General features: G+C 42.0%; 5 protein-coding genes and 1 long non-coding RNA gene across 9 annotated transcripts in view; 3 read left to right on the plus strand and 3 right to left on the minus strand.

Moving 5' to 3' along the window:
- Window positions 1–12379: 12379 nt before the first annotated feature.
- Window positions 12380–61224, minus strand: cnih3 (cornichon family AMPA receptor auxiliary protein 3). 3 transcript variants are annotated; one of them, XM_034162335.1, is made up of 6 exons: window positions 60932–61222; window positions 49044–49112; window positions 41870–41917; window positions 27619–27731; window positions 25473–25619; window positions 12380–13165 (listed from the first exon to the last, which is right to left on the minus strand). In XM_034162335.1, the coding sequence occupies exons 1-6, from the start codon at window positions 61010–61012 to the stop codon at window positions 13138–13140; spliced, it is 486 nt and encodes a 161-aa protein (XP_034018226.1). In that variant the 5' UTR covers window positions 61013–61222; the 3' UTR covers window positions 12380–13137. The 3 variants fall into 3 exon arrangements, with proteins under 3 accessions (XP_034018226.1, XP_034018227.1, XP_034018225.1); XM_034162336.1 differs by lacking the exon at window positions 12380–13165 and adding an exon at window positions 24135–24168 and having other exon boundaries at window positions 25473–25616; window positions 60932–61224; XM_034162334.1 differs by lacking the exon at window positions 12380–13165 and adding an exon at window positions 24135–24168 and having other exon boundaries at window positions 60932–61214.
- A 3946-nt stretch (window positions 61225–65170) lies between these two features.
- LOC117503151 (spermatogenesis-associated protein 45-like) lies at window positions 65171–66870 on the minus strand. The gene is made up of 2 exons (XM_034162330.1): window positions 66616–66870; window positions 65171–65389 (listed from the first exon to the last, which is right to left on the minus strand). The coding sequence occupies exons 1-2, from the start codon at window positions 66857–66859 to the stop codon at window positions 65370–65372; spliced, it is 264 nt and encodes an 87-aa protein (XP_034018221.1). The 5' UTR covers window positions 66860–66870; the 3' UTR covers window positions 65171–65369.
- Window positions 66871–74061: 7191 nt separating this feature from the next.
- On the plus strand, window positions 74062–86974 carry flvcr1 (FLVCR heme transporter 1). Its single transcript, XM_034162504.1, has 10 exons — window positions 74062–74846; window positions 76603–76747; window positions 78002–78142; window positions 78651–78718; window positions 79306–79409; window positions 80058–80168; window positions 80258–80363; window positions 81236–81347; window positions 82997–83064; window positions 84818–86974. Exons 1-10 carry the CDS (start codon window positions 74199–74201, stop codon window positions 84902–84904), a joined length of 1590 nt encoding a protein of 529 aa, XP_034018395.1. The 5' UTR covers window positions 74062–74198; the 3' UTR covers window positions 84905–86974.
- Window positions 86975–87711: 737 nt separating this feature from the next.
- On the plus strand, window positions 87712–102302 carry LOC117502956. The gene is made up of 6 exons (XM_034162100.1): window positions 87712–87823; window positions 96504–96821; window positions 97236–97532; window positions 99317–99342; window positions 99645–99734; window positions 101930–102302. Exons 1-6 carry the CDS (start codon window positions 87778–87780, stop codon window positions 101975–101977), a joined length of 825 nt encoding a protein of 274 aa, XP_034017991.1. The 5' UTR covers window positions 87712–87777; the 3' UTR covers window positions 101978–102302.
- Window positions 102303–106722: 4420 nt separating this feature from the next.
- On the plus strand, window positions 106723–114253 carry LOC117503047. The gene is made up of 4 exons (XR_004558465.1): window positions 106723–107013; window positions 108090–108227; window positions 108473–108498; window positions 113965–114253. It is a non-coding gene; the product is annotated as an uncharacterized LOC117503047 (long non-coding RNA).
- A 21403-nt stretch (window positions 114254–135656) lies between these two features.
- Window positions 135657–144179, minus strand: part of angel2 (angel homolog 2 (Drosophila)) — a 12754-nt gene continuing 4231 nt past the window's right edge. For both annotated transcript variants that reach the window (XM_034162625.1, XM_034162624.1), the window contains 5 exons: window positions 143617–144047; window positions 142099–142213; window positions 138894–138939; window positions 138678–138808; window positions 135657–135823 (listed from right to left, as the gene is read on the minus strand). In XM_034162625.1, the coding sequence (XP_034018516.1) occupies window positions 135672–135823; window positions 138678–138808; window positions 138894–138939; window positions 142099–142213; window positions 143617–144047 (875 nt within the window). In that variant the 3' untranslated portion in view covers window positions 135657–135671. The remainder of the gene's footprint in view (window positions 135824–138677; window positions 138809–138893; window positions 138940–142098; window positions 142214–143616; window positions 144048–144179) is intronic.

The raw sequence follows: 144179 nt of genomic DNA on the forward strand, positions 1-144179 counted from the left end.
CCACACCATTGCCTTACAATATAAAGCGCCTTGGGGCAACTGTTTATTGTGATTTGGCGCTATATACATGTGCTCTGATGTCACTGTTTATCTCCATAGAAACTACCCAAACAATCTTTCATACTTACTGTTTAAAGGGACATTACAGTGTTGTGGTGGAAATTACGGCAATAGTGTGGGACAACTACATTTTGTTTAAAAAAAATCACAACAGTTGTAGGACATTGAATACCCCAATTATGTTTTGATTATTTTACTAATATTTTATTGAGATATTTTAAAACATTAGAAAAAAACGTTTCTTTACCATTCATTTTTATCATTGAAGATCAAAAGTCTGGGTGTGGGTGAAGCACAAAATGGCAATATTTGCATATAATGATGCTGAAAAAAGGTGAAAGTCATCACAGACTACTAGAACAAATTTCTTAACACTTTCATTGTAAAGATAACTATAAAAGTGAAATTTCCCCTTTTTTGTTTTTCATACAATATGATCAAAGGACATAAGTGCCTGTAGTCTAAGAATCACCCATATATTACTAAGGTGTCATGAGCAGTGCTCCTCTAAGTAAATAAACAGTTTCAAATAACATCCAATATGTTGTCCAGTGCATGTTTATTTGCCCCTCTTGCTTATTTTTTGGAATTTAAAAGTCCTTATGTTAAGTAGCAGCATAGGCTGTGATGTGCGCATGTGCTACAGTGAGTTACACTTACAACAAAAGGTGCAACTTATAGATTCCTTTCTGTGCATCTACATAACAATGAGACACCATGTCTGCAATGCTGCAGCCAACATTTTCACAAAGTTTCATCAAAACGAGTTCATTATATTTAAGTCCTTTTGGATCTTGGTGGAGTTATCAACTCTTAATGACGGCATTTCCAGTTCCCCATCAGCCTTGTGGTTAAAATCTCCTGAACCGGCCAGACCTGTAATCAATTCCAAATGTCCAGGAAATCCCGTCCCCTGTGACGGGCACTAACGAAGTGAGAACAAATGATTGTCTCTCAGCCAAACAGAGAGAAGAATAAATTTAGCTCCTGTGAGTGTTCAAAGAGCACAGAAAGGAAAACCAATGCAGTGTTCTTACACACGCTCTCATTAGTTGGTGTTGAAGCAGGTGAAAATCGGCTTTTATTCCATGTTAGTGTCTCTGCTCTCACAAGCTAATCGTGCTTACCTCAAAATGTCAATCTGACATTAAGATTGTTCTCATCTTTTGCTTATTAATCATATCAGTGAAGAGAAAGCTCCTCCATGAAGCCTCATAACTCTTTTACACATCCAAATGTGATAAGAATTCATATCTACGGGCACAATTCAAAACGTTCGTGACCCCTGATGTAGACCAATGCATGGAGATGAATCCACTCCTTCTCTTTTTTCCACATAAACTGTAAAAATAATGTCCTTCTACACAGCCAGTCCAGAGGTTGACCAGTTTGTTCATCCAAGTGCTTCACTACAAAAGATTTTCTGTCTCTGATGCAAGCGCGTGGGGGGGGGGCTTTTGTGATCTCAATCTCATCACTAGTTAAAATCTGGCATCAGATCTGTTCAAAAGGCAGCTTTATTTTGCTGCTGCAGCTTCCTGTAGATGTCTGCCACCTGCTGGATGGTTAGGGGAAGCTAGCTTGAGGATGGAATACGGGGAGCTGCGGAAATAAACGGTTACTTTCTGATTGCTTAAAACTGGATGCATTCTAAAACTCAGTGTTCATAAGTCCACACGACCCTGCAGAAAAGATTCCGTATGAATGTCGCTGAAGCAGACATGTCTTCGTTCTCTCTCAGCTTACTGTGTAGTTGGGAACATAACTACTTTAACCTTGTATCTGCTGCATTTTAAATGATCTTTTATCGGTGATGTTCCCCTGGAGACCATCTCGAGCGGCGTAAGATAACGACGCGGCAGCAGAATGTGAATACATCAGCAGTGTTATCAAAACACCTTGAATGGTCACCGCTCCAGGAATGAATCTGAATTGTGTAGATGAAGAATTCAATTTAAGGGTGATGACACGATAAGCGTCAGGTTCTATTTATGCACAACCTTGGATGTGTTCCTAAAGCGTGTGCACGTGGCGTGTTCACGTGGCACTGTGACCCGCTGGGGTTGTTAATATTTACAGTCTGGAACCATGTGGTGGTTTAAGCCACTCTAAAGGTCTTCCTCCAACACCGGAGATGCACACTGGGAGCAAAATGAAGATCCTGCTGAGGCACAAACTGCACACCAGCACACACACAAACATGCACTGCACACACACTGTGTGATCTCAGTGGGTGGAAGGCGACAACAGCTCAATTATGCCATGTGGAGATATTGGAGCAGTAACCTTTCCGTCTTATTTACCAGCTCATTCACCATAACAGGCTTCTGTCAGACATATCAAATATGTGGTGTAAATCTTCAATAAAACAATTTTTTTAAGGTGTAACAACACCTGCATGTAACGTATTGGGACATCCAAAAGCAAAATACAGCAGGCGGAGAGGGTCTGAACACGACTGGAATCAGTAATCTGTTTGTTGCTCAGCGCTATTCATGAAAGTCTCACTGAAAAAGAAAAATAAAGAAAGAAATCTTAATATATCTTGCTCTGTGTGTCAGAATCTACCAAATGTGTTTTGTAAAGTTTTTTTTTTTTTTTAATCTTAACCCTTTAAATTTACTTTGCAACCCTAACTTGAAGGAGCAGGAGCTTCAGTCCATGGTGACGTCAGACTGGCTTGATAAATTCCTGGTCACGCTACCCATCTGTGTCCTTGGACCACACACTTCATCTGTGTGGTCTCAGTCCACCAACCTGTCAGTTATACCAGCTTTGGCTTGGGGGAAGTAACCTGTGATGGACTGGTGTCACATCCAGGGGGAGATGTAGACTCATCTGCTCCACATGTTGGAATCTGGGGAGACCCACCAGCACCAGGGCACCACCGGGCATCAGGCCTGAAACAGGACTTAACTGTCTATTAAAGATGTTCTACATCTGTAAAAGTCTGCCACAGAAAAAGAAGAGTTGAACAGCGTTGACGTACCTCTGTATGTACATTTATGACTGTGAGAGGAGCTCGGTGTTGCAGGATCCTGTTTGATCCTGTTCACCAGTCTCCTCGTGGAGTTTTACCCGTCCTGTAAGGTCAGTCTGATTCTTCTGGCCTGGTTCCACCGTGCTCATACAAACTTGAACTGTGCCGCCGCCTTAAGGGTACTTGGGGTTGTTGAGGAGCGGCGGAGCATCAGTCGTCCACGCTGTCCAGCCACGTTATTAATGGAGCTCTTACGATATCTCACCTCCTTACAGCTCAAATCTTTATCTCATGATTAAAGAGTAATTCCACCAAAGCAACAATGGCATGTTTAATTGAACACGTCGGCGTGTCAGAGGACGGAGCAGTCGGTGAAGGATTGCAGAGAGCTGGACGGTGCGATAGCTTCCAGCCAAGCGCTGGCTCTGTGACTGTGATGCATTACCCCGACGCCACGACACCGTTCAGTGGCGGGAAAATGGATCTGCAGCTCTCTCAGGAAACCCATTGTTCCTGGCTTCCTTAAATGAGTGTGAAGGCTGAGTACTAAAGAGGAGAGTGAAGAGAAAACCATAGCTAGAGATGTGTGATTGAGGGAGGTGATCTGGAGAGATTCTAAAGGCTGAGAAGAGACACATCACCCTGTAAGCACGAAGATTGTGGGTTTGAACCTGAGTTGGGGTGGTGGTGGTGGTGGGGGGGAAGTTTCTAGGAGGGTTCCTCCTGGTTCCTCTCAGTCAGTTAATTGGAAGTTTTTCATTATAGACTGAACGTGAGCACGGTGTGAGCTAACCGTGTGGTAGCCTCACCGTCTGATGTACTGCATGTCTCCACGAGTCCTCAGCAGGGTGTTTGTGTTGGTAAAACTCAAAATACAGGCTGAGTGCCCGTCTGCATTTGGGGCTTCCTGTTTAACCCATGAGACCCGTTACTCACTGTCGTCTGCAGATGACCTGGAGCTGGTTTCAATAATTACTTTCACACCACTTGTATGTGATTAAATTATGCAGGCGTTGGGGTGCCGACAGGGATTTTGGGGCCCATGAAAAGACATCTTCATGAGCCATCCCCTCATATTATTTTGTCAGTATTGTAATTGTATTAGGGGCTTCTCTGGGCCCCTGTCAATCATGGACTCCTTATTCTCCCCTTTTCGGTACCCCTGGCAGGCCTACAGTATCCAGGTTGATGAGTGAATGGTGTTCTACTGGATTCCAGAGAAGATGTATCATTGGTGGAGATGTCCAGATGTTGCACACGTCTTGTGTTCAGTTGAAGTGTTCTTTGTGCAAAAGTAGGTGTGCAGAAATGAGCTGCAATACTCCACATAAACTGTAGGTGGACCATAGTCATGGAAGCAGAACAAGCATCTACAAAAAGAAGAAAATACTTGATCTGGAGTCCCAACACAGCAGAAGTGCTCATTTTTGACTGAACCTTTTCTACTTATGAAGGTCTGTGGTGAAATCAGCAAGACATGAGATAAATTCCCATTTTTTTGCTTCGTCAGTGGGTTTTGCTCCTCGCTGCACCAGGTCATGACCTTCAGCTTCTCCTGAGGTAAACGTGTGAACGGCCACACCTGTGACATTATTTGGTGAAACTGAAGAATTCTTTTGTGTTTAATAACTTTAAACTCTTTCAGCATAACACCAGTAATGATTCAGTTTTGGAGTGACACAGTTCACAAGTTGAACTTCACCCATTCGTTTGTCCACCTTCCATAAAACATACAACACTGATGTGTTTGTCATATATAAAATCCTTGACCTTCAAAAATGGGAACATTTGCACAAAATAAAATTTATTGTGACATGTCTGCAATATGACTTTGTCATGTCAAAGATCAAGCTCACATTGACACTCTGGGTGGGTGTTGTTTAACAGTGTTAAAGTATCAACACTTAACTGAAAGCGTGTCGGTGACTGTGTGACTCAAAAGCATTTTCGGGCTGTATGTTGGGCTCCAGGCTTCACTGGAGCTGTTTCTAGCCTGGACGGGGATCGGTCTAAATCCTGGACCACGGGGTGGTTTGGGTTTGGTGTGGGCAGACTAATTTGTAAAAACACTACTTGTTGTGCTTTTATCTCACGGCTCGATAGCCGGAGCTGATATATAAACATTGTTTTTTTGTTTTCTTTAATTTCACTGAAGAGCAATTAAAACTTGGATAAAAAGTAAATTATATGCCGGAGCTGCATTTAATTTTGAAGCACAATGGTAACAGTAACATTGAGAACTATATGTCATTTTCAGCTTTTTCCTGCAGAAAAATAAAACTTCTCTCACATTTTAAAGAAATTTATCTGTTCAAATAAAACTGAAAACCTTCTGGAACTGGAACAAATTCCCTGAGATAATTCTGATAAAATAGTTAATAATATTGGAGAGAAAACCTGTTCAGGTCTGAGACCAGCACTAGTACCACACCACAGAACCACTCTGGCTTCTGGGTGACAACCGCCCAGGCAGATGACCAGTTCATCCTGAAAGGAGCCGTCTAGCAGGTGAAATGTGGGCGTGTCCGTGGTGTTTTCCAGCTGCTGTGGTCCTCAACAGGGAGGAGCCTGTGTGCAGGATCATACTGTCAAAATTGTAATCAGCACAATTTTTCAAATCTTCACATTCTGATAATTAACTTTGTGAGCAGATAGTGACATTTTCCTGCTGTAATTGTGCTTCTTGAGTGTTACTTAATGCCGTTTGTCAAACCTGGACGTGCACGCTGACTCGGTGTTGGGAGACTGAGACAGTGTGGAGGAAGCGTTTATCTGTGGAGGAGCTGCTCACCTCATTTTGTTCCCCAGTTGTGTGTGTGTGTGTGTGTGTGTGCAGATCCTGCACACAACCCAGTGTTATTTTAGCCTTCCCCGAGGCGGCGTGCACACTCAGCCTCACCCCCAGCACAGAAACATGCACAGGGCTAATCTTGTTTCCCCTGAACTCATCCGTACAAACACACGGCCTCCACACGAACACGCTGCCTTCATGTGTCACACAGTGAACATGGCGTCCACACGAAGTCCTGCACTGAAGGTGGACTTCAGATTGTTATTCTCCCTGAATTACAGCCTGGATGTCTAATTTGAGCCTCGTTCTCCTGCACACAGTTAACTAGAAACACTGAAGAGGGACAGTGAACCGATTTAATTCATTAGATTTTTTTTTTTTTTTTTAGCAGTTTCATTCATGCTGCTGCATATTTGAATTAGACTTGCAGAGTGATTTCAGTGAAATAATGTATTAAATTAGCATTTGCAGGGACAAACACTAACCCAAAACCATTACATTTTCTCCTGTTTGCTTCCAGTTTTCTGCAACATGCTTTTGTTATTTTCAGTATTTGAATCATGGCACTGGTCTCCTGAAGTGGGCGGGGCTAGAACTGTGGGCACTGCAGTTTAAAAAAAAACAAACTGTGTTTTTAATATTAAGTTTAAATTTTTCTCATATAAACTTAAATCTTGGCTTAAAATAAACCAAAAGTGCACCCATGTGTGAGAGTGTGAATGAATGAGATGGGTGAGTGATGAACCTTTGAACTACACTGTTATTTATAGATGAAATGTTCTCATGTAAATAAATTAGTATTTTAGATGATGTCGTGTGTAGAAAAGCTCAACCAGGGGCAGGAGTTGAAATTAGCAGTAGCTATAATCTGTGTGCATCACATTATATAGTTTTATTTTGTGACTATGTTTGATTGCGTTGTCCCTGTCAAATAAATAAATAAAGAATAAACGGAGTAAAATTACTAACTGGTGTGGAGGTGCTGAAGGCTCAGGATGATGTGCGCAACATTTGTGCGCTCGTTTGGTGTCTTCCTCCACGAGGTCTTTTGGCTGACTTCCATCAAATTGACCTTAGAATTGACCTTAAAGGTTTGGTTTTAGCAAAACAGCCCTGCCCCTAGTGGGATAAATAAAATTTACTTAAATTGAAAGGTTAATCATTGGGTTTTTGGGGGTGACTCTTCCAAGGCCCATTGGATGGTTTCCATCAATCTTGGTATGTGGACGAAGGTCAAACATGGCGTTGTGTTCATTTGGGCAAAGGTCAAGGTCACTGAGGTCATTTTCAGTCTGATTTGGACCAAGCTTGGTGCATACCTGTTGGTGGATTCTGGAAATGTCCTGGCAGGTTCAGTCGTATGTCAAGGATTCGGGTGTTTGGATCCAGTGTGCTTGCTCAAGGGTATTGGTGGAGTCGGGCCGTACCGTTGTAAGGCCTCTTTGGGGTGACTTATGCTGTGATTTGGCGTTATAGCAATAAACTGAATTGAATTCAAGGTCATCGAGTCTTCAGTCACTGAATTATGTTGTTTTCCAGAAAATTCCATCCTAAACAATGTGGCTACATCTTTATTGATCTGTGGATCATATTACTGGTATAACTGGAGCTTAATTAGCTGGTTGATTGATTTATCAGGACCCACTGGGTAATTAGTGCAGTTTGAAAAAGATCATTATTCTGAGTCAGTTTGATGTCATTAAAAAAAAAAAAAAAAATTTCAAAGATGTATTTATTGTGACCAGAAGCACAACAGTTTAAAGCGCTATTGTCAAATTATAAACTTCTGCAAATTAGACTGAGGTTGATTATAATTAATTTATATTAATCTGAGGATGCAAAATTTGAAATGTCGATGCGTTTTTCCTGCGCCCCCTTGTGGCTACATGCAGCAGTGATGTGAGCAGCCAAAGGTTGAATTTGTCGAGGACAGTGGGGGGAGCAGGTAGCTTCTCAGTTACTTTCCCTACTGGGTTTTTTCACCCACTCAGGGACCTCATCAGTCCACCTCTCCTTATCCTCCCCACCACACACACACACACACACACACACACACACACACACACACACACACACACACACACACACACACACACACACACACACACACAGAGAGAGAGAGAGCTGGAGTCGGGACGAGGGTCTATTTTAGGAGTCCCACAGTCAGCCTGAGCCTCAGGACTCTTTCTGTAATGAGTAAACACAACCTCACAACTTTCCCACCTACTTCCAGAGTCTGCAGCCACGGCGAGACGCACTGAGGACAAACGGTCTGTAATCCAGGTCAAACATGAACCTGGAGTCCACAGTTTGAAGCCCATGTGCTCTTTGAGAAAACAGAAGACATCTGGCAGGTCCATGTGCCCTCAAACAGAACAACCTTCTACAAAGACCTGAAGGATCCACCCTCAGGTGTCCGTGATGTCTTGGTCAGCGTGAGGGCCTTTTTGTTTTTCTCTCGTTTGCTCGCTGAGCTACAGAAGCTGTTGATGTCACGTAGCATTCAGCCGCCTTATTAGTCCTCTTTGGACCGGTGAGGCAGTTTGTTTCCTTCTTGTGTGTTCCTTCTTTGAGCTGGAAACAGACTGAGATGAAGTACTTTATCTCAGAAACTGTTTAGAAGCCGTCGCCAAGCAGCGTAACAGTGTCTGTGGGCAGCGGAGTGAGTGGGCTCAGCCTGTTCATGCAGCAGTGTGGAAGGTCAGAACAGGAACATATCTTCTCTAATTAGCTCTCCCACAGAGAGCCGCACGTTTTACTCTGACGACACTCACAGGGCCCTCAGCTTATTACACTTATTTCATGTCTTTTCCCTGAGGACGCCAGCGTTTGAACACTTTTTTTCCTACAATTCACAGTTTGCCTTCATGTCTTTACTGGGGAAAAATACACAGCTTTTAAAAGTCATTCATTCACATATTTATTGGAGGTACTGTCAAAAAAAACAAAACAGTGTGCCTGGATAATAACCAACTATTAGATGATGCCAGTCTTTGTGATGTCATAGAGTGAGTGTGGAAAAAGTGAAAAAGATCTTTCATTAAGATCATTAACTTTATTAAGATCTTTCGACCACTTCCTGAGTTTTAGGCCTCACAAACGCAGATAAGATGGATCACATGGCCTCCAGTTTGGAACTAAGCTGGGGGAGCGTACACCTCTACAAGCACCAACATCATAAAGGCTGAAGGTGGAGTCACACAGTGACCAATGGAGTAAACTGATTAGAACAGATCGAAATAATTTCTGGTGGCAAAAATGGGCTAATCTGTTGGTCTGCGGTGGATTTGGGCATCTGATGGAATGTGTGGAAAACAAACGAATGCGCTTCGGGACACAAACAGAAGACGAAACAGTAAACAAATGTGAAGCCACTCGGGAAGCTCTCCTTCCGGCCTCACTGACAAGGAACGCGTTTAACGTTTGAGAAAAGCACACAAGCGGATATCAAAATGTAGTTTGTTACTCAAACGTTGCCTCAGTCGGTCCGTGTGACAGCTGCTTTAAAAACCTGGAAACTCTCCTCAGGCTGTTCATCAACTCTTCCCAGCAACATCCAAGCAAGATCTTGGAATTTTGGAATTCCAAATTGGAAATCTCTTGAATAAATGTCAATAAAGAGTTCATTACAATAATGCACAAAAATACAAAATTAAAGAGCCCACAATACAGAAAAAAGCTGTGACTTCTATATGGGTTTTCCTCTTAAAGAGGCTTTTTTTTTAACAGGTGCGACTTGTACTCCAGAAAATCGGGTGTATTCTTCCTTGTTCTGCTAAAGTTAACTTCATTCTAGAAATCCAACACCACAGTTCTGTCAGTAATTTGATTTGAAGGCTGCGTCCTGACCTACAGACGTTTTCTTCTCAACTTTCATGGGGGAAATAAGTAAATAAATGCAGAACTTCACTCAGAGTGACATAAAATCTGGGACTGCTGCTGCAGAAAGTTACAAACGTCAGGCTGCCAAATGTCATTTCACAGCTTTAAGAGCAGAGCTGCATGCTGGGAAGGATTTGGGAAGGAGAATAGAGAAGGATTTGTCTGCCAGAGGCGCTATCTCCTGTCAGCGTGCACAAAACCACAAAGGGCCAAGATGTCTTGATGTGGATAGCACCCAGGTACATTGTGGGAAGACCGGCTGTCACCATCTGAAATGTGACCTTCACACATTGGAGTTGGGAGTCAGTCCCTGTCCGGGTGTTTGTTTTGGTGCTGATCTGGATCTGTTGTTTGGTTCCTCTTCCTCCATCCACTAAGTTCTGTTGTGTTGCTTTGATTCTGGATCAGCGTGACGGGGCATTTTGTTGGCGTTTCTGATTCTGGAACCATTTTCAGTCTTTCTCCAGAAAACATGGTCTAACTGTTCTCACCAACAGGGAGAACTCGATGTCTTTTGGAGCTGCTGTGGAATCTGGATCATGGTTGACTGGACCACAGACTTTGGTGTTTGTCTGTCTGGAGGTAGATCTCAGTGGTTTGGCTTCATTTGTGACATGATGTTGGGTCCAGTCTTTGCTGTGAAGTCACCATTTTCAAAGTGGGTGCACAACAGTTTATAGACAACAAACATTGACCTTTGATCCTGTAAACCTTTGATCTCAATAATGATTTACCACTTGGACCATGGTGTTGATCAGGTTGAGGTGGATGGAGGCTGGAATCAGATCATTTGTTTCACCGTCTGTTAGCAGCTGGTGAGACTCTGTGAACTGAGTACCTCATCAGCAAGAAGAACATATTGAATTTTGATGACGATTTGAATTTAGTTGTGACTTTCAAGTGGTTTTGCACAGTTTAGACTCATCAGGCAGCTCGACTCCCACCACAGTCAGCAGACTAACTTTAAGAGTCTGTCTGTGTTCGACTGAAATCTGAATGTCGACGGGTGATTTTGACCCCACTGTCAGATCTGTGATGAAGCTCTGTGTTTTTCAAGTGATGTTCAGGAAAAAAAAAATCTCTGTTGCAAAAGTAGAAGAATTCTTTGTGTTAAAGTTTGGTTTTTATAAATGGAGATTGATCCTTAAAATGTAAAAATCATATTTTCCACTTAACATATTTCTGATATAAAACAAAAAGAATGTCAAAATACTTTGAAAGTGGAAGCAAAAAAAACCCATCAAATCTTTTTAAAATACTTTATTTCATAAACAGTATCTAAATTCTTTTTTTGGGGGGGGGGGGGGGGGTCACATACACATTGAGAATATAAAATCCGTTAGAAGAGAAAAGGTGAAGATTGGATGTTCGTCTCCGGACCTCCAGTTTGCATGATGCTAAATCAGTGTCCTGATACTTTGATACTGTGCTACACGTGGAGGTTGCAGGTTCAAATCCCTACATATCTGTAAGTATGCAGAATTATCCGACAGCTTCACGCTGCGTTGATTTCGGGTAAAGGGATGCTACGCTGCAGACGAGCTTGACCTCTGACCTTTGTTAATGTAAAAATACTGTTAGTTGCAGATTATGTGGAGCATAAAAACAGAAAAATGAATTGCATCGACATGAAGAAATAAATTATAACTGTGTGAGGTTTTGTTTAATTTGCAGCTGATTTTGGGACTCGATCACACTGGAATTTTAATGCTGAAGATTTTGATTTGTCGGTTTTATTAACTGCTATTTGCTGTCATTTTGTGTGAATAGAACTGATCATCTTTAAAGTGGCTGACGGAAACGAGGTTTTCCAACCATACGGAGAAGCTAACATCTACGAACGAGGTCATGTGATCGCTGGCATCACAGTCGGCACGATGGCGCCCCCAACCTGCTGACTGTGTAACTTACTTAAATAATGAGAATTCAAACCTGAAGTCCCATCCAAAATGTTAGCATCTGTGACGTTGACTAGCTTAGTCATGTTTGGTTTTAAGACGTCGCGCTCTTACAGAGAACGTAGTGACGAAGTCGATTCACTTCAAGCAATTATGATGTCGTTGTCTGTGTAGCAACTGAGCTAGCATGCTTAGCTTGGTCCAGCCAGCTAGGTTGGATCAATGTTTTCTAGCAAGCTTGAAAAAATGCTAGCTCACCTCGCCTGCGACGACATGTTTTCTGTTAGTATTTGTCCTCGTTTTGTCCTGTTTTCCTCGATGCTGCTACTAGGTTAGTGATTTTTTTTTTTTTTTTTTAGGAAACATTATAAACTCAGTGGTTGGCTACATTTATGATGATTTGCTTCCAGTCCCGCCCATTTCACGTCATTGTGTGGTTCAGCTTAGTGTTCACGCTCGTGTGAGCAAGTAGGTTGAGAGATGAATGTGGTGACACTGAATTTTGTGTTGTTGTTGTTTTAGAGGCAAGCAAAGAAAAAACACCAAAAAAACCCACAAATCAAATTAACCACCAGAAAGATAAGCTCGTACATTATGGCCCGTCATGTAAATTCATCTACGAGATGGAAATTGTTCTATGGGCTCCAAACGGGTCTGGAAAATTCTTTAAATGTTGGAAGACCTTCACCCGTGTGGCTGAGTGTTGTAGATTATTTGTAATGTTGCCAAATATTGTGCGAGATTGGTGGCGCTGTGCAAACGACATGTGCTCCTCTACCATAGCTCATTAGCACTACCGTAGTTTCAGTTTTAGAAAAGATTTCCACAGTATAACGACACCAGGACGACATTAAGAAGGCGTTTGCTGGATTCAATTAGGAATGCCGTTGTGTTGAGAAATACAGCAAAATGCACACATCACAGAAGCCATTCACGAAAAACCCCGCAGACTCAGTGTGCTGTCCGGGGACAAGATCAAAGAAAACAACTACAAAAAGGATTTTCTTTTTTGTACAGTGGGATCTGTCCATCCGTTTGTCCACTCGGCCCTCCTGTCTGGCTCACCGTTGAAGCTACGGTCGGTGAGGCGCGGCGGAGGAGCGACGGCGGATTAGCGAGCAGTGCTTCATCGTGCTGTGCCTGAGACAAACTGTGCAAACGTGATGACTGTGCTCTTCAGCCTCTGGACAACGATGCCGCTGCTGCACAGAGTTTACTGTAAGTACAGCGCCACTCACCGTGAGGCGCACGTGATACAAACTGTTAGCCGTTAGCCAGGCAGTGATCGACATCGGTCCCTCAAAGTGTAAACATCATTTTCAGTTTGAATGTAGAGTCAGAAGGGTTTGAAGGCACAGCCCTTCTCTGTTTTCCAAACATCACTCGCCCCAAAAACCTTCTGTTGTTTGGCTTTAGAGCTTTAAAAAAAAAAAGTCTTGATGTGTGTAATCTACATCCAGACACTGAGACAGCGTCGGTGTCCAGAGGCATTTTGTTCCCTCCTCAGCTGCTGATAAAATCAGTTGTTATGAGGTAACCAGGGAGTAGATCATACTGAAACACAAGAAGAAGAAAAGCAGCCTGACGTGAGTCTGCAGCAGGAGACAAATCAAGAGACACAAACTTATTTAAATCAGCTAACTGCCTGTTGGATGCAGTATTCTGTGTGCGTTTGTCTTCACACCTTTTATTAATCTTCTCATCTCTGCCACATCTTCAGGATTTAACTGCTGTGTAAATTCAAAAGTGGACTTTGCTCCAGCGGTGATATCGTTCACTGTGATGTCCCCGTAAGACCGTCAAAGTGTCCCTTTAATTTGATATGTTGGGAGCAGCTTTGGAGACCCGCTGCTCGTCACGTCCCACTTATTCTCAGAGCTGCTGTGCTTCAGTGGTTTTTATGGCAAAACTTTTACAGTTATGTGTTGGTGCCTGATGACTGATGATACACTACCTGTCAAGAATTTTGACATGTGTGTCCACTGCAGTGGACATGCTAACGTTGTGAATCTGATGCATCAAAGTTCACCGTAAGTGAATCATTTCATCCTCATTATGTCCTCTTTTATGGCCCATTCACACTCTGATGATCAACCCGGCATTTACCGATGGAGAGCGAAAATTTGTTTAATGTTGATGAATGCTGAGATCCACCAGACTCCACAGGGACACAAGCGCAGTGTGTCGTTGAGTTTATATCGGCTCAAGTGTTGACTTGACAATGAGCTCCGCCAAGCTACACTACTGCTCCGAGGAGTGCGCTACAAGTGTGCACATTCTTCAATGGTGGAAGTTAAACTGTGGACTGTCGCTGAACATTGAGTTCCACGAGTACAACAGCGCCCTCTGCTGAGCTATGTCGACCTGCGGTGGAAATGGGGAATTTTAACCCCTCAATCCTTCGCAGGAGTTTCACAGATATTTTTATGAAGCTGCTCCATCAGCCACTTCATGTCATAGTGTGAACGGACCCTTAATCTGCTGAGTTACATGATCATAACACTTATTGTTTTTGAGTCACTGTTCGCACAAGCTGTCATAAACTAACTCACTCACTTGCTCATCTGCAACCTCAGCAAACGTTCATGTGATTCTGTACCTGAGGACATTTTGGTTCCTACAGACACATTTTTTGCAGCTCTCTTCAAACATCAACATCTCACCTTTTTCTGTAAAGATCCACATATATTTGAACAGAACGTTTCCATGGAGATGATGAATGTTGGAAAGCCAAACTCAGCCGAACGCTTGGATGATGATGTCTGTAATATTACCGCTGTGTTTTTTTGGAAAAGTGTGAACGTCACAGCACCTCGTTGAGTGGCCCTTCACAGTACCGCGGGGACAGCAGGAGACATGAGACAAACGCACACAGAGCTGCTGGTCGTCTCTACTGTCCTCCACAAATCTGCAAACCTGTGTGTGTAATGTCAGGATTTAATCATGATGTTTAACATCTTTAAATGGCTCACGGACACTGAATGTGCCTTCAGCAGCCTCATTAGTGAAAAGACATCAATGTGATGGTCCCACACACAACCTGAATCACTCCGAAGAATAATAATATTTATCTGCCAAATAACATCATTAAAAAAGCAAAACTGGACATTATGACAGACATTTAGAGTCATGAAAAATATGTTCTTCGTTGTCTTTTTAAATTCCATATGTTAGTTTTACATTTGTAAGCTATTACCAGGGCTTAAAAATGTAATAACACAAGTCCTTCCTGGCATGTTTGTGCTGTTTTTCTCACTCGGTGAAAGTCTGCAAAGCTGTGACAAAGCGACACAAAAAGCAAAAGCTGATGAGCATTGTGACATGCAATGAGAATGCAGAAAACACGCTGTAAAACGCGGCTCTGCCCACAAGTGTTCAACTCAGTGATTTCAGCAGCGATGGAGGAGAAAAACACTTGATTTCATTCGTAAACCTGTTTTTTTTCCCACACTGTCTCCTGGATCGAGTCAAAATACTGAAAAAGTGACCTGAAAAAGATTTGAATGTAAGAACAATCTGGGGGAATAAACAGCAGACTGGGAGTTATTTCATGTTTCTGTCTGTGAGGCGTGACCTGCCGAGAACGGATCAGATCCTCACTGACACTAAACTAACAAATACAAATGTCTGTGTTCATCGCTGACGCACCTCCAAGTTGTCAACACCTTCATTAACCTCTGCTGGAGGGACGACGCAACGCAACTTAACAGGCAAGAAAATCAAAAACTCCGATAGAAGAGCAATGTGATGGTTTTTCCTCAGGAGACTCTGACTTCATCATTAGTACGCCGACGGGTAGATCTTTAAAGTGCAGCTCCTTCACTTCTGCAGCCCAATTACACTCAAACACAACCTCATATTTGTTACATGTGACTCAGAAGAAAAGATAAATGATGAGGCTCAGAACTGCAAGATTGCATGAAAAAAAATTAAATGATGCACAGAAAAATATTAGTGCACTTTCAGATGACTAAATATTGCTCTTAAAATAGTAATGCACATTACGGGGGGGGGGGGGGGGGGGGGGGGGGGTGTGTGTGTGTGTGTGTACATAATAAGGTCACAAAGTGTCCTACTGACGACCTGCAAAAATAACACAATTGTGATTCATTTGTTTATTTACTTTATAATTCTATGAACCCCCAACAACTGAAACACAGTTGCTCACTGTCCTGCACACAAATACAAATGATATTTACATATATTTTGTTTTGACCTTTTAAAAGCAGCTGAATGTTAGTTTCCAGGCTGTAACTTGGACTCAAATTGAGGTCGTGCACCAAAACAAAACCCAACACATCCAATCATCTCTTTTGTTCAAAACAAACCTGGGCCCATATTCACAAAAAAAATCACAGTCATCTCAGAGAGCTCCCAACTTAGCCAAGAGATTCCTTGCTAGGAATCTCTTGGCTAAGGGTGATCCAGGAAATGTCTGAGAGCAAGACTGAGCAAGGAGGGGACAGAAACTTTTATCTTTGTGAGGAGGGGGATTGACCTCGTTGCTAGGTGTGACACAGTCCTCTAAGAGCTGTGATTGGTTGTCACAAAAAGGGAAAGACTAAAAAACAAATGCGCTCTGCGCTCCTAGTTATGAATGGACAGTAAAATCAACAGATCATATAACCTGAACTGTATTAGAAAATGTGTCATCGCGAAAATAATTTAATGTCATGATGATGAAACTCAGCAAAATTAAATGAATTGATACACGGCTTCAAAATGTTTGGACGTACCTCAATCACATGCCGATTATTATATTGATTAGCTTATTGTTATGTTTACGCTCTGCGCTGTGAGAAGCGCTGGGACGTGCTGCAATCCAAAGCGAGAGCAGAGATTGCAGCACACAAACCAAGTTCTTCTCAAACAGGTGAGTTTAGACTCTGGCTGCTGACATCACTGACTTTGATATTGATAATTATATGAATGCTGTAGAATTTACATGCAATGGACATTTTTCCTGTAGCCAGATGTCACAGTGTTGTGAAGACCTTCAGCTCAGGTGTTATGTTACTACGCTGGGTGGGAAAAGTCAGTTCATTCCTGATGAGATCAACCACGAACATTATCCTGCACCATCAAGCCGGTAGCATGTTACTGAATCACTTCCATTCAACACACGGAGAACCTCTCTCGTTCCTCTCTGTCCTTCTGCTGTCTTGTCTGTTTAAGACACTCTTAGGCTTCTTAAAAGTCCTCCTATGTCCTCTTGGCAGTTTGGCACCTTAGAAGTTCTCTTAAGGCCTAAGATGCTTTGTGAATGACATTTATCTTATCAAGGGAAAATTCTAAGAAATGGTTTTCTTAGAATGACGTCACTAGCGTCACTTTTAGCCTTTGGATGCTTCATGGATACAGGTCCAGGATTCTTAACTGATTCTTGCAAATAGGACAGTTTTCATTCAAGCTCACCAAAGTGTAGTGTTGTTGGATTTGTTGTCATCTGCCTCCATGATATCAAACTGTAAAACATATTGACGTGTAACAAAAAATTGTATTTAGCCTATTTGGTTTAGACTTTTAATAATATGTGGAGGTTTTTTTTTTCTTATGTCCTGAATAAGCCACAAAAATGAAACAAACATCCAATAATGTGAAATTTCAGGTAAAAAAAAAAAAAATGCTGAAAAACAGTATTTCCACAATAAAAGCATCCCTGTTTGAGCTGCTGATGGATATGATTTGTATTTGGCTGAGCAGAGCCGTCGCCCACATTAATAATCTAATACATTTAAATTATCTCATAAAAGTCATATTTGTACATAACAGCTAAAAGCTGAAGTTTGCACAGAAACAAAGGCAGTAGAAAGCCGATTGTGGAGGTGAGGGATCAGTAGTGAGGGCGGGGCCTGTCTCACATGCACGTGGGTAGTTGTGTGTGTGTGGGTGACAGACGAGTGGAGGTGATTGAAGTGTCATAAGCGCTGCAGAGCAGGTTTCAGGTCTGTTCACTTTCAGTTCAAGCTGTTCACACTCGAGGTCAGAGGTCACTGCATATGTGGAGTTCTGCATTTTCTGGAGGCACATGAACCAGAACAGGAACCACTGAGGCAAACTGGTATTTTGTAAGGTACAGATGTGCGACTTCAAAAGATGAAGGGCAGAGAAATTTCCTGTTAATTCTTTTCAAAACTGGCTTGGTGAAGTGTGAAAGATCAGAATTATAACACCTGGTTTTGGCACAAAGACCATCAGACTTTTATATAAATTATTAAGATGTGTTCAACTGTAATGTAAAATGGTTGTCTGACCGTTGGAGCCATCCAGGCACAGAGTTATTTCCCAGAGAAGGAAAATCCCGTGTCTGCTGATCCAACTCCATGTTTTTTTATTTATTTAGTTTTTATTTAGATTATGTTGGAGAGCAGCGATTCACAGTGTGGGCCGGGACCCCCTAGTGGACTGTGGATATTTAAAAAATAATATTTTTGATTTTCAATTTTATGATAAAGCTTAACGTTGCCCCCCAGGATTACTTTTAAACTTATGAGTAACTAGAAATAATCAGCTACATTAAGATTTACATTATCATATGCATTATTATAAGCCACAAGTTGGTTGTCATCATGTCCCAAAGGTTCTTGAAATGGAGCAATATCTCCACCTGGTGGACATTTACCATTAATGTGAGTACAACACAATTTCACCAAGAGCTCTAGTCTAACATAGTTTAACGTGTGTGTGTATATATACACACACTTCATCTTTGTGTCACCCTCAATTTGAACTGGATTTGAAGTGAACATACCATCACCCTGCACCGTGCACATTAGCTCGCTGCTGCCACCACTGGTGGTGTCTGAAACAGCACATTAGTCCAACATGAGCTACAGCAAAACAAGATGAACTGAGATGGAGAAGCAGAATGACTGAAATTCAGCATCAGGTTTAGACCAAAAAGACATCCAAATTCCAGAAGTGGCCAACAATACACCACAGTGACACGGTTTGACTCTTAACTGCCTTGTTTAGTTTCTGAGGAGTTAATGAACAGACTCATTCTCTCGTTTTGTCTGTGTGTGTGTGTGTTTATGCTGATGCTGTAGGAGTGACATGATCGCACTGATCACAACTTTCTTGCACCTATTAAGCATAAGATTTGTTCCACAGTGACATATCAGCAGCACTGGTATGAAAATGGATGAAATACAAGCAAAAATAATTCATTCATTCATTTTTTGCCTTCACGCAGAATGTCAGCCACTAAGCCATGTCAGGAGGGAACATGTGATCATGTAGTTTGAGAAACGTACGTTACGCTGCATCTGGAAAGTATTCAAAGCACTTCACTTTTTCCACTTTCTTTTAATGTTACAGCCTTATTCCAAAATGGATGAAATTAGTTTTTTCCATTGAATTGAATTTATTTATTTCGAGACACATGGTTGAATTAAAAAAAATAAATAAATACAATATTTACAAACACAAAACAAAACAACAATACAGCTAAACAGAAAACAAAATACAACATTCCAGAACTGACCAAAATCAAAACCCATGTGACCGAAAGGGGGTGGGTAGAAGCATAACTTATCAAGACCCACCCCTTGTTCCATGAATTCAATAAATACACTCACTACTAGTTAGATTCATTGATACACCCAGACACACACACACACACACATATATATATATATATATATATATATATATATATATATATATATGTGTGTATATATATATATGTGTGTATATATATATATATATATGTGTATATATATATATATATATGTGTATATACACACACACAACCCCTGGCAAAAATGATGGAATCACCGGCCTCGGAGGATGTTCATTCAGTTGTTTAATTTTGTAGGAAAAAAAGCAGATCATGGACATGACACAAAACTAAAGTCATTTCAAATGGCAACTTTCTGAATCACTCAATTCCCGTAGAAAAAATGATGGAATCATGAAAAACAAAAGAACACTCCAACACATCACTAGTATTTTGCTGCACCACCTCTGGCTTTTCTAACAGCTTGCAGTCTCTGAGGCATGGACTTAATGAGTGACAAACAGTACTCTTCATCAATCTGGCTCCAACTTTCTCTGATTGCTGTTGCCAGATCAGCTTTGCAGGTTGGAGTCTTGTCATGGACCATTTTCTTCAACTTCCACCAAAGATTTTCAATTGGATTAAGATCCGGACTATTTGCAGGCCATGACATTGACCCTATGTGTCTTTTTGCAAGGAATGTTTTCACAGTTTTTGCTCTATGGCAAGATGCATTATCATCTTGAAAAATGATTTCATCATCCCCAAACATCCTTTCAATTGATGGGATAAGAAAAGTGTCCAAAATATCAACGTAAACTTGTGCATTTATTGATGATGTAATGACAGCCCCTTTACCTGACATGCAGCCCCATATCATCAATGACTGTGGAAATTTACATGTTCTCTTCAGGCAGTCATCTTTATAAATCTCATTGGAACGGCACCAAACAGAAGTTCCAGCATCGTCACCTTGCCTAATGCAGATTCGAGATTCATCACTGAATATGACTTTCATCCAGTCATCCACAGTCCACGATTGCTTTTCCTTAGCCCATTGTAACCTTGTTTTTTTTCTGTTTAGGTGTTAATGATGGCTTTCGTTTAGCTTTTCTGTATGTAAATCCCATTTCCTTTAGGCGGTTTCTTACAGTTCGGTCACAGACGTTGACTCCAGTTTCCTCGCATTCGTTCCTCATTTGTTTTGTTGTGCATTTTCGATTTTTGAGACATATTGCTTTAAGTTTTCTGTCTTGACGCTTTGATGTCTTCCTTGGTCTACCAGTATGTTTGCCTTTAACAACCTTCCCATGTTGTTTGTATTTGGTGCAGAGTTTAGACACAGCTGACTGTGAACAACCAACATCTTTTGCAACATTGCGTGATGATTTACTCTCTTTTAAGAGTTTGATAATCCTCTCCTTTGTTTCAACTGACATCTCTCGTGTTGGAGCCATGATTCATGTCAGTCCACTTGGTGCAACAGCTCTCCAAGGTGTGATCACTCCTTCTTAGATGCAGACTAATGAGCAGATCTGATTTGATGCAGGTGTTAGTTTTGGGGATGAAAATTTTACAGGGTGATTCCATAATTTATTCCTCAGAATTGAGTGAGTCCATATTTTTTTCCCTCTGCTTGGTCTAAAAAAGTAACCGTTACTAACTGCCACAATTATTTTTCCTGATTTCTTATAGTGTTTCTTAAAGCCAGAAAGTTGCCATTTGAAATGACTTTAGTTTAGTGTCATGTCTGTGATCTGCTTTTTTTCTACAAAATTAAACAACTGAATGAACATCCTCCGAGGCCGGTGATTCCATAATTATTGCCAGAGATTGTATACACATACACACACACGTATGCATATATATATATATTTTTTTTTTTTTTTTTTCCTTTTCCTTTTTTTCTACACGCAATACCCCATAATAATAATGTGAAAAAAGATGTTTCTACAGCTTAATTGGAGTCCACCTGGGGTAAATTCATTTGGAAAGACACACACCTGTCTACATATAATGTTGACAGAGTTGACAGTCAGAGCACAAACCAAGCATGAAGTCAAAGGAACTGTCTGTAGACCTCCGAGACAATGAGGCACAAATCTGGGGAAGGGTACAGAAACATTTCTGATGCTTTGAAGGTCCCAATGAGCACAGTGGCTTCCATAATCTATTAATGGAATAAGTTCAGATCCACCAGGACTCTTCCTAGAGCTGGCCGCTCGTCTAAACTGAGCGATCGGGGGAGAAGGACCTTAGTCAGGGAGGTGACCAAGAACCTGATGGTCACTCTGTCAGAGCTCCAGCATTCCTCTGTGGAGAGAGGAGAACCTTCCAGAAGGACAACCATCTCAGCAGCAATCCACCAATCAGGCCTGTATGGTAGAGTGTCCAGACAGAAGCCACTCCTTAGTAAAAGGCACATGGCAGCCCACCTGGAGTTTGACAAAAGGCACCTGAAGGACTCTCAGACCAGGAGAAACAAAATTCTCTGGTCTGATGAGACAAAGATTGAACTCTTTGGTGTCATGTTTGGAGGAAACCAGGCACCATCTCTACAGTGAAGCATGGTGGTGGCAGCATCATGCTGTGGGGATGTTTTTCAGCAGCAGGAACTGAGAGACTAGTCAGGATTGCTCCCCATCCAACCTGATGGAGCTTGAGAGGTGCTGCAAAGAGAAATGGACCAAACTGCCCAAAGATAGGTGCACCAAGCTTGTGACATCATATTAAAGAAGACTTGAGGCTGGAATTGCTGCCAAATGTGCATCAACAAAGTATTGAGCAAAGGCTGTGAATACTTATGGACATGTGATCTCTTTTTTTTTTTTTTTTTTTAATAAATTTGCAAAAATTTCCAAATAACCTTTTTCATGTTGTCATTATGGAGTGTTGTGTGTAGAATTTTGAGGAAAAAAATGAATTTCATCCATTTTGGAATAAGGCTGTAACATAAAAAATTGGAAGAAGTGAAGAGCTGTGAATACTTTCCAGATGCACCGTAAATGTTGTCTTCTAGACTTCTCCCTCAGAGTTTCATGTTATGTTTAAATCCAGGTAAAAAAAAAAAAAAAAAATCATAAAACGTCTTTATTTTGAAGTGTCAAATGATACCTCCTAACTACAGATTTTAGTCGAGTGTTAATGTTTAGCAACACTCAACACAGACATTTTAAAAACAAATAATGACATAGGACTGTAAAATGGTGAAATATTTCATAACACCCACTCATTTGAAACTTTTTTTGTGAAAAGAATTTTTAAATGCTCAATTAATTAATCACCACATTCACACTTGTCATACAGTAAACACTGTGTTTATAGCTGTGATACTGTGTTTTTTATACTGTATACTGCTGAGAAAAAATAACCCTGCAGTGTTTTTGTGATAAATTGGTATTTGTCAATGATCTTGATCATTTAGAGTCATCAATCCACCCCTCCCACGTTTACAGGTGCTCATCTGTCATAAATCAGTCCTGCCACCCACTCCACCCTGCCTGCCCGCTCGTTTTCATCTCTCTACCACAGTCTCTGTTTCTTTAAACAGTTGACCCCAGTGTCCCTCTTTGCCACCTCAACTACTTGTAACCTCAATATTCACTGCGATTCCCCTCATTCATGCACATCTGCTCTGTTATGCTCCAACTGACTTTCATTCCCTTTCTCTCCAGTGCCTACCCCACCTGTGTAGTCTCACTTCATCCTGCTTCCTACTTGCACTGTAGGTCATAATGTGATCCGCCAACATCATAATCCCAGCAGACTCTTGTCTGAGCTCATCTATCAACTGGTCCATCACCAGTACAACCAAGAACAGGCTCAGAGCTGATCCTTCATGCGATTCCACCTCCACATTGAACCCATCCGTCATTGCTACCACCTGTCTCAGCACTGTCACACACGCATACATATCCTGCATCATCCTCATACTTCTCTGCCACTCCCAACTTCCTCATATAATACCATAATACCACAACTCTTCTCTTGGCACCATATCACAAGCTTTCAACAAACACACAACCTTCACACCTTCTCACTTCATCTATACTTCTCCATTAGCAGTCTGAGAACAAACACTCTATCATGCTCTTCATCACCTCTCTTCTAAGCCTATCTTCCACTACTCTTTTCCATAACTTCTTGCTGTGGCTGATCAGCTTTATGCCTCAGAACCAGGACGTTTCTTCTCCACTCCACAGGCACCCCTTTCACTTGGGTTCAAAAATCCACTGCCATCTCTCCTAAACATTTGCATACTTCCACTGGCATGCCATCTGGACCAACTGCCTTTCCAGTCTTCACCCTGTCATAGCTGTCTTCACTTCATCATTCGATACTGTCAATCTTCACCCTCTACTGATGCCAACTTAGTCTCTTTTCAGGTTGCATCTCCTGCATAGGATACAGTCTATCTGTGTGTACCTTCTTCTGCTTAAAATATGGTATTCACCACAGCCATTTCGATCCTTTTTGTAAAATCCACTGCCACCTGTATGTCCACATTCTTCTCCTTAGCACTGTACCTCATCATCATGTCTTCCTCACCTCTGTTTCCTTCACCAGCGTACCCATTGACATCTCCTTCCACACCCACTCGTATGTTGAGCTCTTTGGAAGCAGCTGTGTTATTTATTCCGATAATTCATCAGATCTTCTTTTACCATTTGGTGATTTCACAGTTATTTTGTGTGTGTGTGTGTGTGTGTGTGTGTGTGTGTGTGTGTGTGTGTGTGTGTGTGTGTGTGTGTGTGTGTGTGTTTGAGGTGATACATTGGCCACTGTAGGTCCCACAAGAAGTCACATCATCACCATGTTTGCAGCCATGCCCATATTGCCAGGCCACATAGATAAAATCTGCATAATCCCAAGCGTGACTGCCCACTAATGGTACTGGTATTTGTTACAGACTGTGGCTGCAACAATAAATGATAAATACCATAATATGTCCATCTACTAAATACAGAGTTAAAAAGTTGAAAAATATAAGTATTGTACCTTTTAAAGTGTTTCCATTGATAAGAGCTATTAGAGGGATATTTCCAGGTTCCACACACTGCAGCAACCACATGACACATGGAAGAAGAATCCAGATCCGTTAAAATGGCAGTATTGGACATGGACAAAGAACAGTTAGTCAGTTATTGTCACGTAGCACCAAACAGACTGAAAACATCCTGTTTCTATCAAATCATTCAAAATCCTGACAGCAAGAGAATTAACTGTTAAAACAGTATGTCAGATCATCATCACAGAAATATCCAACATCACTGCACTACTTATAGTTTAAACAGCATAAGAACCAGTTTTTAAGAACGTTTTCTCTTTATTTACACTTAAAAAAAAAAACCACAGTGTTGGAATTTTAGCTTCTTAATTTCACAGCGGCATCAAGAAAGCTGAAAGACAAATGAAAACCCCAAGAAAAAGAAATTCAACAAACACTGCCCAAAATAAAGAAAAATGGAAGTTATTTAAATTTTAAAAATTTGTAAAAACATTTTAAAAATAAAGAATGAGGTTTCCACACTGTATAGGAATATATCACCATCATGATGCATGTCTCTGTGTAACTATCCTCCTGTACTGTGCGCCAATAGCATTTCTTGTATATTCGTTTTGTGAATTGTTTCTGTAATTTATGTCTGTATCATGGCCCAAGCAGAGGCTCACCCCTTTGAGTCTGGTCTGCTTGAGGTTTCTTCCTCAGAGGGAGTTTTTCCTTACCACTGTTGCTCTGGGGGTTGGTAAGGTTGTGATTTGGCACTATATAAATGAAAATAAACTGAAATTAAATTGAAATTGAAAACTACTGTAGAAGGGTTACGATTGAGTGCATACTGCCAAAAATACTTCATTTGCATATTAAAAACATCTTTAATAGAATGTCCTGATTCCTCACACCAAAATTTAACATTACCGGTCCAGGACAGAGTCAATGAATAAAAGGGATGACTTTTGTGTTTTAAAATGCCCTGATGGCGGCTCTTTACCTGAAATAGTTTCTTTCCCAGGTCCAAGCCAATTTTCTGACCAACGTAAATTAAACTTGATTCATGAGTTTGAAATAATCCTACTAACAATCCCAAAAAAAAAAAAAAAACAGATATAGTCCAAAAAACAAACTAACAAAAACACACCTTCCTAATGGAGGTCATTAGAAATTTTACAGGACAGTTTAGATTAAGTCATCAAACTGGCCCATCAGCTGTAAATGTTCTTTGGAGGTTGGAGGAGAAAAAGAACAAAGTAGGTCGAGAAGCACCGACTGATAACTTTTGAGATCAATTAAAGATTTGTTTTCAAGTCTAAAACCAGTGAAACCCCGGCCTGCGTGGACCCGGCCCTCCCAGTACTCACCAGTACAAATAGTAGAAGAAGGAGAGGACGAAGAAGGACAGCTTGCACCAGGCCTCCTTCAGGCAGAACTTGAGTGTGTCTCCGTTCATCACGGATGCCGGGTCGTACAACAGCTCCTTGGTGTCTGTTGGGCTGTGGAAGTACCTACCGCAAAGGGCAAAGACCACACAGCGGGTAGTTGACCCGTTCCACACCCGAGGGAGTGGGGGAAGGATGAAGGAGGTGATGGGGAGGGGGGGCACAGGGAAGGAGATGGTACGGAAAAAGATGGCAGGATGAGTTACGTGGACAGTATCATGCAGCAGACGTGGTGCGACATTAAGAACCCCGTAAGGAGTGACTGGTTTGAATTATCTTCTGGTGCACTCAAGGTCCTGCCAAGATAATCCAAGGATGAGCAAATATTTGAATGAATATTCAAATATATTTCACTGGGATGCACCAACGCCAGTATTTTATCTAAACCAATGTGGTCCCCCCCCCCCCCCCCAGTAACATCTTTATTAGATAATAACACAAAGTTTGTTTATTTTCTTGAATTTCTGAACAGTTCAGTGATACTGATGAGTCTGACCAGGACTGAACATTTGACTGATGTGACAGATGGTTTCAAAAAGATACAAACAGATTTCACTGACTTTTTATGTCAGGAATTAGACCAGGCCTTTAATCTGGTCTCAACTCAGGACGATTGATTGTTTGTACATGAATCAATAGCCAACCTCTGCTACTTGACAAGGATGATGGAGGTTATGGAATGACCTCAGGATGTGGTGGGTTGACACATTTCCCTGATTATCTCTTTTGAGAAACACTGTACAACTTTTCCTTTCATCTCTTTCTGTATCATTCTGGCCTTATGACATCACAAAATTCGGAGATAAAAGTCAGAATTATGCTGGCTGTCCTTTGTCCTTTGATTTGTAAATCTGGTTTCTTTAATCGCCCTCGGCAGGATGTAAACTCTGCAGGGCATCACGTTCTATCCCTGAACACCTTATCAGTCCCCCGTCTCTCCTCTGAATCACCTTGTCAACATTACAGCCCCCCCCTCCCTCTCTGCCTCGCTCTCAGCATCACTCCCTCCACAGCACTCCTCTGCCTTTCCTTGTCGTCTCATCTCAGCTGTGGAAGAAGCAGCATCTGTAGCCGGTGGGCATTGGGCACAGGCTCCAATTAATGAGACAGCAAAGATGTTTTTCTCTCCTCGGTTCTCCTCTCGTGTCCATCTGGAACTTCAAACAGCAGAGCTCATGCAATGATGCCGCGGCATTCCAGCCCACCGTGACTTCACATCAAACCCGTCACCACAAAAAGAAAAACAAATCCCTTCACTGCTTCTCCATAAAGCTGCTGAGTGCAGAAACAGATTTATGTGCATGCGTAGATGTTATCCAGCTTTGAGGGCTGTGCGGAGGTTAGGAACGAGCCCTCTGTCTCTCCACCTGTCCATTAGCTTCTCCACAGGCGTTACGGACTGTGCCGCTGCCACTTAGGGACCGGCAACGCAATTTAATCTCGACCATCAAACTGAATAGGATGGGCGGGCTTCAGGGTGAAGTGGTGACTTCTTGCAGGATCTGCCACAGTGCTACCGTGCTGATCGAAACCTCGTCCATAAATTACAAAAAACATCACAACTGGAAGACTCCATCCTTAAATCGTGAACAGGTGAAACCATTAGCAGGATAAAATATTTACTCCCAAGTTTAACAAGAGAGTGTGAAGGGCTAGTCTACGAACCACCAGAGTCATAAAACCTTTATTTTCTCACATAGCTAGTTAATATGACACCCTCCATCACTGTGCACGTTTTTCTTCCATGACCACATGCTCAGCAACAGCTGGACAGTTTGCAAATTGGATGTCAATGTAAATTCTTGAGTCCACAGTTGAAGCTGAGCAACAGTTTTCACACACTGCTACAGAACACTCAGATAATCCAAAACGCCAACCAACTTCTAGCAGTGTCAGAAATGTGTCCATTAATCTGGCGGTGCAGCTGGTGCAATGTTTCTAACCTGGAGCTGTGTGCTTAAATAACCCGTCCAATTATGTCTTCTAGACACACTTGGGGAGGACTAAGTCTTAGGAACAAACAAAGTTAGAAATCCAAGCATAAACCTGGGAGGGGTCGTATAGTTACCTCCATGTGTTGTAGAAGAGCAGGGGGATGTTGAGGCCAACGGTTAGCCACTCCTGGGCACACAGGAACATGACGCAGAAGAGTCCATGGATGGAGTACTCTGGCAGCACCAACTTCCAACAGGACAGACGGACGCAGGAAGAAGAGAGGGAGGTGAAAATAATCCCGATTATTACGGATTGAAAGCAAACGAACGTCAGAACACATTAAATCATCACCACCTTAAAACGCCATCCAGGAGCTTCAGCAGTCACAGTGTGTATTTATATTACACATGACGTAAGCGTCCGAAACAGAGGTAGCTAGCACAAAACACACAAGGTGATGGTCTAGTGGTTAAGGTGTTGGGCTTGAGTCCAGAAGATCATGGGTTCAAAACCCCGCCTGACTGGAAAATCACTAAGGGCCCTTGGGCAAGGCCTTTAATCCCCTATTGCTCCCGGTGTGTAGTGAGCGCCTTGTATGGCAGCACCCTGACATCGGGGTGAATGTGAGGCATAATTGTAAAGCGCTTTGAGCGTCTGATGCAGATGGAAAAGCGCTATATAAATGCAGTCCATTTACACAAACCTATTTAATAATAATAATTTTTAAAAAAACATTAAAAACAGATTTTGTAGTCAGTTGGAGACTGGAGATTTTCTTCAAGTAATTCTAGGTTGTTATTTCGATTGACTAACTTTTGTGAAAAATCAATCAAGTCTTTTTGGGAAGATAAAACATAACTTTAATAAGTTCCATTTCAGCATCATTCAGTAATTACCCGGCTGCAGTGGTCAACCAGCTATTAACCCAAGTACACTAATCCAGAGGCGGAGTCTCCGTGCATCAATAACAGCAGGGTTTAGATGTCGGTGTTCCCGAGCTGACTGACCTCTGACCCTCAGCCGCCGCCTCTTTTCAGTCTGATCTGTTCCGTTAAATTGACCACAAAAATAATGTAAGAAAGCTGCAGTGTTTCAGTGAATATCCTCCTCACTGTACTCACACAGGCTATATTTAACACCGTACAGGATGACGCATTACGGCCTTATTCCCAAACACCGTAACCAGCGCGCACCGCCATAAACAGACTGCAGAGAAACACAACGTCACCGATCAGCTCCACAACAGCAAGACACCAGGAAACCGTCCTTAAGACATAATAACATCAGTAGATCCATCCAAACCTGAACACACACACACACACGGTGATGAAAACACCCCACAGAGCTTCATTCCTCACATTTAAAACCCAAATTACAGATGATGTCAACTTGTTCTGTTCACGTCAGCTGTGCTGCAAAGTTTCACGCGTGTCCTCAGTTGCCCTCCTTAAAGAAAACTTAACTGACTCGGACTCTCGGGACAGCAGGGTTCGATTGTTTTTTCCGCTGCAGTGGTTATTTACTGATGGTGAGTTCATCTTATTTTACACAGCTGGTTCTTCTGGCTATGTTTTAGATTTTCTTAAATTCCTCACGTCGTTTGTCTCGGTTGGTTCTTTGACCTGTTATGACCTCATGCTTTGGGATCAGGTAACTCCTGCTGCAGCTTTTCAAGGAAAAACATGCATCACATCTTTATGATTTGGAAGCTTCAGTCGGTCAGTGAATGTTCTGTATTATTTTAAGATAAAGTTCCTCCTCCGTCTTTAATCCAGTCACGAGCTGTGAGCCAGCAGAGCCTGATCAGACCAGACTGGGGTTATGTAGTCACGGATCAGATGTAAATATGAAACTACAGAGTAAAGAAGCAGGTGGTTGACAAATATTTTACTGTGACTGTACCATCACCAAACCATCAGGTCTGGTCCAGTCACCTGATCACATCAGTGTGTCAACACAGAATAATGAATTAACCCTCCGATCGGACTCCATTCAGTGAATTTGTCTCATTTGTGTGAGTTGGTGTGTCCACACTTCCCCCTGTGTGTGTGTGTGTGTGTGTGTGTGTGTGTGTGTGTGTGTGTGTGTGTGTGTGTGTGTGTGTGTGTGTGTGCACGCTGACAGAAGGACCCATCTGGGATCGTGTTGGAAGTGGAGAATCATGTCCCCGGCTGTGAAGCCTCGGGGGAATCACCATGACACCCATCTGAGCCGAGCCGCACTGATGAGGCTTCATTCATACAGGAAGCTGTGTCTGAAATCGCAGCGTGTCTTCTGCACAGTGTAAAACTGATGTGTGCACTCAGACGTCTCCTTTCCTTCCGGTCTGTTAGGCTCATACCTGCTTCCCAAATGGAAACAAAATTGCTTGTTGCTTCCTGCCTTCAGTCATTGATTAATTAAAAAACAGATTTTTTTTTTCATGTTTCGAACAAGTGGAGAAAGGTTTACCTGAATATCTCTGAAATGTTTGACCTTTTCCTTTGGGTTTTTTCTCCTCTTAACACTTGTTTCAAATAAATCTGCATTTTCACCCAACTGGAATTAGTCCAGCCAGTAAAATGTTACAGATTTTGCTCCTTATTTCCTCTCATCACTCCTGTGCTGAGGCCATTCTGAGCCATGCTGAGCCACCCACGCTCTCCTCAAAGCTGAAGTAGAACCTGACCCAACTTGGACTCAACCTCTCCAGCTCCAATTAGAGAGGTCACCCGCCATGAAGTGTGTTCAGTTACAGCTCATATGACGCTGGAGAGCTTTTCAAATGCGGCTTCTCCAGCAGCCAGCTTGAAATGGAAGCAGCAACAAAACCACGATGCATGTCGCACAACCGCGATTCAGTCCAACACTGATTAGTCGTTAAAGCCTCACGTTTCAATGAGATGAACATTCATTTGATACTGTATTATTTAATAGCATTAGGATTTCCTCATCAAAATTATTGGTTGAGAGAGAAGCTCAACATTTACAAGATCAAGTGTTGACTACGGCTCGACTCTGCAGACGGCGATTAGTTAAACACTTATGTTTGGGGTTAACTTTATTAATTCCTCACTGCTGCAGCCAACATGGTGCTTCAGCTGGATTCTTGACCTTTCCCTTATTGACAGACCTGAACAGTAGTTTGAGTATTACTGCATCGACTGTACTTGATGATCAGTTTCACTGTGACCACGAACGACCTCCTCCACCGAGTCCCATGTGTTCACTCAGACTACACGGTGCATTGGATATTCTACAATTATTTTACCTTTTACAAAAGCTTATGGAGTCACATTATGTAATGAAAGGAGGAGATTCAGAACTTTTTAATTTGATGGAGTCACATCGTAATGAGAACCAACAGGATGTGTAGGGCCGACTGTACCTACAGCCGTTTGAAGAGTTGGTAGGTTCAGTCCCGACTGCTGATCAAGTGTCCTAACATCTGTCTCATTGTTGGGGTCATGTGACCCCAACAATGAGATGGGGTGTTGGGAGGTGTTATATCCCAGCCTGACCAGAAAATCACTAAGGGCCCTTGGGCAAGGTCCTTAATCCTCTAGTTGCTCCCGGTGTGTAGTGAGCGCCTTGCATGGCAGCACCCTGACATCAGGGTAAATGTGAGGCATTATTGTAAAGCGCTTTGATCGTCTGATGCAGATTGAAAAGCGCTATATAAATGCAGCCCATTTACCATTTCTGAATCACCCATGATTATTATAACCAACAACTTCTTATAATCAATGAAAAGTCACATTATGGTAGCGCACATGAAGGAAAATAATTCCTGTTTAACATCTTCAAGGGAAGATAATCCAACTTTTGTTGTTATTGTTTTTAGTACATCATATTTGGGTGATTCTTTAACTACGGGCACTATTGGCCTTGTAAATGTAATTTCCACCACACCATTGCCTTACAATATAAAGCGCCTTGGGGCAACTGTTTGTTGTGATTTGGCGCTATATACATGTGCTCTGATGTCACTGTTTATCATAGAAACTACCCAAACAATCTTTCATACAAACTGTTTAAAGGGACATTACAATGTGGTGGAAATTACGGCAATAGTGTTGGACAACTACATTTTGTTTAAAAAAAAATCACAACAGTTGTATGACATTGAATACCCCAATTATGTTTTGATTATTTTACTGATATTTGATTCAGAGATATTTTAAAACATTAGAAAAAACGTTTCTTTACCATTCATTTTATCATTGAAGATCAAAAGTCTGGGTGTGGGACAAGCACAAAACGGCAATATTTGCATATAATGATGCTGAAAAAAGGTGAAAAAGTCATCATAGACTACTAGAACAAATTTCTTAACACACTTTCATTGTAAAGATAACTATAAAAGTGTGAAATTTCCCCTTTTTTCTGTTTTTCATACAATATGATCAAAGGACATAATAAGTGCCCGTAGTCTAAGAATCACCCATTTATTAATGAAATAGAGGTTGATTCAGGGTATTTCATCACAAAATATTTACTACCACCAATATAATATATAATACAGGCAAGTAACTACTGGGGGCTTCAGAAAGTGGATGAGCAGGTGACTTAATGACACGGTCACACAGTGTGAATCTATTGATACATGAAAATTCAGTAAGGTATATCTTATATATTATATTCCAATTTTAAGGTGGAACTATGCCAGTATACTAAGGTATATCTAATTATCTAAAAAGAGTAAAATAGAAGAGTAGAAAAGAGTAGAGTAGAGCCACTTAGGCCACATGACATCCACACAGTGTTAAACTACACACACACATTTTTAAAAACACATCCCAGAATTCCTTTGATGTTATAATGTCAGTGTGGACCTCACTGGTTTCTCCTGCTCTTTCTAGTACAAAGCTCCACATACTTAGAACGAGTGACGTCCTCACATTCACTGTGTTCAGCACCACGGACAGCTCTGCTTCAGACTCATTGTTCTGTTGGACTGATTCGTGGGCCGTCACACCACAATATCAGTCACAAACTAACACAACTCACACGTCCTGTGGAAGCATCATAACACATATCAGTGTTGTTGGTGATATTATGATCATCACAGGCTTTACTCGACCACAAATCAAACTCAGTTTACTGCCCCCTCATGTGTCCACACAGAAGAACTCGTACTTCCACTGAAAAACCTTCACAGAAATACACAACTTCAGAGCGCAGAAAGATGTAGTGAAGATAAAAAATAATAATAAACTAGTCTACGTTTATCATCCACATCTTAAATTGCTGACATTCATGTTCACGTTCCTCATGCATCATTTGTACTTTGGAGGTTTAGATGTTTGTTTTTCTTGCAGCAGTTGTTCGTTTCCTGTCTGTATCCAGCTCAGCTGTTTTTATGTAAACACACTCAGAACACCGGCCACCAGTTACCGGCTCAAACCGCTTCAGAACGCACGGCTGTAATTAAGCTGGGCAAATAATTGACATATTTTAGTACCTTTAAATGATTCACAGTCCTCTGAGATGCCGCGGCACGGGGACCCACACCGTTCATTTGGCTCTTCAAATAGAATTCAGATGAAACAAAATCATAATGAGAACGCGTCTGTTACGTTGGGAACGTCACACTGCTGACCTCAACATAGGTGTGTTTGCAGAGGAGCTAAGTCAATTAAATTAGTTTTTTTTTAATTGGCACAATTAAAGTGGAATATTGCTTAACTCTGAAAAGCCAAAAATGTAAAAGCAACTTAACAAACCCACTTGACAGGCCCTCAGCATGTTTAGCAGTATTGTAATTCACGGATTTCATTTTATTTTATTTATATGTGATATTTGTCAGATGATGGAGGGATTCTGGGCTCCAGGGCCTCGATAATCTTTTCATGAATGAGTGTTAGTCCAGTTGCAAATGTGGTGTTTTTGGTTAGTTTTAAATGGACCTTTTTCTGACTTGAATTTGTCAAACTTTACCCACTTTTCCTCCATTAAAAACTATCTGTTTTACGTGCCCAACACACTTCACGACCCTGAATTAACTCCATCCCACACTTAGGACTTGTCTAGTTTGAAGACATGTGAGTTAAAGGGCAAATTCTGAAAAAATAATAACAGTTTGACATTTTCTGTGTCCAACAAGAAGCGTCACTAATTTGTACCACAGCATTTAATGAACAAGATCATTTTGGTAGATGAGTTAAAGAGAGTCTTTTGTCTTCTGATGGTGTATTTAAAAATAAAACAACTATCTGTGTTATGGGCAGAATCACATGACTGACTGAGGTTTGGCTCGATAGAATATCGTGTCTTCTGCTTTCAAAATTTAAAGTTGGAAGGTTTAAAATTTATGGAGACAAAATCCTAGTGAACTGATTGTTCTGTGTGTGTGTGTTGTGTGTGTGTGTGTGTCTGTGTGTGTGTGAGTGAAATGGGCAGTCCAAAGAGCGTTTTGGTGAAATCTGTCCTGCTTATATTTAAACTTGTGCCAGTTACACACATTTCCGGCGCAGAGTTCAGGATGGTGAAAATGTGATTTATTTTGTTCAGGTTATTTTAGAATTATGGGATGAGCTGCTTCGTCTGCTGCCACGGCGACCTGGACCCAGATGCGTGGCAGAAATGAATGAAAAAGTATGAATGAAAAAAGTATGAATGAAACTTATTACGGGAACAAGTGTAAGAGATGTGCTAACAGAGCATTTTTCTATGGTGGGGAGACATGAAGTAAAGCTCAGCTGCACAATTAGGAAATGCTAATTATTTGGTTAATGGTAACAATTCAGCATAATTCATAATAATTAAAGGCATTAGAAAACCTCAGTGTCAAAATGACTGCAGTCCACCTAAAGGCTGTTATATGGAATGAATGAATATTTTCCTCTGGATCATCCAGGATGAGTTAGAGGGGTTTGGCTGACAATAGGGAAGTGTGGGTTGAGCAGTTTGGTCTGCTGCTATGGCGACAGAGATCCAGAGACAATAGATAACTGGCAGAAAATGAATGAATTTTGACTTGATGATTCCATAAAAAGGCAGTTTACCAATAAAACTACAGCTGCAGGAAGAAGAGAAGCTGCACCAGGACAGTTTGAATTTAAATGATACTAGCGTGTTGTCCGTGGGGATCCACGGCCTCTAAATTGGGTCATGTTTATAAAATAGGTAGCTGACATTTTTCAAGGGTGGTAATAAATTATGCAAAGTTTCTATCATGATCTGGAATGGTGTGTGAGTCCAGAATGTAATTATCAACATATATTGTTCACTGTTATTATGTAATATCTGTAATTTCTCCAAAAGATTTTAGTCTTATCAACATTAGGTTTTGCAGCATTCATCCTTGACTTAAAATACATAAACATACCAAATAGCAAATGTCAGCTCTCCCCAGTTTCTCTGTGATCAAAGCCACACACACACACACACACACACACACACACACACACACACACACACACACACACACAGAGGCCAGTTGTCTTTTAATCTATAGATAATCAATATAACTGATGATTATTGATTCTGCTGACTTCTGCATTGTATTTTTCTCTCCAACCTTGACTGGAAACCAATCATCTCCAGACTCTGCCGGCGAGTTCTCGTCTGAAACTTTTTCTGTGCAGCTCGATTAATATTTATGCTCCACACTTATGGTTCTTCAGCTTCCACCTCTTCCACACTTCTTTCTTCTGATCCTCCTCTCCTGATTCTCTCTTTTTTTCCATCATCCACCTCTCAGCTGCTCTTCCTGGTGACTGTGTGCAAGAACATGGCAGCACTGAAATTTGCATTTAAGCTCATTATTCTGAGTGACGGTGTTCCGCTGTTCCTGAGCGAGGATCACTGCAGAAATCAGTCCAAGCAGCAACACACGTTACATCTGCTTTGTTTTAGTCTTTGGCAGGTGCATAGTTTTCCTTTTTTCATTCTGATGCATTTGTTTGTGTTTGTTTGACCTCTAACATGCAGCAGCTTGCAGGCTGATTACAGACTCTATCTCACGTACTGACTCCGGTGGTCAGCCGGATTTGTGATGAGTCTAAAAAGCCTGTAGACCCAAATAACGGGGACACAGAGTTCCTTCAGTGTTCATAAAACCTGAAATATTATTCATAAATGTGTTTCTGCAGCAGCGGCAGGTTCTCCATCTTTCCTCCATGTGCTTGTGTGAATTTTGCCTCGTTTGTGCAGTCCGGTCACTCCACATCAAATCACCCAGCTGCAGGAAAAGTTCCCTCTCTGATTCCCTGAGAGAATTCGCAGGTATTCCCAAACCAAACCTGTGGAGAAATCCCAAATATCATGTCTGACTCTCCAACAGGTTTTAAACTGCATCTGCTTAACTCATTCACTCCTTTGATACTTTGTGACTTTTTTGTTGGATTCCAAAATGTAACTGGTTCAGGTACCTTTCCTCTTCCAAGGCTCTGATTATGACCAAAAATCCTAAATGTAACAAAACAGCACCCCTACGAGATCTTCATTCACACCATCTTGTATATGAATATAGAACACAATACTAAAGTCCCCTCAGCTGTATGAGTGTGTAATCAATGAAAGCGTGTGTTGAAAGAATGTCATCTATTGACCCCTTAGAATAGGTCAAGGTTAGCCGTCTTTGAACTTGTCCAACATCTGTGTCCCAAGAATGGTCCCTGTGAATTTGAAGATCCTGGCAGTCATTGGACTGGACCTATACTGAGCACAGACAGATGGACAGATGGATGCAAAGTCTTCACAACCCCTGATGGCCATATTTTGGAAAGAATCAGACATGTGGTACGTTGTAGGTAGGAAAGGTGAAAAACCTTCACGTCGTCCATCACAGGCCAACAAACGGAGCATCATAACATTCACATTATCGTACGGATTATGTACAATTCCATGATTATGTACGTTACTTCATGCAATCACCAGCAGGGGGCATTTCACAGATGTAATATGTAATACTAGAGCACTGCTGGTACAGTCCAAACCTCCACCAACACTAGTTTCCAGTTCCACAAATTTTTACCTTGGAAAAAATGTTCAAGGTCAAAGTCTTGCTAGAAGTGGCTTTTCATAAGCTAAAATATAATACAAAATATAGATCAAAAGGGCTTTTCGATATTAAATTCAAATGTCCGTTAAATCCACAATACGGATCAGATGTGGATCAAACTTAGTTGATTCATTGAGAGCACCAGTTTGCACCTCACTGTCACAAAAGAGAGTGATTGAGGCACTTTTGATTGAGATATAATGCAAAATGCACATCAAATGGGCTTTTCAATATTAAAGTCAAATTCCATAAAATCCACAATCCAGATCAAACTTTGTCACTTGATGAAGGAAACCATCCTACAAAATGTTAGTTATGTATTTTTGAAAATTCTCTCAGTATTAAGGGATAGGGATTTTTCCAGCAGCACAGGAACATAAAAATGCAAAGAACCAAACAGAAGCTCCATCATCACATTTACAGGTGGAAACGTATTAAACCAGGTGAGGCGGCACAAGATAAGGAAGAGTTCAGTGTACGACTAAATCAGTGGACGCATGGGTCAGTCCAGAACACAGAGGGCGATGAAGTGCACCACGATTACAAAAAAAAAGACACTTTAGTAACAAACCAGGGACAGGAGTCAGAACGGAAAAAGAAAGGTCTAAGTGAGTTCTAAACCTGAGCACGTTGGACACACTGAGCCAAGTCTGAGTCTCAACAACAAACTTGATTAAAGCAGGTGAGGTCAAAAACCAGACAATGAGCGGAAACTCTCAGAGCACGATAAATAACACAACATAACAAAATAATACACAAGAATACAAAGCACTCAAACACAGGTTCTGACAGAACACACAGACTGGCACTGCTCGAGAAAACAGACACGTGGCAGAAAGGAACAGACGACGAAGGAAGATCCAGGACGTTCGTCCAGCAGAGTAAGTGGACGTGAGGGGTCGGGGTACGTAGACCAGGGTTCGACCCGAAGTGTGTTTCCTGGATAAAACACAGTTTGCACCATCAGAGTGCACGCATCAAGAATCAGGTCTTACCTGGAGAAGTAACCTGTGAGGGACTGCTGTCTCATCCAGGAGGAGTCTGCCCCCAGTGGACCTCAGAGCCTGTCGGATTTATTTACTACTTCAGGGATGCAGGGAATTTAGATTTTGAGAAAAATATTTAAATATTATCAGCACCACTCCCAGGGCGTCCACACCGTGGACAGAACCACACCCTCTACTGTCCTTAAAATACACACAAAAGTGCTGAAGCTATCACAGCCACGTCCTCCAGCACCTCCTCGAGGTTCTTCCAGCGGGTTCTGGACCTATCAAGGAACCTGTTCCCAGTTTGACAGAGCAGCAGGAGCTCCAAGGAGAACCTCTGCTGCTCCTGCATGTCGACTCATGTGCAGTCATCTTATTCAGACGCCCCAAGATGCTTATCAGAGGGTTTTCAGGTTTGTCAGTCCAGGAGGACATGAGAACCAGAACATGCTGGTGGTGAAGAAGAGCGAGGTCTTAACTGCCACACTTGTTCTGTGCGTGACGTAAAACAGAATGGAGAGAGAAATAAGAATGTCAAATTGAAATATGTGAAGAATGATATTCATGAGAAGAACAAAATTTCTCCTCAGAGCACCAAAATACTGGTTCATGGGCCACATCCAGCCCACGAGGCCCATCTGACAAACAGCTGTGCACAGATAAGGAGCAGATGGAACAACAGAGAGAAAAATGATGTTGAAAGCAAGAAGAAGAAGGACAACAGGCCCAAAATAAAGAAAGGGAGAGCACTAATGAGCAGACTCAGGTTCACTCAGTTGCTGTGACAACGCTGCAGCTCATCGCTTCAAGCCTGAAGGCTGCACACACACACACACACACACACACACACAGAGTGCATCAGCTCCGTCTGCAAGTCCTCACAGCACTGCACCCGGAACAAACATAGCACAGATCCACACGCCTGCCTGCCAGGTAAAGAACCGCCGCCAGCACGTTTAACCACATCAATCACAGCAACTGTGCCACCGCCAGGCCAGCTGGAACCAGCTCAGGAGTTAGCTCAAAGAACAAAACACTAAAAAAAACAAAAAGCTGAGGTGAAATGAGGAGGAAAAACAGCTTTAATCCACTCATTCTGTGTATTTAACATATATATATATATAAAAAAAAAAAAAAAAAAGCTGACATGCCCCGGCTGGAGGGTTAGAGGTCAAAGACGTAATAAAACACTGAAATCACAACTTTGCAAAAAAGTATATGAGTTCCAAATGAATTTTTTTTCCAGCTGTACAAGTTCTTTTTATGATTAATTACAACAAACATTACTAGGATAGATGCTGAGATTTTTAAACACTGTCCTGTGGGCTACCAGCGCCTTAAATTAGTGGCCAGCATGCTGCATAACGATATATATAACACACACTGAAAAATGCTTTTTTTATCCAGTTTCTTTCAGTACGTGTGAAGCTTCAGTCATTGAAAATGTCCAATTCATAAAGCTATAGTACCAAAGTACACTGGTAAAGGTAACGAGTATTTTTTAAATAGGTTCTTACAGTGAAAACTCATACTTCTTTAAAAAACGGTGCACACGTCTCACAGTGTCTCTTTTACATCTCACAGGGGGGTGCTAACTGAGTTCGCTACCTAACCTGCAGACGTAAACCTGGTCCAGGCCTAGTTTACAGACTACGTCTTAGACTTTATTTACATCAATCAAAAAGAAATACAGTCTTTGAGCGTGAGTGTAACTGGTTCACCTCGGGCTCTACGGGCTGTAAATTTGACTCTTTTATTGTCCAATATAAGGTCAGCTTTTCAAAGATGGGCTAATTTACTAGTATCTCTTTTAGGCAGGACTAATATAGTGAAAATGAATGTTTTTATACCTTTTCAGTGTATTCCTCTGTTCTTACCCCAAACCTTTTTTAAATCTGTCAATCAAATAATTTCCTCATTTATATGGGGAGGTAAAACTCCCAGGGATCATAAATCATTACAACAAAAATGTTGGCTCAGTGGAGGTCTGTCTTTACCCAATTTGGTGTTTGATTACTGGGCAGTGAACAAAATACATTTACTGGTTACAAGATCCTAATACAACTTGGTGTCAGAAGCTCAGTCGTGTTTGTCTATCTCTCTCCCTGCCTCATTTTTTTCATCACTCCCCGTGTCCCTGTCTCGGTACACAGATAATCCTGTTGTACTTGCCTCTCTTAAAATGTGGCATCATTTTCAACTTCACTTCAGATGTGTTTCTGCTTCTCCTTTTGGACCTTTATGTAATAATCACCTCTTTCCTCCTTCCTTCTTAGATGCTACATTTCATTTATTTGGCAAGAAGGGCATTAAATTTCTTCTTTTTTTTTTTCTTTTTTTTAAATTAGACATTGTGCAGCTACTATTTTTCTGGAGTTCCCCTCGCAGCCCCCTAAACATCCTTGGGAGGACCTCTTTGAACTTATGCCCCATAAGAAAGCCCTTATATCGTGGATGTATAATCTTGTTCTTTCAATGGACAATCATTCATTCAATAAAAACTATCTGTAATTGGGAACAAGAGTTGGGTCTGGAGTTTGGGGAAAGTTTCTGGGAATTTGTATGTCATCATCTTGTGTGAGACTTCCCCTAATTCAATTTAAAGTAGTACACAGGCTACACTTATCAAAGTCCAAATTATTGAAAATTTATCCCAGTGTCTGTGATCTGTGTGATAGATGTAACTCCTCTCCCTGTCATTTAAGTCATATGTTATTTCTTTGCCCCAAACTTCAGTCATATTGGACTTTGATATTATCTCTCACGTTCTTGGTGTCAGGCTGGAGCCTTGTCTGCTGATCTCTGTGTTTGGAGTTCCTGGAGTCCACACTGTGTAATTGCATTTACCTCATTGATAACACATTGCAGAATATTATGATCCTGGAAAGCTCCATGTCCCCCATCCTTTTCTTTATGGTTAAAAGGTCTCATATTTTTGGTTTTTTGTTTGTTTTTTAACTTGAAAAAATCAATTTAAGACTCACAATGCTGATGGGTTTCTAAAAATGTGGCAACCTTGTATCAATTATCTTGGGTTGTTAAAATCTTTTGGACCTGATTGAACTGATTGTCATGTGTGTTTTTTTCTGTATATTTATTATTATTTCGTAGAGCTGATGGTTAGTATATTGGGATGAGATGTTCATGAATGTTCAGGTTGCAGCACATATTTGATTTCACTGTAATTGTGGTTGCACTTTTGAAAATAATGTGTTTTGTCTGTTGCTGAAAAAAGTGATAAGTTTTTTTTTTTTTTTTTTTAAGAAATAGTCATGGTGGTGCTGTGCGGGAAATCTGTCTGGAGTCAAAGTGTCATATGTGACCTCATATGACACATGCGCAGTGAAGGACGATGTGAAAAACTTTTTTTTTTAGATTTTTGCTCATTTTTATACATACATACATACATACATATATATGTATGTATGTGTGTGTGTGTGTGTGTATGTATATATATATATATATATATATATATATATATATATATTAAAGAACTAATACGAGTTAGTAAATCATATGTACATAAGTATTCACAGTCTTTGCCATGAAGATCAAACTGAGCCAGGTGGCTTCTGTTTCCACTGATCATCCTTGAGATGTTTCTGCAGCTTAATTGGAGTCCACCTGGGGTCAATTCAGTTGATTGGACATGATTTGGAAAGACACACACAATGTAAGTGGAAGTCCTCCTCTGAGTCTTCCTACGTAACTGTTCAGTTGTTGACCAACAATCTTCTAAAGAGATGAAGTCTGACAACCAGACAGTCCAACAGGACACACCAAGACCCTAAAGACTTGGCCCTTTGCTCCCCTAGAAAGATATAAGCATCACCAAACACCTCCGATCAGTGACCTCATGACTACAGAAGCTCTTCTCAAATACCCCAATCAGGGCATCCATGGATTCCATGAAAATCATAGCATCATCTGCAAAGTCGATGTCAGTCAACCTTCTGTCAGGACAAAAACAGCAAAGTCAACGGATTCCACAATGTTGCCCAGCAGCCAGTCCATGGCAAGCACTGAACATAACAGGAACCACAACACATCTCTGAGGAACACCAGGATTTACTAGTAAAAGTCACAGAACTACACCAGCAGAACAGCATCACCACACTCTGGAATAAGTTCATCTCCAACACTCACATCTCTCAGAGATTCATCGGTTCACAGCATGTTTTAAAACATGTTTCAGTTAACTCTTTAAATGAATCAGATCATGAACATGAAGCCTCATTTGTGATATCAGTAAGATTATTTCTGATGACGGCGTATCGTGATCAGAACAACTTGATTTCCACCTCACTCCCACATGGAAGACATGAAGACACATTCCATCGTCAATAAGGACACGTGCATCACACAAACATTAATTTTGTCAAAATTCATTAGTTTGTTATTTTTCTTACCTTCCTCAGCAGGTTGCAGATCCTCTCGATGTTTCGTAGTCTCTCCCTCTGTAAGAGGACAAACGAGGACAGAGGTTAATGTTTCTCAGAGAGCTTTGTCCTTTGATGACTCCGACAGTTTTGGATGCAGGCGTGTGAAATAAATATTGTATGTCTGCCCTAGAACAGATCAAACACAGGCTTGACTTTGGGAACAATAATGCACAACAATGAGTTATCAATGTGAACGCTATCGTGTTTGTTTCTACTGTTTGCATTTGGGGGTTAAAGTGGACCGGAACGGTCGGGCACTCGGGCAGGGCATTCCAGCACCTTCAGAAACAAACGTGTATTGTGCATTTCAGACCATATGAAACCTCAAAACCACAGAAGCACCTAAAAGACCAATTCTGATCTGCTTGGAGATGTAGCTTGTAGCACCTTCCTGACCGTTCTGCCGCCTGCATTCAGACTATAACATTTGTGGTTTCAGTAAATATGTCCAGTCTGCGGTTAAACATCAAACCTCACCACATCTAGCATCGACCTGAAATGTTTGAAACTTCCATTCACCGACTCTGGCTGTGTCATGAACCAACGCTTTGTAGCACTTCACTGGGACATACAGTGGAGACCAAGACAGTTAGCCACAACGCTACATTGTCATTGGGAATAAAAATGAAAGCTGGCCAAAGAAAGAAGTCATAGTGGCATCGGACATGATGACATTACACTGTTTGGTGTTGAAGCTGTGACTCCCAGGCTTCGCTAAAAACTTCACTACTTTAAGTGTCATACTAATGCCGCATTTAAGACGACTCACATTGATTGATAACATATTGATAATGACAGTGGCCTTTCGGTGGCCAAACGTAAAAATACAACTTTTGGCAACATAAATAATGATATAAAAGTCTTATCCTGGCACCAGCACACGCTCCGTGTGGCCGACAGCCCCTGAAGTGTTTAGTATTATTTCATGAATGCACTGAAACAAGGTGTTGGTTGGATCTTACACTTGTTGACTGTACGAGTGACAGACTTCATCAAAGATCACTCAGTTAGTTTTTATAAGTGGTTCATCAAAATGTTAGAGATAAAAACACTGAACCCATATCTGGATCCTGATAAGCAGCAAAACCAAACCAGTTCTTCTTGACAGGTTGAATCTAAAGGAAAACAAAGTTTTGTGACACAATCAGACGGAGAATCACAGAATGATTAAATTCCAGCGGCTGGAAACGGTTAACGTGTCACAAAGAGACTCCTCAGCTCGAACACTGAGCTGTAAAAGGCTCAAATCAGCAGCGAGGAGAACGCTGACTCTTAACGGCCACCAAAGCTTTTAACGTGACCATCAAATATTAAGTCATTCTTATAGAGACTGGATCTGGTTCTGAGTGGCAGGTCTGACTGGGCTCCACTGGGGCTGATGCAGAACCGTGCCTGCGTATGAATCATGCATTGATCTGCTGGTGCTCGTGGACACTCGGTTTGACTTTATCTCTGCTGAAGCGTATCAAAGTAAAAAAACTGTAGCTTAAGCAGAAGATCAAAGGCATGTCATCTGAAGCTGAGCTGATATTTAGTCAGAAAAACAGGATTAAAGGGTTTGAAAATGCACTGAAGTCATCAGCGTGAAAATGCAGCTTGTCATGTGTGTGAACACGGCTTCTCTGAGTGTTAACGATTTTTCACAACACTTAATTGTGATGTTTGTTTTTTTTCTTTTTCATATCCGAAAAGCCACCGATGGAGTGTGCAAACTGCACCGCGCACAGTTAAAGTCTGAGCGTCGTGTCAGTTCATCCATGAGATTTTTAATGTTTGAAATTATGCAAACATGAAGTCTGCTGAAGTCAGCCTGTCTGGGAATCAGACAGTAGGGGGCGCTCAGCGTTACACCTGTTCTGCAGCAGCTGGTGAGCTGCAGCCTGAAATGTGGGCTGTAGAAGGTGCTCTGACCGTCGACAGGTAAATATCAGTCCTCGTAGATGTTAAAAGTTGTAAACACTGCGTCGCATGACACAAACCACCACCGCTGATGCTATTTGCTAATCCTGCGGTCACATCACTGTGAATTCCTCAAAACTATATTGGATACTGGATCTATTGGACTACTATTGGATTAACCATGGAATTGATCAGCTGGTCTCTGAACCCTATCGACACCATTTTTTCTACAAGAAGATCAGGACCGGGGGATCCTACCTGCCCAGATGGAACATATCCTGCAGGCTATGTCCTCGACTCCTGGGGGTCTTGGCGTGTTGCATGCTTGGCGCCTTTCTCCATTGAGGATGTCAAGGATTGATTCATTTTTGGTCTCATGGCAGCAGGGCTGGTACTTTTTGGCTTATGTGCTGCCCTGATCTACCGGAAAATTGGCAAGACGGTGGCATCAAGAACCACGGGCCCTCGCTTGTCCATCATGATTAACGAGGTTGGCAAGGCAGTGCATTCTAAGACTGCGTTGACTCTTGAACTCAGACGCAAATTGGATGACACCTTGGAGCTGATGTGGGCCTTGCAGTTGAAGCTGAAGGTTTCGGAGGCCGGTGAATATTCTTAATTCATAATTGGGAATATTCTTAATTCATAATTGGGATTTGGTTGTTCAAGTGGAACTGTTAAAAAGTGTTTTCACTGCTCAGCTACAACACTTCAGGCTTATCAAGCCTCAAGGACAAATTGCGCACTGTTTACCTCCAGAGGAATTTATTCAGGCCTTGGTGAGATTATTTGGCTCCATTCTTATCTCAACCCACAGTTTCTCCTTTACCTCCCTTCATGCCCCCCCCCCCCCCCCCGCGACAGGCCCCCGTTCTTCCCAAGCTGGCAGGCGGCGCGACTCCAGCTGTAGCGGCTACCAACACACTTACATCACCTCAATTGGAAAATGGACTGTTTCAAGTTTAGTGCACATAAACAATGTCAAATATATATGTGTTGTCCTAATTCTGATGTGTGCCATTATTACGGTAAACAACTAATAATTGTGGATTAATTGCTGTTTGTATGTGGAATGTGAGTGCGGAAATCTCGTTGTTGTAATGACAATGATAATAAAATCTATCTATCTAGCTATCTAAATGACAGTTGACTTTGTGTCTTGATGGGCGTTCCCGGGGTGTGCACACTAACATCTGTAAAATGTCTGGTTGTAAAAAACAACCTTTTTAGATTTAGAGTTTTTTTCTCTCTAACATTCACGAATTCAATGAGAAACAACGGTTTCAGGGCGTGTTCCACCATCTTGGATTATTTAGTTTGAGCAAGCAGCTAGCTGACGTCACGCTGATTATTCACTCTGATTGGCGGTCGCTGTGTCGCGTCGCTCGGCGTTTGCATAAAATAGACTTCAGGTCTATTTTGGCCCCACCTAGCTGGCGGTGAGCGGTCGTTGTCTCGTGCCACTGTCACTTGTAGCTAATGTGACCACAGGCTAGCGGTATTTGCAGCACTGCTTGACTGACATAAAGAGTTGTTTTATTTTTTGTCATAAAGTTGCATAATGAACAGTTAACCTCATAGCAACACTAGCATCAAGTCTGAAGATGTATCCGCATGCGTGCACACGTCACATAGGTCACGGACGGTCTGACAGTTTAACATTAGAAACAACAAATGACACAAACCGTGAAAGGCTCATGTGACGTGTGATTATCTCTCCTTTATTTGTGGACAAGGTCATGAACCTCTTCAGGATCTGAACCGCTTCACTGCTGCGTGACACAATCAATTCTTCTCTTCTGCTCACTGACACACACACACACACACACACACACACACACAAACAAACAGCTGCCTTCTCATTAGCAGACAATTAGGCTGATGCCTCTTTGAAATGGTGCTCAGCGAGAATTTGCTTGACAAGCGAGAGCGGCGCCGAAGTATAAACAAGAGCAGAGTGAGACAAAGGAGGCGGGCTGAAGACGTGGAGGAGGCGGGGTGACGCACAGGGGGGCCGGCTTCAAATTGACCTTGATTTAAGCAGGCAGACGGAATCAGAAAAACAAGTAAATTTACTAAAGTGTTTTGTGAACACTGAAGAGAAACAGAGAGCCGAAAGAAGTGACTGTGTGCCGTCGCCAAGTGTGTCGTTCACGTTCGGCTTCATGAAGGAGGTCATGTGATCTCTGCGGTTTGTCTGACAGGTGTCACTATGCTGAACGTGTTTTTAGACGGCCTCCGTGTCTGAACCGTCGATCTTATCAAGATGCAGTTTTTGTTAAATTGTAATCTTAATCCAGGTCTTGGAGGCAGATTTAAGGGTTTCTGTCAAACTGCAGTAGGCTCCGCCCACCTCCCTGTGGCCCGCCCCTTGTCTGTGAAACTGAACAGCAAGAAAAGCAGCGTGAAAATGTGGTGGTTTTTATAGTTTTGTTTTTGCTTTTACCCGAGGCCAAAATATGACCGTCGGGTATTATGAAGGCTTTGCTTCCGTCCGTCCGTCCGTCTGTCTGTGCTCAGTATAAGTCCAGTCCTGTTACTGCCACAGTCTACAAATTCACAGGGAACATTCTTGGGACACAGACTTTGGACAAGTTCAAAGATGATTAACCTTGACCTATTTTAAGAGGTCAAAAGGTCACATTCTGTTTCCTATTTTTATGCTCATATGGCCAAGGGTATTTTAGCACTGCATTAGATCTATTTTTCATTTAATTTTATATTTAGTTTGCGCACTGATGTTCATCACGTGCACCATGAACCCTCTTGTGTAAACTGTATCTGAATATTATGTCATATAAATAATAGAAAACCTCTGCGCTCGACTTCAGGCTTTCAGGGTGCAGTCGCTTTCTTCTGCCTCACGATAGCAAAACACCCACACAGCCGTCGGCGCAACTACATTTCCTGTTTAAATAGCGCTTGGCATGAAACTTCCTGGCGCTCGTCACATATGATGGCCGATGAACCTGCAGTGTTGGTAACCAGACATGTAAAAACTCTTCACAGTTGCTATAACCACATTAGTTTTTCTGTCCCAGCAGCTGTGGTGGCCGTGTGTAGATTAAACAGGAAGTGTGCAGGACAGGCGAAGTCTGGTTGTATCTTTACTGTAGTACTTTTCTGTGTAACTGTGGTACTATCACGTGTGTACTTTATTCCCTCGATGTGACGGTTACACCGCTGAGGCGCTCTGAGTGTGACCGTATGTATCAGATCCGAGGTCACTCCGGAAATGAGCAGCTACGATGTGTTACACGTGGAAATAAACCGAGCAGATCTAGGAAACGATGAGCAGCAGAACATGGAAGAGACAACGAGATGGAACCTTTTGTAATAAATGTCCCCTGCTGGATTCTTTGATGCACTCTGTGTTGCATAACGATATGCAAATATGACAAAATATCAAAGTGATTCTGAGCGGAGAAATCTGGTCTAATGCACCGTTTTCACACTCTTGAAAATGCTTTTCAAGCCACAAATCTTTTCATTTGCAGCTTCCTCATCCCGTTATCAGCGCACGCCTTTTTTTCAGTCTGTCTCTCCCTCGTGGTTCCTCTTATCCACAGAGACGCGTGTGGCATCCAGAGCTTTTAATAATAATAAGACAAAGTCGCCTGCAAAGGAACGGCACGTCTGCGGCAGAGTGCATTATTAAGAGCGGGCCGTGTCGATAAAAGCCCAGAAGAACCCGGGGGAGCAGGATTTTAGCGGCCTGGAGTCGTCCTTAAAACAACTTCACCCGCCCAATCAAACTTAATGTGCAGGTTGTTCACAACTTCCGCCAGGTGCTGCCGTGGCGTTTTTAAAGAGCAGTGAAGCGTTTAGCTGTTAGCTCGCTGTGAGTGTCTGACGGCGGGAGGAGCTAAGACACGTTTGTAAAGTGACTCAGAGGGTTTTGTTTGACGTAAGCATGCGGACAGATGGAGGAACTGATGTCTGTGTTTATCCGTAAGTTGTCCGTGTGACGATTTTTGTCATTATGCACAAATATCCAACAGGATTTAGTTAACACGCAAACTGAGGCAGAGGGAGCACTGTGGAGCTAGAAGTGGCGGAAAAGTTCAAGTTTAAGGCCGTGATGAAAGAGAAACCCACTGATACCCACTGGTTCAACTCCAACAATCTGTGGGAAGTGTTTATGCTTCGTTAGCTAAAGTAATGATGAAGTGAAATAAATGGCTGATCAGTGAAACTTGAATGAATATATAATATAATGTAATATTTTCCTGTAAATATTTAACATGAACTGTTTCTGATTTAAAGAAGACTAATGTGAACGTTGTGTTTTTCTTGGTACAGCGATGCGCCGTTCTTCATGCTAACACTTGTTGATTTTTATCAGAACATGAACTGGTTAATCTCTGAATCAGGTGGACTAATGAAGAGGACTCGACCACATACGTGTATCAGGACATGTTTAAAGGACAGGTCACACAGAACAGTGTCAGAGGTCACGTGATGATCTCTGCTGTGAACAGTCTGTGTGCCTACGCCAGACAAAACAAACGGCTCATTTCAATGATGTTGTGGTTAAAAAAAAAAAATTAAGAGTTTTGGGGTGACGTGTGTCGTCTCCTCTCCGTACGGAGCACTGATCCGGGCAGCGCGCAACGCTCGTGCACTTCCGTGACATATTCATGACTTTTTCCAAGTGTCTACTCACAGGTCCGTCTGAAGGAACGTTGAGCATCACTTTCATATGTCCGGTCAGTAGTTTCATGATCTGATGTTGCAACATTCGTTTCACTTTGTCTGTTTGCGATTGTGCTGTTTTCTGCATTTGCTCAGACTGATGTCACCTGCCCAGAAATGCTGAGTAAAATGTTTTCCATAAACTCTCCGAGCGAGAGCTTTAATTGGCAATAAAGTACGTCAGTGACCACTGATCGTGACCGCGTATGCGTAGACGGACTCACAGTCACTGTTACTTTGATGTTGTGTTGTTGAACGTCACCTTAAGCAACATGTGACACGTCCTTTAAAGTTTTACATCAATGTCCACAAATGAGACCAAGATAACGTTTGATTTAGCAACATGCTTAAGCACCAAGCTTGGCTAGTCTTTGTTGGCCACACCCACTTTACATTTTCCATTGGAATGAAGCCTTTTGACTCTTTGAGATTTGCTGGATGATTTTATCTTTAGTGTTGCCAGAGGACCATGTGACATGTAGACTCTGGTGTGGCCTTGTGTAGCAACTGAGTGTGGTTTTTTTCTCTCACAGTAAACACAACCTACCGCGTGGAGTGGATTTCCCTGATCGATGGGCACCTTGAAGTCAGCCTGAAGCTCGTCAAAAGCTGTAATCTGAGAGAGAAAAGGAAAAGATGACCAGTAAAAATCAAATACACCATCAGTGCAAAACAAGTGTTACGTCACAGCTGCTAACCAGCTGACATAAATGTTTGAGGGGCAAGGTCAAAGATTTGATATATACATACATACATACACACAGCTGGTAAAATAAGTATTGAACACACTATCATTTTTCTCAGTAAATATATTTCTAAAGGTGCTATTGATCCAAATAATCCACACATACAAAGACACTCAGATGAACTCAGACGCAAATTGGATGACATCTTGGAGCTGATGCGTGCCTTGCAGTTGAAGCTGAAGGTTTCGGAGGCCGGTGAATATTCTTAATTCATAATTGGGAATATTCTTAATTCATAATTGGGATTTGGCTGTTCAAGTGGAACTGTTAAAAAGTGTTTTTCACTGCTCAGCTGCAACACTACAGTCTCCCTAGCCTCAAGGTCAATTGCCCACTGTTTACCTCCAGAGGAATTTGTTCAGACCTTGGTGAGATTATTCGGCTCCATTATTATCTCAACCCACAAAGACAATAACTGACTTACACATGGACTGAAGCATGCTCCAGTTTCTCCTTTTACCTCTCTTCCTGCCCCTCCCCCCCTGCGGCAGGCCCCCATTTTTCCCAAGCTGGCAGGTGGTGTGACTTGACAGTTTCAGTGGCTACCAACACACTCACATCGCCTCAATTGGAAAACGGACTGTTTCAAATTTAGTGCACATAAACAATGTCAAATGTATATGTGTTGTCCTAATTCTGACGTGTGCCACTATTACAGTAAACAAGTAATAATTGTAGATTAATTGCTGTTTGTATGTGGAATGTGAGTGCAGAAATTTCGTTGTTGTAATGACAATGACAATAAAAGCTATCTATCTAAACCAAAGCAAATAAGTACAGAAATTAAGTTATGTGTAATAATGTGAAGTGACACAGGAAAAAAGTATTGAACATGCTTACTGAAATTTATTTAATACTTCTTGCAAAAGCTCTTATTAATAGTGAAGCTTCAAGATGCCTCCTGTATGGAGGAACTAGTCCCATGTGGGTGGGTACGGCTTAATGTGCTTTGGCTGTGATGCTGGTGAAGGTGACGGTCATGTGACTGACGATACGTATGAAGACACATAAAGAACCTCTCGTGTTTGTGGAATGTTCCCCACGCACGGTGTGTTTTCTGTGCAAACAGGGAAATGTACATGTGAGATGATCAGCAGCCAGCACGCCGTTATTTCCCCGGGCTCAGCGCGGCGCTGGCAGCCAACTCTTTACATGTTATTTCCCAGTAGATCCCAACATGGCTCGCTGCCTCTCCTCCTTCCCCACAAACACACAGTCATCATCACCACGTGCACTGTGCACGCCAACACAGCGCCCAGAGTGGCATGGAAGCACCTCTCCTTTGAACACGACACGGGCCAAACGCTGGAGAATTCCAAGAAGAAAGAAAAACAGAACCAGTTCCCTGTGGTTGTCGACTGCTGTGATCAGAAGCAGCGTTTCTCCTCGAGCTGGAGACTAAAGGACAAAAATGCGTATCTGTGACGAGCTCAGTCTGATCTGCTGGCAGGGACGAGAAATCTGTTTTTCTGTGGATGTTCACTTTGGCTTTAAAGTCTGTGATGGTGAACACACCGACATTGCCTGCACTGCTCAGAGTGCTGCGACCGCCAGAGGACCAACACCGAATTCTGTGTTTGTGTCTGTGGGGCATTGAGGGATCCTTCCATAACATGCGTCAGTGAAGTTGCTCTTGTTTCCAGACTGTGTTTCAGGCTGGAGTCTGAGGAGACTGATGACACCACCCTGCTCTGAAAAAAACGACGCAATAAACCGCCGCGCCGATTGTTAGCTGTGTGTCATTCTGTCACTCAAACACCGAGCGGTTTCTGTCAAGCATCTCATCAACCTGATCCACTCCAACCTGAAGCTGTGAACCGTGATGCAACACAAAAGTTGCACAATTCAGTTTCTCCAGTCACAGTCACACAAGCCTATAACTCCTACCAAGTTGTCTTGGTGTTTTCCCTCACTTGTCTCCTTCTTGCACAGTTTCTGAGGACGGCCTCCTCCAGACAGATTGAACACAGTGTCTGTATTCCTTAATGTTTGTCCAAGACATCAATATTTTCATCCCGACTGGTCTCAAGAAAACTGACTGTAAAAATGTTGATTTGTCCCAAAAACAGTCCTTATATTTAGTTTGTCCAGTTACTTGTGGGTTCTGAACATGTATGACCATGGGTATAATTCCTAGATGGTTAATGTAATATTTTTGTTGAGCCCCTTTCAGCTAAAAGTTGACAAATTGTTTCACTTTGACTCCGTTACAGATGAGAAATGACAAAAACTGTCTGTCCAAATATTTATGGACCTGACTATAATTGCTTTATTGATGCTGAAAACATTATATTCTTGGTGGATCTAAATAATGTTCTGTGTCAAATAATAATAATAGTCATCAATAAATGGCCGTGTTTAATGAGTGGGCGGAGTTAGTTAGTGTGGTAACTTTCTCCAAACGCAACTTTTTTTCTTCGGATCAGCCACAGAAAAACATTAACTGCTGCAAAGAATTCACATGGAAATAAGATCATTAAAAAGAAGCAATTGGAGGAACGTCGGTCCTAATGTGAAAGACGACAAGGTCGCCTTTAATTATTCAGCATTGCCTCCATTATTCAGTGAAATTTTAAACTGGCTCTAAACAGGTTAATTTTCTGCTCAGCTGTTTATCACCAACCTCTGGCCACCGATTAAGAACCCAGTGAAGCTGCTGCTAAACACTCAGCCTACAACAGCCAAGTGACGACTGACTGTGCTGCCGTGAACCAATAGGATTGAAGTTCTAACGTGGCCGCCAGAGTTCCCCACGAGGAGCATTAAATTTTCATCTTGTAATGCCTCGTTGGTGAACTACGGGAACAGAACTTCAGTGAGTGCTGTGAATTACTGCTGCTGGATTAATGTGTTGGACAATAAGAGCAGATTTTCACACCTGGAACCAGAACGAGTCCCTGTTGGCTGAGACGAGCCGCGCCTGATCTTACACCACCTCCTGCACGCATCTGTAGGTCTTTCTGACATCATAAAGTCGAGCCACTTCTACCACATGATAGAACCACCCTGGGGCCTGGATGGCAACCACTCAGACAGACAGCTGGTGTCGCAGACCGAACGCCCCTAAAAATTGGTCCGCCCTGCCTCCACTGCACATGCGTCATGTTGGACCTCAGCCACTCGTCTAAAGCCGCAGTCACACGGCACTAACGAAGGACACTGAAGCCAAAACAAAACAAGAAATCTGGACTTGCGTTGACTTTCGGAGACATCGTTTAACCGTTGTCCAGCTTCGTTCCTGCAGCTGGCGCTTTGTCAGAATTTTCAAACTGTTGAAAAATGTGAATGAATCCCGACGACTTCAATTCCTCCGTATTCCATTTCGCTTTCTGTCTTGACGGTTCTTCATCGTTTGTGTAGTTCCCGTACTGTCAGCGTTTCGTTTGATTGTCATCCAACTTCGTCCAACCTCCCAAGTCCGATGTCTCGCATGAACATTGACGATATCTGAACGGATCAATAACTAAAGATCCGACGAGCTGAACATGACTCGTCTATATGTGCACGTGGACTGATTCTAATCCACGGCTGCACGTGTCAAACTGTTGGGGATTTTCTGTGAATGTTTATACAGAAGGAAATAAAATCAATGCAAATCCCTTTGATTCTAAATCACCAGCTTTTCTATCGTAAACATTTGACCGGCGGAAAATATACAAAACAAATTCACCCTGAAAAAAGAACCCGAGCTGAAGCCAAATGTGCAGTTAATGGAAGCTGATCATATCTGATCAAACCCGGTTTTATAGCACCGAAAATGTTGTCAGAGCTGAATTAACATCAGACCCTGACAGCTTCATCACTGACGAGGTTAATGTGGAAAATCTGCAGCGTCAAAAAAACATCTCGAACATGCAGGCAAACCGGAAGAGTTTATGTGTCTATTGTGGAGCAAATTCCATCAGGAAAAAAAGGAAGACAGACGTGGAAAAGAAAAGGAGGCAGGATGAGACGGCGAGGGATCGGCCCGCTAATCCTGCAGTGAAACACAGGAGTCAGAATGATGGACGAGGAGCCGGTGGGGTTAATGAACACGCAGATCGATGCTGAGCCGAGCCACTGAAGGAAAGTAGCACAAACCGTGTTTGGCTGAATATCGCTCTCAGCATTTCCACATCTGTCTCTAAAGCTATTCCCATTCTAAAATCTAATCCTCTTCTCCTTATCTCAGGAAGGTAGCGTTTCTTTCCGCCTCCCGAAGCTGTTCCTCAGACTCCAGCCTCTTTGGCGTTATCTTTCCAGCATTTGCAAACCTAAAAATCAGCTTGTTTTGTTTCCACATGTGACCAGCAGCATACGGAGGAGGACTTCAAACGTTTAGTCACATGACACCTCTGCTGGAGCCGCTAACACCCCCTGCTTGTCAAAAATCTCCACGTGATGCAAAGTGGAAGTGAGTAGATTCTATTAATCCGCGCTGTGCAGCGTCACCGTCACGTTATTGAAGTCTGACACGTGGAATTAACAGCACGTTGATTTCATGAGTCACCACAACTTAACACAAAACAACCTCAATAAGTAAAGACGAACACATTTAGCTTTAAACTTTCAGCCTGAAATACCAACACCGTGAAGCACAGAGCTCACAATACACCAACCGACAGCAGGAAGTGGGATGATGAAGCTGTCTGCAAACTAGACCAACTTCAAACTGACTGAGGTGGAAACTTTGGGGGGAACAATCACCATCTGGCCCTGAGTGTAGTTTGCTTGGCTCCTATTGAACTGGTTTATGGATTTCACTCAAACCTCAGACGGTGGCAGCACATCATGTCAACATGTGTGTCCCAGGGGAGATAATTGGACTTTTGTTGAAATTTTTTTAATACATTTGAAGTGGACGACATAAGACATGATAACATTTATGATGTCCATGAAGAAGAAGTAGCAATCTCACATTTAGAGCAAATAAAGGAGAAGGAAAATAATGAAACATCAGCTGAAGTAACGATGGTCCAAATCCTTTCCAACCTTACTGTGGTTAACTCCTCTAGATCAGTTAGTCTTACCGCCTGTCTGAGCCGCTAACTGGGTCATAAATGATATTAGTTCAAGCGAATGAAAAACTTAAGTCACTGGGACAAATGACAGATGGACTTTGACCCCCAGGAGAACCTCCAACTGTTTTGTGTGACTGTTTTCTTCAATATGATAAACTATAAAAAAGAGGAAATTATGTAAACAGTTTGTCTTCATCTGACAGACACACAGTCTGAAACACACGACGTGCCGTCCTCCATACACACTGCTTTATCACCGATTGATTTATTAATGTATTTGTTTATGAAAAATGCAAAGAGCATCAATCAACCCGCCGTCTGTACCAGAGAGAAGGCATGTTTTCTTACAGTTTCTGGTGATACTAATGTTAACCAACCGCCATGACACGATCCGAATCAAACGATTTGTCCAGATCTGGCAGGCAGAACCGTGATGCTGCTGGTTTGGAAACGAGGAGCCGATCAAACTCTCAAGGTGACTCTGGAGAGGGAACCCCAAACCCGCAGAGTAAAAGTCTTGACACCGCGGCCTCATCTGCAGCGCCGAGGCGGCCTCTCCATCATGTCCGCGTCTTTCCCCATCTATCAGAGGGACCGTTTGGCCCGCTCCCAGCCCTGATGATGCATTTCAGCCACGTTACAGACTCTGGTTATGCACAAGGAGAATCACTCAAGCGGCTGCATCACTGACGCTCAGAGCGGGGAGGTCAGAGGTCACCTTGTACTCTCATTAAAACGGCTTTGTAATGATAACGCTTGTGCCCCGTGGTGAGGTGTGCCATGCAGTAAACAGACCGAGTCTCCTGAACGTGAACCCCCCCCCCACACACACACACGCACACTAGTGTAATTGTGCACCTAATACATCTTTTTATCTCCATCTTTTCCCACTTTTTTCCACTAAGAAGTCCATGCAAACTCCTCATCGGAGTCTCCTGAAGGAACCACTTGCTCGACACAGTCATTCCAGCGGTACCCAAAGATCCTCCAGAGACCTGGTACCAAGACATCCAGTCTCCTATTTGTACATGATGATTCAATACACACTGGAATCAACATCTCCAAAGTTCTGCTCTCACAGACCCAAGTGTAAAATGAACTCTGCTGGGCTAAACTAACCTGAGATAAATTAATCAGCTACACTTTGTTCATCTTGAGTGTTCAGATCTTCTTCAGATCTCCTCCTGTAGGGTGACCTGTGGGGAAGCGCATGAACATGAGTCGGGTTGGAGATGAAGCACTTACACGTTGGTGACTGACTGCAGACGGTTCGTGGCAGAAATCAATCTGCCTGCAGTCGTTATTCATTTGGTGTCTTACGTGAAGCAGACAGTCGTCCGACCTGCTGGCAGCAACGGTAACACGTACGCAGAGCAGGTCATTACTCATGTTTTCTCACTGGCCTCTCCGTCTTTGCACCGTCTCATTTTATTAGTGGTTTTATTTTAGTCTGAGTATTTTGGCTCAACACACTTGGTCTTTGTACCAAAGCTCTGCTTAGGGTGACAGACCAGCCTCTCCTGGTCTCAGCGTCTGTGGCTGGAAAAAGGGTACAGATGCCACATTCCACTTATTCAAGGTCCCTAAACTCAGGTTTCAGAAACCCAGCTCAGCCCCACCCACACACACCCCATTCACATGTGTGAGTCAGTCTGATCCGACCCTGAGGTCCATTGGTGCCGGCACTTATCCCCAAGTACTGCAGCGCTAAGAGGACAAGCATCTATGATTCCCCTGGATGGAAAACCGGCCCGTCACAGATTATTACCCCAACCAAGGCCAGGAACCATTTACAGCTGCAGTGGGGCCCAGAGTAGTACCACCACAGCTCACCCACCAGTGTCCACAGTCCTGCACCACCCATGGACTAGAACAGTGCAGGCAAACTGTATTGTACAAAGACACAAGTAGCATGACAGGGATCCAAACCCAGGTCAACATATTGATTGTCTACCTGCACTGTCCTGTAGCAAGTTATAAATTCAAGATAATTCTGTCGTAATTATGAAATACTAAGTAAATTCTAAACCATAATTGCAAGGTAGTAACTCCTAATGATGCAGTAGCAAGTTGTAATTCTGTGTGACTAAATCAGAATTATGAGATGCCAAGAAACATTTCTGACATGCAAAAGCAGAATTTCAAAATAACGAGGTAATAACTTAAGATTATGCAACAGTACGACATCATGACAGCATCCTGAGTTATAATTATCAGGTCAAAGTCATAATTCTGTGAAATTAATGACTTAGTCCAAAGTGTTATGACTTGGCACTAACTGTCAAATATTAAGTCTTAGGACTACATATTTTGTAGTTTATTGTTTACAGTGAAAATGTTAATTCTGAACTATTGCCGGGTCGTACCGTGACGGTTTCTTTTTCACTCTTTGAATCGGGCTTCCTCTGGATTCACTATTTTCAGCAGCTCTTTGAAAACGAGAGTTCTTGAAATAAAGTTTTTAAAAAGTGACTGACTGATGCTGAGCCAAATAAAGAGGCTGATAAAAATGAAAGAGTTGCTTTCTGTTGGTGGCCAAACTCTCCCAGCGTTTGGCAGGTGGCTGGTGTTAATGTGCAGGTTTGGCTCAGCTGCAGCGTGCACACTTTCCTCATATTCCCACCTCGCAGCCTAATTATGTTTCCTCGCAGAGTGCAGCTTATTGTGGTGCACGTCTGCATGTCGGTGCGAACGGGAATCAGCGTCACTGAGCTTTCTGCCTCCTTAGACAGAGGGCAGAGGTGAACCCGCTGCTGTGTGGGTTATTGTTGAAGCTACACAATAATGTGGAGCGTTCCACGTCACAGACGCACCTACACGTGCTGTCTGCACACTTTGTTTTGTATCAGTGCACTTGATGACATCATAAAGGTGCTGTTTGATGAAGATATTTTTAAATTTTTGTTGTTAAACTTTTCAGCTCTTTCTCCTCTTTTTATGATTTTGCTGAATCCGTTGCTCAGCTATTCGATAACAAACTGGTCCCAACATGTTTGGGCTACAAAAGCCAAGTAGGAAACATACTAATCCTGAAAAGTAATTTTCTGATTTCAATGAGGGTTAAATATCAAGATGAAGCGGTTTATAGTTTATAGTAAGGCTTATAGTTAGGGCTGGATCAGGTGACCCTGGACCATCCCTTGGTTATGCTGCTTTAGACGTAGATTGTGGGGGGGTTCCCATGATGCACTGTTTCTTTCTCTTTTTGCTCCGTATGCATCACTCTGCATTTAATCATTAGTGATCGATCTCTGCCCCCCTTCACAGCATGTCTTTTTCCTGGTTTTTTCCCTCAGCCCCAACCAGTCCCAGCAGAAGACTGCCCCTCCCTGAGCCTGGTTCTGCTGGAGGTTTCTTCCTGTTAAAAGGGAGTTTTTCCTTCCCACTGTTGCCAAGTGCTTGCTCATAGGGGGTCGTTTTGACCGTTGGGGTTTTTCATAATTATTGTATGGCCTTGCCTTGCAATATGGAGCGCCTTGGGGCAACTGTTTGTTGTGATTTGGCGCTATATAAGAAAAAAGTTGATTGATTGATTACTTCACACATATAATCCAAGATAAGGTTTGTAATTTACCAAACAAAATGTCAAGCTTCTGTTCATTTATTAATTTATACATTTATAATTTTTTTTTACTATGATGATCAATATGCAAACTGTCTTCACTGTTGTCCTGAGGAAGAACATCTCAGTCAGCTCACATTTTTAAACACAGACACCATCTGATGGTTGCTTCAACAAAGTGTAGGATTATGTTCTATACTCCGTGACCCAGGCTGGTGCAAGGTCAACTTTTCAATCAAATTCCAGGTCGGACACTTTGGACACCCACCTGGAGCCACCCGTTGCTGATCCGACAAACCGACATGTTTTAACAAAAGGTCTCGGGCTAAATGTAGGCATTTTTTAGAGAACTGAATTCCACAAAACAGTCCAAGTTGGGAATGATCAATACCCACTGCCTTATCTGGAACTGCCCTAATGTTTTGTTTTTACTGGTGTCTTTATCTGTTTTTAATCTATTTCTGGGTGTTTATTGATTTTTTTAAAAACATATTTATTTGTAACTACTTACTGGTTTTGTTGGTGTTATCTATTTGTTGGTTTCTAGTTCAGACCCAACATTTCACCATATTTAGTGAAAATCTGCTAATTAGTTTTTGACACATCATGCTAACAGTCCAAACGAAATAGGTGACATAATGATGGTTAGCCGCGGACAGATGGTCCGCTGCTTGACGGACAGGCAGACGGATTATTAGCCATAATTGCCGGAGGATCAGTCATCCCAAGTGGATCAGGTCTGTTGCTGCCTCCGTCCATAGAGCAGACCCGGGGCAATAAACTGGAAGACCTGACCCAGATCTGTCCTCGCTCACATCCCTGCATGATGGAACTGTTAATAAAACAGAAAATAATTATATCTACTAATATGATAAAGCCGTCGGTCGTACCGGCGACGGTGAACAACAGATCTGAGCTTTGATTAAAGAGCAGAGAGCTGAAAGCTGAGAAGGAAACAACACAGAGAGAGTTCCTGATTGGTGCCGGAAGAACGATCCAGGACGCTCACACGGAAATGCTCTGTAACGTCAGATTGTTTCGGCACACAAATACTGTGTATAAAGTAGCATAAAAAATTAAGAAACTGCTTCAACTGTGCAGGAATTCAGTCCGTGTGTATGAGTACTGTCCATGATATGAAAGTGTGCAGCTGTTCAGAAAAAGAACACTGGTGTTGGATTCTCAGTTATGTTCACTTTTAAAAATCCTCTGAGTTTAGGAAAGTAATGAGACTTGGCTGTGGATGGTACAAAAACCTTTTGTTGTTTTGTCAATAATTCAGCACACTGATTCGAAACATTGTGAAATCTTTTAAACAGTCGGTGGTTCGATCGTTGTTCCAGAGTCGGTATGAAAACAAACCCAGACGTCACAATACAGAACGGGGAAATAAAAAATGGAATAAAAACAAACTGTGTGGCAACTGCTGACAGCTCGTAACTTATAAGTAATGTAACTAAAAAGGTAACTAGTAATCTAACTTGGTTACTCTTAAGATTGAGTAATTAGCAAAGTAATTAATAGTTACTTTTCTGAGTACTCGGTCTTAAAAATGAGTTAGACAGTAACCAAGTTAGATGAGTACACAGTAAATTCTGCAGAGTAAAATTTACTCTGCTGGGATAACATTTGGTCCCAACCCAAATAGAGTCAAATCAACTCTATCACAGTGTCAAATCAACTCGTATTGGAGTAGACCCTCTTGATTTGACAGGATGGTAGGGCTGATTTCACTCTATAATAGAGTGTATCTTACTCTATTTAGACTGGGACCAAATGTTATCCTGGCAGAGTATATTTTACTCTGCAAAATCTACTTTATTAGTTACATTAAGCAGCTGCTGACAAGTTGTCTGCAGCTGCTAATGAAGTAATTGTATAAAGTAAATGTAAAAAGTAAGTAATAAAGTAACTTTTCAAAGTAACTGTGGCAGCACTGACCCTGGACAGAACGCCAGTCTGTCGCAGGTCCACATACAGACAAAAGTAAAGGGACTTAACGGAGTATAATTCCTACATAAAAAATAATAAATGTAATTGTTCTTATTAACCCAGAGTCTTTAAGGAGATAAACAGAGTCTCAGTCCGTTCACTTTCCATTTCTTGCTCTCTCAGGACGTCTTGATTCCTTTTTGTCCAGTGTCACCTGATGAACAGTTCAGGGATGAGCATCCATGTCAAATGATGTGTATTTTACAGGCCAGAGTCTTGCATGTGTAAGAACATGGAGACTGTTTGTACACAATCAGACCAACTGTTCTGCTGTAAAATTGCCACACAGGTCCTCAGGATGATAAGAATTCACTGAGAGCAGGTTGTTGAATGGTGGTAAAACTGAAATTACAATATTTTACATTGAGTAGAAATGTCAGAATTCTACTTTAAATCTAGGAAAAAAAACATCTTTATGTTAAAAAAAATTCTACTCCAATGTTTACAAACTTGTAGAAATTCTTTAGCAATTTCTACTCTGGCTTTAAGAAAGAAAGATAAATTATTTAACAAATTAAATAATTGCAGCTGAAGGTGTTTTTTTTTTGTTGTTTTTTTTTTTTGCCTTTTTGCAGGGTTGTTTGAGCCTTTTGTTTTTTCTTATGATGTTGGGAAAATACTGAAGGTCAGGATACATCAAGAAATTCATATTTCATAAGAGACAGTTTAAAATTTTAATTTTATGATATATTATTGTTACTGTATGCTCTAAATTGCTTCCAGGATTCAAATTTAACTTGATTCCATTCTATTTCAAGCTAAATCTCATGGTGGAACTGGACATTTTTTGAGATCACAGAATGAAGCTCCGAGGAAAAATCTTTCTTGATAAAGTTGAAACGCACTGCAGCTAAATTCACGTCAGATGTGGAAGTTGTGTTTTGGGTGAGTCCCGTTGAATCATCTGTCAGGTGTCAGATGCACTGAAACACGGAAAATGAAACTCCTGCAGGATCCGAACCTTGAACCCACATTAGATTCGGGTGGTGAAATGCGCAGGGCGCTCGGCTCCATCCCGCCGTTACGCACACGCGTTACCTGCGACCCTGTGCGCGCGCGCACACGCACGCCCCTGATTAAGCAGGGACAGAACACGTTTCCAAAAAAATACATGGATCAGCTCCACATTACTTACGTGCCATATCGCGAAGAAGATGAGGGAGACGCAGAGGACCAGAGACAGCATGTAGCAGAAGGCAGCGAAAGTGAACATCATTAAAAACGGCGGCAATCTCCTGAAAAAAACAGCACGAGCCCAAACAGAACCGGAACCAGGGACAAAGTTCTCACGGTGCCGGGCTCGGAACCATGACTGTGCCCCGGCAAACCTTTCCAGACGGTCCCGATCAGCGCAGTCCGCAGTCACAGAGGCGTAGATGTGGCTGAGGTTATGCGCAAAGCCGCCGCGCAGAGCGCAGTCTGCGGGTAATCCACGCACGGCGGCCCAGGAGCTGAGGAGGAGCTGAGGAGGAGGAGGAGGAGGAGGAGGAGGAGGATGGTGCCACCAGCCGTTAATAAATGCCGCTTTTTCTCCCTCGGGCAACCTGTCAGCGGCGGCGCGCGCGGGACGCACGAACAGGTGGACTTAAAAGAGCAGCGCGGGCGGGTGCGCGTGCGTGCTTGTTCGTTCCCATTTGGGGGGGGGGGGGGGGGGGTAGGCAGGCGTGGATCCACCTGCTCTGCGCGTACATGTGACAGAGGATTGTGCACACACGCTGTGTAAAGCGTAAAACCAATAAACCGCTGATCAGTACGAGAAAAGACGAAACACGCTTCCGTAATAACACACGTGGTGGGTCACGTGTGAAGGTAAAATTATTACCCCTGAGGTGCAGTATGAGTGTCCTGGTTCCTTCTGGGTCTTCAGGTGGATGTGGAGGCCTGCAGTCGAGTTATGATGATCATCATGATGATGATCCGTCTAACCATTTACCATTTCAACCCCTTCATTCTTAAACCAGCAGTTCCTCCCAGGGTCAGATATAAGTCCACCAGTGGTGTCAAACTTCCATACAGTGACGAGAAGATGCTGATTTTCAGTTCAACCACAGACAGACAGTGGCTGATTTCAGTTTGAATGGTCATCGGTGAAATCACGTGCTGACATGATCACTCTGAAGGAAGATCTGCACTCTGTTCTCCATCAATGAGCCACTTTACAACCATGACACCAGGAAGACCCAAATCAGCCCAAGTGACTTTCCAAAGGAGCCATGGTTCTACTCTTGAGTTTCTTCCAGAGTTCCTCATCGTGTCCATCAAGATGAGTCCACATGTAATGTTATTCCTTTGGTCACTTAGCAACGTTCCCAACCTTCAGCCAAGTTTGGAACTCAAGTGAAGTGATCATTTGAAGACTTCAGACTGCTGACAGCCCCCAAAACCAGTTTTACTTCAAACCCTTAGATTCCTGAAGACCTTTAGTCGGGACGGGAAGTGGAGGTCCATCAGGTTTAAGTGGGCACTGTGGTCTCAAATTGAAGATGCTAATTATCATCTCAATGCTTCAAAAGCTGCCCCAAGTGCTGGATGTCTCCTTCAGAAGGAGCCATCAGAACTACATCAACTCCCATCCTTAAACCTCTGACCTTCACCGTCCTCCGCCTTTGGACTGGACCCATGAAAACCACAGAGAGACCCAGTAACTAGGCATAAAACCATGTTTGACTTTCTACAGAGCACGTGGACACAGTCGATGGTCCTACTGAGGTCCCAGAGCTCTGACACCTCCAGCACTCACTGTGGACTGGACGGGGAAGCTCTGGCGCCCCCTGTAGGATATATAGAGCAGGTCCACAGTTTACTGTTGGAGGAGGAAGATGAACTGACAAATTCCTCGGTGGGCATTGACCATCCATGACACCCCGCTGTGCTTTTATACATGTAAAACGATATATTTTCCAAACGGTGTGAAGATTATATTAATTCCAGTTCTGTTACTGAGCCACTGTTCCAGACTGGGACACCACACAGGAATGAAAAATCTCTTTTCATTTTGCACCTTAGTTTGAAGTTAATAATTTTGTTCCCTTCCAATTTTAGATTGTTTCACCTCCTGATGATTAATTAAAACATCTTAAAATGTCAAACGATCCAGTTTTTCTCAAGAATAACCGAAATGGTTTCAGTTTTAATGTTGTAATCATTCCGATTTAATTTCTGTCCTCTTGGAGGGTCTTGACCCTGACTTTGGAGGCCGCCAGCTTTAGATCACATCTTTTTATGATTAATAGCGAGGCTGCAGCGTCATCTAGTGGACCAGGAGTATACAGCAAGCAGTCGTTCCCATTTTTGATCAGATTTATCATGAAACACTTGACAATATTGATATCAGATTTTCAGCTGTGATTTACTGACAGTTTCTCAGTTTTCACATGTTTTATTCACAAACTGCCACCGGTAATTAAACATAAATTTATATCCATTTTCTATACCTGCTTACTTAAAGGTCACGGGGGGACTGGAGCCTATCCCAGCAGTCTTGCAGTGTGGGGTGGGTTCACCCTGGACAGGAAGCTAGTCTGTTGCAGGGTCATACAGACAAACAAACAGATTCATACCTACGGACAATTTAAAGTTTCCATCCATCTAACCTGTATGTCTTTGGATGGGGGAGGAAGCTGGAGCACCCGGACAGAACCCACACAAACATGGGGAGAACACGCAAACTCCACACAAAAAGGCCACATGTGGGAATCAAACCCATGACCTTCTCGCTGTGAGGCAACAGTGCTAACCACTAAGACTGTTCCATTTGTTTTGTCTTTGTGATCAGTCTGCTGTCTGTGCTGTCCTTATGTTTCTCCTGTCTCATGTTCATTCTGTCTTTGTGTTTTGTTCATTCTGTGTTCTTAGGTTTTGTTCATGTGCTACACTCAGTTTCCTGTTTGAGTTCTATGTGTCTGACTACGTGTGTTCGTTGATTTAGTTTTTGATTATTGTTTAGTTCTTGTTGTTGTGTTTTTTGTTCTGAAGGCCTTCTTGTTTATCTCGAGTCCTTCATGTCAGTTTGCCCTTGTTTCAGTTACACTTTAGTTCCACAGTTGTTTTTGCATTTTGTGTACTGTGTATGTTGTATTTTGGTTTTATGTCTTGGGTTTAGTTTTTCATGATCAGGTTTTATTTCCACGTTGCTTTTGATGTCTGTTTAGTCTTGTGTCACGTTGTGTTCCTTTAGTTCCTCAGGTATCCCTGTTCTTCTGGCCCTCATTGGTTCCTCACATCTGAGTTCATTAGTTCTGTTTGCCTTTAAGCCACACCTGTTTGCTTGTTTCTTCACCAGTCGTTTGCCATTATTCCATGTTTCCATTAGTTTCTCCTGTGGACACTTTTTGGTGTAAGTATATCATTTTCATTATTCCCCAACTGTTTCTTGCCATAGTTAGTTTTGTCTGCTCCTTGGACATCCTGTTGGATCTCTGCCTTGTATTTTGTTTGGACTCTTTTTGTATGGTTGTCCCAGCACTTTGGGTGTTATGATTATTGGGTCATTTGGATTATTACTACTACTTCACCCCTGAATGTAGCCACTGTGGTCTTAAATCTTCCAGGTGATGTTGGAATTTTCTTCATGCTGTTAAACTCAGAGTTCCTCTGTCAACTGCAGAAAACTGAGTCCACAGTAAAAGAATCCACTCAGTAAACATGTTTGAGACTCTGGACCATCAGCTCCAAACAGGAACGTGAGCTGATGTGGGTTAGACCAGGACCCCGGGCTGGGTCAGCACCAGAGCCCCGTTTTCAGTGTGAACCTTTTCACTGAGAATGTGACCCGAGTAACGGTGGATTAGACTCTGCCGCAATCTGTTGGTGCTGCTGAGGAGAGAGAATGTGTGTGTGTGTGTTTATTCAACAGGCTCAGTGTTATTTTTAAGGATCAGGGGTCTGAACACGTTTTTCAGTGCTCATCCAAGCCCGCCTGAACCTTCACCTGATGACATGGAATGGTTCTGACAGTTTGTGGCGTCGGTGCTGCGGTTCAGCCGGTCCTCATAACCAAAGTAAAAACAGAGTCTCCATCATCTCTCACCGCGGTCACAGTGGTTAAAGTTCTCTAAAACAAACACCAGCACCCCAGGGTCTCCTCACCTTTGACCTTTATTTCATGTGAATGAGTGTGCAGAGACTCTGAGGGTGATGCTGAATTCTTTACAGAGAACAAAACAAGTCAGACATTAGCTTCTCCACAGAGACCGCGGGCCCTTCTGTTAGCACGGCTAACGGCGTGTCCATTTATCTCGCCATCTTCTGCTCCGTACGAGTCATTGGTCCGGACAAATGAACCCCTCCTCTCTTTTCTGGGGTGTCAGATTTTTCTGTCACTAGCCCACAGGATGCTGGACGGGTGCACAATGCAAGGTCAAAGGTCAACACATTTGAACATTTGATCAATCATTTATTCTGCAGTAATAATATCAATGCAGTGTACTGTGCGTATATTCTCCATATGCTTCTGCATGCTGGGATCAGAAGGACCGCCTTGGAGACGACCTGCAACAGATCCAGACCCGCAGGTGTCGCAGGAGGTGGCTGGAGAGGACGTCTGGACTGGAAGGTGGTTCAGCGGCTGACGGCTAAATCAGACATGTCGTATCTGGAGGAGGTCAGACATGAAAAAGTTACTCAGTAAAGCTGATTTTTGTTTTCTTGATTTTCTGTCAAACTCTTTGTTTTAAACACCACATTTATAAAAATTTTATCTGCATATTTGGATAATTAATTAGAGCTGATTTTTTTTTTTTATTTGCTCAAATGAGTAATTTAATTAATTCATGGAGAAAAAAGCTGCTCAAATTTGTAAAAAAGATCTCTGGTTTTTGGGTTTAATATGAGATCATCTGGGTTTGATGAATTTTACACACTTCTGTCTCAGTATCTGGAGATGATCCAAGAGCTCAGACGCTTGAAAGAGTTTCTGAAGCTCATCTACGGGTTTGTTTTAAACAGGTCCAAAGTGATGGTTAATGGGTTTAAAGTGGCTGACTTTGGGATAAATTACTAGTTACTGGTTGTAAAATCCATCTGAATAACTTTAGATTTTGGAGTAGTTTGTCGAGGTCTTCAACTTATTTCAGCTTCAACTTATTTTCATTTATATAGCGCCAAATCACAAGAGTTGCCTCAAAGCGCTTCACACAGGTAAGGTCTAAGGTCTCTGCAGGTTCTGAGAAATGGTGCTGATCCGTTTCCTGGAGCAGACGGTTTGAAAGGGTTTGTTCGTCACGGTGCTGTGGTAGTATATTTTTAACATGTTGCTGTTGTTATGAGTAAACTATTGAGTATTTTGAAGCAAAATTACTATACTTGAAGTTGCAGTAAACTGGAAAACTGATGTTCTGTGACAGAGGTCTCAAACTGGTTCCAGACTCCAGACGGATGTCCCGTCCTTCATGAGTTAATCAGTGAATGGACACCTGCACCCTCTTGGTCTTTCTGGAGGCAGTTTGACACTTCTGGTCTACAGTGTTTGTGCTGCTTGTTGCTGTGGAGTCCAAAGGAACCGTTTCTACACACATGTGGAAAAAGCCTCTCAAATTTCTCTGAGAGCTGATCCGTTATCCTGGTGATGGTTTTGGCGGGTGAAACCGTTCCCATCAGACGCTGAGAGAATATTCCAGTTGAATGTTGTTTCTGGACTCTAACATGATGTCTATCGATGTCAGTTTTGGTTTTGAACAACAAAAACCCCAAAAGATACTCAATTATTTAACAAATCCTCACATTTCAGAAGTTGAAAAACCAAGAAAATGTTTCTACGTTTTTGATTACAAGATTCGGTCATTAATCTAGGACACGTTACAGGAACATTTAGTCTCTTACAGCTTTCTTCAAAGTGGCGTCTCTCGGGGAGTTTGGCCGGCGGTGGTGGCGGCTTCATGCCCACCAGCCTGTGGTGAGGCCCAGAGGTCAGCATGCTGAGGAGAACCGGACTGGTCTGTAAGTGAGACCTGAAGTGTCTCCTCTGGGTCCTGTCCCAGGACTGCCGGGGTTTCACCTCCACCTGACACCAACTCTCCCGGTGCAGGTTCAGCTCCGCCAGGTGCCGCTCCTCACAGCCCGGCATGGTCACTGACTGGTTTCCCGTTGTGTCAGTGAGTCTGTGATGTCACTGTTTCCACGGTGACCTGAAACCTGACCACACACACAGTCAAAGATTGTCTCTGTATTGAGCAATGAGCCACTCTGACAAGTGGCTCATAATGATCAAAAATGTCTTTGCTGCAGTATTGAAGGTGTTTGTGTACAGAGTGAGACCTCACACCCTCCACCTGTCCCTCCGGATGGCTATTTGATCTTCCTGAGAAGAAAGCTGTAACAAACAATATTTCAGCTTCTTCTCTGTCTTCTTTATGTTGTTCTATAAGTGTCCACATTGTTATTGTTGGAAGGAGAGCTTGTTGTGATGACCTCTGACACTCCGCTTGGTGTCTAAATTTCACTTTGTTGTGTAATTTCAATCTTTACATCTGTGTTTAATTTCCGTGGTGTGTATTGTTTAACCGTCTGTATGGCCTCGTGTACACGGATCACAGTGTATTCAGGTGAATTAAAATGAAATTACTGCATCCACAAACCACAGACTGGTGGATTTGAACCCTGGTTTGTTCCAGAGCAAAACACCAAACCCTTAAAACCTCTCACCCCAACCCAAATAACCGAACCCTTAAAACCACTCACCCCACCCCAACCCCAAATAACCAAACCCTTAAAACCACTCACCCCAACCCAAATAACCGAACCCTTAAAACCACTCACCCCACCCCAACCCAAATAACTGAACCCTTAAAACCACTCACCCCACCCCAACCCAAATAACTGAATCCTTAAAACCACTCACCCCACCCCAACCCAAATAACTGAACCCTTAAAACCACTCACCCCACCCCAACCCAAATAACTGAATCCTTAAAACCACTCACCCCACCCCAACCCCAAATAACCGAACCCTTAAAACCACTCACCCCAACCCCAACCCAAATAACCGAACCCTTAAAACCACTCACCCCAACCCCAACCCAAATAACTGAATCCTTAAAACCACTCACCCCACCCCAACCCCAAATAACCGAACCCTTAAAACCACTCACCCCAACCCCAACCCAAATAACCGAACCCTTAAAACCACTCACCCCAACCCCAACCCAAATAACCGAACCCTTAAAACCACTCACCCCACCCCAACCCCAAATAACTAAACCCTTAAAACTGTTGTGTGGGCCGCTGAAGAGGAGGTACTGCTGGCCCACTACCACCAGAGGGCGCCAGACCCAGAGGAAGTGACAGCTGTCACTCATTACTCCAGCTGTCACTCATCTACACCACCATATAAGCCGGACTGCAACTCCACCTCCCCGCCGAGAAATCGACTACCAGTACCAAGGTAATTTCTCTGCTGACTGACACATTGTGTAACCAACTGAACTTCTATTGCAGCCGTTTTCCTGAAGTGTTGCCTTGTCTGGAGGATTGGCGTTTGGTGTGACAGTGACGGCTTCACCTCGCACCCCCTCCCAGATAAGTGGTTGATCAGGAGCTGCACGAGTGTGTGTGATTTGGAGGTGCTCCCTCCTAACGGTGTCTGGACTGTAAATTACTGAGTGTGCGGACTCACACTCATACATCATCTTTCTGTTTTCTGCCAGCAGTACCAGGGTCGACAGCCGAAGACAGAGGCCACCTGGGGACTCGGGACTTGGCGGCTCCGGTGTTCTTCAGACCGTTGGTGGTGGAGGCCGTGTGGGACGCGGCTTCTCTCTCGTCGGGCGTCTTCTATCTTCGAGCCTGCCCACACGTCACCTGGTGTTTATTGACTGTGAAAATTACGACACATTTCGTTGTGTATTATCACAACATTAAATTGTTACCTTTTGGCTTACTCATTGTCCGTTCATTTGCGCCCCCCGTTGTGGGTCCGTGCTACGACACCTTCCCAACAAAAACCACTCACCCCAACCCCAACCCAAATAACCGAACCCTTAAAACCACTCACCCCACCCCAACCCAAATAACCAAACCCTTAAAACCACTCACCCCAACCCAAATAACCAAACCCTTAAAACCACTCACCCCACCCCAACCCAAATAACTGAACCCTTAAAACCACTCACCCCACCCCAACCCAAATAACCGAACCCTTAAAACCACTCACTCCACCCCAACCCAAATAACCGAACCCTTAAAACCACTCACCCCACCCCAACCCAAATAACCGGACCCTTAAAACCACTCACCCCACCCCAACCCAAATAACTGAACCCTTAAAACCACTCACTCCAACCCCAACCCAAATAACTGAACCCTTAAAACCACTCACCCCACCCCAACCCAAATAACTGAATCCTTAAAACCACTCACTCCACCCCAACCCAAATAACTGAACCCTTAAAACCACTCACCCCAACCCAAATAACCGAACCCTTAAAACCACTCACCCCACCCCAACCCAAATAACTGAATCCTTAAAACCACTCACTCCACCCCAACCCAAATAACTGAACCCTTAAAACCACTCACCCCACCCCAACCCAAATAACTGAATCCTTAAAACCACTCACTCCACCCCAACCCAAATAACTGAATCCTTAAAACCACTCACTCCACCCCAACCCAAATAACCGAACCCTTAAAACCACTCACCCCACCCCAACCCAAATAACTGAATCCTTAAAACCACTCACCCCAACCCCAACCAAAATAACTGAACCCTTAAAACCACTCACCCCACCCCAACCCAAATAACCGAACCCTTAAAACCACTCACCCCACCCCAACCCAAATAACTGAACCCTTAAAACCACTCACCCAACCCCAACCCAAATAACTGAACCCTTAAAACCACTCACCCCACCCCAACCCAAATAACTGAACCCTTAAAACCACTCACTCCAACCCCAACCCAAATAACTGAACCCTTAAAACCACTCACCCCACCCCAACCCAAATAACTGAACCCTTAAAACCACTCACTCCAACCCCAACCCAAATAACTGAACCCTTAAAACCACTCACCCCACCCCAACCCAAATAACTGAACCCTTAAAACCACTCACTCCACCCCAACCCAAATAACTGAACCCTTAAAACCACTCACTCCACCGCAACCCAAATAACTGAACCCTTAAAACCACTCACCCCAACCCAAATAACCAAACCCTTAAAACCACTCACCCCAACCCAACCCAAATAACTGAATCCTTAAAACCACTCACCCCAACCCAAATAACTGAACCCTTAAAACCACTCACCCCACCCCAACCCAAATAACTGAATCCTTAAAACCACTCACTCCACCCCAACCCAAATAACTGAACCCTTAAAACCACTCACCCCAACCCAAATAACCGAACCCTTAAAACCACTCACCCCACCCCAACCCAAATAACTGAATCCTTAAAACCACTCACCCCAACCCCAACCCAAATAACTGAACCCTTAAAACCACTCACCCCACCCCAACCCAAATAACCGAACCCTTAAAACCACTCACCCCACCCCAACCCAAATAACTGAACCCTTAAAACCACTCACCCCAACCCAAATAACGGAACCCTTAAAACCACTCACCCCAACCCAAATAACTGAACCCTTAAAACCACTCACCCCAACCCAAATAACTGAACCCTTAAAACCACTCACCCCAACCCAAATAACTGAATCCTTAAAACCACTCACCCCAACCCAAATAACTGAATCCTTAAAACCACTCACCCCAACCCCAACCCAAATAACTGAACCCTTAAAACCACTCACCCCAACCCAAATAACTGAATCCTTAAAACCACTCACCCCAACCCAAATAACTGAATCCTTAAAACCACTCACCCCAACCCCAACCCAAATAACTGAACCCTTAAAACCACTCACCCCAACCCCAACCCAAATAACTGAACCCTTAAAACCACTCACCCCAACCCCAACCCAAATAACTGAACCCTTAAAACCACTCACCCAACCCCAACCCAAATAACTGAACCCTTAAAACCACTCACCCCAACCCAAATAACTGAACCCTTAAAACCACTCACCCCAACCCCAAATAACTGAACCCTTAAAACCACTCACCCCAACCCAACCCAAATAACTGAACCCTTAAAACCACTCACCCCAACCCAACCCAAATAACTGAACCCTTAAAACCACTCACCCCAACCCAACCCCAAATAACTGAACCCTTAAAACCACTCACCCCAACCCAACCCAAATAACTGAACCCTTAAAACCACTCACCCCACCCCAACCTAAATAACAGGAAAAAATGTAGGTGATCACGATCAACTTTTATTATATGCACCAAAGTTTACATCATGTCTGTAAAAACGTGATCAATCGATCATAATTTCTTCACATTTTTCTGGGGTCGACCTCTTTAAGGAACTTGTGACTGTTTCAGTCTGGAAGCAGATGATCATCAGCACAGACTAAACGTCCACAGACCGACCTGCTCCCCTTCACCCCGTCAGCCCTGCTGACTGACAGCTGTCATTAACAGCTCTGTCTGGTCACCTGATGCTGGAGGTGGAGCCAAATTAAACTTGCGACTGGTATGATTTGTACGTGTTTATTTAAGCTCCCCGTCTCAGACACGTGCAGTCTGCTGGTGGACAGAAAGCAAATGTATCGATGTGGAGGACACACTGAGGAACAGAATCGAGCCGTTATCACCTGATTCCAGAAACACTGGTTCCGTGTAGATGAAACAGCAATACTATACAAAACTTTTGTGGATACGCCTGAACCCGTCTCCATGTGGACGGGGCCTGAGAGTTGTTGAATTATATCGTTAAGATCGAGATGTGCTACCTGATCTGTACACGCTAAAAGGTGGAAGACATCGACAAGGCCCTCTGTCACACATTACATGGAGGTGATGGTCTCGTGGCTCAGTGTTGGGCTGCGGCCCAGAGGATCTTGGTTCAAACCCCAGTGAGACCAGAAAATCACTAAGGGCTGTTGGGCAACATCCTTAATCTCTTGCTCCCAGTGTGTAGTGAGTACCTTACATGGCAGCACCCTGACATTGGTATGTGTGTCTGTGTGAATGAGTGAATGTGAAGCATCATTGTAAAGTGATTTGAACTTCTGATGCAGATAGAACAGCACTATATAAATGCAGTCCATTTATCACTGGTGACATTGACATTTGGGAGTATCTGATGGAATCTCTGGGCTCGTTGACCAGAGTCTCTGAAATCTTGGTACAAATGGTTCAGTACAGGTCAGTTAACATATTTATTTAACTACTCGGTGAACAGACATGTGATCACGCAATCTGGATCCTCTTTGCTCTGACGGCCACATCCTGAACGTATGAAAAAACGAGAGTAAATGATAAGAGAATGCTGTCATTGTCTCAATATATAACACTTAAATAATGACATATTTCACCTATTCTTGACCTACATTTCAACATATATCACAAATTACAAACAGCATTTTTATTCTTATACAATTCTCTCTGCCTGTCTCTCTCACACAGTTTGTATTTTTCTCTTCTCAGAATAAGAATTGACCTGATGCCATAAACACTTTCCTCTTTCTTTGGGATTCAACCCTTTCTGTTGATTACCACAAGCCATTTGTTCTGTGTCTCTGGGTCATGTGCACCTGGGACATGAGGACACGACACCCAGACACTCGGCTCCCTTTGACCATTTGTGCCTCAACCACGACTCAGGACTGGACCATTGACATTCAGATTCATTAAGAAGTGAGTGATTGTTCTGAGGTATGAGAACGCCTGTTGACTTTCTGCTCACAGGTGGTGTTTGAACATTCAAATTAAGGGTCCCATATGGTGGCTGGGAAGTGCAAAAACACTTTTACAATAAGTCTTGAAACAAATTTAGAAGTTAATCTTCTGACAGAAGAGGAATGTCTGTCATTTGGTACATTCCCCTTCTGTCAGAATCTGTCACTTGTTTCAGGACTACTTGTAAAAGTGCTTTTGCACTGCCGAGCCACCGTAACCCAAAGATCCTTTGTGCATGTGGAGGGGTTCCGGTCCCACAGTAACATGGAGATTTGTTGTTGAAATGAGGTCCTGAAATGGGAATATCAATGACATGTAATCTGGGTGTGATTTGATTTTTTTTAATCGTCATAAACATTTATTTATGTTTGATTGCCTCTGGTGAGGGCAGCACGGTGGTTTAAGCCCCTTTCACACCGAGCCTGCTTCAAGTTGCGTCATGCAGCGTCATGACGCCGCCAAGTTGATGCAACCTAGTGCAGAGTTGATGCAGCCTAGTGCAGAGTTGATGCAGCCTAGTGCAGAGTTGATGCAGCCTAACGCCACAACACTGTGAAGGACGCAAAGGGCGACACGAAACGGGCACCAAAAGGAAGTAGTTTTTTTGCAACTTAATGGTATTTTACGTGACTGGATGCCACACCCACACAATGAGAGGCTGGGGGGGGGGGCATTATCAGTTGAATCTTGCCTGGGATTCTTATCTGCAGACTTCAGTGGGTCAAAGGATGATTAGGATTAGAGCAGATAAAGATTCCATCATGTAGACACTAATCTGGAATACACACCAAGTGCAGCACTGACGTTTTATTCATCATGATCAAAGTTATTTCAGTACAACTTTGATCAGAGTTAATGTGTTTAACACGTGTTTGCTCCACAGTCTTTTCTGATCACATCAGTCTTTTGACAGATGACATTTTCTCCACAAGAGTAAATTTGGTGGTTTTTACAAACATAAATGAGACAAATCTCATCTGGAGGTTCAACAAAACGTTCACCAACATTGTGGTTTTCACATCTCAACTCAAATAAACACAGTAACATAAAACGAAACTGCTATTTCACACTACTACTACTACTACTACTACTACTACTACTACTACTACTACTACTAAGCAGTAGATATTACAATTACCTGTGAAATGTTTTGACTAATATGAAAACATAACATCAATTATTTGTTTTATATCATTTTTTTTTTATCTTTGTCCTTCCGCAGCTGCACAATGACATTTTATTGATTTAACTGGAATTTGCCAATAAAAGATGAACATAAAATATACACAAAACAAAAAGTGCAGAGGATTAAAAAGTTATTTTCTTTCTGGTCCTCAGAGGAACCACGTGGTTTGGTTTTCAGCGGTGAGTGACGTGTCCAGACCTGACACATATGTTTCGTGTACACACACGTTATGACGTCACGTGTCTGCCTCCCAGCGGGCGCGCGGGCGCGCAGACAGCGGCAGCGCGCGCTCTCACGCTATTGGTCGGTTTCCGAACGGATGGTCGCGCGTCGGAACAAAGAAGAGCCGCGGACGCGGAAGAGGATTAAAGTGACCCGCGTTGGTTCCGATCGACCTGGTTTAATACCGAATGTGCGCCGCGGAGTCGGTTCTCGATTTGAAACCGTCATTGGACAAAAGAAGAAAAGATGGTGGCCGGTGAGCTCGTGCAGGAGCTCCCGCGCGCGGACACCGGCGCACCTGATGACGTGACGGCGGGAATAAAGAGTCGGGAACAGGAGCGGTACGTGGAACCGGCGGACGTGGAGCAGGACGGAGTCCCGGAGAAGGAGGCGCCGCCGGGAGAAGGAGAGGCGATGCTGCCGAACGGAGGAGAGCAGGAGGAGACGCGCCCGGAGACCCGACTGTACCGGCGCCGGTTCGCGGTTCTGACCGTGTTCAGCCTGTACTCCCTGGTGAACGCCTTCCAGTGGATCCAGTACAGCATCATCGCCCACGTCTTCAAGCGCTTCTACGACGTCACTAACGGCCAGGTGGACTGTCTGTCCATCGTCTACATGGTGGTCTACGTGCCGCTCATCTTCCCGGCCACCTGGCTGCTGGACCGGACCGGTCTGCGGCTCACGGCGCTGCTGGGCGCCGGCCTCAACTGCGCCGGAGCCTGGATGAAGTGCGCCAGCGTCCGGCCCAAGCTGTTCGGCGTCACCGTCACCGCGCAGGTCGTCTGCTCCGTGGCGCAGGTCTTCATCCTCGGGCTGCCGTCCCGCGTGGCCTCGGTGTGGTTCGGACCCCGCGAGGTGTCCACAGCGTGCGCCACGGCCGTGCTGGGCAACCAGGTGCGGCTCCGTGACGTCACTGCCCTCTGACGAGTTCACCAGTATTGTTTTATTAAGAAAAAAAAAAAACGATACAAATCGTGATCGCGTGAATATTTCCTGCAGACAAGAACGTTACATTTGCGCAATAATATAATTAATTGATTCTGTTGTGTTTTTGTGTGTGTGTGGGGGGGGGGGGGGCTGTACTGCTGCTGCTTGTTTTAACTAATGTGTGACAGATATTTAATCATTTGATTCCAACCAGAGTAACTGACACATTAATTGATAACTTAAAAACTAAAATATTGATAAACTGTCTATCAGTGTTTCTGGTGTGAAATTTCCCAGATAACTTTCAGACAACCTCATGTTCAAAGACTAAACGTGGACTTTCTACTAAAAGTTGGCATACAGCAAAACTCTGACTCTAGACATGAATCCACGCACGTTTGATTTCTACATTCCACTGAACGTGGAATCAAGCACACGTGCACACGCACTAAACGTGGCCACGCCTCCATCTGAATATGCAAATATATTCAAATAGTTGCTGGGTTTCCTTAGGAACAATTACACAGATAAATTATTTAACCACCAAGCAGCCCCCCCCCACACACACACCGTGCACGTGCAGCCTCCAGGCTGACGTTTTTGCATCTCTCATGATTTGAACATTGATGGAATGAAAATGTTTCCTAATTAACAAATGGCATGTCATCATGTGACGGTGCCTTCATAGCAACATGTGTTCAGTCAGTAGTTCTGATTACATTTGGGAAACTGGCTCTCGCTGCAAATTGTGCTGTAATGTTGGAATGTGATGTACCTGGATGACATTTGGATGATTGCGGCTCGGTTCAAGGTTGACTGGCATCAGTGAGCTCCTGCTGGAATGCCCCTGATGCCAGGAAGCCCAGCGTGATCATCACCTGTGTGAGCACAGACGACCCCTGGCTCCTCGCCGTGTTGCGCTCTGGGCCGACCGCAGTTCTGTGCACAACTCCAGCAACAGAGGCCTTGATAATCAAAGTCAGTTTATGAGCCAATTATCATCATTTGGAAGTAAATCCTCGTGTTCCCTGAATACTCGCTCACGTTGGACTGATCCATTTGTAAGGTCCTCTAACAAGGCTAACACAGCCACTGTTAGCACCATTTTACGCATCACTGTGCACATGCTTTTATATCCACCCATATAAATGCAAACACATGGGTGTGTTAGTGTTGATCAGTGTGTCTCTGATGTGCACGTCACTCTGATGACTTCATGTTTTCACACTATAACGGTTCCCTGCGTCACCTCTACGTGTCCACAGAGGAACAGTAACTGTAGAAACGTGCGCACACCAGCCAGGATGTTTGTGTGACGCACCGTACATTTCCACGTTCACGTCACCATTGATACACTTGCATGTGGACGTGGAGACGGACACACGCCAGGTTTTTGCGCGTACACACACTTTGTGCGTGAGGCCCCTGAACGTTTTGCCAACGTGCCTTTAAAACTGTCACAGACTTATGGAGATGGGTTTTTTTTTCTTTTGTTTTGTTTTATGGGCGTGACTCCCCACACAGGTATGTCATGATCAGGAAGAGGACACGCCCACATAACACCTGGCTGTTATTACCAGAGGTCAGCCTGTGAGGTCACCAGTCGTGACCTAAAGCAGTTTGTGATGGAAGCAGCAGCAGTAGATGTTTTCAAACCTCCGAACCTGACCTGCAGTAATTATAATAGTTAAAACAATCATTCTGTCTGTCTGTCTGTCTCTAGTTGGGGACAGCCGTTGGCTTCTTGCTGCCTCCTGTTTTGGTTCCCAACACACCTGATGACATTCCACTGATGGCCCACAACATCAGCATTATGTTCTACGGCACCGCTGCTGTTTCCACCGGCCTCTTCATCCTCACCGTTATCGGTATGCACCCAAACACACACACACACCGACTGCCATATTGAGACCTAGTACGCTTTTTGGAAATGCTGCTGTTTTCCAACCTGACTCTTTGCCTCCTGATCCTGATTCTGTCACAACAAATCATTGATTCATGACAGCTTTATACTTAAACATTATTACTGAACAGGATGTAAGCTGACAGATGACTGTGTGTGTGTGTGTGTGTGTGTGTGTGTGTGTGTGTGTGTGTGTGTGTGTGTGTGTGTGTGTGTGTGTGTGTGTGTGTGTGTGTGTGTGTGTGTGTGTGTGTGTGTGTGTGTGTGTGTGTGTGTGTGTGTGTGTGTGTGTGAGAGAGAGAGACCTTCATCATGTGATTTCTAAAAACTAAATAATGGCAGACACAACATGTTTGGGCTTTAAGATCATCTCATGACCTTCAACTTACTCGTTCTGGGTCAAATGGGACAGGATCAGATATCAGGACTTGACCTGAAGACGTCCCGGCTGTGCTGGCGTTTATCTCTGGATTCTGAAGTCTGATGTGGATGACGACAGCTCGCCCAGGAAGACACACCCGTCCATCACAGGCTGCTGTCCCATCCAGGGCCTGGACCCTCTTACAGCTGGGTGAACTGGGACAATGCAGGTGCAGTGTTTTGTTCAGGGACACTGATAACATGACCAGGAATCGAACCTGGGTCTACAGCTCCTGATGTGACCTGCTGTACTTGTATTGTACATTACATTAAAAGGCCCTCTGCCTGTCACCCTCCCTAATTATAGCTAAGCACAGTCCAACCACTAGGGGCAGTGGACATCTCAAGTCCAGCACTCGAGGACCAACTCCAGATGTGGACACACTGACTTGGTCAAAGGCAGAGAGGAGCACGGCTGATGTTGATGATTGATGGTGGCAGGAAACCGGAGCGTCTGGAGGAATCCCACATAGACACAGGGACCACGTGCACACAGAGAGGAACTGGTCATGGGGGGGTTTGAACCACAGACCATCTGGCTTTGAGGCCACAGTGCTAACCCCTGTTCAGGTCCCCTGTTGATGTTTCTCAGTAAAGTCCTGCTTTTGCGTTCAGACCAGCCTGAGTTTATCGTTCAGCACCAGCTAGGTGACACGCTGTCGTGTGTTTGCAGCTGGACTGTCCAGGGCCTCGCTGTCTGTACCTCTTTGAGTTGTTCCTGAGGGTGTTTTGGGTCAGTATAGATACCCGTGCTGTTCTGTGGCTAACCAACGGCGTGTTTGTGGCATGTTCCCCGCAGTGATAAAGGACCGCCCTCTCCTCCCTCCCAGTCAGGCGCAGGCGGTGCTGCCAGACTGTCCTCCTGATGACTACTCCTACAGACAGTCCATCACCAACCTGATGATGAACAAAGCCTTCGTCCTGCTGCTCATCACCTACGGTACTGTTACACGTGTGAGCAGAACACATGTACACACGCATCTCCACCGTGACGTGACCTCACTTTAACACTGACCGCTGTCGCTGTACAACACGTGTGAAATTGTTGGAGTTCCAGTTAGTGTTGGTTTCTCTGTGGAGTCACGTTTTCAGTGCTAATGTTTCAGGTCTTTCAGGATGTGGCAGCTTTAAGATCACCAAAGCTTCAGGGACCATCGGCGAGCTGAACTGCAGCAGACAGTAACTTCTGCTTTGTGCATTTTTGCTGTGACACTCAAGTAAAGTGCACAATAACTCAAATAGGAACTCCTCCAATGGTTTTGTGTACATGCACAGTGTTGAATAGCGACATGTTACATCATGGGTAATGACAAAAGACTGAATCCAGAAGTCTGAAGCACAAAAAACCCAATAGTTTTAAATGCTCACAGTGCATCTTAAATAAGCAAATTAATTTCTTATCTTCAAGGATTCACGTGATATAAATGTTTGTTTCTGGTCATGTCCAGGTATCATGACAGGTTCATTCTACTCCGTCTCCACCCTCCTCAACCAGATGATCACGACCTACTATAAGGTATATTAATAATCTCAGGTAGAGTTAGGTGATGTCAGGGGGCGGGGCCATTTCACTCTGTGACATAGGTCACATATGTGACCTTCTGATTCTCCTCCATGCTCATGTGACTCTGAAGAAGAGATGTATGTAAATCACTCTTTTCTTTTCCCATTTATTCTCCACCTTTTTTCTCTTTTACTCGTGTCCTTTCCTCTGCTGATCTGCTTCCTTTTCTTCATCCTCCCTCCTCTATTTTGTTCTTTCTTTCTTGCCTCCTTTCTCCTTTTTCCTCCTTTCACTTTATTTACTTTCCTTTTCTTTCTTCTCCTTTCCTTTTCTCTCCTCCTAATGTTTTTCTCTCCTTTCTCTTCTCCTCCTTCCTGATTTTTCTCACTTCCACATTGTTCCTGTTCTAAGTTCTCATCTTCCCTTTTCTTCTTTTTTGCTCTTTACTTTTGTCTTTGTTCTCCTCTTCCTCTCTTTCCTTTCATTCCTTCCTTTTTATCTCTGCTGTTTTCGGTGTCTCGTCGCCTTTTTCCCTCCTCTCCTTCCTTCCTCTGTCCTTGTCACCTCTCTCGTCCTCCTGCTCTGTCTGTCCTCCTCAGAACGAGGAGCTGAACGCCGGGAGAATCGGTCTGACTCTGGTCCTCGCCGGCATGGTCGGCTCCGTCCTCTGCGGCTTTTGGTTGGATCACACAAAGACGTACAAGTGAGTCAAACGTTTCGTTTCCTTCAGCCGGTGAGAGGACGACGCACTAAGTATTAGTCCTCTCATCGGTATTTTTGCTCAATTACCGCTTGCTACTGCTCCATTACTTACATGATGACCATGTGACAGGAAGTCCCGCCCTCCTTACCCTGTTCACGTCGGCGTCCGATGTAGAGATTAGATACGTCGGCCTTAAACCTGTGGGGATGATCCCATTCTGCTTCCACACTCGAATGCTGGAATAAATCAGGACAAGTCAATTCTGGAATAGTTTCCAAGTTCCACCTTCTCAGTTCCACCCAAGTGCAGGATGGTAACCATGACAACTCTGTTCTCACGTCACCCTGACGGTTGTCCCTCTTTACATCTGGACTTTACTCTGTTTCTGGAGTTTTCTACCATCAAAGTGTTGGACTCTCACGTTCTTTATTATTATTATTTTATTATTTTGAGGTGTGTCACATTAAACAACAGGATAAAGAAATATTACTGTTTTGGACCAGAATCCTCTGAGATGTGCCTCACCGGGTCTGATCGGTCTTGTCGCCACCTCAGCTCTTAGGCGTCGTGTGAGAGATGAGAGAGTCCAAACAACACGACCAGCATGATAAGTGTTACTGATTATGTCCTAACGTCTGAATCTTCCAGGATGACCACTCTGATCGTGTACGTTCTGTCCTTCCTCTTCATGGTGGTCTTCACCTTCACGCTGAACCTCAACAACATCTACCTGGTCTTCTTCACTGCTGGAGCACTGGGGTATGGCTGTCCATCCCTTTCTGTTTGCTGTGACTGCAGGTTCTGATCATGTTGTAGACTCGGTGTGGTCTTCCTGGGTTGACTTGCAGGTTCTTCATGACGGGATACCTTCCTCTGGGCTTTGAGTTTGGGGTGGAGATCACCTACCCGGAGTCTGAAGGCACGTCATCTGGACTCCTCAATGCTTTTGCCCAGGTACCTTTAAACATGGTCTGAACTCTGAGGGTCAGAATCAACATGGGTTTGTAGTTGGACCTGGACCTTCTATTATTGTAGAGTTCCCACCAAAATGGGTCGGTCACTTTAAGTCATTTTAGATGATGTCAGATTTAATGTACAGATGTGAGTGTGTTGAAACAAACTTAAGACAGATGAGAAGCGGTTCATTGTTTCAGAAGCAAAGTTCCTTCATGATTTGGGACACATGCAGCTGTCGCTGTTCAAGGTGCTGATCCAGCTGAAGGTTGGGAGGAAGAAGAAGATGATGAGCCCACAAAGCGGGAATAAATTCCCCAAAAGGGTTATATTAAAGACATCACGTTGACCATCAGGGTCCTCATCTTCAAAGACTAACGAGGACTTTCTACTAAGAGTTGTCTTTCACCAAAACCCTGAATCTGGCGTAAACACAAATATATTCAGATGTATGAAAGTGTGTGTAGGCATGAATCCACGCATGTTCTGCTTGTACATCCCATTGAACCGGGAATTGAGTGTGGAACCAAACTCCTCTCTAGCCATGCCCCATTTACATATGCAAATCCATGTAAATAAGCCATTCGAGCAGGGATTCCCCAGGACGTGACATCAGACAACATGAACACAGGTGACCAGCGTGCGTGACACCTGGAAATTGACCGGCACCTGCCACGAGAGGGTTTGATGGGTTCGCACAGCGCACTCTGGCTTTCAGCCGCTGGTGTGCACAAATAGTTGTAGCAACAGCTGTATGAGGCAGCTGCAGTTTTGCACACGATTCCTGCTTCATGTGCACTTTATGCCCAAATCAACCACATTCGCACCGTGTGTGAAGGGGCCCTAACATTTGTTTTCCGTTTGTTTTTCAGATATTTGGGATCATTTTCACACTCATTCAGGGCAAACTGACGACAGACTTCAGTCCGCTGGCTGGAAACCTTTTCCTCTGTGCCTGGATGTTTCTGGGAATAATTCTCACCGGTACTGTTCATGTTCATGATGAGGCGGAAACGTCATGTTTACATACTTATGTGAACCAAAACCAGTTCCTTTTTAAAAATTCTGTTAGTTTTAGTGTCAAGTTGGGGTCCAGATTTATCATGTGGTAGTTTTACTGAATATCAGCTTCAGAAGCTAATCAAATTAGAATGTTGAGAACAAATGTTCAGAGTAAATATCACATAATTTATGTCCAACAGTAGATTTATGAGGTCTGTTAGAAAAGTATCGTACTTTTTTATTTTTTTCAAAAACTATATGGATTTGATTCATATGTTTTTACGTCAGCCAAGCTTGAACCTTCGTGCGCATGCGTGAGTTTTTCCACGCCTGTCGGTTGTGTCATTCGCCTGTGGGCAGGCTTTGAGTGAGCACTGGTCCACCCCTCTCGTCGTTGTTTCATTGCGAGGAAATGGCGGAATGATTTGGGCTTTTTTTCCATCAGAATTTTTTCAGAAACTGTTAGAGACAGGCAGCTGGAAACCATTCGAAAAATTTATCTGGCTTTCGGTGAAAATTTCACGGGCTTCACAGAGAATAAGGAGTGTTACTACAGCTTTAAGGACGGCCCACAATGGCGCTCGGCGTGCTCCAAGCCGCCATCGAAAGGCAGAAACCACCACATCATTTCTAAACGGATGGCTGTGTGGAGCCAAGGGACAAGCCCAGCTCTCCACAATTTCTCTTATACTCACTCGACTGGTAAGCACTGAAAGCCGAGATAGGCTTGTCCCAACTTGTCCTTTAACACTCCGAAACGGAGGTGTTCCTTTGTCTCGCTCCATCAGCGAATCCGTCGTGACGCGCGAAGCCTCCGCGCGGCTTTCCATGACAAAATCTCTTGTTAAAAGTGAAATCTGCCGGAAAATGGCTGATGTCCAGCTCTTGTGATAACCAGAGAAATTGCACACGACGGTCCCGGATCCATACAGCCATCCGTTTAGAAATGATGTGGTGGTTTCTGCCTCTCAATGGCGGCTCGGAGCGCGGTGCGCCGAGCGCCATTGTGGGCCGTCCTTAAAGCTGTAGTAACACTCCTTATTCTCTGTGAAGCCCGTAAAATTTTCACCGAAAGCCAGATAAATTTTTCGAATGGTTTCCAGCTGCCTGTCTCTAACAGTTTCTGAAAAAATTCTGATGGAAAAAAAGCCCAAATTATTCCGCCATTTCCTCGCAATGAAACAACGACGAGAGGGGTGGACCAGTGCTTATTCAAAGCCTGCCCACAGGCGAATGACACAACCAACAGGCGTGGAAAAACTCACGCATGCGCACGAAGGTTCAAGCTTGGCTGACGTAAAAACATATGAATCAAATCCATATAGTTTTTGCATAAAATAAAAAGGTCGGATTCTTTTCTCACAGACCTCGTACTTGGTTTGTTGAATAATTCACGTCGAAGTTTGACATTCAAATTTCCTCCCAAACACAATAAACCATCTTGTTTACTGCTGACCTTTGAGATGACGCACATAAATAATGTCCAGAATAGAATCAGCATCCAGATGTTAGCCACGTCCTTTAAATCCGAAACTATCAAAGTCAAAATGGTTAAAACGATAAACAACCAAAAATCAGTGCGTATGAAGCCATACGTTGGAATCTTGAAGTTTCTTTGTGCTGTTTTTCAGCTTTAATTAAGTCGGAGCTGAAAAGACACAACGTGAACGTTGGAGCAGAAAGTAACCACGTGCAGGCGGTAAGTCCACGTGCACGCTCACATCAGCCCCCACCTGTGTTCACGCACACGAGTCACATCAGACGTTCACATTCTTTTGGCCACTTTTGTGTAAATGTACGTGTGGATGAGTTCCTGCATTCCAGATCCAGAACAGAATTTGGTTTTACCGAAATCCATTCAGGTCCCTTGGAGGTGATTCCGCTATCAGACTAACTTGCTAACACACTAATCTTTCTGAAAACATGACGTTGCCGGCAGAAGTATTGATGCTGTAAATGCTGGTGGTGTTGTTTGTTGTCAGATGAGAAGAAATTTTGCTTTTTGACATCAACATTTTTTATTTCATTCTGGCTGGTTATGACAGGTCTGTCCAAACTGTGAGTCCACAACAGCGCCACACGGAGTGTTCCAAATGCAATAACACAATAAATATTAGAGGAAAACATTCAGTACAGATGTAAAGCGGATTAACTTCTTCTCTTCTTCCTTACAGGCGTTTAAAACCGATTGTGTCTTGGTTCTTACATTCCTTCTACCTGACGACACATCGTGACCTTTAGACAGGACAGACTCTAAATGTTCTTCCATTAATTAGTCTGCTGTCAGTGTGGAACTGAAGTCTCTTTGTTCTTCCTCTGGCACGACTCCATGAAGGTCCTGCTCAACTGTAGAAATCCTCTTCAGTCTCCTCTTCATTATCTCAAAGGAGCCGGCTCACTAAAAAAAACAAAAACGTGTCTTTAGAACTTTCCCACAATCCTTCCTGGTCAAGAGCATCCTGGTTTTCAGTTATTGGTTCTGGATCCTTAAATGGCACCAAGTTCAGGTTGAAGGATGGAATGATAAGAGAGACAGAATGACAGAAAACGATCAATAAAAATCTGTCATCATGATTATGTTTCAACGACGCCTCAAAACACCACAAACGACATCGAGACAAAACCCAAAAGCATGGAGTCGCTTGGATCAGGTCAGATCCGGAATCGTGCACAGGTGCCTCATTTGGTTGCATCTGCTGCATAACTGAACTACCCGGAGTCCTGGATGACAACCACCTGGGAAGACAACCGGTTCATCCCCACCTCCTAAAAGTAACGGTCTGTCTGCTGCAGGCAGGTGATCAGTGGGCGTGTCCTGGGTCTGCTCCAGGTGCTCACAGTCCCAGTTCTAAATGATAAATATATATTTGTAACTTTGATCTTTGAAAAAATTTGGGGGATAAGAAATTCAGCTGCGACTTTGTTCCTGATCAAAGCAGAGGAACCAAATTAAAACCCAACAATGAGCCGCTGTGACATCATCCACTTAGTCTGAGGTCACAGACAAGGTTGAAGTTGAGGAAAGAATTTGTCCCCTGTGATATCTCAAAATATGTATCAACGCAGGACCCCCCCACCCCCACCCTAAAAAAAAAAGTGTAAAAAGATAAAATGACCAATTTGAGATTTCAGGTTCTTTCCCACCTTGAATATTGCAGATTTATTTATTTTTATCTTCACCAGCTGCAGTGACAAAACAAAAAGGAAAATATCCTGTAGAATATTTTTTGTGTACTCAGATTGCAGCATTTTCTTTGTTTTCATTTTTGTTGTCCATCGTCATCTCCACCAGTCAACATAAAGTTCCTTTGTGGAGTGGTTGGACTTTCAGAGACGGTGAGGGATTGTTGGTCCAGCAGATCTGATAACTCGCCTGATGGACTCCTCGAGCTGTGATGCTGAACCCGCTGCTCTCATCATCCCTCCGTCTTTCTCTCTACCTTTCTTTGTAGCTCCTGACCTTGTGTCCTTCAGAGAAGAACTCCACCGGCGTCCGGCTCCAACCGTCACTCAGCTTTTCCCGTGAGACCTCACTGTGACGCCGCCAAGACGATCGGGGCGACTGCAGAGGTGCTGTGGAGGGGTCGGAGTTCACGGTGCACTTTGTGTGAACGGGCCAAAGGGTGAACTCCATTTCCTTTTTATGAAGCATTAATGTCTGTGATTGGAGGATCTTCATGTGAGGATCCAGAATCATGAAGACTGAGGTGCACGAACTTCTACAGTTTCAATGTGGAAGAAACCAAAAAAAAAAATCAGCTTCATTTCCACTTTATTTGTGCTGTAGGGGAGACGTGGTGCTGAATGTTTGGAATTTAGAATTACGTCAACCAGCGTGGAGTCGGTGGTTTTAAAAAATGCAAAACTAGAACGTAAACCTCCGCTGACATTAGTTTCCAATTCCACAAATTTTTACCTTGGAAACAATTTTCAAGGTCAAAGTCCTGTTAGAAGTGACTTTTCATAAGATAAAATATAACAGAAAATATAGATCAAAAGGGCTTTTCAATATTAAAAACAAATATCCACTAAATCCACAATCTGGATCAGATGCGGATCAGACTGAGTCTGTTCACTGAGAGTGGCTCCAGGCCGTTCACAACAAACAAACGGGCAAAAACAGAACGTTCTCCAACTTCGCCGGCGGAGGTAAAAACAAAAAACAGGTTCTAAGTTCCAAAAACTGTCCAATCATATTGAACTTCTGTTCGAGCTCAGATTCCGATTCTGCTTCTTCTTCCAAAGTCTGTGTGAAGTCTCCTGATGTCACAGGATCAGGATCACTGATCTGGTTTATTATTATTTTAATGATTAGATGGTTCTGTTGATTGTTTTTGTTTTTCCAGTCTGTCCTCACTGTTGATGTGACAGTAATATTCACCCGTTTCTGTCCAGTGTCGCCCCCTGTAGGTTAAAACACCTCAGACTGATGGCGGGATGTTCACTGTGTACCAATGTTTCCTGAGATAGCAGGAAGTTGCAGATGGCTGTACAGAGGACATAAAGGTCGCTCACAGAACGGCAAGAAAAAAGACCTCAAATTATATTTTAGGACGCAGAAACAAAGGATGCCGCAATATTTACACAGAAACGTGTTTTCACACCTCCTGAGTCACATCCAGGCCATTATTTTAAGATGCACAAGGGACTGTCAAAGTACACCGTCCTGTGTGAAGGGGGGCTTAAGATGTCTCATGTCTTCATCAAAGACAAAATCTCATTCTGTTACAGATTATTGTCTTTAAATGATGATCTTCTACTTTTCCCATTTTTTGAAAGTTTTAACTCACAACAGCAAAATGCTTAAATTAAAAAGTGGACCAACGCTGCAGGAAACTAGTCCAAAAAGCGATGTTGAAAACACCAAACTCCCTTTGTGAATGTCTCTGAAGGACTCTGAAGGTTACTGTCAAATGTCAAAACTTTTTTTTTTTGTGTGGGTTTAATGTCATGCTACAGAACGTTACACAGACACCAGCGTGTGCACGTTTGTGTGACAGAAACTGTTTCACAGTAAAACCTGGATCCTCACAGAATGTCATCATGTGCGTTTACATATTTTAAAATGTCTTCACATCTTTATTTGAGCTAATCTCTGAGTTGGAGGAACACGTTAACTGACTGTTCTGTTGCATTTATGTTTTTAATGTTATTCTTATTATTTATCTGTTTGTTCAAACATTCGAGCGGTGTGTACTTTATGTTTCATGTCTAAGGTGCAGACAGTTTCTTCCTGTTTTTAGCAAATGAAAGCTAACTTACTTTTGTTTAATTTTTATAAAGCACATTTATGTAGACCACAGATGTGTCCATGTAGTAATTTACTTTTCAGCTATTTCTTGTTCTCTTGTTCAGTCAATGGTTTTGATTAAACTCTGTAACAGTTGAATAATAGCACAGGATTTACTCAGTAAAATACTAGGAATTTAATTTGGACAGTGCAGCCTTTGAGAATCTTCTAAAAACAAAAATCTGTCTACCGTTTTATTTTCCTCAATCTTCAGCATTAATCTTTTTGGGTGAAATAGATTTAAGTGGCTTTTAGGTAGATTTTCAGTTTTTTTAAGTGATTCCTGCAGAGACAGTGTACCAATAAAATATTCAACAAACTGCTTTTTCATCTCATTCAAACAGATTTAATGGGATGCCAAACTGTTTATTTTTATTTTTTTACATCAGTTTGTCAAAGTATGCGGTTGATGGCAAAATAAAAAAAAATCAAAGCCTGTCCATCTGAGTAACAGTGTTTTCTTTGTCTAATTTTTAAAGAACTAATGAGGAAGGATGTTAATCCAGATTGTAACCAGAAACTACCGTGCAGATGCTGACAGTTGTGCCGACTGGTGGATGATAAAAGTGGGGTTGTGGAAGCACTGGTCTGAATGCTGGAATCATCTCATATGCAGATGATACTCAACTCTCTGTTTTTAATGAGTGAGGTGTGTGTGTGTGTGTGTGTGTCACAGCTTAGTACTGCTCTGTGTTCTGGAGGTTGAAACATGTTTTAAGTTGTCTTTACTAACTTAACCTGAATGTGTGTCCAAGCGCGTTATTTTTTGCTGTTTTGGCTAAATATGGGCAAAGTGAACTGTTATTTTAAACATCTTAGTTTAAAACCTGCAGCAAATGTGAATCCATGTACTCACATCTTAAACTGTTAAAAAATAAAACCATTAGTTTGTTAGTTAGTTCCTGCCTGACGCCTGGTGATGATGTCTTCACTTCAGTTTATAAATATCCTCTGAGTTGTTTTTTCCCTTAAGAAGTTTCATCAGAGCTATTTGTGGGCTTCTTTAGGTCTTCTTTTTGTGACAGATGATGTTTCTCAACTTATTTTTCACTCTGAAGTAGCAAACAGGAAGCGTCACCGTCTTGTTTTTGACGCCTCAGAACATTTGTCTGCTGATAAAGAATGTTTTTACTCGGACTAATCCTGATCCTTGTGCTTCACCTTGAAGGTAAAGTTAACTTTTTTTTTTTTTTTTTATTCTTTTACGTAGGTTCTGAGTTTTCCTGATAGAAAACTTACTGTTGACTGTGATAAAGTCAAATCTGACTGATTATGTGAAACAGAATCAAGATGAACTGAAAGTTTTCTGTTAAATCTAAAGCACTAAATCGGTTTCCTCAAACTTCCTGTTAGAAAAGTGTGTTGCTGGAATATAAACATAAAACATTGTAATCTGCTGTTTTTTTTTCTGCTGGGACTGTACACTGGAGGCACTTTGATGAAGTAAGATCGAAAGCAGCGCAGTTGGTCTATATTTGCATGGTTTTGCGTAAAGGTCAGTGACAGGAAAAACATCTGGATCCATGGGACCAAAGGAAGCCCCCCCCCCCCCAACACCAACCACATTAAAAGGTCACTCGACTTTCTTGCAGAGGAAATATTAGAGTTAGCCGCATATACAGGACACCAGGTACAAATACTGATACTGTCAGGGAATGGATCGAGGGCACATTTGCAAAGCAAGGCACTAAAGTAGTTTTCATATGTGGTGATTTCAACATTGATATATTAAATCCATACAAGTATAGTACAACAGATGATTTTATCAGTGCAGTGTATAGTCTGAGTCTATTTCGAAAAATCACCAGACCAACCAGAATCACCCTCAGTTGTGCCACCTTGATTGACAACATATACACTAATAAACTTGATGATAAAACAATAAGTGGTATTCTAATTAATGACATCAGTGATCAACTACCAGTCTTTATCATCTATGATTACAACCACACCAAGAGAAAGGAAAATAATCAAAAAGAATATCAGAGAGTGAGATCAGGGGAATCAATAAACGCATTCAGGAATGAATTATTGGCACAAAACTGGAAACAGTATACCAAGAAAACAATGTGGACAATGCATATGAAATATTTCTGAAGGCATTTAAGCAATTATATGACAAAAGCTGTCCAATTAAAGAATACACAAGAAAACTGAAGTATGTCAACTGTCCATGGATCACAAAAGGTTTACAAAACACCTGCAAGAAGAAAAAATGCTATACAGAGATTTTATAAGACTGAGAACTAAAGAGGCAGAAAATAAATATAAACTATATAGAAATAAGTTAACAAATATCATAAGGTCTAACAAAAAAGATTATTATAGGACATTATTAATATCAAACATAATATACAGGGAATGTGGGGTGTACTAACAGCATTATAAGTAGTTCTAAACAGTTACAATATCCTGAGTATTTTATTGATGAGGTTAATGTCATTTGTAACAAAAAATAATGTGGCTGACAATCTAAAGAAATTTTTTGTAACTGTGGAACCTGATCTTGCAGGAAAAATCTCTGATCCTGGGACAGTTGGGAAAAACATGGATGTATTGACAGAACAAAATTATAATTCAACGTTTGTCAAAGTGGTGGAGGAGAAAGAAATATTAGATATTTTTTAAAAAAATGTAAAAACAAAACATTAACTGATTATAATGACATTGATATGACAACAGTAAAAGAGGTGATTGAAGGGATCTCAAAACCTTTAACATCTGTAATTTATCATTTTAAACCGGGTCATTCCCAAACAAGATGAAAATAGCCAAAGTCATTCCACTGTACAAAACCAGGAACAAGCATCATTTCAACAACTACAGACCTGTGTCTTTACTTCCACAATTTTCCAAATACTAGAAAAACTCTTTAATAATAGATTGAATATATTCATTGAAAAGCACAAATTATTCTCTGATACCCAATATGGTTTTAGATCAAACAGTACAACATCATGAGCAATAATACAGTACAAGCAATTGAAGAAATCACAAATGCCATTGATATAGATAATAGATAATTGGCAAAGCTTCTGGGGAAAACGTGGTCTTGTTAGGAGAGACAGCGTCCATCCCACTTTGGATGGAGCAGCTCTCATTTCTAGAAATCTGGCCAATGTTCTTAAATCCTCCAAACCGTGACTATCCAGGGTTGGGACCAGGAAGCAGAGTTGTAGTCTTACACACCTCTCTGCAGCTTCTCTCCCCCTGTCATCCCCTCATTACCCCATCCCCGTAGAGACGGTGCCTGCTCCCAGACCACCAATAACCAGTAAAAATCTATTTAAGCATAAAAATTCAAAAAGAAAAAATATAGCACCTTCAACTGCACCACAGACTAAAACAGTTAAATGTGGTCTATTAAACATTAGGTCTCTCTCTTCTAAGTCCCTGTTGGTAAATGATATAATAATTGATCAACATATTGATTTATTCTGCCTTACAGAAACCTGGTTACAGCAGGATGAATATGTTAGTTTAAATGAGTCAACACCCCCGAGTCACACTAACTGCCAGAATGCTCGAAGCACGGGCCGAGGAGGAGGATTAGCAGCAATCTTCCATTCCAGCTTATTAATTAATCAAAAACCCAGACAGAGCTTTAATTCATTTGAAAGCTTGACTCTTAGTCTTGTCCATCCAAACTGGAAGTCCCAAAAACCAGTTTTATTTATTATCTATCGTCCACCTGGTCGTTACTGTGAGTTTCTCTGTGAATTTTCAGACCTTTTATCTGACTTAGTGCTTAGCTCAGATAAGATAATTATAGTGGGCGATTTTAACATCCACACAGATGCTGAGAATGACAGCCTCAACACTGCATTTAATCTATTATTAGACTCTATTGGCTTTGCTCAAAATGTAAATGAGTCCACCCACCACTTTAATCATATCTTAGATCTTGTTCTGACTTATGGTATGGAAATAGAAGACTTAACAGTATTCCCTGAAAACTCCCTTCTGTCTGATCATTTCTTAATAACATTTACATTTACTCTGATGGACTACCCAACAGTGGGGAATAAGTTTCATTACAGTAGAAGTCTTTCAGAAAGCGCTGTAACTAGGTTTAAGGATATGATTCCTTCTTTATGTTCTCTAATGCCATATACCAACACAGTGCAGAGTAGCTACCTAAACTCTGTAAGTGAGATAGAGTATCTCGTCAATAGTTTTACATCCTCATTGAAGACAACTTTGGATGCTGTAGCTCCTCTGAAAAAGAGAGCTTTAAATCAGAAGTGCCTGACTCCGTGGTATAACTCACAAACTTGTAGCTTAAAGCAGATAACCCGTAAGTTGGAGAGGAAATGGCGTCTCACTAATTTAGAAGATCTTCATTTAGCTTGGAAAAAGAGTCTGTTGCTCTATAAAAAAGCCCTCCGTAAAGCTAGGACATCTTACTACTCATCACTAATTGAAGAAAATAAGAACAACCCCAGGTTTCTTTTCAGCACTGTAGCCAGGCTGACAAAGAGTCAGAGCTCTATTGAGCTGAGTATTCCACAAACTTTAACTAGTAATGACTTCATGACTTTCTTTGCTAACAAAATTTTAACTATTAGAGAAAAAATTACTCATAACCATCCCAAAGACGTATCGTTATCTTTGGCTGCTTTCAGTGATGCCAGTATTTGGTTAGACTCTTTCTCTCAGATTGTTCTGTCTGAGTTATTTTCATTACTTTCTTCATCCAAACCATCAACATGTCTATTAGACCCCATTCCTACCAGGCTGCTCAAGGAAGCCCTACCATTATTTAATGCTTCGATCTTAAATATGATCAATCTATCTTTGTTAGCTGGCTATGTACCACAGGCTTTTAAGGTGGCAGTAATTAAACCATTACTTAAAAAGCCATCACTTGACCCAGCTATCTTAGCTAATTATAGGCCAATCTCCAACCTTCCTTTTCTCTCAAAAATTCTTGAAAGGGTAGTTGTAAAACAGCTAACTGATCATCTGCAGAGGAATGGTCTATTTGAAGAGTTTCAGTCAGGTTTTAGAATTCATCATAGTACAGAAACAGCATTAGTGAAGGTTATAAATGATCTTCTTATGGCCTCAGACAGTGGACTCATCTCTGTGCTTGTTCTGTTAGACCTCAGTGCTGCTTTTGATACTGTTGACCATAAAATTTTATTACAGAGATTAGAGCATGCCATAGGTATTAAAGGCACTGCGCTGCGGTGGTTTGAATCATATTTATCTAATAGATTACAATTTGTTCATGTAAATGGGGAATCTTCTTCACAGACTAAGGTTAATTATGGAGTTCCACAAGGTTCTGTGCTAGGACCAATTTTATTCACTTTATACAAGCTTCCCTTAGGCAGTATTATTAGACAGCATTGCTTAAATTTTCATTGTTACGCAGATGATACCCAGCTTTATCTATCCATGAAGCCAGAGGACACACACCAATTAGCTAAACTGCAGGATTGTCTTACAGATATAAAGACATGGATGACCTCTAATTTCCTGCTTTTAAACTCAGATAAAACTGAAGTTATTGTACTTGGCCCCACAAATCTTAGAAACATGGTGTCTAACCAGATCCTTACTCTGGATGGCATTACCCTGACCTCTAGTAATACTGTGAGAAATCTTGGAGTCATTTTTGATCAGGATATGTCATTCAAAGCGCATATTAAACAAATATGTAGGACTGCTTTTTTGCATTTGTGCATTATCTCTAAAATTAGAAAGGTCTTGTCTCAGAGTGATGCTGAAAAACTAATTCATGCATTTATTTCCTCTAGGCTGGACTATTGTAATTCATTATTATCAGGTTGTCCTAAAAGTTCCCTGAAAAGCCTTCAGTTAATTCAAAATGCTGCAGCTAGAGTGCTGACGGGGACTAGAAGGAGAGAGCATATCTCACCCATATTGGCCTCTCTTCATTGGCTTCCTGTTAATTCTAGAATAGAATTTAAAATTCTTCTTCTTACTTATAAGAGTTTGAATAATCAGGTCCCATCTTATCTTAGGGACCTCGTAGTACCATATCACCCTAATAGAGCGCTTCGTTCTCAGACTGCAGGCTTACTTGTAGTTCCTAGGGTTTGTAAGAGTAGAATGGGAGGCAGAGCCTTCAGCTTTCAGGCTCCTCTCCTGTGGAACCAGCTCCCAATTCAGATCAGGGAGACAGACACCCTCTCTACTTTTAAGATTAGGCTTAAAACTTTCCTTTTTGCTAAAGCTTATAGTTAGGGCTGGATCAGGTGACCCTGAACCATCCCTTAGTTATGCTGCTATAGACTTAAACTGCTGGGGGGTTCCCATGATGCACTGAGTGTTTCTTTCTCTTTTTGCTCTGTATGCACCACTCTGCATTTAATCATTAGTGATCGATCTCTGCTCCCCTCCACAGCATGTCTTTTTCCTGGTTCTCTCCCTCAGCCCCAACCAGTCCCAGCAGAAGACTGCCCCTCCCTGAGCCTGGTTCTGCTGGAGGTTTCTTCCTGTTAAAAGGGAGTTTTTCCTTCCCACTGTCGCCAAGTGCTTGCTCACAGGGGGTCGTTTTGACCGTTGGGGTTTTTCTGTAATTATTGTATGGCTTTTGCCTTACAATATAAAGCGCCTTGGAGCAACTGTTTGTTGTGATTTGGCGCTATATAAATGAAATTGATTTTATTTGATTTGAACAAAAGAAATATACAGTTGGAATATTTATTGATATTAAGAAAGCCTTTGACACAATCAACCATTAAATATTAATTAGAAACTGGAAAGATATGGCATCAGAGGTATTGTATCAGACTGGGTTCAAAACTATTTACAGCAGAGACAGCAGTTTAAGATCGGTGATATCAGTTTGGACATTGTTTGTGGGGTACCACGTGGGTCAGTGTTGGGGCCCAAACTATTTATATTGTATATTAATGATATTTGTAAGGTGTCACAGATACTTGAACTGGTGATGACACATATTTTCTGTTCTGGGGAGAATTTAAAAGAAATAAATGGTAGAGGAAATCACTGAAGAAATGAACAAATTGAAAATATGGTTTGACTGAAACAAATGGTCACAGAACTTAAATAAAACAAAACTAATGTTATTTTAGGAACTGCAGAACCAATGAGCAAGTACGAATACAGATAGATGGGGTGCAGATTGAAAGGGTTGATGATGAAAATAAATTCCTTGGTGTAATAATAGATGAGAAAATCAGTTGGAAACCACACATCAAATATATACAAACCAAAGTATCAAGAAGCATTTCAGTGTTAAACAAAGCAAAACATGTTCTGGATCATAAATCACTCTGCATCCTACACTGTTCCACTGTCTTACCTGATTTCAATTACTGTGTAGAGATCTGGGGTAATAACTATATGAGTTCAATTAAATCACTAATTATTCTTCAAAAAACAGCAATACGGGTAATTCATAATGTCGGCTATCAAGACCATTAAAATCAAAACTATTATAATTAACAGACAGTAAAATTCCAAACAGCACAGATCTTGTACAAAGCAAAAAATGACCTTTTACCCAAAAACGTACAGAAATTGTTCAAGGATCGAGAGGGGGGGACATCAATTACGAGGGAAATACAACTTTAAAATGAACAAAATCCACACATACAAGAAACAATTCTGCATTTCATTCTGTGGGGTCAGACTGTGGAACGGTATGAATGAGGAGTTAAAGCAGCGTCCAAACATTCAACAGTTTAAAACTATATAAAGTATGTGTTTTCACAGGATACAAGGATGAAGTGTGAGAGTCACTACGTGTTCACGGGAAACTGTTATTGATTATTTATTCCTGTATTTGTTTTATGGATTTATTTATGTTCATCGTTAGTTGGGTCTGTCTTTTGTTTTATCGGGTTCTTTATATCTGTCTTTTTTCTAAAATTATATTGTATCGTTGTATCATTATTATTATTACTATTAGTATTATTGTTGTTGCTATTATTATTATCATGATTGTCAATAGTAGTATTTTTAAGGAAACCTGTATTGATATATAAATCATTATACAGGGAGAAGGAGTGGGTTTAGACAAGTTTCAACTTCTCACTCCTTTTTGAACTAACTTTAATTTTATGTTGTCTGTTGTTGTTTTATTTTTTCTTTTGTTCAAAATAAATCTTCTTCAATTCAAATTCAATTAATTTGACAGTATAACTGCAGTAATGCAGTAAACGTTAATATCATCAGTAGAATCAAAGGCTGTTTTGCTTCTTGTTTCTGTTATTAGATGAGTGGCTGATTTTTTTTTTTTTTTAATCTTTAAGCCCTGGTCAGACCAAAAAAATAAAGCCATGAATAATGAGCCACGTATGGATTTGTCAGAAATTTCAGTGATTATTTGAGTAAATCTGCATCTGCTATGAAGAAGCCTCTACGTACCTCACATGTGCTACATATCAGCCTCTAATGTGGCACGACTGACCTGTCATTTGATCCTCAATTGGCTCATACAGCCACGTATGATCCCGTAGTGCCACGTAACACCACGTTCTGCCTTCTCTTTCTCCTTTTGTTGCCTTTCTCCCGTGTTCCCTTGATCTTGTGTGACCGACTGCTGGGGTTGACCTGTCTGTCTTTGGGGAGTTGACCTACACCTCTATCTCAGTGCCCTCCTCCAGTGGTGGTGTTGGAGATCTTGGAGATCGGGGTTCAGATGATTGGGCAGGGGATGCAGCAGGAGATGGAGATGAAGCTGTACCCCTCCTCCAGGTTGCCATGTTCCTGCCTCCTGCTTCTGTCTTCTTCCCTCTGAACATGCTTGTCGTGCCGTACGTGTGAGAGAGTGAGTAGGTTGTCGGGTTGGCCCAACGTGGCCCATATGTGGCACCACATGACCCATGTGTGGAACAACGTGGCCCGTACGTGGTGCCTATGAGGATAACCAGCAATATGATTGCCAGCTGCAGTACGTGGCCCATATGAGGCTTGAACGTGGCAGATACGAGAGACAGTGAAGCAGACTAGTCCACATAGCCGCGAGGTAACTCAGATAATGGGTCTCTAACTGCCTTGTAGTCACCACAAACATGCCTCTAGCACGGTGTTTGTAGCCCCATTTGTCCTCGTGGTACCTCGTACACAAATCACCCGCGCTATTTTTGCTAAATGTTGAACTTCACAAAATTAGCACCACGCTGAGAGATGAGCCTCGTTAGCCGAATAATCTGCCTCTAAGAGCCTCTATTCTCCCACGCTTGTTGAATAACTCGACTCATACAAAAAAAGTTCATGGTATGTGGCTCATTATTCATTTCTTTATTTTTAAACCTGCTGTTTAATCATTTCTAAAAACAAGAAAAGCACGGGGACAGAAAGAGGAAGAGATGATTTTAAAATGATAAAAGTAGCCAGCCCAGAAGAAAACCTAATTGATTATTTTTTGTTTTTTTCCTCTGTCTCTTAATTTTTTTTATGAACAGTGTAAAAAAATTTTATGTTTAATATTAAACACTTACATTTAAACACACCTTCTACACAGATGACATTTTTAAAAAGGTTTGCCTGTTGACATTATAAAGTCCAGTTCAGTTGAATATTTTAAGGCAAATCTTAAAACTTATTTATTTTCGTCGGTTTATCATTAGTTTTATTGTTGGTCTGGATTATATATATGCTGTTTTAATTTTTATTTCTACTTTATATTTTATATGAATTGTTTTATGAGTTTAAGCACTTTGTAAATTTTTCTCTCTCTAAAGTGCCACATAAATAAACTTATTAAAAATAAGATTATTGTTAAATTTCTTTTATCATTAAAAAAAAAAAATCATCCCATTTTGTGTGTGTGTGTGTGTGTGTGTGTGTGTGTGTGTCAGAAACACTGATGGAGTAGTTTTGTTGTTGTTGTTTTTCCCTTCCAGGGGTCAGTGGTGATGATTCCGTGTCTCTGTACCACTCGTCAGGACAAAATGTGACTCTGGTCTGTGCTCAGCTTTCACATTTTGGTCCAACATGTTCTGGTATAAACTGGCTTTTCAACAAAGATGTCACTCATACTTTTGAAGAGGTAAAGAATGGAAAAGTGTCACTGAGCTCACAGCGAGCAGCCAGGCTCCATGTGGACAAAGACTGCTCTCTGATCATCAGCAACATCACTGATGAGGACGCTGGCTACTACACATGTCGGGTTGGAGACAGAGATTCTTCGGACAAACGGGTCTACGTCAGCGTTCTGACCAGTGAGTGTCCCTTTGATAAAAACTTGTTCTCACAGAGTTTAACTGGATCTGCTGCTGTGACTGAATCAGGAACTACATGGACACTCATTAGAGTGCACACCTCCAACAAAGTCCTTAAAAACACCTCAATGTATCATTGGCCCCGCCCCTTTTTGTAGATCCACCCAAACATCAGAACCTTTCCAGCCTCCTGTCTCAGGTTCATGTTGTCACTGGTGCAGCATAGATTCAGATCAGGGATCAGATCTTGATCTGTGTTTGGTGAAAATGGATTTCTTAGTTTTAGAGTAATCCTGCTGACAAACAGGATCAGGAGAAATCAAATCCTGGATGGAGGTACCGACGATAATAAATCGACTCAGAGTGAAGGATTTTAAAAAAGCCCTGTTTGAGATTTGATTTAATTTCTTTCAGTCTCGACGTCTCCATCGGATGCTGATCCAGTGAGGGACAGTGAGGTCGTATTGGAGTGTTCTCTGGTCAGATCCACAGACCTCAGACTCTGTGCAGAGAACACCGTCCTCTGGCAGGATGAAGGAGGCCGCGTTCTGTTGGATAAAGGTGATGGATACGAGTTCTTACGACGGACCAACTGTGTGTCTTTACTGAAAGTGAAGCGTCAGAGCGACCGCAACAGGAAGTACACCTGTAAGGTGACGGACGACAAGAACAACCAGCTCATATCAGCCGACTACACACCCATCTTCACAGGTACCAGGAGACCTTCTGAGGTCAGACAGAAAATATTAATTTACATGGGGGGGGGGGGGCATTCAGGTCCACACAAACACGTGATACGTGCAGTGAAAATCATTTAACTCCTCCATAAACTCAGCAAGTTGCTGTTTTTGCTGTTTTAAAAAGTATTGCATATATTTTAGGACAAGACGGAGTAAGTTTGATTTAATGACAAATTAATCAGGGATTCTTGTCACATCAATCAATCAATCAATTTTTTTATATAGCGCCAAATCACAACAAACAGTTGCCCCAAGGCGCTTTATATTGTAAGGCAAAGCCATACAATAATTATGTAAAACCCCAACGGTCAAAACGACCCCCTGTGAGCAAGCACTTGGCTACAGTGGGAAGGAAAAACTCCCTTTTAACAGGAAGAAACCTCCAGCAGAACCAGGCTCAGGGAGGGGCAGACATGACCTGTGTGGACATGACCTGGTCCGTGTGGTCATGATGTCGTTTCCATGATGTCGTTTCCATGATGCTGTTTTATGTCTTATTTTTTTCTTTGTCTCCAGCTGGGCTCTGGTCCTTGTTTTGAAGATAACTGAATTTTGTGTGCTTTCCTCTGACCACAGGTCCTGCTGGTCCTGCTGATCCCACGACAGACTACGTGCACTTCATCATCGGTGGAGTGGTTGGCGCGGTAGCACTGCTGATCATCATCACTGCTATTTTCTTCAAATGCAGGAAGACAGCCAAAGAGACAGAAAGTTAGTGCAAGCTTTAAAAAATTACATTTATATGCTGATGATCAGTGTTGTGGAAAGTAACTTTGACAAGTTACTTTTTTAGTTACTTTTTTAGTTGCTTTATACAGGTGCTTTATGCAGTTACTTCATTAGCAGCTTTATGCAATTACTTTATTAGAATCTGCCGAAAACTTGCAACTAATAAGTAATGTAACTAATAAGGTAACGAGTAATCTAACTTGGTTACTCGTAAGATTGAGCAATCAGAAAAGTAACTAATCAGCAAAGTAACTAATAGTTACTTTTCTGAGTACTAAATCTTAAAAATAACCAAATTAGATTATGAGTAACTTTATTAATTACATTCAGCAGCTGCCGACAAGGTGTCCGCAGCTGCTAATGAAGTAAATGTAAGAAGTAACTGTAAAATATAACTGTATAGATTAACTAATGAAGTAACTTTCCAAAGTTACTTTCCCCAACACTGCTGATGATACAGTGTTTTATGGCATCAGAACCTATGCCCACCAAACTGCGCTGACAACACAAAACAACATGATGGTCTCCATCTTTCTTTATGTCATTATTTCCATTTCACACAGAGACACATCAAAGCGTCTTTGTTACCGCGAGCCATGATTGTCCCCTGCCTGCCCCAACAAATGTTTGGACATATGTACATATGTGTGTCCAAACCTTTGTCACCATGTCTCCAAGAGCTTTGGACACCAAACAAAACAGAGTTGGCACATAGGCAGTCCCAGTGTGGGCCATGATCACCATGGCAACCTGACCTGCCTATTAATGAAGTGTCTGGGTCAGTGAGATCAACATAATCGTATTTTGGGTCACATGGGCCCTATCTTTACAATTTATGATTTATTCTTTATTCTTTACATTCTTTATGATGTATTGATGTATAATGTACATTAATGCCAAACCGCTTGAGTTGGGTTCAGTGCATGAAATGGGGGGAACAAACAAAATTGTATATATATGAACCAGAAATAAGTATTTTGTGGCTATAATGTAGATTTTGACACATTTTTCTAATTTTTGTTCCAGATACCGAAAAGTTGCATCCTTCCCCTGTGAGTAAAACAGGTTTTCATGTGTATCTTATTTTGTCCTTTGACTAATCAGGTGGGTTACAGTATAATAGGGTTGATCCCCCCCCCCCACCCCCCTTTATTAACACAGAGTTCTGTTTTTGAATTTTAACAAAATACTGAATAACACAGGTCTTTATTTTGCTTTTGCTAAATTATTTTCTCTTATGGCTGACACACAAATAATAATTACTACTAATTATTACTTTTTTAGCCACAGTTGCATTTCAGCAGGTTGTGATGAATGTCTGAACATGTGTTTAATGTCTGTCCTCATTATGAAGAACATTGTCTGCAGTCAGGAGGAGCCTGAAGAAGGTCTGACTTATATCACCTACACGGACAACAATAAAAAAGCTTCTCCTCGCCTTCAGGTGAGTGATGTCATCTGCAGGACTCGTGCAGTACGACACACCTGCCCCCAGGTTTTATTTGCGACAAACTCTACATGTTCCCTGAACATTTTCCAGACATTCCAGTGTCCATGTTTTAGAGGATTGTCTTCCACCTGGACAGTCATTGGAGCTCATTCACAAACAGTGCGTGCACATAAATCTGCACCCAAACTGGGTGTGTGCACATTTGACACTCAAATCTGGGATTCATCAATATGTTCACAGCTAAATTTGTTCATAATGTGCAAATAAATTTATAACTGTTAGAACTGTGTGTCATTTAGAGGCAATTCATTGTTTTTAAATCTCTCTCTATTGTAATTTTATGATTTTGATTTGTTCAGCACTTTGTAATTTTGGTGTTGAAAGTACTTAAAAATGTTAGTTTAAGTAAAAGGATTTGAGTTGATGATTTCAGTCACTTCTGCAGCTTTAATAAATAGAGCTGAGTATCGTCTGCATAGAGGTGCACACTCGTGTTTATTTGAATTTTGTGTTGGAGGGCAACAAGCTGTACATCCAAGTAAATGGATCATTTTTTTAGGGCCCCTTCACACATAGTACAAATAAGTACAACTCAGGGCGACTCACAGCGAAACAGCTAATATATGTGAACCACGAAAACATCATGCCAACGGGCAGGCATGCACGATCCTGGTGCGACGGATTGTGTACGCAGTGGTGTCGTTCGAGCAGGAACACAGTGCGAGCAGCTGCACCACATCACGCTGCTGATATGGAGAACAATAAAATAAAAACCAGATGTATAATTAGTGAATATCACTGGGTTGATTATAAATAATTCATAAAAGGGGACACAATACAGAACCCCACAGTTAAATAACCATTTTTAAAACAAAAAAATGTCACTCATGGGATTCAAACCTGTAAGCTCTGATTACCAGATGGAAACTTGACCTCTGTGCTACCAACACTGGCCTGTAATCAGTGGGGAAAAATGCCTGAAATCAACAAAGACATGGACAAGGTGCACTGTGTGTAGCCACTGCAGCCTGGCACAAAGGCGAAAGATTTTTTCTGTATTTACACGTGACGACAGCAGGCAGAGACACGCGCCCGCCTCATGGAGGAATGTTGTAAGTTCATGTTCTTCCAAACATGGAACGTGTTCTCAAGCTGGACATCTAGGAGCAGAGATCTTTACAGCCGTGGCTATGAGTAGACATGCCACGTCCGTTCAGCGGAGTGTTGCTCTCTGTGTTATGTGGTCATTCATTTTCATTATTTGGCATGTAATTGTGTATGTAGATATTGTTGTAATTATTTATGTACCTGTCCTGGCGGTGGTGTCTGTGTTTGAATTGTGTTCACTGAGCTGTCATCCAGCTGTCAGTGTGCTGCGATCAGCTGACAGGCCCCTCCCCCTGCTGAGTGCGATCAGATCTCGCTGTCCGCCCCCATGTGATCAGATCTGTACATACATATAAGCATTTTATGCAAGTGTGCCCCCCCCCCCCCCCCCCCACCTGGTATTCCAAATGTGTTGGGGGAGTGGGGGGGGCACAACACGTGCGAGACACATGCACCACATGTGTGTGGCTTTTTGCAACGCCACACTCGTGGGGGCACTTAGACAAATTTCACATCCAGCTTGACAGTGATCGTCTGCTGACTGTTTTCATGCTAATCGTATGAATGGCCACACATTTTCTAAGTGCCATGCGAGCGATGTTAGATGTTTGTGTGTGTCAGCTGGAATCTGGTCAACACCTGCCACGAGAGGGTTTGATGGGCTCTCACAGCGCACACTCTGTCTTTCAGTCGCTGGTGTGCGCAAATAGTTGTAGCAACAGGTGTGCGAGGCGTTAGAGGCAGCTATGATTTTACACATTTTGTGTACAATTCCTGCTTATTGTACTGATTAGAAATGAGAGATGTCTGCTGACGTGAGACAGGAAGTTCAGGTATGAGCATTCAGTAAGTCAGTCATCTCGTTATCATTCAAAAGCTGCTTGTCTTTGTTCAGGAAGCTAGTTCTTAAAACTTTGAAATACTGTCTCAGGTGATTTTATATTTGCTCTGAATCGGTGAAGATGTCACATGATTTTCAGCTCACGGGAACATTTGCCAACAGACAGACAGTTTGGTTTGTTTAAGAATTCAAATGTGAGTCTGTTTATATTTTAATTCATTGTCTCATTGTGTTCAAACAGGTGACTGAGGAGGAAGTGACTTATTCTGCAGTCAAGAGGTCTTCATAAAGCAGAATAATTACTGCATGCAATCACATATGTTGTCAGTGTGTGTGTGTGTGTGTGTGTGTGTGTGTGTGTGTGTGTGTGTGTGTGTGTGTGTGTGTGCGCACACACACGTGAGCGTGTGTGTTTGAAATGTTACTAAGGTGTAATTTGAAACACCATCCTTGATTTAAACAATCAACTGATCACTGTCATATAGTCTGAGATGATAAATTGTGGTTGGGTGACATGTTTGAAACTGGACCTGGACCACATCATGGATTAAACATTGTCAGATAAATAAAGGATAAATCCTAATTTAAATCCCATGGGTTTATTTGCTGCATTATAAAAAAAAAAATGATACATTTGTGTCATTTTAAACACTATAACAAAATTGAAAAATTAAAGGTTTCATTTATTTTTAATGATCACTCATGGCCATTCAGTGAGCAGGTGAGAGAGACACTGGGTGGAAGGAAAGCCATTTTGGACAACTGGAAAAGTACTGCAGATGTGGTGAGGGAGACAGACAGGAAGGTACTGGGTGAGACATCTGGACAGTGGAAGGAAGATGTCCAGGAAAGCATAAGGAGGAAGAGGTTGGCATAAAAGAATTGGGATAGTTGGAGAGATGAAGAAAGTTGACATGAGTACAAAGAGATGCGGTGTGAAGCAAAAAGAGAAGTGACAAAAGTGAAGGAAAAGGCATTTAGTGAGCTATACAAGAAGTTGAATAGTAAGGAAGGAGAAAAGGACTTGTACCAATTGGCCAGACAAAAGGACAGAGCTGGAAAGGATGTACAGCAGGTTAGGGTGGTAAAAGATACACATGGTAATGTGCTGACAAGTGAGGAGTGTGTGTTGAGAAGGTGGAGGGAATATTTTGAGGAGCTCATGAATGAAAAAAAATGAGAGAAAAGGTTGGATGATGTGGTGAGAAGTCAGGAAGTGCAAGAGATTAGTAAGGAAGAAGTGAGGGCTGCTATGACGAGGATGAAGAGTGGAAAGGCAGTTGGTCCAGATGACATTCCAGTGGAGGCATATGGAAATGTCTAGTAGAGATGGCAGTGGAGTTTCTAACCAAATTGTTTAATAAAGTCTTGGAAAGTGATCAGGTCCCATCTTATCTTAGGGACCTCGTAGTACCATATCACCCCAATAGAGCGCTTCGCTCTCAGACTGCAGGCTTACTTGTAGTTCCTAGGGTTTGTAAGCGTAGAATGGGAGGCAGAGCCTTCAGCTTTCAGGCTCCTCTCCTGTGGAACCAGCTCCCAATTCAGATCAGGGAGACAGACACCCTCTCTACTTTTAAGATTAGGCTTAAAACTTTCCTTTTTGCTAAAGCTTATAGTTAGGGCTGGATCAGGTGACCCTGAACCATCCCTTAGTTATGCTGCTATAGACGTAGACTGCTGGGGGGTTCCCACGATGCACTGTTTCTTTCTCTTTTTGCTCTGTATGCACCACTCTGCATTTAATCATTAGTGATTGATCTCTGCTCCCCTCCACAGCATGTCTTTTTCCTGGTTCTCTCCCTCAGCCCCAACCAGTCCCAGCAGAAGACTGCCCCTCCCTGAGCCTGGTTCTGCTGGAGGTTTTTTCCTGTTAAAAGGGAGTTTTTCCTTCCCACTGTAGCCAAGTGCTTGCTCACAGGGGGTCGTTTTGACCGTTGGGGTTTTACATAATTATTGTATGGCCTTGCCTTACGATATAAGGTGCCTTGGGGCAACTGTTTGTTGTGATTTGGCGCTATATAAAAAAAAATTGATTGATTGATTGAAGTGAGAGGATGCCTGAGGAGTGGAGACAAAGGGTGCTGGTTCCTGTTTTTAAGAACAAGGGTGATGTGCAGAGGTGCAGTAACTACAGAGGCATAAAGTTGATCAGCCACAGCATGAAGTTATGGGAAAGAGTAGTCGAAGCTAGGTTTAGAAAAGAGGTGAAGATCTGCGAGCAGCAATATGGTTTCCTGCTGAAAAAGAGCACTACAGATGCAATGTTTGCCCTGAGAATACTGATGGAGAAATATAGAGGAGAGAAAGCTTATGACAGGGTGCCAAGAGAAGAGTTATGGTATTGTTTGAGGAAGCCTGGAGTGGTGTATGTGAGCGTAGTACAGGACATGTACAATGATAGCATGACCAGTGAAATGTGCAGTAGGAATGAAAGACTCAGTGAAGGTGGAGGTGAGATTACACCAAGGATCAGCTCTGAGTTCTCTATTGTTAATAGATGAAATCAGACAGGAGTCTCCATGGACTATGATGTTTGCAGATGACCTGTAGTGACAGTAGGGAACAGGCTGAATCCAGCCTGGAAGAGTGACGGATAAAGTCTACAAGACAGTAGTGAGACCAGTTATGTTGGACAGCTTAGAGACAGTGGCACTAACAAAAAGACAGGAGGCAGAGCTGAAGATGTTGTGATTCTCTTTGGGAGTGATGAGGATGGACAAGATTAGGAATGAACATATCAGAGGGACAGCTCAGGTGGGACGGTTTGGAGACAAAGTTAGAGAGGTGAGACTGAGATGGTTTGGACATGTGCAGAGGAGGGACCCAGGGTATATAGGGAGAAGGATGCTGAGGATGGAGCCACCATGCAGGAGGAGAAGAAGGAGGACAAAGAGGAGGTTTATGGATGTGCTGTTGGAGGACATTCAGGTGGTTGGTGAGACAGAGGAAGACACAGAGGACAGGGTGAGACGGAGACAGATGACCTGCTGTGGCGCTTCTTTGAGAAGGAGTAGAAATAGGTTTTCACTGATTTCCTGTTATTCTTTCTTCACCTGTTCATCTTAATTTAACATAACATTCAAAACTCAACCAGTATGAATCTCGTACATCATACAATAAAACTTTAAACTTTTAGCTCACTTTCTGTACAACTTTATCATATATTCATCATATTTCTCTATATGACCTCATACAGTAAATGTAGAAAGACAGATTCTGTTCCACACACACAAGAAAAGGTCAGACAGAGTGTGTGACTTTACAAAGAAGACCTATTTGTGTTGCAATCAGAAGGGATCGATTGTATGCATTATTATTTGTTTGTTGATTTCATTTTGTCAGATTCTTCAACCTTTTTCTTCTTTTGTGAATTAAGATGAAATAAAAATAATGAATGCTGACACTTTTTAATTAAATGCAGTTTTAAAACCTGAGACTGTTCCTTCAGTGTGTAACAGTTTGAGCTTAGTGAAGCATCTGTTTAAGGAAGTTTAAATAATATTTCATCATATTTATTTGTGGGTGGGGGTTCTGTCAGAATGTGTTGTGAGAAACATCATCATTTCCTGGAACCTCAGATCGTCTGTCTGCCTGTGAAGAATGTTTCTGTTCAAACTAATCCTGATCTTTGTGCTTCACTTTAAAGGTAAAGTTCAGTTTTGTTTTCTTTTATATTCTTTTTTATGTTAAACTGAACTTTTCATGAATATCATATGACTGTTATCAGACAGTTATTGCTAAAACAGAATCACTAAATTTGGAATAAACTTGTAACAAATGTCAGTTATGCAGCATAACTGAGTATAACTGTAGTTAGTTAACAGTGTGTGAAAAAATCTAAAATCTGTATTTAAAGTTTTTTGTTTAACTAACAAAAATATGAGTGTTTGTTTTTTTAAGAATAAAAGTATAATGATTTTTATTTTAATACCAGTGTTTGTCTATTTGTCCTGTAAGAACAATTCGTCCTAAACTACAGTGGCTGGGAAGTGAAAAAACACTTTAACAAATGGCAGAACACTTTTACAAGAAGTCCTGAAACAAATTTACAAACTGAAGCAAATTTACAAAGTCCTGAAACAGATTTCTGAAGTCACGAAACAAATTTGCAAATGACAGATTCTGATGGAAGGTGAATATCTGTCATTTGTAAATTTGAAAGAAAGAAAACATAATAATCGATGTTGATTCTAAATGACTTTTAGAACTTATTTTAAAATATTTACATTTTGTGTATATTTAAAATGCTCTGTTTTTTTTGTTGTTGTTGTTGTTGTTGTTTTTCCCTTCCAGGGGTCAGTGGTGATGATTCCGTGTCTCTGTACCACTCGTCAGGACAAAATGTGACTCTGGTCTGTGCTCAGCTTTCACATTTTGGTCCAACATGTTCTGGTATAAACTGGCTTTTCAACAAAGATTTCACTCATACTTTTGAAGAGGTAAAGAATGGAAAAGTGTCACTGAGCTCACAGCGAGCAGCCAGGCTCCATGTGGACAAAGACTGCTCTCTGATCATCAGCAACATCACTGATGAGGACGCTGGCTACTACACATGTCGGGTTGGAGACAGAGATTCTTCGGACAAACGGGTCTACGTCAGCGTTCTGACCAGTGAGTGTCCCTTTGATAAAAACTTGTTCTCACAGAGTTTAACTGGATCTGCTGCTGTGACTGAATCAGGAGCTACATGGACACTCATTAGAGTGCACACCTCCAACAAAGTCCTTAAAAACACCTCAACGTATCATTGGCCCCGCCCCTTTTTCTAGATCCACCCAAACATCAGAACCTTTCCAGCCTCCTGTCTCAGGTTCATGTTGTCACTGGTGCAGCATAGATTCAGATCAGGGATCAGATCTTGATCTGTGTTTGGTGAAAATGGATTTCTTAGTTTTAGAGTAATCCTGCTGACAAACAGGATCAGGAGAAATCAAATCCTGGATGGAGGTACCGACGATAATAAATCGACTCAGAGTGAAGGATTTAAAAAAAGCCCTGTTTGAGATTTGATTTAATTTCTTTCAGTCTCGACGTCTCCATCGGATGCTGATCCAGTGAGGGACAATGAGGTCGTATTGGAGTGTTCTCTGGTCAGATCCACAGACCTCAGACTCTGTGCAGAGAACACCGTCCTCTGGCAGGATGAAGGAGGCCGCGTTCTGTTGGATAAAGGTGATGGATACGAGTTCTTACGACGGACCAACTGTGTGTCTTTACTGAAAGTGAAGCGTCAGAGCGACCGCAACAGGAAGTACACCTGTAAGGTGACGGACGACAAGAACAACTAGCTCATATCAGCCGACTACACACCCATCTTCACAGGTACCAGGAGACCTTCTGAGGTCAGACAGAAAATATTAATTTACATGGGGGGGGCATTCAGGTCAACAAGGATATGCTTGTCAATCAATGTTTCAAATAACCGACAAAAACAAACACTTTAGGTTTGCAGTGAAAGCTTGTCTTCTCATTGCTAAACATGCACACTGACCTCACTAAATGTACACACTTTAATTTATTCTGTATCTTAAAAACAGTATAATGACCCTTACCATATTCTAACCCCCAAGAGTGTGTGAAGGTTATTTCCTCTCTTTATTCAAGAATCTAGTCATTCGGTTTGAGAGCATGATTTATTAATTTCACTTGTTCTCTAAGACCTAGGATATGCACTACTGCTACTGCTGCTTCTTTTTCTGTGTCCTGTTATTTTATGATGGCTGGCATCCAGCTTAATGGTGCATTACCTTCTGCTCTGGAGTGTGGTCAGACAGCACCTTATTCACATCAATTTGCCGGAACATCTTGTTAAGTGTGGAGATGGTGACATCTTTCATCCATTGTGATAATGCAGTGTGTGTGTGTGTGTGTGTGTGTGTGTGTGTGTGTGTGTGTGTGTGTGTGTGTGTGTGTGTGTGTGTGTGTGTGTGTTTAGATATAAGTTGGAAATCGAGCCAAACAAGTAAAAATAAATAAATAAATAAAATAGTGTGACTTATTGTTCAGAAAATGTGGTCGTCTGTTATGGTTATTTTTATATTCATTATATTTTGATATACAACTTTCAATCTCTTTGAAAATTTCTAACCTGAAATATCTATGAATTATTATTGTTGTTGTTATTAACACCTTTGTACTTTCTCACAAAAAATACATGTGCAAGCTTTCAGATCAGACAATGTACCTTTGTGATTTAACAACTTAAAACATTTGCTAAATACAAAGGAGAATTTCAGTCACATGACTTGTGAACTGCTCCAAATGTTCACTTCAGTGTCTGTTTCTTAAAGCACAAATCTCTTAGCCACACTTTTTTCTCCCTTTGCAGTCATTGTGTTGGACTGTTTACTTTGAAGACAAGTTAATTTTGTTTGCTTACTGCCATCTTCTGATTGCAGATCTGTCAAATATCACCATAATACCAACTGACAGCTTTCACTTCTACTTCATCATCAGTGCAGTGGTCAAAGTTCTGACACTGTTGGTTGTCACGGCTCTTTGCTTCAAATGCTGGAAATCTGCCAAAGAGACACAAAGTGAGTAAAGCCTAAAAACATCATGTCGATACGCAGATGATACTGTGCTTTATGTCATCAAATCTGCATGTTGAGTTGTATGAAAGCATCTTTATCACTAAAAAGCATTTATTATTAATAATGACTAAAAACAGTAAGTATGAAAATGTAAACGTAAATGATGTTGTGTGGTTATGTTGGAAATGGCGATAAATTTTCATAGTGTTACTTAATTTGAAAACTGATTCTTCAAATGTTTGTTTCAGATGCTGAGAACTCAGCCAGTTCCCACGTGAGTCAAACAGATGTTCAAATATCATGTTGTTCTGAATATAAGACGACTCTGATTATACAACCTGGTCTCACAGCAAGTCGTGATTCAGCAGCACAAAACATACATTAATCTATTGGTTTGTGATATTGTGACGAAAAGCGCCTCATTTTCGTCACGGCAGCACGAATTCATTCTAACTCATTCCGTGATGGCTGCACGAAATTAAAACTGAAGCGGGGGTTATGGTGGGTTATGGTTAGGGTGGGTGAAAGGAGTAAGATTAGGGTTGGGGGGTAGGAGTAGGATTAGTAATAGTGAGTGTAAAAAAAACACTGTCACGAAAATTTGACTCATTTTGTCACAGGAGCACGAAAAAAAAAAGTGAGACTGGGCTGAATTATAAGACGACTCCCCTTATACTTATTTTAATGTTTTCTGAAAATCAAATGTGGCATTTATAAAGAAGTGGTTTTATAGAAAATAATGCTAATAAAGCATATTTCTCTCCAACCCGTAAGTTGGAGAGGAAATGGCGTCTCACTAATTTAGAAGATCTTCACTTAGCCTGGAAAAAGAGTTTGTTGCTCTATAAGAAAGCCCTTCGTGAAGCTATCAATTCAATCAATCAATTTTTTTTTTTATATAGCGCCAAATCACAACAAACAGTTGCCCCAAGGCGCTTTATATTGTAAGGCAAGGCCATACAATAATGATGTAAAACCCCAACGGTCAAAACGACCCCCTGTGAGCAAGCACTTGGCTACAGTGGGAAGGAAAAACTCCCTTTTAACAGGAAGAAACCTCCAGCAGAACCAGGCTCAGGGAGGGGCAGTCTTCTGCTGGGACTGGTTGGGGCTGAGGGAGAGAACCAGGAAAAAGACATGCTGTGGAGGGGAGCAGAGATCGATCACTAATGATTAAATGCAGAGTGGTGCATACAGAGCAAAAAGAGAAAGAAACAGTGCATCATGGGAACCCCCCAGCAGTCTACGTCTATAGCAGCATAACTAAGGGATGGTTCAGGGTCACCTGATCCAGCCCTAACTATAAGCTTTAGCAAAAAGGAAAGTTTTAAGCCTAATCTTAAAAGTAGAGAGGGTGTCTGTCTCCCTGATCTGAATTGGGAGCTGGTTCCACAGGAGAGGAGCCTGAAAGCTGAAGGCTCTGCCTCCCATTCTACTCTTACAAACCCTAGGAACTACAAGTAAGCCTGCAGTCTGAGAGCGAAGCGCTCTATTGGGGTGATATGGTACTACGAGGTCCCTAAGATAAGATGGGACCTGATTATTCAAAACCTTATAAGTAAGAAGAAGAATTTTAAATTCTATTCTAGAATTAACAGGAAGCCAATGAAGAGAGGCCAATATGGGTGAGATATGCTCTCTCCTTCTAGTCCCCGTCAGCACTCTAGCTGCAGCATTTTGAATTAACTGAAGGCTTTTTAGGGAACTTTTAGGACAACCTGATAATAATGAATTACAATAGTCCAGCCTAGAGGAAATAAATGCATGAATTAGTTTTTCAGCATCACTCTGAGACAAGACCTTTCTGATTTTAGAGATATTGCGTAAATGCAAAAAAGCAGTCCTACATATTTGTTTAATATGCGCTTTGAATGACATATCCTGATCAAAAATGACTCCAAGATTTCTCACAGTATTACTAGAGGTCAGGGTAATGCCATCCAGAGTAAGGATCTGGTTAGACACCATGTTTCTAAGATTTGTGGGGCCAAGTACAATAACTTCAGCTTTATCTGAGTTTAAAAGCAGGAAATTAGAGGTCATCCATGTCTTTATGTCTGTAAGACAATCCTGCAGTTTAGCTAATTGGTGTGTGTCGTCTGGCTTCATGGATAGATAAAGCTGGGTATCATCTGCGTAACAATGAAAATTTAAGCAATACCGTCTAATAATACTGCCTAAGGGAAGCATATATAAAGTGAATAAAATTGGTCCTAGCACAGAACCTTGTGGAACTCCATAATTAACTTTAGTCTGTGAAGAAGATTCCCCATTTACATGAACAAATTGTAATCTATTAGACAAATATGATTCAAACCACCGCAGCGCAGTGCCTTTAATACCTATGGCATGCTCTAATCTCTGTAATAAAATTTTATGGTCAACAGTATCAAAAGCAGCACTGAGGTCTAACAGAACAAGCACAGAGATGAGTCCACTGTCCGAGGCCATAAGAAGATCATTTGTAACCTTCACTAATGCTGTTTCTGTACTATGATAAATTCTAAAACCTGACTGAAACTCTTCAAATAGACCATTCCTCTGCAGATGATCAGTTAGCTGTTTTACAACTACCCTTTCAAGAATTTTTGAGAGAAAAGGAAGGTTGGAGATCTTTCTACTCATCACTAATTGAAGAAAATAAGAACAACCCCAGGTTTCTTTTCAGCACTGTAGCCAGGCTGACAGAGTCAGAGCTCTATTGAGCTGAGTATTCCATTAACTTTAACTAGTAATGACTTCATGACTTTCTTTGCTAACAAAATTTTGACTATTAGAGAAAAAATTACTCATAACCATCCCAAAGATGTATCGTTATCTTTGGCTGCTTTCAGTGATGCCGGTATTTGGTTAGACTCTTTCTCTCCGATTGTTCTGTCTGAGTTATTTTCATTAGTTACTTCATCCAAACCATCAACATGCTTATTAGACCCCATTCCTGCCAGGCTGCTCAAGGAAGTCCTACCATTATTTAATGCTTCAATCTTAAATATGATCAATCTATCTTTGTTAGTTGGTTATGTACCACAGGCCTTTAAGGTGGCAGTAATTAAACCATTACTTAAAAAGCCATCACTTGACCCAGCTATCTTAGCTAATTATAGGCCAATCTCCAACCTTCCTTTTCTCTCAAAGATTCTTGAAAGGGTAGTTGTAAAACAGCTAACTGATCACCTGCAGAGGAATGGTCTATTTGAAGAGTTTCAGTCAGGTTTTAGAATTCATCACAGTACAGAAACAGCATTAGTGAAGGTTACAAATGATCTTCTTATGGCTTCGGACAGTGGACTTATCTCTGTGCTTGTTCTGTTGGACCTCAGTGCTGCTTTTGATACTGTTGACCATAAAATTTTATTACAGAGATTAGAGCATGTCATAGGTATTAAAGGCACTGCACTGCGGTGGTTTGAATCATATTTGTCTAATAGATTACAGTTTGTTCATGTAAATGGGGAATCTTCTTCACAGACTAAAGTTAATTATGGAGTTCCACAAGGTTCTGTGCTAGGACCAATTTTATTCACTTTATACATGCTTCCCTTGGGCAGTATTATTAGACGGTATTGCTTAAATTTTCATTGTTACGCAGATGATACCCAGCTTTATCTATCCATGAAGCCACAGGATACACACCAATTAGCTAAACTGCAGGATTGTCTTACAGACATAAAGACATGGATGACCTCTAATTTCCTGCTTTTAAACTCAGATAAAACTGAAGTTATTGTACTTGGCCCCACAAATCTTAGAAGCATGGTGTCTAACCAGATCGTTACTCTGGATGGCATTTCCCTGATCTCTGGTAATACTGTGAGAAATCTTGGAGTTATTTTTGATCAGGATATGTCATTCAAAGCGCATATTAAACAAATATGTAGGACTGCCTTTTTGCATTTACGCAATATCTCTAAAATCAGAAAGGTCTTGTCTCAGAGTGATGCTGAAAAACTAATTCATGCATTTATTTCCTCTAGGCTGGACTATTGTAATTCATTATTATCAGGTTGTCCTAAAAGTTCCCTAAAAAGCCTTCAGTTGGTTCAGAATGCTGCAGCTAGAGTACTGACGGGGACTAGCAGGAGAGAGCATATCTCACCCGTGTTGGCCTCCCTTCATTGGCTTCCTGTTAATGCTAGAATAGAATTTAAAATTCTTCTTCTTACTTATAAGGTTTTGAATAATCAGGTCCCATCTTATCTTAGGGACCTCGTAGTACCATATTACCCCATTAGAGCGCTTCGCTCTCAGACTGCGGGCTTACTTGTAGTTCCTAGGGTTTGTAAGAGTAGAATGGGAGGCAGAGCCTTCAGCTTTCAGGCTCCTCTCCTGTGGAACCAGCTCCCAATTCAGATCAGGGAGACAGATACCCTCTCTACTTTTAAGATTAGGCTTAAAACTTTCCTTTTCGCTAAGGCTTATAGTTAGGGCTGGATCGGGTGACCCTGGACCATCCCTTGGTTATGTTGCTTTAGACGTAGACTGTGGGGGGGTTCTCATGATGCACTGTTTCTTTCTCTTTTTGCTCCGTATGCATCACTCTGCATTTAATCATTAGTGATCGATCTCTTTTTCCTGGTTCTTTCCCTCAGCCCCAACCAGTCTCAGCAGAAGACTGCCCCTCCCTGAGCCTGGTTCTGCTGGAGGTTTCTTCCTGTTAAAAGGGAGTTTTTCCTTCCCACTGTGGCCAAGTGCTTGCTCATAGGGGGTCGTTTTGACCGTTGGGGTTTTTCATGATTGTTGTATGGCCTTGCCTTGCAATGTGGAGCGCCTTGGGGCAACTGTTTGTTGTGATTTGGCGCTATATAAGAAACAAGTTGATTGATTGATTGATTGATATTGAAATAATAAAGGAAACAGGCTCGATTGCATAATGTAGTGATGTCATAACATTAACTCTTGGGGTGGTTGGTTCTCCACAGGGAGATGTTCACCGCTTCTGTAATGTTCTAAGATTGGTGATGTACTCTGACTTTTCAGATGACCAAATGCTGAAAATGTCCTCAGAGTTTTTCCTTTGAAGGGATGATGGAAGTGATGACAGATTTTTAGAGTTAAAAAAAAAAAAATCTATAACTGTTTTAATGATCAGAAACAAAGAACCAGCAGAATGCTACGGAGACTGATCAGAGGAAGAGAGGCAGAAGAAATGTACTGTATGTGGAATTACTTCTTCAGAAGAGATGATAATAATAGAATACAATCAATTTGCTATACAACTTTCAAGGTCTTTGTAAATTTTTAACCTGAAACATCTATATTTATTGTTATTATTATTATTATTATTAACTAAACACTAGACACCATTAAGGGGAGGTGATGGTCTAGTACATAATGGTTGGGCTTGAGACCAAAAGATCTTTGGTTCTAATCCTAGCCTGACTGGAAAATCACTAAGAGCCCTTGGGCTAGGTCCTTAATCCCCTAGTTGCTCCCTGTGTGTAGTGTGAGCACTTTGTATGGCAGCACCCTAACATCAGAATGAATGTGAGGCATTATTGTAAAGCGCTTTGAGCGTCTGATGCAGGTGGAAAAGCGCTATATAAATGCAGTCCATTTACCATTTTTCTCAATTTTTTCACTCCGTGTGTGTGTGTGTGTGTGAGTGGGTAATTTGTAAATATATCACAATACATTTTTTAAACCAACCCTCAAAACTATCTTTCCTGTGAAGAGGACGACAGCTAAAATGAACCTGAGTCATCTTTCTTCTGTCTTTTTATTTCTTTCCTTCTGTCCACAGGTTTTATACGAGAACTGTTTGTCCTCTGCTGGAAGACGTGGAGGCGGCGTGGCTTTTCTATGACAATGAGTCCAAATGTAAGAACCACCCAGCAACTCGTACAGAGGCAAGCTGGTTGAAGATGGAAGGAGTAAAGTTCACGGTTTAAAAAAACAATACAAATCAGACAATTTCATCAAACTTATGTTGGTTATTACTGCTGCATAAACCAATCAGCAAAAATCAAAAAGTCAAAGAACAATAACTTCAGTCCATGTGAACTTTAAGTGTTTCAGTGAGTTTTCACTTCTTTCTTTCTTTCTTTCTGCATGCAGTTTTTTCCCTGAAGATTAATTTCACGTCGAGCACTGTCAGTCAAAAATGTTAATAAACCAAAAACCTGCATGTTTATCAAAGGAAAACAGAATTTTGGCTTTCTCATATATGTGTGTGTGTGTGTGTGTGTGTGTGTGTGTGTGTGTGTGTGTGTGTGCGTGTGTGTAACTAGTCTTTGTGTGTGATCCAGCACGCAGGTGCCTCAGAATACATCAACGTTTCACCTGGTCAAGGACACGCCCACATTTGACCTGGTCGTGGACACGCCCACGTTTCACCTGGTTGCAGCTGATCAATGGCTTCTTTGGAAAAACTATCAAGTGATGATGATGGTGACCAACATCACTGCAGAGTCTTGGGCTGGAGGCTGTGCTGATCCCAGTGGCCTGGATGCCACCGCTCACAAACCACAGGAAATCTGTGGACCTCTGAAACGCTTTCAGTTCATATCATCATAGTGAGTTTATAACAATAACTGAAACACTCGTCTATATTTGCCAGAACAACTGCAGACAGAATGTCACCAGAATTGTTCTGTTGCAGTTCAGGCCAGATGTCAGGCAGGTTTGTTTTTGTTTGTTTGTTTTAACCAACTGCTGGAAAATGAAGCAAATGTGGAAGTGCCAAAACCTGCACTTCTTTTAATGGCCACTTGAGGGTGGGCCAAACGTGAGTCACTCCTCATAGTCACACACATTAAAAAAAAAAAAAGTTATAGCACAAATAAAAATTTTTACAGGCTGGTCCAAAAAATAAAATAGAAACAGGCTTTGGTCTGTAGCTCTTTTCCCCATTATCACAGTTGTATGTAAAAGTTTGGGCACCGCTGATAATGTTCATGATTTTCCTTTATCCACTGATGGTGAAACTGTTACTGTCGGGTAATATTCTGGTTATAGTACTTTATTTTACCCACATCAGAACTGATCAGAATAAAAACATCCACCCAGTTTGCAAAAACACACATTTCTTCAGCTTCTACATTTCTTGCCACATTTGTATAATATTGTATATATTTCATTTTTAACATAATAAAGGAATAATTCCTTAAGTGATGATTACACTATGTAACACATTTTTTATTCCTGGCTTCTAAGTGCTATATTTCAACTGCTTATGTCTAAAGTCTATGGAAAAATGACTACATTCAGCACAAACTCTGATTTTGTTTTCTTTAACGTTCTAGAAAGTTCTAAAAGTTTCTTGAAATTTCGAGTTAATTCTGGAAACCTGTAGAAAATTCTGGACAGTTCTAGCAGTTAAAGAATATTCTATAAGACTACTCAGTAGTAGTGAAGGCGAATCGAGAATATTCTTGAAAACAGACAAATTTCAAAATATCATTGTCCTGATCACAGAAGCAAAGTTTCTGTGGAATAACAGCTATTTTCTATTCATTTAAGGCAGAACAGGTTAGGAAAACACACTGTGTGTCATGCAGCCATCTGTGATGGGTTATTTTTTGGTGTTTGTTCAGGGCTGTTCCCCTTTTTAGTCTGTTAAGTTATTTCTTTGTTTTATTAGTGTTTCATTTGTTTCATTTGATTTTTGCACTTCCTGTCTCTGATGTGTTCAGGTTATGACTTGGGGGTCATGTGTTGTATTTCTCTTCACATGGAAGTTTGTTCTCTGCTGCATTCTGGTGTTCTCCTTTTGATGTGTAATCAATACAGGTTCAGCTGCTTATTTAAGGTCACTTTTTGAGTTAGTCTTTGCTGGTCCATTGTTTGTTGCTGTTGCTTCTCGTCTCATGGTGGTATGTATTATATTATTGATAGTGATGGGCAAATGAAGCCCCATTCAAGACTCGAGGCTTTTCATCAAACGTTTCGATACATGTCTCGAGGCCTCACGCAGCGCTTGGTTTGCTGTACTGCCATCAAGTGGTGAAAGATATGCACAGGATGAATTTACTCTGACGACCCCCTGGATTTGATGTTTGACCTTTAATTGTGCAAATAAATACTTGAAACAATAAATGAATAAACCAAGAATAATATTGTTCGTTAACTTAGTGAATTAAACAAATAAGGCCGTAGACATATTAGTTTTGAGAGATATATTAATGTTATTTTTTAAATGGGTGGTTTCAAATAATTTATAACAATGAAAGAAAGTTTTGGCTGTTGTTGTGTGGGCCGCTGAAGAGGAGGTACTGCTGGCCCACCACCACCAGAGGGCACCCTGCCTGGAGTGCGGGCTCCAGGCACAAGAGGGCGCTGCCGCCTCACAGGAGCCGCCGGGGTGACAGCTGTCACTCATCACCTATGACAGCTGTCACCAATCATCTGATCTTCATCTGTATATCAGCAGGACGACATCTCCACCTCTTCGCCGAGATATCGCTATTCTTAGGAGGTAACGAGCTCATCTTTCTGACAGCAGAATATTGTTGCTTTGTGTTTTTGACAGCAGAGTGAGTGCTTGCAGCTGGAGACCGAGTTGGACTTTTCTCCTACCTGTTGATAAGTAACCATACTCCTGCATTTACCAGCTTTTTTTGATGAGAGGTGGAGGTGGATTTTCCCACCATACGTGTTGCTGGGTGTAAACCCACCTACATCTAACTGTTTTTGTTCCTCGCCAGCAGTACCAGATCCGACACGCGGAGGCAGTGACCACCTGGGAGTTCGGGACTTGGCGGCTCCAGTATTCCCGGGGTTCGGTGGCGGAGGAAATCGTGTGGTTCCGGTTCTGCTTTGGACAGACGTCTCTCATCTTCGAGCCTGCCCACGTGACACGTTCTGTACATTGACTTCATTGCATACTATTGTGACCTGCCGTGTTTGTTGTGCTCATTCACAACAGTAAAGTGTTGTTATTTGACTTCCTCCATTGTCCGTTCATTTGCGCCCCCTGTTGTGGGTCCGTGTTCCTACACTTTCACAACAGCTGTCTTGCATTTGGGTTCTATTTTGTTAAATAACTGGCACTGAATCCTGACACTGTACCCAGGAACAAAACAAAAATAAAAATTTGTTACATAGTGTTATCAAACAGTGTTTAGTGTGTATTTTATACCAAGTTTTTAAAGTATGAACAAAATAATTATGCTAACAGGCTGTTGTATTTTGAAAGTCTATTTGTCTCGTGCTATAATTGGAACATTTGTTGTGTGTTTTTATTTTTTTTCTTCTCTTTAGGGTTACATTAATTTAATATTTGACTGTTGTTGGTCTTTTCAGACACATTTTGTATTTGTAATTCAAATAAATATATTGTGTGTGTGATTTACGAAGCATGACGTCATGTGTTGAAGGTGTTTTTATTTTGTTGGATGTCCCTCTGATATGTTCATTCCTAATCTTTTCCGTTGTTGTCACTCCCAAAGAGAATCTCAACAGCTTCAGCTTCATCTCCTGTCTTTTTGTTAGTGCCACCGTCTCTAAGCCGTCCAACATAGCTGGTCTCAGTACTGTCTTGTAAACTTTCTCCTTTACTCTTGCTGATATTCTTCAGTCACAAATCACTCCTGCCACCTTTCTCCACCCTGCCTGCACTCTCCATTACTTTGAACAGTTGACCCCAAATATTTAAACTCATCTGCTTTTACCTCTTCTACTCCTTGTAACTGCACTATTCCACTGGGCTCCCTCTCATTCACACACATGGACTCAGTCTTGCTCTTACTGACTTTCATTCCTCTTCTTTCCAGAGCATATCGCCACCTCTCCAGGCTAGACTCAACCTGATCTGTACTCTCAGTACAGATCAGTGTCATCTGCAAACCTCATAGTCCATGGAGACTCCTGTCTGATCTCATCAGTCAACCTGTCCATCACCACTGCAAAGAAGAAAGGACTCAGAGCTGATACTTGGTGTAATCCCACCTCCACCTTGAATGAGTTTGTCATTCCTTCTGCACATGTCACTGCTGTCACACTGTCCTTCTAGATGTCCTGCACTACCCTAACATACTCGTCTGCCACTCCAGACTTCCTCATACAATACCACAGCTCTTTGCCTAGCAAACAGGTGACGATATGCGAGCAGCAATATGGTTTCATGGCAAGAAGAGCACTACATTTAGAATGTTTGCTCAGAATACTGTTTGGTACTTCTGCATGTGTGTTCAATTCCATGTTGATTGGGATGTACAAAAAGAATCTGGTTGGATCCATGTGTACGCATTCTTTGGTACACGTGAATATTTTTGTGTGTACACCAGTTTCTGGGTTGTAGAGTACGCCGTGTTTAAGTAGGACTTTGCCTGATGTGGTCTGGATGATCATGATGTGATGTAGTAATTTTATTTATCCAGTTGTATGAGCGTGTAAAATGACATTGTTTTTTTAAAATTCTTCTTAGCTTAAAAAGATCTGTTATTCTGAAGTTGGCAGCACAGTGACTTAATGGTTAGCACTGTTGCCTCATAGCAAAAAGGTCATAGGATCGATTCCCACCTGTGGACTTTCTGTGTGGAGTTTGTATGTTCTCCAAGTGCATGTCTGGGTTTTCCTCGGGGGCTCCGGCTTCCTCCCGCATCCAAAGACACACAGGTTAGGTGGACTGGAAACTTTAAACTGACCATAGGTGTGAATGTGTTTTGTGGCCTGTGACAGACTGCCGTCCTGTCCAGGGTGAAGGCCACCTTACACTGTAAGACTGCTGGGATAGGCTCCAGCTCCCCCTGGCCTTAAGTGAAGTAAGCAGTTATAGAAAACAGATGGATGTATTGTTCTGAAGTCTGGGTATAATTATTGTGACCAGTTGTTTTATTTATTTTGTTGCAGTGAGAACATGTTATTGTTGAACTGGAGAGGCCCAAGAATTGATCCCTGAGGAACACTAGGTGTAAGTCAGATGTGTAGTTACAGATGAACACACAGTCATCTTAACATTTCAAAATGGATTTAATTCAACGGCTGAGCTGAAGAAAACCAACCCAGTTCTCAGGGTGTCATGGTGACTGTGGAAAATGTGTAGCTGCGGTTTGACTATTTCAGATGAGGAAAAAAAAAAGTATTTTGGTGACGCAAAACCATAAAGTAAGTGAGAATAAGGAAGTCAAAACATGAGTAATTCCAGGAAGCTGGTTCTGTATTGTGATGCTGACTGGTGAGAATCAGACAGAAAACGGTGAAGACAGTCAGAGGAACGTTTGTCGAGTTCAGACGTCTTAAAATGTTTTACTTTCTGATGCTGCTGCTTCACTTTACAGGTAAGATGTAAATTCATAACTGATATAAATAAAGTCTAAGACATATTCAGTGACTTGAAATGGTTATGTATCCATCCCCTGACTTATCTGAAGACAACAGCTGGCAATAAAACAGGTGTTAAATGGTTACTTATGTAACCCATCATAGTGGCTTTTATATTTATAATTAAATTATATCAAGTTGTAGAGATTTGCTTTGAGTTTGAGGAAGATAATTGTAGAAATGTTTATTTTTGTTGTATTTTGTGTATATGAAATGTTATAAACAATTTAAAATGTGTGAAATACCAAGTAAACTGAATAGAATAGAAATGAATTACAGGCTAGAATTCATGACATCACAGTTCACATCCAGTTTATTAACTGAGATGTAACTTATTATCTCTGTATTTTTATTGTGTAAGATCATGTGTCTGTAAAACTGTTGAGATCATCCAGTGCTGATGGAGTGATCAGATCATTTCTTTTACTTCCACAGTTTGTTCTGGACAGTGTTGGCCCTCGTCCGCTGTCAGAGTTGGATTTGATGCTGTTTTGTCGTGTGACATCGAGTTCCAGAATGAGGATCAGTGCAACAGTACCACCTGGAACTTCAGGAATTCAACCGAACCAGCAGTAGAGTTGCTAGGTCTTGGGAAAATTAAGGATAATGTTCCCAAATCTAAATCTGACAGACTGAGTGTTTCAGAGGATTGTTCTCTGGTTCTAAAGAACGTCACAGCTGATGATGCAGGTTATTATTACTGTAGAAAATACAAATCAGGAAAAGAAGTAGGTTCACCTGTTATACGTCATCTGTTTGTTGTAAACGGTGAGTAAACATCTCATTTAAATCTCATTGTGTAACATGATAATTATTAATAATGTTGATTGTGTGGATGAATTAGACTCTCAGCTTGTCCACTTCCACAGTGACTGAACATCAGGATGGTGATCAGGTGAGGTTGACCTGCTCACTCTGGACCGCTGGATTCTGTTCACACTCAGTGACGTGGCAGTTTGATGGTAAAGAAGTCAAAGAGGTAAAGGTCAAAGAGCTTGAGAGGTCAAAGGCCATGTGGATTCAGACTTCTGGTTCCAACTTCACATCAAACTCTGAATCATGGAAGTGTTTGGTGACCACTGAATGTCCAGGAGAACGTCAGATGTTTTCCTTCAGCCCTTGTTCCTCTTGTGGGAAGTCAGGTAAGAACATCAGCTGTTAAAAACCACTTCAGCAGGAGAAACATCATGAAATTAGGAAAAACTCTGAAGGTTGTAATATATAGGATTTAAAAGTACACAACAAATGTCAAAGAAAATGAAGAATGTGTGGAGACAGAAGAACTTTCTTTCTCATTAATCTGTGCTGGTGGATGAAGTTGAGTTTAACATCAGTCATCTTTAACATGCAGGTTTTTGTTTTCTGTTTGAACAAGTGATCAACTTTTCCAAAACCACAGTGATTTAATTTACAGTTCAAACACAAAGCCTGATGGGTAAAATACATGTCTGTCCAATAACTGACGTATCCAGGTTAGGTTCAGTTAACTGGGCAGTAGTCGGGGTTACTGGAGGTCAGGTGTTAGTGCTGGTTGTGGGTTTTTTGAAGTGTCCTTGAGCAAGGCACTGATCTCCAAGTTGTTCCTGGTTCCAACATCAGGAAGAGTTCTTGGCAGGAAGGAGATGTGACCATAACAAAAATCATTAAAACCAAAAATCTGAACACATCAGTCCCTCACATGTACTGGTCACCAAACACCAACAACATCCTGGAGTCAGATCAGACGTGGAGGCAGAAGATGATCTCAGGTCAACGTGTTTCATCACAGTCTGTGTTTGTGGAACTCGTGGTTTCTCTTCGTGATCAGACTGATGGTTTGGAGTAGATGTGTTTTCAGGTGTTCCTGAGTGGGGATGGTACGTGGCTGCAGCCGTGGGAGCCACAGCGACTTTGGCGGTGCTGATCTCAACTTTATTTTTCTGCAGACAGAAAGGTCAAAGTGTTCAGACTCAAACCTCAAACATATTGTTTTTGTGTTTATTGGATTTTCAGCATCGTAAATAAATGCAACTTCTTCTTAATTTACAGGGAGACAAACGCAGACGGAGACAAACACTGTGAGTGTCCAAACGACATGTTTAAATGAGTATTAAATGAATGCATCAGAGGCAGTGTATGTGCATGAGAGAGGGGCGGGACAGGAAGTGACATCACACCTGCTGACCCAGTGTTTGTTTGGTCTGAGCTGCAGAAGTGATATTTGTGGATGTGGTGAAAACATGACTTATTTAGCAGCTTTGGTGTGAGTGTGGAACTGTGCCAGACTGTGAGACGTTACTATGACTCAGTGTAATGAACCTGTGCTTGTCCAGGAACCAAAACCTGAAGTGGAATCAGGTCCAGAAACAGTTCAGCACACGGTAAGAACAGAACTCACAGCGTGGACTCAGTGAACCGTCCTCTGAAATTGTCCCATGTGTCTGTCGTGACTTTGATTGTGTCCTGAAAGAGAAAAGGGAAGCTGGATGATGAAACTGGACTTGAGCAGAATAGAAGGTGTTGATGTTGCAGCTGTAAGACTCAAGAGGGTTTACAATGAAACTGGTTTCAAACAGCTTTTAATAAAGTGGAGCCGTCACTGCAGAGAGTTACTACAGTCCAGAAGTTGTAGAACTGAACCATTGAGCAGTTTCGGATGTTGTCTTCTTCACTGTGCAGGATGAACCCAGTGAAGGTGTTTCCTATGCCTCCATCAGCTACACCAAGAAGGCCAAGAATGAAGGGCAGGTCAGCCACCGTTTGTTTGTTTGTTTGTTTGTTTCCTGTGTATCATGTGAAGAGGAAGAATGTGGGGTATATGTGGAGAAGGATGCTGGGGATGTAGGCTGCTGGTCAGGTGGAGGAGATGTAGGTGAAAGAGGAGGTTAGTGGATGTGACAGAGGAAGATGAAGAGATGATGGTGGATGGTCTGCTGTGGTGACCCTGAACACCAAGAAGAAGACTATGATGAAGCTGAAGGAAGAAGTAGTTGTTTTTTGGGTTACCCACAATGCCTTGTGGCTGGAGTGGTTGGAGTAAACTGAGTAGATGCAAACCCAGTGTTTGAAACATTTGCATATTTATTTTATTTCAATTAAATTCCAAGTAAAATGTTAAATAATTCAAATTTAAACATGCTGTCATAAAGTACTGTTGCTGGAACCACTTCAGCTGCAAGGGATTGTGGGAAACCCTGAAAAACTATAATTGTAATGTTGTGGTTGTGTTGGTTTTGTATTTAATAAGTGTTTGTGTTTGGTTGTGGTTGGGTTGATGTCTTTGTCAGCGTCGTTATGTGTAATTGTAGTGTCTAGCTGAGGCATGTTTCTTGTTTTTAGGGTCACGGTGGTGATAATGAAGCAGTGACCTACGCCACTGTTAAAGCTCCGCCTCCTTCTGCTGGAGCCTCTGTTGATCCTGGCCCCTGTACGCCACGGTCTCCAAAACCAACTGAGGAAATGCTGCGGCCACGTGATGGAACGTGTTGAGCCTGATGTTCCATCTTGTGCTTCAAAGGGGTCAGGAGGCAGATTTACTCTGCGTTCACTGAGCTTTTTTCTTCTCAGGCTCCACTCCTACGGGATAATCTGCTGCTGGATGAAGTCGTGTCTAATCTTTTAAATGTAATCTGAGAAGTTGCCATTTTTCCCTGTTACTTTGAAGACTGAAGTCCTCTACAGGTCCTGAGGCCTCTTCAGAGCTGAAGTGGGACAAAAATGCAGCGCTGGAGTTTTTGGTCAAGACTCACCACAAGCCCCAAGGCGCTTTATATTGTAAGGCAAAAGCCATACAATAATTACAGAAAAACCCCAACGGTCAAAACGACCCCCTATGAGCAAGCACTTGGTGACAGTGGGAAGGAAAAACTCCCTTTTAACAGGAAGAAACCTCCAGCAGAACCAGGCTCAGGGAGGGGCAGTCTTCTGCTGGGACTGGTTGGGGCTGAGGGGAAAGAATCAGGAAAAAGACATGCTATGTTAATTCAAAATGCTGCAGCTAGAGTACTGACGGGGACTAGAAGGAGAGAGCATATCTCACCCATATTGGCCTCTCTTCATTGGCTTCCTGTTAATTCTAGAATAGAATTTAAAATTCTTCTTCTTACTTATAAGGTTTTGAATAATCAGGTCCCATCTTATCTTAGGGACCTCATAGTACCATATCACCCCAATAGAGCGCTTCGCTCTCAGACTGCAGGCTTACTTGTAGTTCCTAGGGTTTGTAAGAGTAGAATGGGAGGCAGAGCCTTCAGCTTTCAGGCTCCTCTCCTGTGGAACCAGCTCCCAATTCGGATCAGGGAGACAGACACCCTCTCTACTTTTAAGATTAGGCTTAAAACTTTCCTTTTTGCTAAAGCTTATAGTTAGGGCTGGATCAGGTGACCCTGAACCATCCCTTAGTTATGCTGCTATAGACTTAGACTGCTGGGGGTTCCCATGATGCACTGAGTGTTTCTTTCTCTTTTTGCTCTGTATGCACCACTCTGCATTTAATCATTAGTGATTGATCTCTGCTCCCCTCCACAGCATGTCTTTTCCTGGTTCTCTCCCTCAGCCCCAACCAGTCCCAGCAGAAGACTGCCCCTCCCTGAGCCTGGTTCTGCTGGAGGTTTCTTCCTGTTAAAAGGGAGTTTTTCCTTCCCACTGTCGCCAAGTGCTTGCTCACAGGGGGTCGTTTTGACCATTGGGGTTTTTACGTAATTATTGTATGGCCTTGCCTTACAATATAAAGCGCCTTGGGGCAACTCTTTGTTGTGATTTGGCGCTATATAAATATAATATAATTCCATCTGCTAATCAGTGAAATCACCTGGTGGGGTCAGTGGCTGCAAAGATAACCTGCATCCTCTCAGCCCTTTCTGGAACAAGTTACCCACTCCTGATCTAAACACTGGACAAACACTTTGTTACTGCGCAAGATCAGAGCCCTTTATGAACAAAGTGGGCTGTGCTGGTGACACTTTAAACACTTTAAGTCTGGTGTGAAACTGGCACATCTACAGTGGCGGTCCGAGAGTGATTTACTCCCCGGGCGAAACCCCCCTGCGTGCGTGACCCCCCTACGCACACTAACGTGGCCACCACCTCCCTCCGCCCCACCACCCATGAAAACACTAACTTTGTCCAGAACACCCACAATCCCACAAATTAACTCATAACAGCTATTTTCAAGAACAAATTTCCGGTTTTAATGACTACTGCAATAACAAACACAAAGAAATTGGCACAGTCTAATGTGTCATCATCCATGGACTTATCTGCAGTGATCATCTCAAAAGTTTGCAGGAGGCATCATAACTGTTTGCCACAGTGCTCACTATCCGTGATGTGAAAGTCCATCCAGTAGGAGCATTTCTGGGCGACCTTGAGCAGCCTGCAGACTCAAGAAAAGACATCCTCTTTGTGGATTTAGAGAAAAATGTGGCAAACCCAGAGAGTGATGCAAAAAAATATTCTGCACTCAGATAAGCATTTAGCCCCTGAGACAGAACCAGATTCAGTCTGTGAGCAGAGCAATGCACAAACATTGACCTGGGGGCTGTTGCTTTAACTTTGGCCTGCAAACCATTGAGAGCTGAAGCCATGACAGCAGCCACGGCTTCTTCATAAGGAAGACTATCAAATGGCTTCACCAAAATCCACAACAACATTCAAATTGTGTGTCATTATGTGCAGCTTGCTACCTAGCTAGCTCGCTAGCTGGGACTGGCGCGAGGCTCGTGTGAAGTTTGTCCGCCTGTGAGCGCTTTGTGACGGTGAAGGAGCTCAGCAGCACCCGCTGCTCGGTAGGAACAGAAACTGAGATAGAAGTCAGAAAGAGTGATAGAAGTCAGTCTGCAAACACAAGCAGCTACAAAAAAAAAAAACCAAGAACACCAAAAATAGAAGCTCGATTTGTCGCTAGTCATTTTTAACAAAGAAAATGCCGCTAAGAAGATTAGGAAAGTCTCCGGTTCAATTCAGAACAGAATGAAAATTAAAAAATGCTCCGACGGATGTTTACACTGAAAGATCGCTGATTCGCTCATTTCGTTGTCAATCAAAAAGGGATTCAGCCTCAGACAGATCATCCAATCATCATGCAGAAGCTGAGCGTCCGGGCCAGCCGAGGCCCGCCCACTGCCCCATAGACCCCCCCCCCCCCCCCGACACGCTGAGCGTCCGATGGGCGGGACAAAGCCCAGCATTTATCCAATGAGTCGTCTCGTTTCGCTGATGCTTTGTGTCGCTCAGCGTCCACACTGTTTAAAACACTGTGAAGCTGCGGGTTTGAGTGAGAGGAAAACCGCGTCGTTACCAGAGATAAGCTGATTCTGAACAAAATTTGAGCGCGTTGTAACCACGAACCCCCCCCCCGGTTTTTTTTTTTTTTTTTTTTTGGACAGGGTTTTTTTTTTATGTATTTATTTATTTTTTGACTGTTTTTTTTTTTTTATTATTTTTCTTTTTTTTTGGACAGGTTTTTTTGTTTTTATTTTATTTTTGACCTTTTTTTGTGGACAGTTTTTGTTTTATTTATTTATTTAATGACCTTTTTTGTTTTGTTTTGTTTTTTGTTTTCCCCGCACGACCCACCTCCAGGACCACCCCTGCACATCTACCCGCTTAAACCACATCAAAGTGCAACATGTGAGCTGTGGATCATCTACAAATATCTCTGGCATTATTTGAAAAAAGTATAAAGTAATGTTTAAGTGGTTCTGAATCAATCAAAGTAATCAATGAATTGGGGTGTGAATTGTTAGAGAAATTGTAAATATATGTTATAATTTATAATGTCTTTTTTATACATTGGTTGTGGGTTTTCATTTTCTAGTGAACCACTGATCTTTTACTGTGAAATGCTTTTTGTTTGGAATGTCTGAGAAATGTGAACCTTATCAGCTAAACTAACTTCTACTGCTTGGAAAATGAGCTGAGCACAGGAGTGTAAGTGGAATTAGCCGACTGTCCTCGAAGAGGAACGGTACGGCCCTGTCAAACCACACGCAGCCGGTTCTGTTTTGACTCTGTGGAAAACCCATAATAATGTCTTATCTGTATGGAGACAGACTGTAAAATGATTTATTCTTGCTTTTTCACCCTCTTATGTGTTTGAGAAAATAAAAAGGCTGGGAGGGAGACGGACCTTCAGAGAGAAGATACTGAGCGTTTGAGAAAGAATCACAGTGTCTGTGGTGGTTATTTACTGTGTCTTAATGTCTGGGTTGTCTTGTTTGAACAGGTTTAACCCTGACAGAATGTGGTAGAGTTTTCCAAGACTTTAGATAAGTGGATGTAACACACCACAGTATGCAGTTTGCTCTGAGGTGATCACAGCACATGTTTGATTTGAACATTTGTGGAGATGTAAATGTCTTAGACCTGTAACTGAGTCTAAGACAGACAAATGGTGGCTTACCTGGCCTTCATTTTTGGCCTTCTTGGTGTAGCTGATGGAGGTGTAGGAAACACCTTCACTGGGTTCATCCTGCACAGTGAAGGGGGAGTTTTTCCTTTTCATGAAAGGCTCAGTGTTTGTATGACTGACCATTGTTCCACACCATGCTGGCGCCAAACACACCTGCTGTCATCACCACCGATCTCCTCCTGTACGACCTCCGTGGCAGCCGTAGCCGCTGCCTCACTTTCACTGTCCTATGACCTCTGACCCGCTTCAGGCGCCCCTGCCAGGCTGGTGGCCTGACGAGGTGAATTACTGTTGAGGTGAGCTCCACCGCGGCCCTGCAGCAAACCTCTGTGAAATTGTTCTGCTTGTAGCCAAAACTCTTTATTTCTTGTGCAGTTTTTTCTGCACTGTCTTTGTGTTTTATCTCCATGTTGTTGTTGACTCTCTTTGTATTCTGTGTTCTGTTGTGGTGTTTTTGTATCTATTGCTCTCACTGTAATTGTTTATCATTAAAGGTGATTGGACATGTAGAAGATGTGTGGGTGGGACTCTGGGCCTCTGTAGCCTGTAAGGGCCATCAACGGGGTCAGTTTTTAATGTTTGACAGACCAATAGCCCACTGGGCCTGTGATGTGTCTGAAGGCTGCAGTTGAGCTCTGTGCGTCGTGTCTGTCTGCCCCCAGGACAGTTATCATGAAAACAAAGAAATAATAATAAATGGGGCAGCCATTGGCCCACTGTGAAAAGTTCCGGTCCTCTTAATGGCCAATCCTGGGCCTGTTGGTGCTGGAGCTTGTGTTATCAGATCAGCCAAAGGAGACTCCCTGCCGACCAAACCAAAAGGAACATCTTGTCAATGTGGCCTGCATCTTATTCCACAGAGATATCAGGGAGAATGTTTTCAGTGGTGTGTGTTTGTGGACAAAATAACTCCAAAAGCTACGATGGAGTAACAAAATGGTAAAATAAGATCACCTGCACTTTTATTTTATCAGTGTGTAAACAGAAAGGAAGTAATTCATGTAGCACTATTTGCGTTTTGTCTTTATCTGACGTTATGTCTATATAATGGACTGCATTTATAGAGCCCTTTTGAATCTGCATCAGACGCTCAAAGTGCTTTACAATTATGCCTCACATTCACCCCGATGTCAGGGTGCTGCCATACAAGGCGCTCACTACACACCGAGAGCAATAGGGGATTAAAGGCCTTGCCCTTAGTGATTTCCAGTCAGGCGGGGATTTGAACCCATGATCTTCTGGATTCAAGCCCGACACCTTAACCACTAGACCATCACCTCCCCTATATAAGACCTATGTGACCACTGTGACACGCCCCTCTTGGTTAGACCGACCAATGAGCTTCCGCAAAACACAGCGACAGACTGTAATAGTGGATGTTCTACGGAAAAATATGAAATCAACTGCACGACGCCACTTCACGTAATCAGGGGAGAAGAGTCGAACGTTCCGAGCAGGACTTAAAAATGTGAAATGAGTATCATTTTACAAGCATTTTTAAAAGAGGCCACTAATGTATTCTTCATCTGCCGAATAACAACGGATGAGTAGTGTTTTACTTTGAAGGTAAAGCTGATTGATATATTTTGTCTTACTTGACGAGATGGGAAATGGGCCTCCGCGAAGCTTTGAACCGTGAACTTTTGTGAACCATTGTGTCGGGAAGTAACTGATGGTAGTGTTGTAGTTGTGTAGACTTTGGTTTGCACTCCAGAGGTTTTTTAGCTCGTAGAAATTCAGATGTGTTGTGCATGAGCTACTTTCAAGTTTTTCCATTATGATTAAAAGAAGTCCATGTGAGCCAAAGCATTTTGTGTAGGTACTGAGAAACTTTTTCTTTTGTATGATGAAATGCTGTTATTTTAGACAAGAGAGAAATTATTGCACTTAGCGAGTGAAATGATCGAAAATGAAATGAATGAATGAATGCAAATGAATGCTGTAGTTCCTTTCTAAATTAAACATAATTTATATATGTGATCCAATGCTTTTTTTTCTTTTTTGTAGAGGAATCAATGAGAAATTTGTAAATCATATTGACTAAACATCATTATTGCTGTTGTGGGAGTAAAGGAAGTGTCGGAGCTTCGAAACAGTGCTTCGTGATCCGAAGGCGCGCGAGCTGACACGTGCTTCTAATGTTTGGTGTCGGCGGCAGCGGATAAAAGCCGAAGCAGCTGGACGAAGACTTCAGTCTGCAGCTTCGCTCGTGTCGCTGAACGTGGGTCCCGGCTGGAGAGACGGTTTGTGGGGATGAACGGACCGTGTGTTTGTGTCTTCGACCGGTGAGCTTTAAATCGGTTTTTCGTGCTGTGTTTTAACAGACGCTGCTGACAGATCTTAGCTTAATTATGGTCGGTTTTTGTAGTGAAACATTTAATATTCTGCTTTAGAGTAGACGTTTAAAACACCTGTATGCAACTGTTTAGAATCTGACGGAATTTTTTTTCCGGTTGTAGTTAAGTGTTGTATTTAGTTGTTAAAGGATTAATGGAATGACTGCTCTGCACTGAAGTTTACAAAGTAAAGAAATGACTGGTTATTTTAGTATTCCCTGTTATGTTGAAGTGTTTGTCTGAATGTGACAGTTTGCTCAGTTAATTGTATGAGAGAAAAATCAGCTGCTCCTCACGTCAATCAACTTGGAAAGCGTTGTGCATCAAATCAGCTGTGGTGACTTTGTTACTGAGGACTGTGAGTGTGGTTTGATGTAAGTTTCTGGTGTTATTTAGAATGTCACTGTTTTTTGGATTAGGTAAGAAAAAATGGGCACGAACTTTATGATGTATAAGATTACTTATTTGTTTTTTTTTGTAGTAGTGTAGTTAAATTGAGTAACTGTCAAAGTTACATAAGTTGTAGTTGCAATGTTGCCTCTAAGAATCAGTTCCCACAGTGTGATATAAAAAAGAAATGGTAAGACATTGACTAGTGGAGTTGTGACTGAAATAGCTTTGATTTTTGTGCAGCTTATGATGTTGTAGCTGTGATGACACTATTAAAGCCTTAAATGAAAAAATGTGCATTTAAACAACTTGTAAGCATAGCAAAATGACTTCATTATATCTTTTAATTTGTAAATTTCCAGAATAGTTTTAAAAGCATTGTCGCTGTCTCTGCAGCCTCATCTGATCAATGATTGGACCAAACTCTCCGCAGCCAAGCTGAGCTGGTGTGGCAGCTCCAAGAGCACCATCCTGCACTGTGTCATTGGCTACAGTGTCGAAACACTGCGTATATGCTTAAGGTAGTAAAATTGTGAAATCTGAGGAAAATTTGCAGGGGGGTGCACAGTGTCCAGGAGCTGGGGTCTAGGCCCTGTGGGTCCAATGATACTACTTCAGCATCTCCTGGAAGAACAGATCTCAATTAGTGCATATTTAAATGATCCTATATTCTACCTTTTATTTGACCTGTCAATGATGTTGAAATAACAGAATATGATGTGGAAGTAGGACCAGGTATGATTGTTTTTTCCTTTTAATTGTAAACCAAATTATGCATTAACTCAGAACAATTAAACTACATAAAATTTATGAAGACTGAAAAGACTGTTACAGCAGTTAAAAAAACCCACAGCTAACACTTGTAGAATAATTTGGAAATCATGGTAAAATATCTAACATTGCTTATAGTAAAAAGTAACTTGTATTCTTGTATAAATTTTTGCAGCCTAAATCCATTCAAAGCACACGGTTTTTTTGTTTTACAATGAAAGTGTAGATTAGTGAAAGTAACATAGTCCTGTTTGAACAGCAGAATGTTTACTATATTTGAGGGAGAGAAATTTAGTGTTTCCTAAGAGGGCACAGTTCACTTCCTGTTTGTTTTATCTTTCAGGTGTGTTGATGAATCCCGGACGATTCCATGGATTCTTGTCCTTATAAGACTTTCAGACCATCTTTCTTGCCATCTGTGCGACGTGGCTTTGTGACACAGACATGCTGCATAAATCTTTGTTAAAAAAAAACCTGAAATGTCTAAAGGTTTGGGACGTCCACATGCTAAGTTTAGCTTAAGTGTTGCCACAGCAACCAACCAGTCCTGCAACACATGTGGTTGGTGTCATCAGGCAGAAGCTGCAGTTTATCTGATGTTGGGCTGTAAATGTCCAACATTTGGAAGAGGCATGTCTTGTTGTGGCTCATTTACAGTCAAATGTGTGTCTTGAATGAAGTTGTATTGTATCTGTTTCAGTACAGTGCTGAGCAGCTGCCTGATGTCACTGCTTCCACCAACAGGCACTATGGCTCAATTGGTATGATTTGGTGGCAGGACCTGATGGTCAAAGTCCTGACCCCATCATACGCTGGGAGAACTGTTACAGGAGATGGCAGCACACTGTGAAGAAGGTGAGGACAACCATGAAGGTTTGGAGTTGGTAAGAGTGTAACGTGTGTTTGTGGGTCTATGTGCCACACGACCCTGAATATTGGCTGACTGGGAGTTAAGTTAGATGAAGAAGGATGTGGAGAAACACGGACAGGACATGAGGCTGTAGTTGTGCGATCATGATGATTGCAAGTCTACATTAATGGATCTATAATGTAGTGTGTTCAGCTGGTTGTAGTGTTAAAAACAGAGGTGTGTGTGTGGGGTTTTTTTATAGGGGTGTTGGAGTGTGAGACTAAACAGTGAGGTTTCACAGAGAATCGGAAAAGTTCTGTGGCTCCAGAACTGCAGGCAAATGTGTTTTGTTTTTTGACAAATGGAGTCACATGATGTATAGAATGTGTTCAAAGTAAGGTTGTCTCTGGTTGAGTCAACCAGATAGGTTAATGACATGAGTGCTGGTTAGCTGTGGTGTGTGTATGTGGCAGGATGTTTTTCAGAAGTAGTAGTTAATGAAGGTACAGTAACAGTGTTTGAAAGTGAACATAATTTTATTCTTTTAGATCCTGGAGTTGAGGGAAGTCTGTATCAGCTGTGTGTTGGCCGAGCAGCCCCCAGAGCAGAATCCATCGGCAGGGACACCAAAGGTATGAAGACACACACAACACATAGGTAGCAATCATGGGTTGAAATCCCTGACTTGTATTGTTAGTAAAGAGTTAAATGTGTCAAGGCAGAGGGATTCAAATGTGTTTGGTTAATTAGAGGTGAAAGTTCTAAAAACATGTGGTGATGGACAGTTTAGCTGGAAGATGTTAACCCAGTCTTAATGAGAGATAATGATCCACACCTGATTATTTATTTAGTCATCAGGTAATGTAGTACCAAAGTGTCAGTGGAGTTGAAATTTCCTCACACCTTCACTTAATGTGGGTTGGGGGGGTAAAACATCCCCAGTCCCAAGGTAGACTTCTGGCAATGTGTGTGGTTTCTTTCATAAAATATATATATATATATATTTTTTAAGGTGTTTATCCTAAATGTCAGTGTGAATGAAGTGTATGTGGATCGAGATGAATGTTGTGATGGTATTTTCCAAAAGGGGGGAGAATCCAAATAGAAGTGTTTAAAGTGAGTGATAAATATGATATAAATGTAGTGTGTGTTGTAGTTGGTGTCCTCCAGGTTTGTGTAACTTTGTTAATGGTCAGACTGACTGTATGAACAGTGTAGTTGCAGTTGGATTAATGTTTAGCTGAATGGAATGATTTGCATACTCGGTATGATGACTTGTGAAATGTTAGTGTGTGTGTTCAGAGTAAGTGGTGCCTTGTGGTTGTATTAGTTGGGGAATAAAGAGTGGAACAATGTTGGATGTGAAGTCAGTTTGTTCCTCAGGAGAATCCTCAGTTTCATGGTACTGCAGTGAATTATGTTGTGGTCCAAATCTGACACATTCATTCCATGCAGACTATGTAACTGAAAGTGTTGTCCTGGAGGCCCATGTGACTGTCAAGATGGTAACTGAGGAGCTGATGAGTGATATTGTCCACTTAGGAGACAGCATGCCGAGGCTGTGAAAGGGGTCAGATGTAATTGGTGCTAAAGTGAAGTGTGGTTGGTTTAGGAGTGTTGGCGGATAATAGTCTTTGATTGTGCCAGTGAGGCTGTGGTGGGTCTTTAGGACACTGTAAGTGCTGGATGTCCTCTTCTGTGACATGTAGCTCCAAGTTAGAGTTGCTGTAGAAGGTAATAAAATGTTAGCTGAAGTGTTTGTGGTGGCTGTTTGAATCAGTTGACTTCCAAACATCCAACATTGTTGGTAGATAGTGTGTGAATAATCTGTAGAAACTGTCAGTTTGAGTGACGTAAGTGTAGAGCTGAATGTATGAGGGTGTTCTGATTGGTGCAGAGTGGTTAGACTGTAGATGTGTGTGCAGTGTTCTTAATCTGGGTTTTAACAAGTCCTTCTGTAATGTCACAGACTCCATGTGTGAAGTTTGCAGACCACTTCTGGATGAAGGTGGACACAATCACATGTTAGTGTCAGTTATATGGTTTTTCAATGCATCTGAGTGTGTTGCTTTACCAGAGGAAAGTGACTGGCTGTTTCAGTCTTCTGCTTGTTGCACACAGCCAACACAGAAGTTGTTGGCTTGTGTGGCTGATAGGTGAGTTGGTACATGTTATGTAGCACCATGATGTGGTGTAGAGGAATTTTTTTGTTTTCTTCCAACAAAAGTATTGCAAGTTTAGCTGTAAATTGGCAGAAGGTGTAGGAGGCAGAAAATGTTCCTCTGTAGCACTAAAGTGGTGATGACAATAAGGCAAACATGTCCAGCCACAGAAGTAAAATGTAGGTCGGCTTATTGGCTGTTACAGTCACTGTAACTGTCAGATTTTTGTAGTTGGTTGTGATGAGCCATACTGTACATATTCAGTGGCTTGGAAATGTTCATGTATGGATGGGCTGACTGTAAAGTGGCAGTGGAAAGAAGATATTCAACCATCATGTTGAATGTATATGAAGTAAAGTTTGAGAGGAGGCGACATGTATGCTGATAAGCCTATTTGTCTTAGAAAGGGCCTAACCATAAAAATGTGAGATACCAAGTGTCTGAATATGATTTGGGCCCTGTGGTGGGGTGAAATCGATTAGTTTAAATGGTGTATTATGTAGAAGGACACATGTAAGAAGATGTTGTGTTGGAGTGTGTGTTAGGTTGGCAAAGAGTCCATTTGTAACACATGGCTGAATGAAATGATTGTGTGTGTGTGGAGGTGTAATACACAAGTAAGGTTCTGGCAGCAATGTGTTTTCTGTTGTGCCTAGTGTATATTTAGATCACCTCCAGTGCAGTGATGAGAGTATCAAAAGTAATGCTGAAGAAATGTTTGACTGCCTGGATGAAGGGAAATGAGACCCAGATAATCTCCAATATTCCATGTCTGACTATCTTTAAGCCTATGTATGTGTAGTAGTGTATCAATATTCTGCTGTATGTAGTAACATGTAGTCATAGTGGCATAATGGTAGGGCTTTCATTGTGTTTGCCCTATTAGGGTCATAGTGTTGTCTGTGCAAAGAGGTGGTTATGTTTGGGCTGTTTGTGTCTGTAGATTAGGTGATGTTTTGAGGAAATGTTTGTGCCTAAGTGGAGGTGTGTTAGCTCCACTTTTACAGGGCCAAGTAATAAGTGTTGTAGGAGTACTGTGAGACAGGCCAGTATGTGTGTTGTGGAATCTGAGTGCTGGACATGGTGTGTGTAGTTAGACCCAGTCATTGTAATGTACAGCAGGCTACATTAAGACACTACTGACTTATTGCTGAGTGTTACATGATGTCTGTACAGTGTGGCAGGGGTGCAATGGCACACATGTGCCGATGTATACACTTTGAGTACCTGTAGTTAGCAATGGAGGTGTTGTGCAGAGGATAATGAACAGATGTGAGTTTAGGAAGTATTTGTATGAAAGTAGGTGTCATGAGGTGGGTCTCTAAGCAGCTTTGGCCCTGCAGTGCCAACAATCCCATGCCACTGGGAGATCAATGTGCTGAGTCAACATTATTTGAAATGACACATGGTACTTGTACAGCCTTGAGAATACTACACGTTAGGATGTAATGATTGTATTTGACCCAGGAAGTTTAAGTTTAAGTTTAAGTTTAAGTTTAAGTTTAAGTTTAAGTTTAAGTTTAAGTTTAAGTTTAAGTTTAAGTTTAAGTTTAAGTTTAAGTTTAAGTTTAAGTTTAAGTTTAAGTTTAAGTTTAAGTTTAAGTTTAAGTTTAAGTTTAAGTTTAAGTTTAAGTTTAAGTTTAAGTTAAGTTTAAGTTTAAGTTTAAGTTTAAGTTTAAGTTTAAGTTTAAGTTTAAGTTTAAGTTTAAGTTTAAGTTTAAGTTTAAGTTTAAGTTTAAGTTAAGTTTAAGTTTAAGTTTAAGTTTAAGTTTAAGTTTAAGTTTAAGTTTAAGTTTAAGTTTAAGTTTAAGTTAGTTAAGTTTAAGTTTAAGTTTAAGTTTAAGTTTAAGTTTAAGTTTAAGTTTAAGTTTAAGTTTAAGTTTAAGTTTAAGTTTAAGTTTAAGTTTAAGTTTAAGTTTAAGTTTAAGTTTAAGTTTAAGTTTAAGTTTAAGTTAAGTTTAAGTTTAAGTTTAAGTTTAAGTTTAAGTTTAAGTTTAAGTTTAAGTTTAAGTTTAAGTTTAAGTTTAAGTTTAAGTTTAAGTTTAAGTTTAAGTTTAAGTTTAAGTTTAAGTTTAAGTTTAAGTTTAAGTTTAAGTTTAAGTTTAAGTTTAAGTTTAAGTTTAAGTTTAAGTTTAAGTTTAAGTTTAAGTTTAAGTTTAAGTTTAAGTTTAAGTTTAAGTTTAAGTTTAAGTTTAAGTTTAAGTTTAAGTTTAAGTTTAAGTTTAAGTTTAAGTTTAAGTTTAAGTTTATTCTGCCTGTAATGAGTGAGACACCACAACATTACATGAGTTACTTTAATAACTGGAAACAAGTCAATAGAGGCAGATGATCTGATGCATGGCAGGAATTAGGCAGGCCATGGACCTCCTGCACCTCCAACTGACCCACCAAGGCCAATCTCCTCTGCTGCTTGAGAATCCAACCACCAAACCTGGCATCACCTGTGGACAAACCACATAGCAAACATAAGGCATGACATGTACTCTACACTGACTTCCATCAAATAGTTTTACTGGGCAATAATGGTGGTTTGGTCTACAAAACATTACAGCACAGATAACAGTTGACCAATCAACACTGAGTTCTGTGGGACACAGCCTGACTTGGCTCACTTTTCCACACTAAATTCCATTTCAGAGCAAAATAACTCCCCTTCAAACTCGGGTAACCTTGCTGGGACATTGTCCCAAAAACCGGTGACAGAACAAACAGTTGCCCCAAGACACTTTATATTGTAAGGCAAGGCCACACAATAATTACACAAAAACCCCAACAGTCAAAACAACCCCCTGTGAGCAAGCACTTGGCGACAGTGGGAAGGAAACCTCCAACAGAACCAAGGAGGGGCAGTCTCCTGTTGGGGCTGACAGAGAGAACCAGGAACAAGACATGCTGTGGAATCAAGCAGAGCTTAAACATTGATTTACAACACAAACCTGGCAAAAGCAGCAATAAATATAACTGTAAAGATGGTTGAATACATCAGCACTACACTCATATGTCCAGAGGCACATCACTGCTCCTTTACTTGGATTTTTGTTTTAAGGTAGGTGAGGGGCTCTTCTTCACTCAGCTCAGGCTACTTATACACACCCAAATTAATCTTTTGGGTGGATACAATGACACCCCCCCCCCCCCCCCCCCCCCCCCCCCCCCCCCAAAAAAACAAAATTTGAACAAAACAAAAACCACACACCTGCCACAAGCAACTGCTGAGCAAACAACAAAAACGTTCTGTAAATTCCCACCCCACCATTCAACACTCCCTTGGTGATGATGGTGTCAGTCATCTGTACACTTATCTCTATAACCCCTTTGGATAATTGTGTTAAAAATCCCTAGATGACTTAGTAACATAACACCACTGACACAGTACACAAGTGCTGGTTTTTTGACCCCTTAACCAACCCTCAGCCACACTGCTGGGATCTTTTCTGCTCCTGCACATCCTTTAATTAAACACATACTGAAATGTTTAATTCATGCTGAATGTGCACAGCTTTGGCATTTGAAAGCAACATTAAAAACATATTCCACATGCTATCAAGCTGGTTGCAACAGTGTGCCCTCCTGAACTTTCCACACATGCACTCATAACTTAACCACAAGTCCAGACTGTGGAGCCTCAGAGTCCACATACTAAAGATCACATGGGTGATTCTTTAACTACAGGCACTATTGGCCTTGTAAATGTAATTTCCACCACACCATTGCCTTAAAATATAAAGCGCCTTGCAGCCAACTGTTTCTGATTTGGCACTATATACATGTGCTCTGATGTCACTGTTTATCTCCATAGAAACTACCCAAACAATCTTTCATACAAACTGTGCTGTGGTGGAAATTACAGCAACAGTGTGGGACAACTACATTTTGTTAAACAAAAAAAACAACAACAGTTGTATGACATTGAATACCCCCATTATGTTTTGATGATTTTATAGATATTTTAAAACTTTAGAAAAAGCACAAAATGGCAATATTTGCATATAATGATGCTGAAAAAAGGTGAAAAGTCATCAGACTACTAGAAGAAATGTCTTAACACACTTTTTCATTGTAAAGATAACTATAAAAGTGTGACATTTCCCCTCTTTCTCTGTTTGTCATACAATATGATCAAAGGACATAAGTGCCCATAGTCTAACAATCACCCACAAACACTTCACTGACTTTGCATCCAAACAGCCTGTGGAGAGTTTTCCGTTTCCCATTTGGGGAAAATATTGATGGACTACATATCATCCAAAGTGCCATCACTCTTCAACCTGCATCCTCACATTGACCTCTAATCCACAGCACCACTTGACATGAATGTCCACATCTGAACTCTAATGCAGACAGACAGTGTCTGCATGCCTGATTACAGCTCCTACTGTCCCGACTATAAGAGACCAGCTGCCTCCTCTCTGGGACAGAAGTCCCACTAAGGTAGCCAACAACTTTTCCTACTTGAGGCCACTCCAAGGCCTACTTGTGCTTATCCTTTTCCACCCTGCACAATTACTTATATGATGCATAATTATTGTTAAAACCTACCACAAAATTGTGTTCTTACATTATGGCTACACTGTGGCATTCCATATGGCTCAGTACATCTCATTTCCAAAAAGGTTGCCCACCCCTGCCCAAACAGGTACATATGCTCTTAAGGCTTTAGAAGGCAACACATTTTTACACAATACTAAAGACAAAGCAACATCTTTGCTTCAAAGGCTCCCTGCAGCATAAAGAGGCCTGATGAGAAACGAGCAGACATTTGACTTCCCTGCATCAGTCACTGTGAAAACACCTACAAATGATTTGCACACTCACTCCTGATTAACCACAACTACTACTGGACTCAACATTATCCATCACAACCTTTTAGGTTCAGGTAACTTCATTTGTACCCGTACGTAGATTTGGCTTGCAGCAAACAGAAAAAAGGCATCCATGTTAGTCAACACAACAACAATAAAAACCACTAAAAAGATGGTCAGCTTAAAACTAGTGTGCAAAGGGTAAATAAGTATATAAATATCTAAATGCAAACCTACTAAGATGTGTTCAGTTGCACAATTGCTGCTGGGACAAAACTACTCCTGTAGCATTTTGTTCTACACCTTGGGACTCTAAACTCAGCTGCGATTCACCAATCAACCGACTGGACCATTTAATGATGTGACTCGGTCTGTTCCTATCCTTCAATGTCAAACTGCCAAACCATGCCACCAAAGAAAAAGCTAAAACAGATTCAATAAAAGCATTGAAAAGCATCATTTTATTGCCAAGACCCACAAAAACATACACTACCTGGAGTGAACAGGATGTAATCCACAGTCATGGCTCCACGGGAGTGACAGGTGGTGACCTCCTGCCTGCCATCAGACTTCAACATGTGCTGGTAGGACGACTGCAGCTTCAGACTATGCTGGAGCTCACACCTGCACAAACACACACACATGCAAACAACTTCATGTCACACTACACACATCACCATGTCCTCATGTCCAACCACATGTACCTCACCTGTTCAGGCCACTGATGTCTTCAACCATCACATCACAGGGCACTCCTGACACACACAGGGCAAAAAAAAAACAATCACATCTACCAAATACAGTCTGACCTACAATGTACTTCATTTGATACAATCATCTAGAAACTAACAATTGACTCATACATACTAAAACTACTGAACACCACAACAAACCATTACAGCCAATCAACACTCTTCCCACCTGTCACACACATGACACCTGCTCAGTCCATAACATCTAAACCCACAACCAGGAGGAACTCACCGCACACACACGTCAAACAGGACTAAACCGTTCACAACATGTCTGACCAAACATGGAGTCAGGCTCACTTGTGCACACAGTTACACGTGACACTTAGCAGCATCCTGTTTCTTCCAGAGTCACCACATGTCACCACTCCAGCCAACTACTACCATCCTCATCAACACAGCTCTGCTTTCCACAAACTACAAACGCCACCACCGTCCATTACAGACAGAACTCTCAGCCTGGACTGTCAACCACTATCAATCAATCAATTTTTTTTTTATATAGCGCCAAATCACAACAAACAGTTGCCCCAAGGCGCTTTATATTGTAAGGCAAGGCCATACAATAATTATGTAAACGACCCCCTGTGAGCAAGCACTTGGCTACAGTGGGAAGGAAAAACTCCCTTTTAACAGGAAGAAACCTCCAGCAGAACCAGGCTGAGGGAGAGAACCAGGAAAAAGACATGCTGTGGAGGGGAGCAGAGATCAATCACTAATGATTAAATGCAGAGTGGTGCATACAGTGCAGCATAACTAAGGGATGGTTCAGGGTCACCTGATCCAGCCCTAACTATAAGCTTTAGCAAAAAGGAAAGTTTTAAGCCTAATCTTAAAAGTAGAGAAGGTGTCTGGTTCCAGAGGAGAGGAGCCTGAAAGCTGAAGGCTCTGCCTCCCATTCTACTCTTACAAACCCTAGGAACTACAAGTAAGCCTGCAGGCTGAGAGCGAGGTCCCTAAGATAAGATGGGACCTGATTATTCAAAACCTTATAAGTAAGAAGAAGAATTTTAAATTCTCTTCTAGAATTAACAGCAAGCCAATGAAGAGAGGCCAATATGGGTGAGATATGCTCTCTCCTTCTAGTCCCCATCAGCACTCTAGCTGCAGCATTTTCAATTAACTGAAGGCTTTTCAGGGAACTTTTAGGACAACCTGATAATAATGAATTACAATAGTCCAGCCTAGAGGAAATAAATGCATGAATTAGTTTTTCAGCATCACTCTGAGACAAGACCTTTCTAATTTTAGAGATATAATGCAAAAAAGCAGTCCTACACTATGACAATAACCTGAGGCCCCTTAGCGTGTTCTCTTCCCTAAACAACAGCACCAACACTTTCTCCTTTGCTTCTACTTCACATACTTAAAATCAAGTTCTAAAACACACCTCATCACCACCACCCCTCCCTCACTCTACCTTGCACATTAACTGTCACATTTTATCCACCGAAATCCATCACCTTGGGAGCAGGATTTCACTCCCTCTTTCTACATAACTGCATTTCAAACTACACTCACCACTCTATACATACTAACACTACATTCACAAACCCACCCCTGGACATCATGTCAGCTGCCATCACAGACCCCATCTACTGTCAGACATCTGCTAAATCTACCTGCACATCCACTTTGGATCTGCTGTGGGAACGCTGAACAATACTTTCACAACACAGGGTGAGCATCAAAACCCACATCAGGCCAAACTCCACTTTTAACCACAACACTAACAGTGACAGATTCTGTTGGAACCAAACCACACTTATACACACCAACACAAATCACACCTCTTTCACCATGCACAATAACAAGGCACATGGTGGAGTCACAAAGCCATTACTATGCCAGTGCCACTATGAATCCCACTTACAATATACACCAAACAGCACAGACACAAGCCACACAGTCATTTGGACTGAGGACAACAACATTTACTTTTTGGCCAACACCCAGTACTCAACAAGTACACCATTCCTACTGTGAAACACTGAGGTCACTCGCTGATGTTTTGGGGATGGCTGCATGAACGCAGCATGTTATCAGGAAATACTGCAGGAACTTTTGCTTTCAACATAACAACTATCCACAAATCTATGCCAAGTCCACCTGTCATTGACTCCAACTGGGGTGATCTGAGACATACAGTTCATGCAAGACAAGCCAGGATTTTACAGGCACTGGAGGGGTTTTGACAAGAACACACTATCACTGCTGTTAAAGGGGCCAACAGATAGTATTAACAAATGGGGTATGTCAACCTTGGATCACATCCATTTGGGTTGTTTCTGTTGACATTGAGGTTGCAAACAATCCCCTCAAATATCACTATCACTTATCAATACACACATAATTCATCCCTCTACATTTCCCTGCCAACCTGTACAGTTATCCCATACAGGAACATCTATGTTTCTGCTGAAACTGCTTGCTGCTCTCAACCCCCCCCCCCACAACCAACACAGAGCACACACACACACACCACAGAGTGAAACTACAACAACTCCATCTACATCTTTCTAAATATAACACACTACTCCTATGCTATGATACATTCACAAATTAACAGTTTATTTTGCTGTTAAAAAGCCTCATGTTTCCAATAAGTTCCTAAACTTTTCCTGTTTGCATTAAGACAAACCATGTGAGCAAGAGGAGGAGGGGGAAGAGCTGATCACTACAAAACAAACCAACTAACTGCTGGTATCAGAATAATATCACTATTGGCAGATATCCAAAATCAAGTATCATAACTGACAAAATGCTGCCCTACTTCTCAATAAGACTTGACAGGAGTAAACACAGTTGCTTTACAATGTCTTCACCCAACCAATAACCATGACAGAATAAGTTTTTATCATCAACCACATTCTCACAAACTCCTACATTCCACCAGGGTATGTAAACTTAGCACCACTACAACATTTCCCCCCACCCACCACAGACAAATTCTAAACGCATCCCATATGTACTGGAGCTACCTACCCTTCGACCCCAATTCAACCCCATATCTTTCTAAACTGTTGACCAATGGCTCTAGTTGTCATTTTCGCTACGGTAGCCATCCTCACTGGTGCAAACATGCAGACCTAGCAAATTCAATACAACACAAACACTGGACTTGTCCAAAGCATCACCTTGAATGATCTCTAATGGGCATACCTGTGGCTGAGCCCATGTTCTCATACTGACACTTCTGGTTTATTCCCAAACTCTGGCACCAGATGGGACACATGAGGATATCATGACCTCTGGGCGGGTCCTCCTGACCAGACACCTGCCAACACATACTGCATTTAAAATACCCACACAAATTCTGGAAGCCCATGTACAAAACATTTATTTTATGTTACAGGCTGATTCCTAAATGGAGTTAATTCATTTTAATGCGTCATATACAATAAGTACTAAGTTACATGTACATAAGTATTCACAAAATTGAGCTCAGGTGCCTCCTGTTTCCACTGATCATCCTTCATGTTTCTACAGCTTAGTTGGAGTCCACCTGCAATAAATTCAGTTGGTTGGACATGATTTCAAAACGGTTGACAGTCAGAGCACAAACCAAGCATGAAGTCTAATGGAAATGTCTGTAGACCTCAGACACAATGAGGCACAAATCTGGAGAAGGGTACAGAAACATTTCTGCACATTTCATGGTCCTAAAGAGCGCAGTGGACTCCATCATCTGCACATAAAAGAAGTTCAGATCCACCAGGACTCTTCCTACAGCTTGTCACCCATCTAAACTGAGCGATCAGGGGACAAGGACCTTAGTCAGGGAGGTGACCAAGAACCCCATGGTCACTCTGTCAGAGCTCCAGCATTCCCTTCAGAAGGACAACCATCTCTGCAGCAATCCACCAATCAGGCCTGTATGGTAGAGTGGCCAGACAGAGGCACATGGCAGCCCACCTGGAGTTTGTCAAAAGGCACCTGAAGGACTCTCAGACCAGGAGAAACAAAATTCTCTGGTCTGACGAGACAAAGATTGAACTGTTTGGTGTCATGTTTGAAGGAAACCAGGCACCATCCCTACAGTGAAGCATGGTGTGGGGATGTTTTTCAGCAGCAGGAACTGGGAGACTAGTCAGGATTGAGGGAAAGATGAATGCAGCAATGTACAGACATCCTGGATGAAAACCTGCTCTTGACCATCTTTCAGCAGGACAGTGACCCTAAGCACACAGCCAAGATATCAAAAGACTCTGTGAATGTCCTTGAGTGGCCCAGCCAGAGCCCAGACCTGAATCTGACTGAACATCTCTGGAGAGATCTGAAAATGGCTGTGCACCGACGCTCCCCATCCAACCTGATGGAGCTTGAGAGGTGCTGCAAAGAGGAATGGACCAAACTGCCCAAAGATAGGTGCACCAAGCTTGTGGCATCATATTCAATCAGACTTGAGGCTGGAATTGCTGCCAAAGGTACATCAACAAAGTATTGAGCAAAGGTTGTGAATACTTATGTACATGTGATTTCAAACCATTTTTTTTTATACATTTACTCAAATTGGAAAAAAAATAAAAACATTCTTTAATGTTTTCATTATGGGGTGTTAACAGTACAACTGTGAGCGAAAAACAAAAAATTAATACTTTTTACAATAAGGCTGTAACATTATATGTGGAAAACGTTAGGTACTGTGAATACTTTCCAGATGCACTGCACCTCTCTCACCATGCCTATCTGCATCCCCTCATACTGGAGGTGCCCAGTGGTCAGGAAGTTGTACAGAGGACTCCAGGGGGTGGAGTTTAAATCCCCACATATGACAACCGGATTGTGGGATCCGGCTGGGAGGCCCGTCAAGCGACTGATCTCGGCCAACAGGATCGCCAGCTGGGCCAGTTTGACGTCACCGCGCCGCGGGTTAAACAGGAGATGAGTGTTAGCGACGCAGATGAAGGACGGCAAGTCCCGATGACCCGCTATACCCGCTGGCTGCAGCAACACTATCTGGCCCACATTGTCCCGGTTCAGGAGCCTGTCACCAGAGCGAAAATACTCCACAGGATTGGAGGACAACAGAGAGAAGCGGGAACTTTTGAAGACAATAGCACAGCCGTCTGGTTTCCTCCCAGTTCTCTTCTTGTACTCACACTGGTAACCTGAAACGCACACACAAACAGTGGTGGCCACAGTTCCAATAATCCCATAATTATCAAAGAGAATGGTTTCATTATCTGATTATCTTTCCAGATAACTGTCTAAACCATTATCACACTAATTACCTTCCAGTA

This window comes from Thalassophryne amazonica, chromosome 21 (assembly GCF_902500255.1).
Source record: "Thalassophryne amazonica chromosome 21, fThaAma1.1, whole genome shotgun sequence".
Taxonomy (NCBI): Eukaryota; Metazoa; Chordata; class Actinopteri; order Batrachoidiformes; family Batrachoididae; genus Thalassophryne; species Thalassophryne amazonica.

Excerpts from the sequence above, each read along its gene's own strand:
- LOC117502956 (XM_034162100.1), top strand. The coding sequence starts at position 87,778 with ATGTTTTTACTCGGACTAATCCTGATCCTTGTGCTTCACCTTGAAG. Across the intron at positions 87,824-96,503 it reads CCTTGTGCTTCACCTTGAAG|GGGTCAGTGGTGATGATTCC; the intron begins GTAAAGTTAACT and ends TTTCCCTTCCAG. Across the intron at positions 97,533-99,316 it reads CTACACACCCATCTTCACAG|ATACCGAAAAGTTGCATCCT; the intron begins GTACCAGGAGAC and ends TTTTTGTTCCAG.
- flvcr1 (XM_034162504.1), top strand. The coding sequence starts at position 74,199 with ATGGTGGCCGGTGAGCTCGTGCAGGAGCTCCCGCGCGCGGACACCGGC. Across the intron at positions 79,410-80,057 it reads GATCACACAAAGACGTACAA|GATGACCACTCTGATCGTGT; the intron begins GTGAGTCAAACG and ends TGAATCTTCCAG. Across the intron at positions 80,169-80,257 it reads TTCACTGCTGGAGCACTGGG|GTTCTTCATGACGGGATACC; the intron begins GTATGGCTGTCC and ends GTTGACTTGCAG.
- cnih3 (XM_034162335.1), bottom strand. The coding sequence starts at position 61,012 with ATGATGTTCACTTTCGCTGCCTTCTGCTACATGCTGTCTCTGGTCCTC. Across the intron at positions 25,620-27,618 it reads CTCTTCTACAACACATGGAG|TAGGTACTTCCACAGCCCAA; the intron begins GTAACTATACGA and ends TGCCCTTTGCGG. Across the intron at positions 13,166-25,472 it reads TTCTTCTACTATTTGTACTG|TATGATCTACTCCCTGGTTA; the intron begins GTGAGTACTGGG and ends CTTGTGTTTCAG.
- LOC117503151 (XM_034162330.1), bottom strand. The coding sequence starts at position 66,859 with ATGCCGGGCTGTGAGGAGCGGCACCTGGCGGAGCTGAACCTGCACCGG. Across the intron at positions 65,390-66,615 it reads ACGCCACTTTGAAGAAAGCT|ATACGACATGTCTGATTTAG; the intron begins GTAAGAGACTAA and ends GACCTCCTCCAG.